At 38.4% G+C, this 130,020-nt stretch overlaps 2 protein-coding genes across 4 annotated transcripts; both read right to left on the bottom strand.

Moving 5' to 3' along the window:
* Positions 1-13,906: 13,906 nt before the first annotated feature.
* On the bottom strand, positions 13,907-60,833 carry GUCY1B1 (guanylate cyclase 1 soluble subunit beta 1). The gene is made up of 14 exons (XM_063336112.1): positions 60,706-60,833; positions 60,306-60,379; positions 42,909-43,009; positions 41,771-41,889; positions 35,190-35,387; positions 26,300-26,530; positions 24,746-24,862; positions 23,771-23,904; positions 22,756-22,953; positions 21,629-21,866; positions 20,707-20,847; positions 19,058-19,212; positions 18,607-18,733; positions 13,907-15,234 (listed from the first exon to the last, which is right to left on the bottom strand). Exons 1-14 carry the CDS (start codon positions 60,706-60,708, stop codon positions 15,211-15,213), a joined length of 1,860 nt encoding a protein of 619 aa, XP_063192182.1. The 5' UTR covers positions 60,709-60,833; the 3' UTR covers positions 13,907-15,210.
* Positions 60,834-66,723: 5,890 nt separating this feature from the next.
* Positions 66,724-105,677, bottom strand: GUCY1A1 (guanylate cyclase 1 soluble subunit alpha 1). Of its 3 annotated transcripts, none has more exons than XM_063336025.1 (9): positions 105,526-105,677; positions 83,411-83,822; positions 80,382-80,443; positions 78,666-78,724; positions 76,889-77,598; positions 74,914-75,399; positions 74,274-74,417; positions 71,977-72,131; positions 66,728-69,878 (listed from the first exon to the last, which is right to left on the bottom strand). In XM_063336025.1, exons 2-9 carry the CDS (start codon positions 83,657-83,659, stop codon positions 69,677-69,679), a joined length of 2,067 nt encoding a protein of 688 aa, XP_063192095.1. In that variant the 5' UTR covers positions 83,660-83,822; positions 105,526-105,677; the 3' UTR covers positions 66,728-69,676. The 3 variants fall into 3 exon arrangements, with proteins under 3 accessions (XP_063192097.1, XP_063192095.1, XP_063192096.1); XM_063336026.1 differs by lacking the exon at positions 105,526-105,677 and adding an exon at positions 93,122-93,237; XM_063336027.1 differs by lacking the exons at positions 83,411-83,822; positions 105,526-105,677 and having other exon boundaries at positions 66,724-69,878; positions 78,666-78,757; positions 80,383-80,436.
* Positions 105,678-130,020: the final 24,343 nt, after the last annotated feature.

The following is a 130,020-nucleotide window of genomic DNA, read 5'->3' as shown; positions in this document are numbered from 1 at the left end:
TGGCTCTTCCCACTATACACACGACTGTTGTCCAAAGGGGGGCTCCCTACCCATCTCCTATCTCAGGACAGAGACGCTCCAGGTGATTTTTTTTGGGTTCCCTTACCTACTTCCACCTATTTCAGACTTGGAAAATAGGCATTCAAGGCAGTATTGATGATTATGTATTTGACCATTGCAGATGTATCCAGCATGTACTTAAACGCCTCATTTTAAACTGCAAATCAACTGAAGATAAGAAATAGGAACAGTTACAAGAAGGAGGACATTTGTACAAGCTGTAAAAAATGTGGGCTTCAGGGCTGCACAAATGCCATAGAACATGCAAAAACTGCTCATTAAAAGTCAGTGTTCTGGTGTTGTTCAACTCAGCCCATATGCCTCCCACAAGAATGACTCAATTCTTAGTGCACTTTCCATAACTGATACTCCCAATAACTTTAGCTAAGAATTTTAATATAACCTCTTCTCCTGGGGTAACCAACAGGTCTTTGCGTGCAGCAGCTGCCAAAGAAAACATATTTAGAAAGCCTGCTATGACTCCTGGCTAATAGGACTAGCCCTGGTGCCCTGGAATATTTTCCTGTTGGTCACCTGGCCCGCTACATTTGCGACCCTGAATGAATCCTTAACGTTTCTAGCCACCGTATGTAGGACTAATATTATTTGTTACAGACTTGATCCAGAGTTCAGTGGAAATTTTCTAACCTAAAAATGCCAAACAATTTCAGATCATGCCCATGTAAACTCACTTACAGATTTTGCATGCGCTAGTCATCTAGCGTTACATCCCATCTTGATCTTTTCCTGCCGTCTGAATAAATGGAATTTTTTTGGCGTTGTTTTAGTTCAAACTTCTGAGCAATGTATGAATGAAAATGGCAAACAATGCCCCACATGAAACAAACCAGATATGAGAAAAAACCAACTATTTAACTGGAGAAACATCACAAAATGTCTGTTTTAAGACTAACTGTAAGAAGCTGTTCACTGTTGAAACATGGAAGTCTAGCAAACAGTAACAAGTAGAAAAAAAATACAAAGGCAAAACTATCACTAAGAGACCTACATAATTCTAAAAAAAAAAAAAAAAAACAAAACAAAAACCAACCTGAGAGAAACAAAGGAATAAAGTCACATCATGCAGTACAGGACCGTATTTTAGAGACTTCATTTTTCCTGAAGAGTAAGTTGCTCTTTATTTTCCAGTATCCCAGTTCAGATGATGATTCCACTATGTGGAGTACTTCACAAAACGCAGACAGGGCTCTAAAGGTCCTTCAGCCTTAGAAAACTGCATAGCATCTGTCTCATCCCTCAATTCAAAGCACCAAAGTGTTTTGGGATACCAATTTCAATGGCCATACAGGAAAGTGGGGTAGGTAGGTAATGGCTATTACCTGTTCCCTCCTTTCTGCTGCTCACAAAAGAAAGCTTAGATGTCTTAACATGAAACAAATGGCCTAAACAAGGAGCACTGCTATAGCTATCGGCATGGCCCTTCTTGAGCCCCCCTTGCAAATGGAGACAAGTTATGCACCTGGAGTGTCAAGAAGGGTTGGGGGGGAGGTTAGCAAAGATTTTGAACTGCCACCTCGTGTTGAACTGCCACCCAGTCATTTTGACAACATCTTTGAGTTGGCTCCAGCAAATATTCACCCAAATATTCACCCCACCCACAAAGTTCCACTGCGGGCGTGCAAATACTGGATCATGAGGTTTGTATCTAAATTCGGAGACAATCTATTAATTCTTTATTGATGACTCATGACTGAATCCTCTCTAGTTGGCATTGCCAGTTTCTGCATATCCCATGAGAAGTTTTCAGTACAATAAGCTGATAAGAAACTTTTGGCAGAAAGTTCTGTCTGTAAATCAAGAATACTATAAGCAAGTTAATAATTGTATTCAATCCCAAAGATGCATCCAATAGGGGAAATAATGTCTTTGGGTATGAGAAAGGGTTAGTTTCCAACAGAAGAACAGACCATTTTTTGTAACACCTCCAGTGAAACGTATGGTTCATATCCCTGAGGAAAATCAGAAGGGCTGAGAATCCAAACAGTTCCTGTGCTAAGGAAAATCCTAGACATTTGCCTTCTTTCTTCACCTCTGTGCCTTTTGTAACACCAAACAGGAAATACACCTTCTAAACACAGAACATGCTACTTAGTTTGCCCTCAGCAACGGCGTTAGGCTCTGTTAATTAACCCTTACAGGAGCTTTCATCACACTCTCACAATTTAAAGTCAACAAATATATTTCAAAATTCAACTGCATAATTCTGACATTGTTCCCTTGATAGAGCAAAGAATATAAACACACCCACAAACCAATCAGTCATTACATGATTTCAAGACCAGCCCTATGGCGTTCCAATTCTCAATATGGGTTTCATTAACGACAAAATCCTACGCACCAATGGTTAAAGCTAGAAACGTTCTGGAGGGTTATATCAAGGATAAAATTTGACTACTTTTTTTTTTTTCTCCAGTCTCACTGTCTGGTTTTAAAAACATTAGGTTACCCAAAGGCTCTCAACCTTCAAATAGTCAACTGAAAAAGGGTTAGTTTTTGAGACTGTTCAGAAATCAGCCATCAGGACAGAACGGCTGTCCTGCTGAGAAAGCTATAAAAGGAATGGATTTATATCATGTATTCTGACTGCATGCATTTGGCTATGTATTACTGACAATAGATTATTGAAATAAAACATATACAGGACTTGTTAATTACAATGAATGCATAGTTCACATACATCAACAGATGATTATCTGCCCTAAGGAGTGTGAAGGACAACAGAACAGACAACAGATGCCAGGCAGTTCTCAAACTCATAAAACAAAACAATTCCTTTGGGTGTACTTACAGAATCAGTTAGTACCCAACTTCTGTCCCTCTTTTCCTTGAAAAAGTCAAAAATCAGCAGGGACCAGAACCTCCAGCACCTTCCATGCCAGTTTCCTTCATCCATGTCCCCTGCACCCATGGAGCCAAACTCCCTCTGTGAGGGAGGCACATGCCACGTGCTGCTGCTCACGCAAGTGCAACAAGGGGAGCTCAAATGAGACCTAATGCTCAGAAACTATCGAGTCTCCTTCATCCCGCAGCCTCCTGATGATCTGTTCCACCTGCCCCTGTAGGGTGCAACCAGGCATCAATAAAATAAGCTACAGCAGTGCTTAAAGCTATTCCCTTATTGAGCTGTGTGCTGGTGGGAGAGGGCTCTTCCTTTCATCACCCAATTTCCTGCTAAGGTCCCTATTCCCTGATTGCTACTAATTTTTTTTTGCACCAAGCCAGGCACTAATAGAATTCACCCACTTGCATATTGGCTGGAAGAAAGCTGCTTTTTGTTTTTCCATGGGCAGGGAGTTTTCCAGCGTATGTTTGTTGTTTACGAGCAGGAGGTGTTCTAACCTGACCCAGCTACTGCAGTCAGTACCGCTAATGACTTGTGGATGTTTTTAAGCATAGTGAGCAGATGAAACAATTCTGATAAATGCCACCCAAAGTCATATCTGCGTTATTGAGATAAGTAGAAGGGAAAGGCAACTGGTACAGAAACAGATGAGGGAAAGAAGCAAAGACTCTTTAACGTCAGCCCATCCAGTTTATCTACATCCTTATAATTAAAGATTGTGCAGTAGGTTGAAGATGGTAGAACAGAACAGAAGCATCAGGCTTAGGGGCTTTTGGCATATTCCAGGTATTAGCAACAGTCTGGAAATAATATGTTATTATATTAATTTTTCTTGTTTTGCAAGTATTTTCAGTCCTGTCTCTGATTCAGAGATGCCTTCAGTAACACTTGTCTTAATAGAACTTTTTCTGTATGTTCACCAGAGAGGTGTGGTCAAAATGAACATAAGGCAAAGAAAGAGATGTGTAAAATGGAATATCCTGCATTGGGAGCGATGCTGTGGGTCAGCAGAAACTGGAAACTGCTTAGCAGAGAAGCGAGCACTCTACAATAGCAGCCATTCCTGAAGTGCTGACGACATCCTTCAAGCAACTAATTCCATTAACACACCAGGTAAAATGCATCATGGCAGCGCAGCATGCCTTAATATAACATTGTCTTGCAGCAATGTCGCAGTTGCTACAAGTCTCCAGGTTCATGGGGGCAATAAAATCAGCCACTATGCAAGCAGGAATGACACAAAAGTTCTTCTGTGAGAAACTATCAATGAAATATGAAATGCAATGTTTAGAAAGATGTGGTAGTATAGTATCTTTGGCTTGTAAATCTTAAATTAATTAAACAAACGTTATCTCTTAAAATAGGATCTGCTTTGTAACAAGTTTTAATTGCTTCTAGGACACTTTTCTTGTAGGAGATTCCTGTAAAGGTAGTTATAGAATTACTGTGTGCTGCTTCAGAAAAGTTCAACTCATTTATCTTGAATTGGGGTTGTTTTGTAGCACTGTTGTTACATAATCCTTACCAAAAGAAGTTACCAAAGATCAATGGCATTTTAACCATTTCTTATGCAGATACTGGAATATTTTATGTTCATTTAAAACGGTATGTCATATCACATCCTTTTACACATGACAGCTGTTACAGTTCAAAGTACTGACACACCCACCAGAGGCAGAACATCTGGTTTGTAAAAGTAAAACGTAATGAACCACATGATGTATGTTTTTTAAACAACATTAATACTGCCAGTATTAGCCAAACCAATCACAAACATTAAACTGATGTCTGAAGTCTAAAGCAGGGTTAGAAGAAGTCAAGAAGGGAAAGGCTTGTGACTTTCTTGGGGGTAGTGGGGGCAGGGGTAAAATACGAATTCAGCACTTAGTAAAAACGAAGCCAATGAACCAAAAGGATGGACAGTGTCCCTCAACACGCATGCAGCGTGGTCTGAGGACCATTCCCCCAGGAAATACGGTTCAAGAGAAAACTGAGGTCAAGACTCTCATAGAGGTAGCGATCTGATTGTTTTGTCCAGATAGCCTTTCTTTTCAACCTTATAAAATGAGCAATGGAAATTAATATATCTAATTCTGTACTTTGACAAATCATTATCTGTTGAAGGAAGCAATTGCTTTCAAAAATAAATATTTTCCTGTATAACAAAGCTGACCTTTCTTTTCTTCCAGTGACCAAAGCAAAGTGGCAGGTATTTCCATGGTCTTCTGTAGGAGGAGAATTGAATACCTCAGGAAAGCAAATTCTTCCAAAAGCTGCTGACTTTAGATTTTGCAGCCTGTATGCCATTCTGGCCACTCTATGCAAGAGTGTACAGCACACAAACGGGCGCACAGTCAAAGGCGCCTGCCTGTTTGGTCAGTGCTTAATTCCTCACCTTTTAAACAGGAGTACTACAGGCACAGTAGAAAGCTAACTGCTGGTAAGTCAGGAGAAAGCCAACAACAACTAGCAAGGTGACCCTGTTCTTCCCTAAAAAATACCTGCAAGATCCTCCAACCAAAAGCAAGCCTCCAGCACCCAGAGTAAGCCCCTTGCCTGCAGGCTGACGGCCAGCTGCTCCTCTGTACCCTTTTGACAGGATGGTGATGGCAGGGGAGGTTGACAAGACCTTGGGGGTGCCCAGTCCTGCAGCCACAGCCAGCTCTTTGCCCCTTCCCTGTCTGGCAGCAGACTCTGCCCCATGTTTGCAGATCAGACTTCTGGGTGCCCCTTCTGGGTGTCTACATAGCACTGTGACAGAAAAACTCACCAGCATCAGGTCAGCTGCTGGGGGCCTTACCACCTGCGCACGAGTCCACACCTCAACATATTGAAGCTGCACACTTGGTAGGGTAGGTACAACCTCCTGCACCTCCTTTCTCCTCTTCCAAGCAAGGGTTTATCAAGGTTAGGCCATTTGGAGAGTGGGGGATGGAGGGGAGCTGAGCATTCGCAGCCAGAGCTACACTCTGTGGAGGTTCTCTTTGATTAATTTTGCCTTTTGTTCCTCTTTGTTCCTGCAAAATATCTGCAGTCTTATGCATTATGTCCAGCCACGATCTATCTGTGGAAGTGAATTATCCCTACCGTTTGTATGTTTGTTTAATCCAGAATTTACTGACAGCCTTCAATGAGAGTTTTTCCTGGGTATTAATTGCAAACTCTTACATCCTGTAACACGGCTCACAGGACTGCGGTCCCCGCTCTCGGTAGAGGCGACAGCCCAAGACAACGGCAATCAGCCAGAAGGACGCAGAAAAACAACCTCCACCCAACAGGAACACTGTACAACGTGTTTGTGTTTGTGTCACGGCCTAGCAAACATAAAACCACTCAGCACCAAACACACAGGCCCAGCCAATTAGCTCCTCTTTTCCAGGGAAAGGTTCATCTTCTAATCCTGTATAAACAGATCATAAACATTAAAACTTCTTAGGGTAAAACTATCCGGTTCACACTACCTTCTTCCACAGACTTCAGTTGAAAAAAAACAAACAAAATTTCTTCCTCAGGCAGCTCCTGTTCCACCTTTGGCTGACCTGCTGGAGACTGTTAATGTCTTTTTTTGCTGGGGTCAGGGCAAGGCAGGGCCCTCCTGTCACTTTCTCCCAATGTTTTATAGCACGTGATACTTTCCCTTTAACCAGCTTTGAGTTGCTGCCCAAGAAAAAAATGACTCTTCCCGGTAAAAATTAACAAATGACAAAAGAGAAGCCCGTCCTAGTTGAGCGAACGCCTTACCAAAGTATTTCTGGCAATGCCGCGGTAGATGGTGTCCGTCCGCTGCCAGGCGGAGCGCGCACCCAGCAGCGCCTGGGCCGGCCTGGCGCAGCCGCAGCTCCTGCCCTTGGGAACAAAAACCTCGTCGTACCTTTTGCAGGACTAACACAAGTTCAGCGACCCGCCTCGTTCCCTCCCTTTAAGTTTCAACTGAGAAAAGGTAGGATTTCCTCTCGTAAAGCATGTTCCTCCATCCTGTTTTGTGACGATTTTACAAAGTGAATTGAAATTGTTTTTCGGGTGGAGAGTGTTTTACCCCGGTGGTATTATGGTGGCGCATGTAGGTACTTCTCTCCTGGTTTTGTTTTTTCCATCTTGTTACTTGTAGAAAAAGTACTCCTATTAGTTATGGAAGGCAGAGAAGTAAGCCTCTTCCCTCACACCGGAGGACACAAACGAGGGGAGCCCAAACTGACGCCAGCACTCGACAGCACCTCTGCCATCATCACTGCCATTACCTCAGTACGGCACTCAAAGTCGGGTCTGAGCCTAAGAGCTATAGGCAGGATCATATGCAAAGCAACCGCTATGGCTTTATCTGTCAGCCTTCCAGAGCTTTCCAAACCTGACGCAACAGTCTAATAAGATATGCTTTTTGTTTTCTTCACAACTATCATAACATTCTATATAGATTGGCTGCTGTTACTGGAGCAACAGGGGGAGAAAATATTAGCACCCTGCAGCATTTAATTAGAAAACATGACTTTATCTGACACAGAACAGGCTCTTCCTTAGTCAAGAAGAAACATAAAAACCGAGGACTGGCAGCTGTGCCAGTGAAGAGCTACCTAGTCTGATTTATTGCTTGGCTTCTGCGTGATCTCCAATACTGCAGAGGCTGTTCATTTTACAGGTTCTTTCTGAACAATATATTGGAGACTTTTTAGCCTGTTGAGGCCAGAAATTAAGAAAGTGTAATGAGAATCAGTGGCTTTTCAAAAAGTGCTGGGTTCAGTTTGGCTCTTTTTGATAGGCTGTGGCACTCAGTCAGGGAGTAATGTTTTCTACTGCTGCAGTGCCACGGTGGCGGGAAAAACATGGTCCAAAGATTAGGAAGTATCATAGTTAAAATGAGACATACCTGGAAATGCAAGAGACAATGGAGATTGTCTCTGTAGTGCTGTATTTTCCAACTGAAAATACAAGTCAACATTTAGGCACAGATACCACAGCGGGAAAAGGAATCCTCCCCAATAATGAGAGCAAGCAAAAAACTGTCCTAGGACAAGTATTAAATAAATAAATAAATAAATGATGACTTTTTCTTGGCATTTCCGTGATAGAACAATTATAGCTTAAAAAAATACTGACATCTCCAGTTTAACAGTGTATGTACACCAAACCTTGAATTTACACAGCCACGGATGAGAAAACAGTTTGTTTGCAATCTGGAACATTTTTTGATCACTCTAGTTGGACCTCAGGTGTTCCTCTCCTGTCCTGTAAAGCTGTAAAGTCCTGTAAAGCTGTACCTTTCCCTGCCAATAATTATGTTCCTAAGATTGCTTATACATTTTACGTTAAACAGAAAAGAAGGACTGCAGGGACAGGGACTAGAGAGTAATTGCCCAGACCCCGCACAGTACCTTCATCAGGACTACTGCAGTATTATTGTACTTGTTTTATAGGCCTTGTATTGTCTTTATCCCTGGACACAGGCCCAAGCAGCATGGAAAGAAGCAAGGTGGCCTACACAGAAGTTAAAGTGTGATATATATAGATATAGAGATAGGTATAGATATATGTGAGGACAGGCTGAGAGAGTTGGGGTTATTCAGCCTGGAGAAGAGAAGGCTCCGGGGAGACCTTACAGTGGCCTTTCAGTACCTAAAGGGGGCCTACAGGAAAGATGGGGAGGGGCTCTTTATTGGGGAGTGGAGCGATAGGATGAGGGGTAATGGTTTTAAACTGAAAGAGAGGAGATTTAGATTAGATATTAGGTAGAAAATCTTTACTGCGAGGGTGATGAGACACTGGTCCAGGTTGCCCAGACAAATTGTGGCTGCACCATCCCTGGAAGTGTTCAAGGCCAGGCTGGATGGGGCTTTGAGCAGCCTGGTCTAGTGGGAGGTGTCCCTGCCCATGGCAGGGGGTTGGAACTAGATGATCTTCAAAGTCACTTCCAACCCAAACCATTCTATGATATGATATTCTATTTATGTATATATTTTATATATATATATATATATATATATATATATGTAAAACCTGAGAGGTAGGATGATCTGGGAGAGTAAGGCTTTGTGAAAAGGCATGTATTCTTACTTTGTGGACAAGTTTCTTACCCTCTAGATCATTACACAATTGCCCACTAACAGCTATAATGTGACAGAAGGCAAGGCTTTGGTTTCTTGTACAGGCTGTTAAACCTCTGAATGTCCACCACTGTGCCCTCTGTGGAAAAAGGATACTTACTCTTCAACCTCCTAATACAGGTTTTTTGAAAATCAGTGTTCCTGAACACTTTGCATACAAAAATTGCCATTTATTATTAAGTAGACTTGCACAAAATACCTGAAAATAACAGGACATAACCCACTTTCTTTTTTTTCCAGGAACTTTACACACAATGTTTAGGACTTGTGAGAAACAGATGTGCATTTCTTCCCACTTAGTAGACTGCATATTTCAGTGAGATTTATGTAGGTGGTTTGATTTTTCACACAGTTCATTACAACACCACTCTCATATTGACATAGGGCCTGAACTCAGCAATACTGAACTCAGAGTTTTATTTCTCATCTGAAAACTATGGCCATGTAGTTTTTGTGGGGGTTTTCTTGTTTGGTTTTTGTTTTTAAACAAAGGCTCAAGGACTATTGACTTAATTGGTCTCCATTTCAGGATTATGATTAACACCAGCCAGGAACTATGAACACTTTGAGTCTTTTGGCTGCACTCCGCTAAGTTCTGTCATTTTAATCACAAGTCAGTTGTTTGAGCACTAGACAGGATACCACACTTATCAAAGGGTAAAATCAATTTTGGAAGGCTAGAATGACCCTGAGAACCTACAACATAAAAAATCACACAGGCCTCATGCCAGAGGTGTCCAGCGTATGAACAGATAAAAACAAATGTGCACTAGCATTGGCGGACTGCTGCGAGTTCATAGACTCTCATCACACAAAATTGCTTCCCTTGAAAGTACAATTGTAGTGTAGCATAACATTTGTACTAGGTGCTTTATATATATTGAAATCCCCATAATCGTCTTTCCAAAAAAACAATAACAAAGGCAACGTCAGTCTGACTGCTGGATATGTGGAATAGTCTGGAACAAAACATTTATAACAGTGAACACACATCTTCATCCCAGAATAATAATCACAAAATTGTTCTTACATTCCCTGGTTGTCGTTATCTCCAAAAGAGTCACATTGGCTGAAAGACCCATCGACCATTATGATGAAAATTAACATTAGCTTTTTCCTGCTAATAACAAACAAAGAGTGAATTGGTGGAGACGGCACGTATTGTTGCAGTTTTTCCACAACTGTCACCCAAAGCCAGCCAAAAGTCTGAAGAACAATAGAGAAAAAAAAATAGTGCCTTGTATGTGCAGCTATAGATTGGGCAATAGAGCCACTTCTTTTTTCTTTACAGTTAGATCAGCACGGCTGTTTACTGGCTTATTACTTGCTCCCTGCTCATTGTCAGGTAAGTCCATGAAATGACAACAGTTTCAGACTCTCCCCCAGGAAAGAAAGAATCTTGTTAACTGAAAAATAATAACACGGACCCTCTGTGTGTCCCTGGCACTCAAATAAAACAGGACTAAAAGTCCAGTAACATCCTTTTTCTTGGAGATGATAAGCCAACACAGTGACTGACAGAATTAATTTACAGTAGCGCATAAGCTCCCATTTGTACTGCTGTGCTGACTGCCTGATGACTGTCCGGAGGACAGGAGTACCGAATTCTCTTTAAGTTCTCATACTGCTAGAACGTGATGATCCAACATGTTGGGTTATTTTCTTTTTTAATATACATTGGCTCTGGAAATGCACTGAATAACCATTTTACAGTTTGTGACAATATATGTACAGTGTTGACCTGTCTACATGGTGAACGAAAGACACATTAGGATACGGATGCCTCAGGCCTTGCTCTGGCTCCATGGAGTGTGTATTGCAGCGCACAGCTTGGCTGCACCACACTCAAATGTTTATTAGCTTTAATTTTTACTAGTGTTTTGTTCAAATAAAAGGTTCTGGGGCCTCAAGCTCCACCCAGCTCTTATTTGTATCAGATGCTAGCATATCTCTTCCTAGTTCCTTCTTGTGCGTATGATTGTCTTCCAAGTGTGGGCTTGTAACTAGTCAGATACATTTTGTACTACCACCTACATTAAACCCTGGAACCAAGTAATGAAAAAAATTCACATAACCTAATTGGTTTCTGCACTTTTGTCTTCATGACTTGTTCCTGGAGGATGTCCTTTATATGTGTGTGTATATATATATATATATATATAAAATAAATATATTTTATATATGTATATAAGAGCTAAATTGACTTTTCTGGGTGCTAATAAACCATTGCTACCAATGATGCCTTTGTGAGGTAAGAATAAAACCATGCAGTTCCTCTAAAAACAAACAAACAAACAAACAAAATATAGCCCAATAGCAGCAACAGTTTTCTCGGCAATGGTTTTTATTACTGTACCCAGGTCTAAAACACATACTGCTGTCTCCTGCTCCTACAAACCTGTAGTGAAGGTGAACAAATCCCCAGATCCTGCAAAATTTTAGTGTGCATTCAGCTGCGCTCAGTGGATAGTCCCAACAGAAATCACAGCAAGGATAAAGGCCCCTTACTTTCATGAGTAATACATCACTCTCTTACACGGTCACGTTTGGGGGGAAGGGAGAGACACTGTACCTCAGATCATTACAGCTAAGCTGGTGCTGGATACAGAAGGGGAAAAAATTGAACTATGAGCTGTGCAATAGCTTGTGGTATCAATCAAAGAGATCAGAGCTGGAGACCTGACATTCAGTCTTCTGCTCTAGCTGCTGACTTGTTCGCACTTTCCAGCTACATCCCAGCTATGACACCTGTAGATGTGTTTGCCAGAACGGCAAAGTTTGCCAGCCCACACTCTCCTAAAAGAAAATGGAGTTCTGCTTGTCTAGCTTGTTCTTGTTTGGTCTGTCCCCATGTGCAACTTTTCAGAAACATATATAGAGTTAAAACCAGCAGTATTCTGCCCATGCCCTTCCCATTTATTGAAGTTTCAAGATAGTTTTCAAGCTATTCTTATTTATAAAGCCCGTCTGGTTCCCTAACCACAGCAGAACATTTTAATTTCTTTTTGTAAGTCAAAAATACAAGAATAACTGCTGTGGTAATACTGTAAGTAGATACCCAAATGAGTGTCTCATTCATTGTTTATCATTCTGTTTTTCCCCCAGAATTATGCAACATGAAACTATGTTCCCAGAGTTTGTTCCCATTGGGGACTGGATTTATATTTTTTACCTCATGGAATACAAACATTAAAAAAAATTGACTGCATAAGGCTCATAACTTGTAACATCTCAACAGAACCTGTAAGAAATATATTGGTGATTAAAAAGTAAATTTAGTAATAATACTTCCCTCTTACAATGCTATATTTGATAGTATTTTTGCTAAAAAGTAAAGACACATATTTGTCTACCCACATAAACTTAAAAAAATAAAGTTTTGACAGAATTCCACATAGGGAAGGTCAATGAAAAGATCATAATCTAAAAATATGGGCCACATTATCAAATCGCCTCATTGGTTGTGGAAGTCTTTATTGACAGTATGTGCTTAATAAGCTTGCTTTAAAATTTACTGAAGCCAGGGAAAGTCCTTCGGCTGTTTCTCAAGCCCTGTATTAGGAAAAAGGGGAGTATATTATCCAAGAAACAGTAGCAACAATCAGACTACTCAACCTTGCATTATGGAAGGTAACCGCAGTGCCAAATTTAAGATAGCAGTAGAGTAGCCGAGTCTTCTCTGCTAAGGCCACAGCCTTAGTTAATACCAGCACAGAAACTCAAATTCTTTTGCATCAATTCAAAGGAAAGCAAATGATTCAGAAGATTACAAACAGCTAAGCATTCCATATTTTGCAATTTCATTGCTGCTTTCCCCTTTCTTCTCCTTGTTTCAAAAAATACTAAAGTAAAACAGATGCAATTGTAAATGCCTTTGAAATAGACATTGGTAATTACTTTGCTTCATGTTTCAGCTAGAGAGCTTCTACTGAAAAAGTAAATTACTACAGTTAAATAAAAGAGGCAGTAGAGCACACATAAAAGAACTAAATACTTGCAGAAGTTTTGGACTGTTATCTGAGAGTAATATTTAACCAAAGTATAATTTTAGTAGCTCAGTGCAGCATTTAAGTGAAGACCAGTTTTAGTAATAAAAGCGGTTAAGTGCCTAAATCATGTTGGTTTCCTTGAGATAAAGAGCAGATATATGAACACAATCTATGAGATATTATTCTAGTGCTTTAAGAAATTGGTTATGTCACAGAGTATCTTAACAGGAGCCTTGATACTTTGAAATGATTAAGAGGGTAAAATATAAACTCAGAGCACTATTCGAGTTTTCTGGCGTGCCATCTTCTATCAACTTGACATGTAATACAGAAACTTCAGTTACTTCACATTCCTGTGCATGAATTCTGTCAATGCACAACCACAGCTGTCACAAATCCCATTTCTTTAAGAGCCACCGTTAAAGTTTTAGTAAGCTTGATCAACTTGAAGTGCAAATTGCTGTTGTCTACCTATTAGAGCGCGGGCAACCTCTCACGGAGTGCTGGGAGGCGTTGCTGTCCGACAGTGAGATGATGAGAAGGAATGAATGTGGCTTCCTCTCTTCATTTCCCATTCCTGAAGCTTTGGTTGGTAATGTACATCCTGCTCAGAGTGGACAAACGTTGTCCAAGTGTTTCAAAGGAATGTATGCATTTTTGTGACCTTGTCTGCTACTTTTGGAGCATTAATCTATGCATTTTTGACACCACTTTAATCTGAGAATGTGATCCATTAGCCTCAACGTGGGAGACTCTTGGACATTTGCAAGCATTGGAATAATAACTCCATAAATTACTTAAACTTGGACTTCAAATTATGGAATGGAGAATATACTTGTTGTGTATCAAATAATGAAACACAGCTTTCACCGAAAAGAAAATCCCCAAATTTCTCAAAGTCAGTGGAAAAAATAATTTATTGCAATTTGTTTTGCACATTAACATGAAACATTTATACATATATATTCTGTGCTGATAAGGTATACTAGATATAGACAATTTTTATACACAAAGTAATTGCACTATCCTATTTTATAATGCAAATACTCAGAAATTATCAGTCAGATAGGAACAGATATTATTCACATAAAAATGCACTGTATGTTGAAGTTATGGAAGGTCTGTGCATCTGAAACCTTGTCCACTTTTACTGACTGTATCTGCTGATAAAAGATGCTATGTCCCTTACAAGCTTTACATCCTTTAATTATGCCATGATGCCTAGAATATTATCAGGTCCTCCCAAGGAATAAAATAAGATCATTTCTGAAAATCAGAGAGACCAAATCAAAAGGCAACCATGACAACCATGTCCTGGCAGCATGCCTTTCAATTCTGGGGGCTCCATCAGAAAAAGAGTCAAAGCACTACAGGTGCTCTAAAATTGTCCATCAGTCTATTATTAACATGACAACTTAATTTAGTTAATATAAATCAATGAGAAATACATCGCAAGTGAACAGCATTTCAGTAGAAGTACATTGGCACATGCTTCAAATAGCAGTATCAGACAAACAACTGCCCCCCTTTAATATAGAAAATGTTTACATAGCGTCTACAAAGGGAAAATGCAGGATGATATCAAAAAAGGAACCTTTTTCTAACCAGGAATTTACAGTGCATCAAGTGTTATTCACAAAATGAACGGGAAGCATGGTAACAGCAGAACTAAATCTGATAAACAACATTTATACGATAATTTTCAGAATGCTGCTCTAGGTATTATTTTTAAAAATAGTTCTTTAGGTTCATTGTTCTGCCCAACAACTGGAATACCTGTCTTTCCGGAAATGTCACTGATTCACATACCCACTATACTTCAGAGATGAAGATGAAGATGTGAAGCATCAGACTGAAGTGGTTAGTTGTGGCGTGCATACTACAAAATTTTAGTCAATATTATCTGGTGGTAGGAAGGGTCACATGACTGACGTGCAAAAATGCATATCAAAAAAAAGGAAAGCTTGAAATACATGCTCATAGCAGAAATAAAACAATACTAAACATTAAGGGGGAAAAAAAAAAGCGAGCCTGGAGAAAAATGGTGAGTATAATTCCAGGAGTAGGGCAAAAGACAATAGTACTGCACATGGAAATGGGAGATATGATGTGAAATAACATCCATAACTCAACCTTACTGCCTGGCACCCTAGTTGGAGACAGTATTGCACCCTATCCAGCGTCCTCTTCCTCTTCCCTCAGCTCAGAAAGCATCTTGCTTTGTTTCCTTGAGTGCATGCAAGTAGAATTTGAGAAGTAAGGGATTTTCCTTGAAGCAACAACATGGTGGGTCAATGCAGTGACAAAATACATTTTACAACTTGCAACTGATATCAGTAAATAATAAAAACAATAAAACACAGCACAGGTAACGCACGTATTACTTTCATATGTAGGAATGTAACAATTCCTACATTCCCTGATGAGCTACCAGCTCTGACTGAGATACTTTAACTTGTTCCCATCAGTAATGTGGGGACAGGGCAGAAGAAAAAGATATTTGAAAGGGGGGAACGATGGAAATTACAATCAGACATCTGATGTTCTCTGCAAGCTTGATTTTTTACAAATCTGTTTCTCAAGAGAGAAGCTGCAGATGAACCTCTGTTAAAATAATAATGCTAGTGATAACTCATCTTGTAACACGCAAACAAGCAGATGCAAAATGAATAATCCATCACAGCTGCTTTTGTTCTGTGTGTATTTCTGATGCAATTCTAATTTTTGCTGTAACGGTAACATGGAAGAGATACCTTAAGTGGAAACAAGTAAAGGAGCAGCACTCCAAGCAAACACTGATTCTTGCAAATCAGGTCCTTCTCAGAAGTGACTACTGCTCATGGTGACTGATATTAGAGATGCCAGTTTAGGAACCAAGTCTGAGGTATGCTGAGCTGCTCCAACCCTATCATTTTCTACAGGCCTAGCAGAGACAGCATATTTAAAGCCTTGGTTTCACATCTCTATGCCAGCTGTAAGTATTTTGTCCTCTTTACTCACCATATATTAATTACTGGGCTTCAGGGTAAAATATTATGCTGACAGATTTGCAAATGCTGAGCTAATCACTCTTTAAGGGATAGAATGAAAAGGAGAATATATCACTAATGTGAATCTATCCTAGATTTAAAGATATTGGAGGTAGAAAACTTCACAGTAAAAGAATAATCAGCAGAAATATCTTCAGGATGATTTAAGAAATAGCTTCACATTTACTTCTATGAGCCACTTCTTGCAATATTCTGGAATGACCTTTCAGGAAATTTACTGTATAGTTTCCAAATATATATTAACATGCCATATTTATTGTTGTGAACAGTCCCCTGAAATTCATGGCACTGTACTTGATAATACATTAGTATGTGTATGTCTTTGAAAGGTCAGAGAGAATAAGAGTCTGAAAAGCAAATCAAGACTACACCCTTGCCTATAACAAAGTGATAACTCCAAGGTAAACAAACATAAAAAGCTGGCTATCTGAGTTCTGCTTTTGGATTACAGCTATTATGTTCAGCCTATAAAGTGCCAGAAATAACATGAAGAGTACCTTCACAAGACAAAAAGAAACTGCAAACAGTTCAGAAAATCTTAAAGGAGTAAAAGTCAGTGCAGCTTTTTGTGGATGGACAGATGAAATTGTGCAGGGAGTGAAAAAGAATTAAAATATTAGAGGATTATATTCTTTCACTTTTCAAAATCACCTCTGACAAAATGATTATCAGTTCCAATCACCACATGAACGTATCTTTCTAGTCTCCTATTATCCCAAACTTACTACAGTTTAGAAGAGACACCTGTGATGGGAGAAGTCCTTCTATCTATAAGAATCACATGTATATCTGAATTTCAGAATTAAGAAAAACTAACAAAAATTAGTGAGACTTTTTGAGTGTGCTTAAACTGTGAGTCTTAAGTGCTCCTGAAAATCAGATTGACAGTATTTTTCTGTCAGGTTTATTCCTGTCCCCATGTCCCCCTCTACAAAGCTCGATTACTAGATAATAGGATCAGCAAGTACCTCTTGGGACTGCTGTGAGGATTAACAAAACCAACTGTTGTACAAGATCGCTAAAAGGAAATTGCAATATTTAAAATTCTAAACTATCTGAACCCTATATTCATATTAAACACGTGTGAAGCTGAAACAAGGAAAATACCCACCTGACTCAGTACCTCTCTGAAATTTTACATTTAAAATTACAATGTGCCCTGCTACAAATGATACGACATAATTTATAATGCAGAAAAAAGTTAAAGGTGTTTAATTAAAATACATTTTAAATACAACTATGGATGGGAAAGAATGGTAGCCATGTGAAATTATATTTAATCTTGATATAGAATAAAAATAGAAAAGTATTATCAAAACTGGCACCCAGAATATTATTGTAAGTAATACACACTAAAATACAGACTTCAGCAGAGCTAAAGTACAGGCTTTCCCCTAAAGTTCGATAGTGGGGGTTAATACTGGGAATCACCATTAAAAAGTCAGTATTCATATAGTTGGGTACCAGTGGTAACAAATCTGGAACAGATCTCCTAAAGAGCCCAAACAGTTTAACAGCCTAAATTTCATGTTCAGAAGCACATGAGTATTCAGACCTGTTATTAATCTCCTGTGACTTACAAAAATTATTTCAGATAAAGTAACTTATGACTTTCATTATTTTAGTCAAGAGTATTTTTAAGATTAAATACATTAGCACAAAACTTTCTTTTTGTATTACTTTGGGATAAAATTCAAGTTACGTAAATTACTTTTACCCTTTTTTCCTCCGTTTGGTAATGGCTGTAATGTATGCACCTGCTCAGCTATGGCAAATCAGCTGGCATACTGTAACCTTATTAAGTGTCTGAGTTTGTAGCACACTTTCGAGTCTAGATCTCATTGGCTTTTAATGAGATTTTGGTTAATACATGCCCAGACTTCTGAAACTGAGGCATATGCTTAAAGACCACTCAGTGCTTGAAGAGCTTTAGCCTACATCATTTTGAGAAGAGGATTTAGGCTCACTTGTCACTTAGAAGAAAAAGTTTTCATCCTGTATATTTCTAAAGCAAGACCTCTATCATGCAACAGTCTCTGAACAAGCAGATCCATCTGGGGTTAAGAGACCACCGTACGCATCAGGTGAGAACCTGCCTGCAAGCAGTCACTGGACTGTTGCCTAAATATTTGAAGGCACATTTATTCACTCACTGTAAGAAAGCAAATGGTGAATTTTGAAGTGCTGATAACTAGACATGTCAGCTAAACAGAAATGGATATTACATTGCAAATTTAGTACAGTGGCGAAATACGAAAGAAGAGGGAGTTATAAATATTTAAACACTTGGCATTCCCTCAAGGACTTTTTAAAAAAACAAAAGTATTCTTTCAGGGACTGCATAAACTGCAAAGACAAATAATCAAGGACTTTAATGTGCTGTCAAGATAGTAAATGCATTAATGAAATAGTGTTGTACGAAACTCTTCTTTTTTTTTCTAGGGAACATTTAGTTTTGCAAATGCAAATGGATCTCAGTGGTTTAGATTAAATTTGTCATGTTTATGCCTTGTTTAAAAAAAATAAAATTACACTCTGGTTAGTCATACCTCTGTCTCTGTACTCTTTCTGGACAAAAACCAAACCTGCATTGGTTCTTTTTTACCCTTCATAGAAACTGGACCCCTGTACTCCAGCTGGAACTGAGGATCTGAATTTTCTGGTGTCATAAGACACCTGAAATTGAAAGAGAAAACATGTAAATATATGTACTGTGCATGCACACCAGGCACTATATAAAATATTAAACATGCTACAGATATGTGAGCAAATTAACAAACGAGACAAATCTATCTCTAGATCATTATTATATTTGCATACCAATAATGGTATATCATGATGCAGTCTGCCACACAGTTTCATGAGAACTCATGTACTCAAATAATGTGTTGCGGGAGTCCTGTCACTTTGAACTCCAAAGACACTTTGATGTTATGCTGACAAAGTTATTTCTTTTACGGTGTCAACGAAAATGTCGACAAAAATACTGCCATCACTCACCTGTAGGTATATTCAGAGACATTGATCTTTCCTTTTTCCCCAGTAGTTTCTGTTCTGCTTGTTAGATTGACAGTATTTCCAAAAAGACAGTAACGTGGCATCCGTTGGCCTATGACACCTGTGACTACCTCACCAGTATGGATTCCTATTGTTATCTTTAGAGAGAAAAAATAAAGTTAGTATATTCAAAATCAACGTAACTAATCTGATGCTTCTGACTAAATATAGGTATCGTGACATTTCTGTCTACTAGAGTTTATTTTTTCTATGTGCCACTCCTGCTTCTTCAAAGCCTTGCATTTTGTGTTTTGTATAACTTTTTTTAATTGTAGGGTCATGGCTCTGCCTCTCACATGAAAGAACAAACTCCATATTTTTCCAGTGTGCACCATGCCATGCTGCTATTAAAGCTCCAGTGAATTCATGCTGAGAGAGTTGGAGTTATTCAGCCTGGAGAAGAGATGGCTCCAGGGAGACCTTATAGCAGCCTTCCAGTACCTAAAGGGTGCCTACAGGAGAGATGGGGAGGGACTTTATCAGGGAGTGTAGAGACAGGATGAGGGGTAATGGTTTTAAACTCAAAGAGGGGAGATTTAGATTAGATTATTTTAGTGTGGGGTGGGGAGACACTGGAACAGGTTGCCCAGAGAAGCTGTGGATGCCCCACCTGGTCTAGTGGGAAGTGTCCCTGCCCATGGCAGCAGGGTTGGAACTAGGTGATCTTCAACATCCCTTGCAATCCTAATCATTCTATGATTCTTTGATTACAGAATACTGTGAAATTTAAAAAAGTGTAAAGAGAGGCATACTGTGCAGGTCTGTGTTTAATGAGTGCTCAGAAGATGCGGAAGTGGATGGTGTAGGTCAAGAAAAAAAGATGTTTCTCAGAGGAAACATCATGATATTTTGCATTTAAAAGCTCAAGACATAGGACAGGGGTTTGGAGAAGCTCACTTTTACAGCGGATTACAGTTATTGTAAAGCCTCGAATCAAACCTTCTCACTTCTTTGCCCAGTGACAAAGTAAAGTACACAGATCTAAGCTAGGTGTTAGGCCATTAATATTCATATAAATAGAAATCTGCATCACATTCATTACTTATTTTGCTCTCACAGCCTTCTGATGAGGACAGGTCAATGCAGCCTCCCCAGTCCTGTATTAATGCCACAACATCTTCATAAAATCCCACAATGAGTGAACTTCCACTAATATACATAGTTGCCAGTAATCATTGCCATAACTGCCTGTGGAACCGTCCTTTTCTTTTTAATAGAATATTTTCTCCTGCTGACATGAGCATCTGAGGCATGATCAAAAATATCAGTGATGGAATATTGTTGTTTTGTTCATTGAGATGAAGAAGAATCAATGAATTGTACTTGATGCAGAATGGGAATTTGTTGATTAGATTGAAATGAGCAGAAAACAAATATAAATGATGGCAGGCCTAATTTAGTCTTTTAAAAGGTTAAGCACAATAATTAGATTTTAAGGTCTGGGAGACTCTTCATATTATTTGTAGATATCAGTCTCAAAATCTAACAAAAACAAGGCCTGCATGGACTGGGATCTGAGCATTATCATATTTCAAAGCATTTTCATCATATCAAAGAATGGGCTTTTCATTCAAGCCCACACATTTACTAACCTGTACAGGCTCACCATCTACTTGAACTTGGCCTGCTATTTCCATCATATCCAATGCCAGGTGGCAGATAGATCGTGCATGATGAATGCAAGGCTCTGGTAGACCACTCACTGTCATATACTTGTCCCCAACTGTTTCCACCTATCAAGACACATATGTCTTAATTATCTCAATTACTTGATTATAATTCAGATCACCCTAATTCCTGTCATTTCTGCTTGTTATTGAAGAGAATTTATTGTATGCTAACAATGTAACAAATTAAAATGACACTGTGATTACGTGAAATGGAGGCTCTCTTTTGGGGTCTTCTGGATTTCTGTAGAAACTGAGCACTATGTTTGTTTTGACTCACAGCCTTGATTCACTTGCAGATAAAAGTTTATATCTAGTAAAAGCTAGGCATGAATCTCGTACATATAAACACACACGCATACACATGTACATGTATACATGGGATATATATATCTACCTATCTACCTGCTACCAGCTGCATCTGCAGCTACACCTCATTCCTAATGAAGACATTGAATTCACATTGAATAACTGAATAATAAGTTTTAATTTACAACCAGGATACTCAGATATATGACTAAAAAACTTAAAGCACAGGGTCAGCAGAACCACAAATTCCTTGTATAAGTGTTCACACCTGCTAAACGTTGAAGTACATTTATGTATCCACCTGCTGGGTGACTGTGCAGAAATCCTGCTGAGAACGAAGCCCTTTATGTTCCTTCACACATTTAGAGATAAACAACATACTCTTCTTCAGCTATGTAATATCAGGTAACACAGTTCAAAGACTGAGAACATAACTATTTTTTAAAAAAAGCCTAAAATCCAAAGGATGGAAAAGAGTGACATGACAGTAAACTATTGAAAAGTCACAAATTAAATACTTCGAAAATCTTCTGCTTACCTTATAAACAAATGGATTCCTCCGTGAATCAGTCAGAATATCAAATCTCGTGTAAAGATCATTTAAAAGATTAACAATCTTCATCGCTCCCTCTCCAGAGGCATGTTTACTACAAAAGGCATTGAATCCAACAATGCCACTGAAAAGAATGGTCACATTGTCATACCGCTTAGCTGGAACAGGACGCTTGTGTCTCAGCTCATTTGCCACTGACGGTGGTAGAACAGAGTACAGTAATCTAAAAGCGTAAGAAAAGAAAGGCACAAGCAAAACAGAAAGAATTTGGAGAAAGGTCTTTACATCAGCGCTCTTCAAATATTAACTTTTTACCTCCCATAGGGTTTATAGCATACTTGCATCATCAAAGACCGATATAAAGACATTTACTAAAGAATATTTTACTTGGGAAACAGGAACTGATCTACATCAGCATACCTGAAGCCATGACATTTCAAACACACGTTAATACTTCTAAATTACTACCAAAATGAGACATATATTATGAATTCTTCTGATATGATCTGTTAATAGTGTCTTGGATCATTTTTGCTTATTGCTTAAGCATTTCTGCCATCTCAATTAAGATAAATTTCTATAGGTAACTATAAAATCAAATTCATAGCATTAGCCTGTTGCAAAACTTCACCTTTACATAGACTATTTTTGAGGCTTATAAGGTATGTTTTTCTGTTCTATTAACACGTGAGCATGGCGGTCCAGAAAGACAAAGTGGTCTACAGCTGGTTTACAGAACTCTGTCAAATAGCAGCATTTGGGCATTCCTTGGGTACAAGGATTGCATGTAAGAGAGTTTGCAAAACTACTGTTTTAGGTCATTCACAAAGCAAAAAGGATTGTCGGTTCACTTCTCATAACTTTCCTTATCAGGGAAGAGCCATCAAAATACCTGTGCATATAACAGCCTAGACTGCAGATGACATTTGACAATCTAAATAAAGAAATACTCTATGAGGCGATAAAGTAAAATGTTCTTTCTTGATTCCAAAATTATCAGCCCTGAATATCTCTCATATTCCTTCCAAGATTCTGTTAATTTTTGAAGAAGGTAGCTATAAATAATATATTGCTGTGACTGTTTCAGCTCAAAATCAGAATTTGGTTCTTACGTGTCTGTCTTTTTCTTTTCATCTTCCAGGGCACGCAGTGTGTGCTGCAGTCTGTCAGTCAGGATCTCAAGCTCTTGAGTCAGTTTATATTCCTCTCTGAACTGCTCTCCCAAGAGAACCAGATCACGGGTAGCATCATGCAATGGAATATCACTCAGATATAAACCTCTTCTGGTTAAATCATCCAAGTTCATCACACTGCAATGTGGAGAAATATATAATAATATGGGTACAATTAAATTTGCCAAAGGAGCATTTAAAACTCAAATGAACAATAAAGGTTGAGGAATAACAGAAGAAAGATTATGCTCCTGAACTTCTGATGAATTGTAGAACATGTCCCTTCTACAAAATACCTTATTTATGTTCATTCATGTTAACACATGGTTCTCGATTTTTGCATCTAAATACAGAATTATCCTTGACGAGTTCCATGAATATATCAAATGCACATTCTTCAGTATAAAAATAAAAACGAGATTACGCTAAAGTAATCTCTTCCCTTGTTCTCTTCATCCACCCTCTCCCTTTTACGCAGGAGATTAATGTATCATAACTGTGTAATCTGATGTGTTAGCTTAACGTGCTCTTAGCTAAAGAAGCCCTCCATTCAATCCCCCATCCCAACCACTTCTTTATAGTTATCACTGCTCCATTATGTTAAAACTACTGCAAAAATATATGTACCGACATAGGAAACCAAATCATTGTGAAATTTCTTAGCATTCTCAGAATAAGAAACAAAAGACAAGACTTGCCAAAAATCATGTAATCATGAGGAATTCTCATTTGTACAAACCGGGCCAGAGCATCCCAATGTTTGTATTGAATTACTTAATAATCAGTCAAGTTCCAATGTTAAAGGCTTCTCTCTCTTTTAGTATAAAGACATCAAAACCAATGAAATCAATACTTGAGCCAATTAATCTCTGCAGTAGTACTCTCATAAGTGTTCTTAAAAATAGTAATTGTAAAATGAAAATCATTATTATAGAACTCTTAAGGTTTAAAGTACCTTGGAGAACAAAGAAAGAGAATGCTGTCTGCTTCAGGCAAGTAGATCATTTGTCCTTTCAGGCGTAAGCAGCTGATTTCTGTGCCAGTCAGTTCATCTTCACACTCCAGCTTTTCCACATCCAAAAGCCCCTCCTGGTGACGAAAAGTCACAATTATATAAGGGCATTGGTACGTGTGTTACGCACTAGGCCGACACGTACATAAGTGCCTTCACTATGAAGGCAGTCAGAATGTTTGGAATAGATTTACAGACTACATTAAAACCCAATTAATTTCTCATTTGAACACCCTATACTACCTTTATTTTAATACTGTGATTAGCTACCTCAAAGATACAAAGCATGGTATCCTTCTTTACTTTCATGTTCATAAGTTCTTGTTTTCTTCTGCGTGATTTCTTAACAAGAGTTTGACAAAAGTATTGCCTACTCTATCAAGTTCTGTTTGTACCTGGCAGCATTCCTAAGAAAACTTGTTGGTTTCTCTCAGATGCAGTTTTCTATAAATGAACAGGCTCCTTGACAGTAGATGCTACTCTACATGCTGCATTCATTCATATCACCTGCCTCCTCTCCTGCCCGCTCTTGAGAAAAGGACACAGAACTGTATATGAACATATGCGCCCATGCAAGAACACATTTCACATTTGTCTCCCATACTGTTATGAAGCAAAAGTGAATGTAATTGCCTTTCTACGTTTACTTTGGTACGATGCCATATAGTGGGTTGGTCCCTTGCAAAGAAAGCATCAGATATAAAATATATGTACTTCACTATTCCTATAAAGCATTCTACTTAACAGCTACACATGAGTTCACACCGGTGACTTTTTCTTGGCTCAAGACTCAAAAGGAACTGAGCTTACTACTGTGCAAAGAAATTTCTCTGAAGACTTCTGAGCTTTCAGCAGTTCTTCTTATCTCTCCACAGCGTACTTACTTAGAAAATAGCCAGGTGAATATTCTCTAGTTACCTTGGTCCGCAGTACAAAAACTGTATTGATATGTGAAAGGATCCCATGGAAACTAATATCAATATGGGGCCGGACCAAGGAGAAAACTGACAACAGACTGCAATTTCCTGGCTGCAGCTAGAATTAAAAAAAAAAAAAGAAAAAAAAGAAAAAGAATTGTTATGCTTTATACTAAAAATATACATGAAGTAATCATAGTCAATTTGCTTAGATGACAATACTGAATGGGAGATAATATATACTTTATGCATTTCTCCATTAAACACAAGGTTTTTAAATTAAGGATTTTACATCAGAAATATACTGACCTCAAAGTGCAATTCTAGGCTGCAAGATGACTTTGTAAAATTGTGTTATACCACATTTGTTATCTGTCAAACTGTTCCCACTCTACAGTAAAAAAAGCTTTCCAGCATTTTCCTCCTAAGTGACCTCCTTCAAACTCCCTTTTCAATAAAACAGGTTCTCTAAAGCATCAACTCTGATAATAAGGATTCTGATAGCCATCCTCAGTAGGCTGAGTAGTTACAGCTGTTCAGTAAATGCCCTTGGGAAAAATCTGGCAGATCTACTTATAAAGCTCTTTCAAATCTTTCTGCAAAATTCAGAGAGAAACTGCCAAAAAAAAATGGGAGGAAAAAGCAAATAACATAAAATTGCATTTTAAAAGTATGTCCACGATTCAGAAAGAACATGGTATGTCCAACATTAGCCTATATAATTGTAAATTAATTTGATGTTTTAATCATCTTACCTTTTGCTTTTCTCATATTACTGCTTTTACCTGTTGCTTATTTTTAGAAACACTCGGCTCTTTCAGGCAAGAACTGAGGTATCTTATTCATATACAGAATATATAATTTTAAACAGACCTCTGAGTACTCTTTTACTGTAAATAACCAGAGGAAATTGCAGCAGTAGCATTAAGTTCAGAACACATACATATATATCAAAAAAATAGTTTGGCTTATCTTAGTTAATACTGACTCTTTTGATGCACAAGCCAAGGAAGTATACTACAACTCCTGTTATTCTGCTCTTTGGTTATTGTGCATCTGACAGCTTAAGTATTTGAAGCCATTACTGCCGAGTTATATATATATATACACACTATGTACCTGCTGGTACACTACACAGTAGTATGGGCAAGATGATTTCCTGAACCCCAGGCCAAGTTGTACCAACTGTCTCACATCCACTTTAAAGAGTTATTTGCCAGTTTAACAGCAAATGTATCTTGGAGCGAGCTACAAAAAAAACCCTGGGTATCAAGCTAACACTTGAACTGTGGCAGTGATCAGGTTTTCCCTGCTCAAGCCTATTCTCTTCCTACACACGGACTTGATCATAAGGAACAGAGCCGTTGTAGAATTAGGGCCATTTTCACAGTCCTTTTTCAAATAAGATGAGCACAATGCAGTAAATATTACACAGTTACACAAGAATAGACAGAGAATCCTAGATCTCTTTTATTCATCTCTAAAATAAACCTGTGAAGTTTTATTCCTAGCATTAGGAATCTGTATGATTATTCATGTATGAGAATCATCTAACCTGTGGAAGAACTCTGTATATAGCATTGCCACACTGCGTGACCACCAGATCTCTGTCAAATATTATGTGGAAAGGAAAGGCCTTGCAGAAAGTATAGGGACTGATGCGAGACTCTTGGGTACCGTTTTCTTCAAATCTGTCAAGGTCTTCATAGTAGTCCTCTTCTTTAGACTCTTTCTCTTCAATTAAAAACTGAATGTGGTCACATTCCTCATTTCTCTGTTGAATAACCTAGAAAAATGAAGGAAAAAATGAAAAACTGAAAACTCTGCCACTTGTTAATAGCTGGAATGCTACTATGAAGACAGGAATACATTTAGAGCAGAAAAATGAATTCAAGAATGATATTTGCATCTTGAAAAATATTATTTCTAATAAGTATTTCTGATTTTAGAGAGAAATCAGAGAGGGGGAAAGTCTTTATAATTCCAGGTGACTAAATATGGCTTTGCTTAGCCACAGTTGCTCTTTGCATGAACAACATATTGAAGATCACTCAAATACAATTTATAAAGCCTGAGTGAAATGCACATCCTGAAATCAGGGGTCAAGGCTCAGGTTATGTTTGCTTTTACTGGTACATGCCAGAAATCAGGACTTTCTCCTAATCTTGAATTAACATATGGCATGTCTTGAATTACACAGAGCACTTGAATCTTTATTTTGATGAAAGCTGTTTGGAAGGTCTATAACACAACAGCAAATAATGCTGACCAGAGGATGGACATGTCACAGTCATCCAGAAGAAAAGTGGATGGAGCAGATGTTTGAATATACAATCCTCGCGCATTCAAGCAGTGATGACTGCAAGATCAGGAACAACAGATAAAACTAAAAGCAATGACAATCTTCTCCAAGCTGCATTCCATATTAAATGAAATCACAGCAAAACCAGAGTCATCTACATCAGCTGAATCCCAAATAAGTGTCTTGAATATAGCGTTTCACACTTTAGTAATTTTACTCAAAGGTAGTAAAAAATATGAAATTAATAGGGATTATTTTGTTTGCAGTGAGAGTCATGTATTGCAGGATAATTAAAGCTAATAACTAATAGAACAACATAATTTACCTTGAGAGGCCAAATTCACCTCTTCTCAAGCCTAATTAGATTTAATAACTGGAACAGAACAATTCTATTTACACAGTATTGTTTAGCAGCAACTTTCTGGAACATGTTGCACCTGATTCTACTTTCATGTAGATTCTGATCCTAAAGCCACTGAAGCAAAAAAAGACTTCTTAAAATCTCTAGTGCATCTTGATTCTGCCCTACACACATAGTCTAACCACAGAGATTAACAGTTACAATATGAAAACAGAATGGATACGCACAAACACTGCACTTGATCACTAAGATGTTTAGTTCATTAAATATTTCTCATCCACAACTGTTAGCCATGCTAGCTGATAGGTTGAGGACTGCTGATTCCTTTATTTGTTCCTTTACAAATGGAGGAGTGTAAAACAACAAAACAATATTTTACTGCTAAATGATGCTTAATGTAAGAAGGTAGTGTTCCTTCATCTCCTATTTGACTATTCATTTAAAAGAAAGAGAGGCTTTTCTGGAGGACAGTTCAGAGCCAAGAGTCTGATTTAGGTGTTCCATACCATGTGCTGTATTAGTCTTCTCATTCTATTGCATACCTAAGCAACTTAGAGAAAGATCTGCCTACTAATTTTACCAGCACATGTAGGTACCTAGAGCTGGGTATATGAACAAATTCAAATGTTAACGATGATAAAACCTGATTTCCTCAAGAAATTGCATTGGTAATCCATATGGCGGCGTGTGGCAAAGAGAAGTGGGAAATTATGAGTTAATAAGAGAAAAACCTTGGAAAGAATATGTGGTGGTCATTTGAGGAAAACGAGTTACATAGGTTTGTCTAGGAAGATGGAACATACTAGATGGAGACCTGGTTTTCCTCTGAATTCAGGGCTTAAAGGTTATGTCCTCCTCTTCTTTTAAATCATTATCCCTGAAATTGTGGCCAGACCGAGGACTGACAGAACTTAGTTTTTACTTTCTATCACTCATACACACTCCCACAGGTTTTATTTTATTATCACTGTGTCCAAAGACAGCTGAGATCATACACAGTAACTTTTTCAAATTGTGTAGAATTATCACTAGAATTGATCTATGCTTCCAGATAATTTCCAGTCTTGGATCTTACTTCAAAGAGTTGCTCTTGCCACAAGTGGAAAAAAAATGCGTGCTTTGGATGAAAAGCTTCTTCATTTGGCAAAGCCGTCCTAAAATTAATTTTTAAAGATCTAATAATTTTTAAGGAAATGTTCATATTAACGGCACATCACCTTCCAGAGATATTAATATTACGACCTAATGACCATCTTAGTCAGTGCATACTAGTATTCTCTTACCAGCCTGCACCTGTACTTGTAGGTTTTTTCCTGGTACCATGCAGCACCTAATGGATTTTTCATAACTCACCATTTTTTTGCATTTATTAAATAAGAATGATGCATCAATTAACAAAACTCAAGTGATCGTTAAAAAAATCAAATCTGTAAAAACAGAACTGCTACATGCTTCGAGACATCTAGCTAAGTTTGAGACACAACCCTCCACAGATTCTACAAGCTTACACAATGATGAAGTCAGTCATCTCACACGATGTGCTATTTTCCTAACCTTTATAGATTAGAACTGTGTCAGTAACAGTGCAAAGCTGCAGATTTCCCAGGCATCTTCAAGTTCATTTGCAAGGCTATTTTTGAGCAGACTCCAGGGCATCTAGCAATGCTTACTGTACTAGTGCATCGCATCAGTGCAGTGAATGAACAACAGGCCAAACACATAGAAATGTATCAGATCTGCAAGACAGCCACAGCGCCAGCTGCATGCTCCTGGTAAACCTGATGTGCTGTGGACGTGGCTGGTTTACTGAATCTGATTCTAGTCATCCATGCACAAACCTTTATTAACAGAAGCTGCAATCATACCTCTCTCCGGGCTAAGAAAGCTACTGATTCATCCTTAAATAACTTCCCATTGGATACTTAATTTCATGATGTCTTTTCTGCTCACATCATTTATGCACGATCTAATCTTCATATCTCATGATTTCATCCACCTTGTCAGCAAGTTTAAAATGAGCACTTCTGGACATTAACATAATATGTTAAATTCTGTCCCTTCACCCTTGCACCTACAGATCCAACCTAATTGGCCAGATACTTACCTGGCATAAAGACCTGCCCTATATACTCCACAGTAAGCTTAACTAGAACAGAATTTATCTATTGTTTCATTCTGCAAGCAAAGTTTGCAAGCCACAGAATTTCAGTATCATTTAAGTATGTTTGAAGAAGCCTCTGTTAAATGTTTGACAAATGAAAGTTCAGTGACAGAAGCAACAAGGCCAGGAATCAAGTCTAATTCGTCCTCCCCCTGCAGTCTTAGCTGGTGAAGTGACATCAGTTCACCATGTCTAAGAGCTCAATCACCATAGTAACTGCAGTTAAAAACTGAAGGGAAAAAAATCACTCTCCTGGTTTCAAAGAGAATATATAACATCTAACTGCTAACCTGCCTGTGCTTTCCAGAAGATGTATCTTCAGAGTCTGTCCTTGCTTAGCCAAGTGAAAAGACACACCAATATTTCAGGGAAGGACAATTCAGAGAACAGTTATTTTAAAATGAATTTGTGGTTTAATATATTTGGTGAGCTTCACATGAGATATTAAATCAAGCAGTATCACTGTGATACAGCACCTATAATGAACACACGCTATCTGTTAAACTTTCACCGATGTATCTGCAAGACAAGACTCAATTCTATAGACATGAGCATGTCCCCAAGATACACTCGTATCTCAGCATGGTGGAGGGATAGAATGTCCTTGGACAGGGATCTTTTTCCGTTAGATTGTCAAGACTAATACAAAGTCAGGTTTCTGCCATTTAAAGGGCAATACAGGTGAAACCCTTGATCTCTTCTGATCAAAACAGACTGTGCAATGCTACTTTACAAATTTCAATGCAGCTGTTACAGGCTGATCCTGAGGCAAAGCAGTTCACTGTGGAAATGGTACCACTCACGGCTTTGCACACCCAAAGTTAAAACTGCGGGGATGTCTCCGCCTGGCAGCTGGTTTCAAGGCAGACTGTCTCACTGCACTGAACCTCCGAGCCTGGAGCTAGTGAAGTTTCCACCTGCTCTTGTGTCAGAATTAGAGGCTGATTATGCTCCACGGTTGACTTATCTTCATACGCAGCTAGCATTTTAATGCGTGGATCAGTACTGCTTGTCCTCCATGACAAGTACCTAAGTAGTTTTTAGGTCAGCTCCCCAGCTGGTCACATTATGGCTTTGTTTTTTATATTGCCATTAGTAATGAGACAGTCTGAAATTACCATCTTGTCAAGGATGTCCTCTGGTCTTTTGTCATTTTATATTGCAAACCATCTTCCCTGTGTAAAAGAAACATTTTGATAGTCTGTTGTCAGATACCAGAACTGCAGAAGTCTCTTTTCCCCACAGATTTTTAGGCTTTGTAGGATTGTACAACATTCTTCATTGACTCATGCCATTTGTAGCCTTGAGGGAGTCCCTCTTCTGACGTCACCTTCACAGGTCACTCTCATTTATACATGAACAACCTCTGACAAGTGAAGCAAGAGAAGGCATAGCCAGAAAGCTGCTAACAGAGATCTCATGCCAAAGCTGGTCACCAGGATCCTGAAGATTTTTAGTTCTTATACTGAGAGTGGCAGAACTTAAATATTCTTAGCGTGTTCTGAAAGTCGATAACAATTCTTGGGACAACACCTGCTGCAAAAATTATATAGTCTTAGCTGTATTTAGCTAAAAATGGATTACCATACTAGGGAAGATAAGGCAAATTGGATTTGAAGTAATTAATCAATTAATGTCAAATTAGGCTTTCCTGAACTATTCAACTGGAATTGTGAATCCAAGTTCAGAACAAATTGCCTTCCTTTCAGTGCTAACAGAGTTTAACAAAGACAAACTGAGACCCTTTTTTTTTTTTTTTTTTCTTTTCTTGCCTTCAGCACACATGTAACCTAGGTGTTAAAAGGCACATTTTCTGCAGGACACCATTCTGAAAAAAGGAAGCTCTACTGTATTTCAGAATAACATGTATGTGTGTGTGTGTATATATATGCGCATATATAAAGTAGTTCTGTGTGAAACTGCACAAAGGTGATAAAATGAAACTTTTTTTTAATTTAGCTATTTCTCCACCCAAACCAAGAACAATATGTTTTTCTCAATGCTTATTTTTCCTCTTGTGATCATGAGATTCTTTAGGTTTGCTCCGCAGGTTGAGGGAGGTGATCCTTCCCCTCTACTCAGCACTGGAGAGGCCACACCTGGAGTGCTGTGCCCAGTGTTGGGCTCCTCAGTACAAGAGAGATATGGAGCTACTGGAGAGATTCCGGTGAAGGGCCACTAAGAGGAATAAGGCGCTGGAGCATCTGTCATAAGAGGAAAGGCTGAGACAGCTGGCACTATTCAGCCTGGAGAAGAGAAGGCTCAGGAGGATCTCATCCATGTGTACAAACACCTGAAGGGAGGGTGCGTAGAGGATGGAGACAGACTCTTTTCAGTGGTGTCCAGTGTCAGGATAAGAGGCAATGGGCACAAACTGAAACACAAAAGGTTCTGTCTGAACATCATCAACGCTTTTCTACTGTGAGGGGGACTGAGTGCTGGCACCCGTTGTCCAAAGAGTTTGCAGAGTCTCCATTCCTAGAGGTAGCTGAAAGGTGTCTGAACATGGAGCAGAGCAACTGGCTCTAGGTGGCCCTGCTTGAGTGGGGGGCATTTGGACAAAATGCCCTCCAGAGGTCCCTTCCTACCTCTGTCATTCTATGACTCTGTGTGACTGATAAAACAACATCTAACCACTTAGAATAACAGTATTATTGTAAATGATTAAGATCTGCTACCACGTTCACAGAAACTAGTAACATGTAAGACAAATTCAAGCAAAATTTGAAAATACAGACTTAGAAGCATGTATTCCCTCAATCAGATTTATGTAAGCATTTCTTCTAAACAGCCAGAGAAGAAAAGTGGATAATAAAGCATTAAACATCAAATTGCAGATATCAACTTTACACTTATATAAAGAAAACTGCAGACATTACTAAACCAGTCCTGTGCTGGGATTGTTATGAAAATGCTTTGGATAAAGAAATTTGGAAGGACAGCTCCATAATCTCAGCTCTGTTCTTTCAAGTCGGAAGTCAACTGCCATAGTAATATCAGAAACTTAGGGTTAAGCACTGAAGCTCTTACCATTTAAAAAAAAAATAATTCTTCCTTAAGCAAAATTCTAACTGAAGTCCAAACCAAAAATTTTGCAGAAGAGGTATTGATTGGTCCACAAAAACTGAGGGGATGAAAAGCAACGCCATTGTTTTTCTGTGCTGTGCTATTTCAAACAATCCATTACTAACAGCCTGAAACACGAAAGCATTAATTTACTAAACTATGAGGCAAGGGATCGAGATGAAAGAAGTTGGTCAATTTTTTCTCCTGTTCTCATTTTTTTGAATAGTGTAAAACTAGCCATGTACCACAATGGCAGACTTTGCTTTAAAACCCTCACTGTACCATTAATGATTAATAGATGACCTGTGGGGTAATGGAGGGAGACTTTCACTGTCTATGTGGATAAGCTGCAAATTTTGGCACTCTCACCTTACAGAAACGAGTAGCTGATTTTTCTCTGCTTATCTACCACTGAAGTTTGTACATCCCTGTGGAGTAAAACACTATATAATGTCACTAAAGGTATCAAAAGCGAGGCATTATTAACCAGCAGAGACAAGAAAAAGTTCAGGGTTGAGCGCACATGACTTTCTAACAGGGTCAAGGGAAAAAACAGGGTAACAGAGAAAATAAAAATACAGATGATATACACTTTCTTCAGTTTAGAGGTTTTGTCTCAGAGTCTGGAAGAATAGTTTGAATTTAAAGTAAACTTTGTGCTCACTTATAATAGGTTTGACTAATACTATTAAATTTCTATTTAATTACAGAATTTTTCAGAAAAGCCTAACGAAGTCAAATGAAAATGACAAGTAAATTTAGAATCAATATTTAAACCTCTTTGGAACATATATTATTTGTGAGAAGTCCTAGGTGGATATCAGTACTGTCCAATACAATCTTCTTAACAAAGTATTGTTCAGACTGAGGACACAGTTTGTCAAAAGTTTGTTCTGGTAGTTGCTTTGCACAACCCAGACTTCTCCTCTGCCCCACTGATCACTTTTGTCTCTGCATGACCCCTCGACTATGCTGGCAGGATTCCCTCTAACAGACAAGAACACCAAACCACATAAAGGAACAGACGTGGGTAAAAATAATCCAGAAAAATAACCCACTATTATTTTGAACCCTGTTCATTTCCTCAGTGAGTTTATTTTATAGCTTGACAACAGCTGGAGAGACACAGCTGAAGAAGCTGTTGTAGGACAGCAGTCTTGAGCAGTAAGAAAAGGGGGACTGCATAAGCTGCCTGTACTACCAAAAGAAATGCTTGTCAAGCAACAGCTTCAGTGCTTTTGCAGCCAACTTTCCAATATGGTCCTTCTTGTCTGTCTCAACAGTTTGAATAAACAGGGACATAAGAGGAGGATTGTTTTGATTCTGTTGCATCCTTCCATACCTGATTACTAACACCTGCTATAAAAGTTTGAACTATGGATTTCTACGAAGCAGAATCTAAACAAGGACAAAAGATATATCACCATCACTATACAGAACTAGCCATTCACTATAAACCTGAGCTAAACTTATAACAATAAATCTAAAAATACTCCAATATAGAAGTACAAATATCTTTGTCATTGGGTTGCTTGTAAATCTCTTATCTGAGCAAGATCGTGTTTTGGTGATACACTCATGAAACTGGAACTCATTTTCTGAGGAAGTATGCAATGAAACTATGCTATAAATGCAATATGACTAGGGAATAGTTAAAAAAAAGAAAAACCTGCTTGCTGTACCTGCTTAGATTCTGTATTTTGTATCAGTTGCAATATTTCTAACAACATAAAGCTCTCATTTGCTTTTTTTCTCCAGATATAGCTGCACCTTGGATCAAGCTCTGATTTTATACCATTCTATATGCAAGGCCTGATCAATTAAATCTTTCTGTTGCTCTGTATGGAACAAAGAAGCAGCCTCTTTCCCATTTCACAAGTGACTTAGCACACGTGACATTATGTAAACTCTCTGACTGAGGGATGTTTTTCCACTTCTGGGGCAGTAGGTGTATATCCAGCCGCACTGTTATGCAAAGATAGTATGAGACCCCAAACGCATCTTGGTTCTGGGAAGGACCTGGCATGCAGGCTGGGAGGAAAACCCTGCTCACCAGCCAGGCCTCATCAATGCACATCAGCCTCACTGTCTGCACATAGATGAAGAATCTAGGACACAGAGACAAAATGTCTGTGCTCTCACAGAACACAGTAGACAGTAAGAAATATATGCCAAATGTAAACTAAAGTGGAAAAAAGCACTCCAAACAACCGAGTACCTAATTTCTGTACATGTCACCTCCTTCCTTGAATAAGGGGATATAGTTCTGAACTGTTCCTGATTGGGGAAATTAGTACTGGCCTTCCCAGCATATGGCTGACCTGTCCTTAAGGCAACACAAATGACGACCTGTCCTTAAGGCAACACAAATGACGACCGACCTGTCCTTAAAGCAACACAAAAGACAGTGGATCTTCCTGAGTCAGTACTGATGCCACTGCTTCACAGAGGACAGCAGCAATGAAAATGATTGTTTGCCATCACTTCACTTTCTATTTTCTTGATTTTGTCATAATGACATAAACATCCAATGTGTACATCCCTTTAGACATTACCTTCATATCTATTTCTGTACCGTGGATCTGTTGAGCTACTGTTTTGATTATTCCAATGACAATATCCTGGAGACCTTCTCTTTCTGAATAATAATGCAGAATGAGTCCCTTCCCCTTCTCCGCATCAGTGCATCTAAAGGAAGGGGCTCGCATACCCGGGTAAATAGTAGCAAGGTGGTCATGCAAAGCATCCAGATTCTGGAAGAAGAAATTAAAAACATGATTATAAGTCATATAATAATATAAAGCATTTAAGTCTAATCTGATCATCCTCTTTCTCCTATTGCTCACACTCCTGGTGCATTTCCCTTATTATTTGTAGAACTGTCATCAAAGCAGGCTTTTCAGGTAGCTTCCATCTACTGTAGGGGATATTGGGACAACGAATGGCATCAAAATTAGCACTATTGAAAATTACTCCAGATAGTAAGAATTCATGCTTGACTATGCTGTACTTTGAAACACTCTGATGATTAAAGACCTTGTGTGTGTGTTTCTCAATCCTGTAACCTCCTCCATTTTCATCCCTTCCAAACTCTAGCCCCTATGATCTCCTCTTCAGATGTGAATTCAGGTGTCAGATACAAATAAGCACGCCTGAATAACCATGAATCTTTTTCCTTATTGTCAGAACAGGCTAGTTCTGACATCGTAACAGTCAACCCAAGTTTACAAGGTATGACAAATCTCAAATTTTAAGGTAAAGATTTAAATTATTAAAAGACCAACCTCAAATACATACTTTCTTTGAGAATAACTAAAAAAAATCCACAGAATATACAGAACATAACACAGCTGCTGTAACAATGTTTCAGCAAAGGTTATTCAAGAAAGAGAAGAGGTCTATTTTTCCAGCTGATGTCCTGGACACCCTATGTATTTAACTTTACATTTTGACTACACAACTTGCTCTCTGGAGAGGAAAGCTAAATGATAAATTGATAAGCATATCTAATAAGTAAATTAAAAAGAACAGTGAGATAAAAATCACACTCCAACTTTGATTATGAAGCGATTATCAACCTCCAGTTTGCTATTTACTATATCTTTAACATAGAAAGAGCAACCTAGAGCAGTCTTGCTGGTTGGTGTTGCAACCCACATAATTATTTACCTATGCTGTAAAATTCACATAACTTCTTTACATCTTAAGTCCAGAAAATGACCACATCTTTTAAGTGTTTTTTTCTCACACCCCCAGGTAACGGCTAGCACCAGGCTTTGCATATTGTTTTCTGCCAGCACAAGGAGAAATGAGGTGAAAATATTTTGAGTGTGCTGTCCAAGCCATTCTCCACTTTTCATGAGCATATGTCTATCATCAAATTTGTGGAAGCATACTGAACTTGATTTCATGTGGGCTGTGGAGTGCTCAAACAGCTGCCTCTTCTCCTGGGAGGCCTCCAGAGGAAATGACTCTTAGAAATGAATTCCGTAGGATGCACTCAGCCTGGAACTTCCTCCTTCATTTTTTCAGTTTGTTTCAAATTCATGTTTTTGTTGCTATATCAACACCTTCAAATTAAAACTTGAAGAAGCAACAATCTGGGAGTCAATTCATTCCAGCTGTTAGCAGGCATTCAATTGCAAAAAACATAATGCCTGAAGGCAAATTCTGTAAGAATTTTGCAGGGTTTGAGACAATGAAATTGGAAGAGCCTGCTTTGAAAAAATCTGAGTAAGAAAAGAGCGAGAGAGCTAACTGACTCTGAGGGAGTGCCCCACAATCTCCTTAACTGAGTGCGGAATTGCTCTTTCAGTAGATATGCCCCAGAACCAGCTGGGATATATTGAAATTTGGGAAGAAAACTCTTAAGGAGATACATGGGAAAAGATGATAATCTTCCAGTTACACAGTCATCAACACCTGAAGAATTTCAAAAAGAGTCGTTATGGGAAATGGCCAATGTCAAGGACAGAATTTTTATAAGATGGTTGTCTGATTATTAACATTTAATTCCGGCATAAGTGTTGCTAACAAATGGCAGTAGCCCCAGTCTACAAGACCACTTTGCCACCCTACTACCCCATTACTGACTTTGTCCAAGCAGTGTCACAGGGAAGCCCATGTGATATGCCCTTCAGTCTTTCTAATCATCCAGACCAGAGGACTTGCCCAGGATGTATTGCAGCTGCTTTCCAGTCCCCGATGTGTCTTTTCTCCCAGCATACAGATTATGCGGTGAGCAAAGAGCTTATTGTATTCAGAACCTTGCCACGACACATAGTCAAGAAGCAGCAAAGATGGGCTTCCAGACCAAGGAGCTGAAATCACTCCCAGATCCTGTCATTTAGACATTGTCACTGTCACTCCCACTCCTGTTTTTTGTTGTGTTTAATACATTCTAAATTGATATGGCAGCTTCTGGATGAACAAATATGTCTTTCTATAGTTTGTTCACCTGCTGTGGGCCAGAGGTTCAGTCAGGTAGAGATAATAATAGGTTAAGCTCTCTCCCTGAATTGTTGGCTCCTAGGCTGCTCAAAGTTATCCCAGAGCTTGTGCTGGGACCAGAAACACTAATTCTAGAGCTTTGGGCAGCCGTCATCAGCTCCATGGTGAAACACAAAAGGATGTCCAAGCAAGAACAAGCAGTGATACTAAATAAGGCAGATCCTGGCCTGTCTAAAAGGTAAAGAGTTGTGGTTGGTACCTGAAATACAAAGATATGCTGTTCAGCTCCGTGAGGTACAGGGCATCTGGAAACTTTTCTAAAAGAGGAACTAGTCCCCTGAAATTTACTGCACTGCAATTATAAACCCATCCCTGGAAGTGTTCAAGATCAGACTGGATAAGGCTTTGAGCAGCCTGGTCTAGTGAGTGGGAGGTGTCCCTGCCCATGGCAGGGGGTTGGAACTAGATGATCTTTAAGGTCACAGAATCACAGAATCACAGAATCTTCAGAGTTGGAAGGGACCTCTAGAGATCATCTAGTCCAACTCCCCTGCTAAAGCAGGATTGCCTGGAGCACATCCCTCAGGGCTGCATCCAGGCGAGTCTTGAAAATCTCCAGAGAAGGGGACTCCACAACCTCCCTGGGCAGCCTGTTCCAGTGCTCTGTCACCCTCACTGTAAAGAAGTTTTTCCGTGTATTTGAACGGAACTTCCTATGTTCCAACTTGTGCCCGTTGCCCCTCGTCCTGTCACTGGGAACCATTGAAAAGAGTCTGGCACCATCCTCCTTCAGCCCACCCTTTAGATACTTGTATGCCATAATAAGGTCTCCCCTCAGCCTTCTCTTCTCCAGGCTAAAGAGTCCCAGCTCTCTCAGCCTTTCCTCATAAGGGAGATGCTCCATTCCCTCAATCATCTTAGTTGCCCTATGCTGGACCCACTCCAGTAGTTCCCTGTCCCTCTTGAACTGGGGAGCCCAAAACTGGATGCAGTATTCCAGCTGTGGCCTCATCAGTGCAGAGTAGAGGGGAAGAATGACCTCCTTCGACCTACTGGCCACACTCTTCCCTATGCAGCCCAGGATGCCATTGGCCTTTTTGGCAACAAGGGCACATTGTTGGCTCATGGATAATTTACTGTCTACCAGGACCCCCAGATCCTTCTCCTCAGAACTACTTCCCAGCAGGTCCACCCCTAACCTATACTGGTGCTTAGCATTCTTCCTCCCCAGGTGCAGGACCTTGCACTTGCTTTTGTTGAACCTCATTAGGTTCTTCTCTGCCCAGCTCCCCAGCCTGTCCAGGTCACGCTGGATGGCAACACAGCCCTCTGGGGTGTCAGCCACCCCTCCCAATTTGGTATCATCAGCGAACTTGCTGAGGATACACTCTGTCCCATCATCCAAGTCATTAATGAATGTACTGAAGAAAATTGGACCGAGTATTGACCCCTGGGGGACACCACTGGTTACAGGCCTCCAACTAGACTCTATGCCGCTGATCACAACCCTCTGAGTTCTGTCGCACAGCCAGGTCTCAATCCACCCCACCGTCGCCTCATCTAGCCCATACTTCCTCAGCTTCCTAATGAGGATGTTATGGGAGACAGTGTCAAAAGCCTTGCTAAAGTCAAGGTAGATGACATCTACGGCTCTCCCCTCATCCAGCCAACCCGTTATAACATCATAGAAAGCTATCAGATTGGTCAAGCATGATTTACCCTTGGTAAATCCATGTTGACCACTTCCAGTGACTTCCTGTTCTTCAACGTGTTTGGAGATGACATCCAGAATGAGTCACTCCATTACCTTCCCAGGGACAGAGGTGAGACTAACCGGTCTGTAGTTCCCTGGCTCCTCCTTCTTGCCTTTTTTAAAGGTCCCTTCCAACACAAACCATTCTATGATTCTATGATTCTATAACTAAATAGCCACGTAAATTATTCCATAAACGAGAGAACTAACTACTACTCCAGTGTTTGATTTTCATCCAGTAGAAAGCTACTGAACATAACATAAAAGGTTTTCTTATGAGTTACCTCTTTTCACGCTGCCTCTCTTTGGCACACTGTCTTTCAATATGATTTGCAATTTTTCCAGGCCTGTGTTTTTCATAGGAAGTATAAATATTAGATTTAGTTGCACTATCTGTTTCCTCTTTCATGAAGCTTGAAGTACCTGTGTTTCATCTATGACTAAACTAAATTTTCTCTGAGATGTCAAGGGAAACAGAAAATAAATATGAGATTTATTTTCATATACTTTAAAAAGCTGCAGCCCTCAATTATTTCGTATATCCTGAACTCAGTACAGATTTCAAGAAGCACCTTTTGGAACTCTAGTATGCATTTTAAGAATTTGACAAAAGTTCAGCACATTAAAACCAATCTGCAACTATTTTTGTAACAGGTATATAAATTAGTTTCCTGACCTAATCTGACTGCTGGACATTGCAAAAATAATAAATCACGCAGAACGCTGATTTTCCATCATAACAAAAACCTAAAAAGTACACTTCTGGCACAGCTACTAATACATTAGTGCTGTTAAAATGTACAGAAGTATATAATAGCCAACGTCATCTGTTAACTTTGAAATTAAACAAAGCAGCTTAAAATACTGCCATTAGAAGAACATAAATGTAAGCTCTTCACACTTTTATAGAGGTTTCCTGTGCAGTACAAATGTGTCCAGTCTTTTCATCATCACATATGGTAAGGAATGGAAAGAGAAGTATACTATATGGAAAGGGGATGAGGAAAAGGAATAGGGAAGGACTGGCCCATCCATGTGTACCCGAAGTGACGGAGCAATGGGCCAGCTACACCTTTTTTTTCCTCCTCTCCTATTCTTGCTCAACCCTAACCACAACTTCAGTACATGAGTCACCTTTAAAAATTACATTTATCTGAAGGCTTGCTTTGCGGGCAGCCTGTGAACGAAGCTATGAAATATAAAGGGTGTCACATCCCATAGTCAGACAATGGTATACAGATCACATGTGGTATGCACATGTTGGAGCATGCACATACCCTGTCTGTCTGCCCAGCAATTACAGTCCGCGGGATTTGTACAAGAAATGTGGGTTGACTACATCCAGGATACTCCAGAATAATCCAGGTTTTGGGGCAGGCAGTGAGGCACAGAAGTAAATATCCTAGAAATCCAGCAAACTCTGCACTCTGCTCCTTTCACTTATTATTGCTGGAGAGATTTTAAGGGAACAGATGACAAGAGTCTGCTAAATTTCCAGTGAAAATCAATAGAGATTTGACACAGCTTTTGGTCAATCTCACATGAAATCTTAATCAGTTCAGCGTTTTTAAACTCATTACAGCACACAGTTCTCTCTCTGATATGTATCACAAATCTTAAATCCAAAGTGTTTTTTTGAAGTGAACAATTTTCAGGTGAAAAAAAGGGAAGCCCATTTTTTCTAGAAATCACACTTTAAGAGAACTCACTAAATTTCTTCCATATTACTGAAAATTTTTTTCATTTTGTTTTGTATCACGCTGTTCTGCAGTTAGGAAAGCACAAAAATTGACCTAAACACTGCTGCTGTATCCAACCCTTAGTTCACGGATGAAGGATAATGTCTTAGAGATAAGCTGTGCATGAGCCCTAGCTCTGTACATAATGTAGAATTAGAAATAACCAGTATCTATAATTAGTCAAAGAAAACTTAGGAGAAGAAATATCATACATATCTGAAAACCACGTTTTCTGTTAGTATAAACAACTTAAGTCTTTTTACTTAGCATACACAGACAATTTGAATTGGGTTTTTTTTTCACGTCTCTTGTAGTCCATACTTGTGTTCCATATCAAAGCTCCTGTTAAAAACTTTTCTTTGCAATTTCAAATGAAATGAGATTTATGAATGCCTTTGCAACACCAGCTTACCTGCCTTCTCCTTTTTTATGAAACTGAACAGTCAAAGATGCTATGGGAAAATCACTTTATCAAATAACTGAATAATATATTAACTAAGAGGGGAAGGGAATGACAATGCCAAAACTGCTGAGCAGTAGAGAGCTCTACAGAATACAAATACTAAGGAAGAAAGTTTTCAGCCACCTCTCCACAAATAACTGGAAGATTATACAGTACAACCTATATCTGTTTGATTATCTGTTGACCATATTTCTGTCTGGTATATGAAAAAATTTGGCACAAAATTCTTACCTGCAAAAACTCTCTGACATTTGAGCCCAAGACACGTAGAATTGTATCATAGCCAGATTCTTGACAAAACACAAAAAACATCTTCCCAAACATTTGAAGAATTTCCCCAGCATTTAGATCTAGTTAAAACAGGAAAATAAGATTAAGTCCAAATGCTGCATTTCACACACTTTGCGTACTACTTTGGTCTCGCATTTGTAAATAAGAAAGACAGTACCTAAACTCTAACCAGATCCACTAGGTCAAGAATATGAGAAAAACAGGATTCAGGATCCACACAGCAAATAATGAGTATTCAATACAGGAATTTCAATACAGTCACAATTACCATTATGACTTTGCTGCATTGTTCATTTCACGCATATATAGCGTTTCAGATTTTGATACAGATAAGAAATCACTACTTAAAAATAAAGGAACTTGGTTGTTAGTAGTGCTCGCCTCAGGGGAGTTAATTCTGGTTTACAATAGCATGAAACCACATCAGCTGCTCCAATTCAACGTAACTACTACAGTCATCATAGTCTTATGGGTTCTTGTCTAATTACTGATTCAGAACAAATTCAGACTGCACTTGGGTCTCCAGATAAAATAAGGCTGATGGACACAATTCTACCTTTTAAATCCTAGACCAGAGCTGCAATGATTGAAACTGAATGTGATACAAATCAATGGCAGATGTGAAATGAGATGTGCCCATGCCACAAAGTTTTCTGTAACTCAGCATGCTTGTTCAGCAGAGACATCAAGGATTCAGCAGGCACGGGCTGCTCTAGCAGCAGTGGTTGAAACCTGGGTGTATTGGCAATGTAGTTACAGTGGTATATTGTTACTTCATGACTTCTTGTAATACAGACCGTGCTCTGTGGATAAGATATATTACTGCAGTTTAAGATGTACCTATAACTTGGAATACTTTGGAAGCAATAAAAATCACTTTAAGGAATAAAAGGAATAAAAATATCTCAGATAAATTAAAAAAAAAATCCTTTCTTCTGACATTTTAAAAAAATTCTTTGACCAATACCTTGTTTTCATTTCCTCTCTACTAAATCCTGTTTCTGTCTGCTACGTGGATTTTTTTGGGGGGTTGTTATCACTTATGTGATGAATGAGCAAAGATATCCATATTACTTACTAAGAACCTTGCTTGCAGCTGCAACCAGATCATAGGTTTTGGAATCATCATAAATTATTCTGACAAGAAACTGTCCTTCTTCATCCAGCTGTGCCTCCTTCCTAAAAAGAAAACAGAACAAAATCTTTTTGGTTGAGGGAGAAGCACCATATCAATAAATAAATTATATATTGTTTGGTATTAGTCTTTTAAATAAAATAAGTTTGTAGGTTCTACTTTTAAGAAGTTACTTAAGATAGAAAATTAGAAATAAATCTGTAGCATATCTCAGAGTCATTAAGGTACAATGCAAATATTTCATACCACATGTGTTCATAGATCATAGAATCATAGAATCGCTGAGGTTGGAAGGGACCTTTAAGATCATCGAGTCCAACCTTTAACCCACCCTGACAAAAACCACTTCTAAACCATGTCCCTAAGTACCACATCTACCTTTTTTTTAAACACCTCCAGGGATGGTGAATCCACCACCTCCCTGGGCAGCCTATTCCAATGTTTAATAACCCTTTCAGTGAAAAAATGTTTCCTAATATCCAATCTAAACCTCCCCTGACATAACTTGAACCCGTTTCCCCTCGTCCTATCACTTGTCACCAGGGAGAAGAGGTCAGCCCCCATCTCTCTACAACCTCCTTTCAGGTAGTTGTAGAGGGTGATAAGGTCTCCCCTCAGCCTCCTCTTCTCCAGGCTAAACAACCCCAGCTCCCTCAGTCGTTCCTCATAAGGTTTGTCCTCCAGACCCCTCACCAGCTTTGTAGCCCTTCTCTGGACATGCTCCAACACCTCAATGTCCTCCTTGTAGTGAGGGGCCCAAAACTGAACGCAGTACTCGAGAAATCACATTTATTTTCTCACAGCTAATTGTTCTGAAAATAACAATTAGCTGTGAGAAAATAAATGTGATTTTTCAGTACAGAGCCTCACAAAGAAGTTGCTGAACTAGTAAAGACAGAATTTGCATTCTAAAACAGGAATATCCAATAATCCAGCCCAAGATGGGCTTTTTAAACACTTTTAACACTTCTTAAGCAAGCATTTTCGTTCCTTCCAATTTTGATTACACTTTACTTACGAAAGGCACGGGATGTTTTTAGCAACCATTTGCACATATCTTCAAAGAGGAATCTAAAATCCAGATATAGGTACCTAATCAAATACCTTTTTTTCAGAATTCTGCACATGCCCAGTAGATAGAAATGCAAAAAAGGATGCTAGGATTTAGTAAGGCCTTGTGCTCGCATTGCAGGTCAGTTCTTCGTGAGTGAAATGTCACCACTTAGCTAAAGCACGATAAAAATATACATTTCTTCACTAAGGAAAACAATTCTTAACCCCAGGTTTGAGACAAGGCTCATGCACATGTCACGTGCACACTTACTACTGCTGCTAAGTAAAAAAATGAAACAAAATGTCCTTTGTTTTTCAGAATAATATATTACTCTCTTCAGCTTGAACACTGAGTCAGCAGCTTGTCCAAAAAGCAGCACAACTCTGTAGGGTACTTTTTTTCCCTGAGAGCAACAAGCTGATATCCCTATTGTGCCTTCCAACCCTTGCATTTGACAAGAGTTACTATGGGAAGCCCACAAGTGTCTTCCTGTTACCCCACGTGCTTAACACAGGAGCCAGGCCACTGGTGCTACAGTGGTGGCTGAGTCCCAGCTCTCTGGAGGAGGACAAGGAGCACTACCACGGTCAGGCAGACCTCAGGGCCCTGATGGGTCAGTTGCCCCACGTAGCTGGTCCTGCTGTGCGCAGAGCATGCCAATGGACGTGGCCACAACTCTGCCCTGTTGCAAGTGCAAGTCATATTCTGTATTTGCTCCTCATTCCCTGGCACATTCTCCTTCAGAAGAGAGATGGGGACATGCAGTGGGCACACTGGTCTCTGATGATGCCATGCTCTGTTTATTGAAGTCTTCATCTGGCAAAGAGGCACAGCCTCCTTTCTCAGTATATTTTTTATAATAGCTGTTCACCACCTTCTGTGATCTCGCCTACAATGGCTGCCTATAGAGACAGTGTGCTTTGCAGAAATAGTGACAAAAGAGGAGACATTTGTAGGTACTCATGCTCCAATTTATGTGCTTAGAATGCGTTTTGGCTCAGCAAAACTGTTATCATCATGACATGGATAGTTATCTTTGCAGGTGGAGGGTCACTGATACACAGAATCACAGAATGGTAGGGGTTGGAAGGGACCTCTGGAGATCATCTAGTCCAACCCCCCTGCCAGAGCAGGGTCACCTGGAGCAGGTTGCACAGGAACGTGTCCAGGCAGGTCTTGAATGTCTCCAGAGACGGAGACTCCACCACCTCTGTGGGCAGCCTGTTCCAGTGCTCTGCCACCCTCAAAGTAAAGAAGTTCCTCCTCATGTTTAGGTGGAACTTCCTATGCTCAAGTTTGTGCCCATTACCTCTTGTCCTGTTGCCGGGCACCATTGAAAAGAGCCTGGCCCCATCCTCCTGACACCCACCCTTTCAGTATTTATAAGCATTGATAAGATCCCCCCTCAGTCGTCTTTTTTCCAGACTAAAAAGACCCAAATCCCTCAGCCTTTCTTCATAAGAGAGATGCTGCAGTCCCCTTTCATCTAAATGCAGATTTATGCTGCAGAACATTCAGAAAGACACAAGAAAGGCAAAGAGGTAGAAAAGCCTAGAAGACAATGACTGAATCACACCTTATGTCACACCAAAATAAAAATTAGTACAGGGTGCTGTTCTTCAGAAAAAGCCTTAGAAATTAGAAAAAATATCAAAAAGGCAGATAATGAGGTAGTTTTTTTATAAAAAACTAAGCATATGTCATGCAAATCAAGACATTCATCAACTTAGGACTGGAATAATTATTTTTCTAATGTACAAATGAAGTAGAACCATGAATAAAAAATTATTTACTAGTACCATGGTAATGAAGAGCTTTTACAAGACTAGGACAGAAATGCTCCTTTAGATAAGGCTGAAATATACAGTTTAAGAACCAATAATTCTAACTGCTCTAAATCGCTAATGGTCATCAGAGGAATTATAAACCTATAAAAAGTAGATTCTAAATCTACTATGTAAAATCATACCTCCTCTTTTACATCAAAATCTTTGTCTCCATCATCATAACATGATCAACCATCAATCAAACCAAAAGTCTTTGACTGAAACTTAGATTCTGATATTCTAGAGCTGGCATAATTTATTTTAAGAATGAAATAATACAAAGTAATAATGCCTGCACAACAATTCAAGCATTTACAGTTGTAGTGGAACTATCCAGCCATATAAACAGAAACATTTTCTCTGTTACTCAAAGGGGAGAGAGGTCTGACAATTAAGTACTCTTGTTCATCTTAAAACTGCTACATGGCACATGGTACTGCTGATAAAACCTGATTCCAGTCTCATATGGTAGTACCCTATTGACCTAAATGAAATTACTTGTCATTTAATCCTCCAATTAGTAATCCTCAGTCTTTGATAAACTATTCACTTATCAATGGAAGTCTGGAATGCATTATTTTCTTCTTCCTCTTCATCTTCCTTTAATCTTGCTAATCACGTTCTTACTGCTGATCTAAAATTATATTACACTGGGTTTATATTTCAAAAATATATCTACTTTTTTTATTAGTTAATGAAGTCTTGTAACTGCTATTTGACATAGACATTTTTATACTCACTCTATGAAAAGGCATAATGAGCTAAAAACAAGCTAAGCAATTTTCCCAAAGAAATACAACAAAGCTACAAGTGAGTCGAGACTAAACATCCTATCTAATTCTACATTAAAAAGAACATAATTCTCTATTCAATGGCATGAAAAACTTTAATAAACTTAATGGTTGGGTTTTTTTCTTAAAGTCTTTGGGAACTTCCCAAAAGGAATGAAAGAATGGACACTAGCAAGCAGAAGAAAACTGCAAGAGTGTTCTCAGAGACACAAAAAGATAAAGTACAGTATTATTTTTTTCAAATAATCAATTATAATAATTTATTCATTATTTGAAGAAACAATGTAAGGAAGCAAGCAGAAATGGTATGTGTACATGCAGTCCCCTAAAACCCTCTTAATTTTCATACTCCAAAATAGTACTTTTGGTCCTCTTCCCCAGCCATTCTCTAAAACTTCAGATGAGCCTGCAGGACATCAAGTCTCACTGATTCCTGAAAACAGCTCCCATGCCACATATTCCTTCTGTTCCTAAGTAGGAGGAGAGCTGGAGTTATTAGTGGGAATGCTGTCTTGAAGCATATTAGGTCAGTCAGGGACAAGAAGGCAGGGTTTATATTTCCTAAGAACTGAACTGAAATCAATATGAGAAAAGAAAACCATCTTGATTCTTTGATTCTCATAACATGATATGTAACTGGAACTCAGCTACAGTTTGGAGGGAAGTTTGCAACGGGTGAACAAACTTTCCCACATCTCTGAAAGACACTGTGATTTCTTTAAGTCTCTCTGATCTCAGCCAAACCACAAAGGATAACACACACATCCGGAAAAGCAATGAACATCCTCAAAAATACTGCATACTTGCACAATCCAGTAGACATAGTTTCTGCGTGTGAGAATTTTCTCTATTAAAAATGTACCCAGTTTGATGATGCTGGTATCTCTTTCAAAACTTCTTACTTTTCTTTCCAGTTACATTGATTGGCACTTTTCCTGTTTCCTATTCTGTGCCAAACCATGCTTCCTTTTTTCTTATATTAATTGTCTTTAATTTACTTTGTCAAAGTTTTTCTTCAATGCCTGCAGTTTCTCTGAGCCACCACTTTTTAAAATCACCACTGGTTATTTCAGTGCCTATTCCATTTAGATTATTTTAGCTATTTTGTTTTTCTCCATTTTTCTCTAGATGCTTTGGATCACAGAGCAGCCACCTTCTCTGTAGCCTTAATGATGTATTTATCATTAAAATAACTTTATTGATAAAGTTAAACAAAAAATAGCTCTATTAGCAATCACATCTGCATTCCTTGGATATAGTTTTCTGGGGTGAAATTCACTGCTCTAAGGCTTCATTCCCCCGCAGTATTAGCAGTCCTGCTGGGCATTCCAGCAGCACAGGAAAAAGACCCAGTGCTTGTACTGCAGGCTAATACTCCAAAACAAACAAAAAGATGTCCTGCCTTTTAGTTATTTTCATTTTTAAAAGACAGAGAAAAATATATTTAAAAAATATGATTCAACAAAAGCCAATCTCATTTAGGATTTTTTTTCTAGAAAATTTGTCAAATTAAATATTTACTCCTGCAAGGGATTAATTCAAAACCATGTGGGCAAAAATCTCTTTGCTTGTCCTACAAACACGGCAAATCCCATAGCAATCTCTGATCTAAACCTGTGTCAAAAGAAAAAATGCCTTTTTTAAAGCCTGTGCTTGAAAATTATTATATTCCAGAACTTTTATTTTCCTTTCCAGCCAATTCCTTCTCCATACCTCTATGCCCTGTTGTGCTAGTACATCCCAATCATTTAGCTAGATGTTGAGCTGAAATACAGTTCGGTTAGATATTTGTTTTTGTGGATTATTGTTATTCACATTCACAGGTGATGGGGAAATGCTGCTGCAAGCTTATCCAATATGGTCAAGGCAATGTGAAAACACTCCTGTTTTTACAGAGGCCCTTGTTCTTTAGCGAGTCTACAAAATTGCAGGTTGTCTAATAAACTTGTATCAGAGAGTGTAGCATCACAGCTATCAGCACCAGAGAGGCTGACCATGATGTGACCACCAGCAGTCGAGGAAACAGGACAAAGTAATTGAAATGTATATTCAGGTGAATGGGGAATCCCTAAATTGTTTCCTCATGGCTGCAATTTTCTTACCTAACTACCTGGCCCCTACCTGGTCTATCAAACCTGCCTGCATTTACACTGTAGAACTGGTTCTACAAGAAGGGTGATATGAAGAAATATATGATAGTGTTGTGAAAACTGTTATAACTAATACTAAAAGTGAAGCTGCTTTGTTAGCTTTGTGGAGTTGCTGTGGTTGGCGGCCCATCAACTGTAATTCCTCCAGTGTGACACAGATATTTTTAAATCCATAATCTTTGAGTACCACATATGAAAACAAACCTGCATGTGTGGAACAACAAACTATGGCTCCAAACATGGGTATGTGAACTTAAAAAGACCAGTAGGCTGCAACTGTTCTCATCTGAACAGCTTCCCTCTCCTGGCCAATGGTTCATGATGCTGGGATTAGAACTGCAATATAACATGCCATCCTTAGATGCAAAGAATTTACATTTGGCTTACCATATTTCATAGAAAACTTCATAATCCATAGCTTTATGAAAAACTGTGGCATTTCCCTTGAAATGTTTTGCTGCAATCTTTATTCTCTGTTTTTGACCAGATAAAATTATGGGAGTAAATTAGCATAGCCCTAACGTTTTCTGCAGACTGTGGTGTTTGATCACAAAAGCTTTAACAGCAATAACATGTTGGTGGCTTTCTTAAGGGCTTGACTGGAAATGAGCCAAAAGCAACAAACTCTGACAAATTCCCAAGCCCTGGTTAATTCTTTGGTGAGGTAGCAGCACTATAGTAGCAAAATTTTAACTTCTCTATGGCCTTTCTTTCAAAATAACTTCTAAGTCAAATAGAACAGAATTTACAGTTAATGTCTCACAATTCTAGAGACAAGAGTGTGCTTTGCTGCCCAGTAAGTTTATGTTCAAAACATTAAAAAAGCTCTTGCCCAAGCTGACTCCTGTTGTCAGCACATGGGATGTGATATGTCATGGTTCAAAATTTACATCCTCTGTTATGCCTGTCCTAACTGCTACAGTCTGGCAGCCCTTTTTATTTACTCTAGACTAATTTTGAATGTAATCACAGAGTTATTCGAATTGTGGGAAACAAAGATTCCAGACCAAACTTTTCTTAAATGCCTTTGTTTCCCTCCAGAATGTTTATGTTACCCAGGTTAATGTGAGGAAGTTTACTTGGGAAAAAAAGAACCTTAACCGTTGCACCATGGAAAATAACACAGCCATATAGAGGCCATTTTTCACGTACAGGTTTGACCTTGAAATCAATGGAAAAATTCCTGTTGAGTAGATCAAAGCAGGATCAAATCTTAAAGCAGCCTTTTCTCCATCAGTCATGCTAACACCCCCCCAAACTGCTGTTGGTCTAGCAGCACAGAATAGCGTTACAGGTGACACTATGTGTGTACAATAGGCCCTTTGAAAATCTTTCCCATTGTGAAACTAGTTCAGTATTTGAAAACACACTATGAATGTTCAAAGGTGATGTTAATAATTCACAGAGATGGATGAAATGTTAAGTGCGGACAAACTTTTTTTGTTTTGCAGTCAGATTGGAGCATTTAAACAGAATTTGAGTAAATCATAATCAAGAAGAAGGTTGCTGCTGTCAGAACGTGGGAAGTAGCACTTGCTATCCTTTCTCTGTGGTCAGTCATAAGCTCAAATTTAAAAAAAAAAAATAGAGAAAAAGAACCCTTCCCGTTAGAGAACTTTGCATGCAGTAAAAACTGAGAAATATTGAGAAAATGTAATGGATACAAACAGGAAAAAAGGATGAAACAAGACTGCAAGGAAGGATTACTTTGTATCCTGATGATACACAGGCTTCTCTGTGATACAGCAACACGATTTTTTAGAAGCTCCTGGTATCCCTTTAACAGACCATCTAGTGTCCCAAAAGCACAACTGGATCTCTTCCTATCAAAACTCCAGTCCTAAGTGCAGGCCCTGGGTGTGTCACCTTGAACACACCACAACAACAGCTAGTTCCAAGACCACCTCTAGGACTTCTTCCATGATAGGTATTGTTTCTGTTGGGACATTTGCCACCATTGTGCTTAACTATTCTTGGTGTACCAAGGATGGAAAAAGTTCTCATTAAATTGAAGAGACCAGTCAAAACAATCTTAATGACAAAATAACACTACTGCACTTAGAAACCCCACGTGGTTCTGATCTCACTGATAGGAGCACGTCAGGTTTAATTCTGTTCCAAGAGTAACACTATTAAACAGAACTACATGTGTCAGAACTAAAGATGGTAGCACTGAAACCAAAATCGTCTTTGCAACTCTTTTACATTGAAATAGCAAACTCACTGCTCATTATATTACTTCACAGATGGTTTGTGTTTTCAAAATGCTTCTCATCTTTTTCTCATGTATTTCACAATGACGTTTTGCTAAAAATTATTAAAAATATTGAACTACTCTTCTCACTCCTCCCAAAAGGAAAAAAAAAGAAAATAGACTTGTACATGTTGTGGATGGTCCAGAGATATTTTAGAACACCCAGCTGGGAAAAACATAAATTACATTAAGTTACAAGATTAAATAAAAATGGGAATCTGTCCAGGAAAATGACGTTCTGGGTAAAGTAAATAGGTGTATTTATAGACTTCAGAGCTCTGAGCTATTTCCCAGTTTTACAGGCTGGATATGAGAGTGTTTAATGTAGGTTTTCAAAACAAGATAATCCTAGAAGATACAGTTAACATACATACAAGTTCTTTGCTACTACTCCAAATACTAAAAATATTATTAAAAATATAACACTAGCATTATTTCACTTCCTTTTACATAAGTGGACTAAAAGGAATGGTATTTACAAAATACTCTTTTAAGCTTTTTAAGAGTGACTGATATGTTTCTAACACCAGGTATCCTGACAGGTCTAAAAGCACTTCCCAGTTCTGGGAAAACTGCGAAGTACCTGAGAGATACTGCAAGAACACTCACACCATGTTTCACAACATGTCATTATTTGCTTTTAGCCAAGTCTTTCCCAGACGAATTAAAGAATTTGGCATCCACACGGTTTAAACTCCTGACCTCCAAGCAGGTCCTTCTGCTGTGAGGAACTGAAGGAGCAGGAAGTGTAGTGTCCTGACCCTATAAATCTTGTGAATATTAACCTCCAGACCCATGAAGAACCATCTCTTCAGCATCAGTTTTAAGAAAACTTAAAAAATACTGCTTAGAACTTCGGAATACTATGAAATAAGGACTTAGAAACATAAACAACAATAAATGTTCCTACTTAACACCACTTTCTGGATAAACACGCATTAATGTTAAGAGGTGTATGGATTAAAAAAGTTATCTATTGCCCTTTCACCACTAATGGCTTTCCAAAGTCTCTTTCTGACATCGATTTATAAGTAATCTGTATTTTTTTCAAAACTGTTATGAGATTGATAGAACAAAACACTCCATCTTCAGCCCTGGGTAAACGCATACGGTGTTAAGGAGGCAGTGAAAAATCAATTTTCATGTTTTTTCACAGACCACTGCAATTAATTACAACTGAGTCCCACATGACTCAAAATAAGTACGGACTTCTAATCTAAAACTCTAGCGAAGAATGTGTATTTTCGTCAGTGTTCACAGTGAGAAGACAATTAAGGTAATTAACACACTATGTCTGCAAAGTTTTTGAGCATGAAAGAATCAGTAACTTTAGGTAAACTGTAAAGAATGCATTTATAATAAATTAGTTGTGGGCTAGGAAAGGGAAATATGAAGCAAGATCACAGCAGTTCAACAAAGCAGGAGGGATGATTCACATAGGACTGATTGCCACCACTGCAATATACAGCTATACGTGCCTAGGTGGTAAAATCCATAACCCACTTGTTAGCTACCTGGACTTTTTCTACAGATCCTGGGAAGAGAAATATATAAGAAAGGATCAGGAAAGGCAGCAATTTGATGGGAGAAACTCCAAAGGCATTAATAGGATCAAAAAGAAATTAAGTCCTAGGCATATCCAAACCTACACTTAGATGTTTAAAAGGAGTTTATCACCAAGGTTCTCTTGCAAATCAGTCCTTGTTGAGACATACCATAAATAACTGGGAGGCCTTTCGCTTGCTTCAACTATACACGATACCTAATTGAAATGCCACACCTCACATTTTGTACAGATCTTTAATTCTTATCTTCTGTTTAGTATGCATTTTTATTGCCCAGGCCACACTGCAGTTAAGTAGACATAATATGTACACACACATATACAGAAATATTTACATGCATATGTAGCTACGCATCCAAATATAGTTTCTCCAAAAATTTTACATTCTAAACTGATGATTATCCATCTTCTCTCAGAAGAAGTGTCACAGAAGTGACACTGTTGACACTGTTAACACTGTAGATTGGTATAGACTATGGTACTGTTTTACATTTTATAGGATTGCCCTATATACAGAAATGAAAACTTAGAAAACAAGACATTTTCCAGCATGATTATGAAGAAATAAAACTACTGTCTCATAAAGAGCCGTAAGCATTTGATGAGGGTTTTTTTGTTATTTTCCGAAAGCAGGAAAGATGGACTCTGATACCTCTTGTAGCAAGATTAGAGAAGCATGCTCCAAGCCACATTTCCCTGCCTGTCCCTGGGCCTGCAGGACACAACCTACCAGTCACACCTATGAGCGCACCGGACCTGTTCCTTTTCCTCCCCGTTACTGGTTCTTTCAGTACTGAGGCCAGATCCTAGCCAGTTAATGCACAACTATTCCCTATTTTATTGTATCCCATTCATCGATATATAACCTCAGGTTTGATTTACACCATAGTTTTCAAATCCAGCTCTGAAGACAAAATTATTCCTTTCTAACAAGCCTTCCTGTGGAACTGATCCCTATACTATTTGCAGGCACAAGCATTAATTAACTCTACAACAAGCTCTTGAAGCCAATTATACCATTTCCATTTTAAATGGACAAGACTACCACAGATCAAAAAAGTTTCATTAATTTTGGGTGCCCAGTTTGAGACAGGTGAAGTTTCTTCAAGGTACTTGGCACTTTTTATGCTCAAAACACAGCTTTCATGGACTTTACACGCCACCAGCATCAGACCTACAACTTATCTGAATTCCAACACCACTTAAGAGCTTATTGTTGCAACTTTTAACAACAGTCTTTCGTTACAGCTTTTGTGCGTATTTTTCTAGGTTTCTGAAAAGGCAAACTATACTGTAGTATGAATTACTATTACACCTAAACATTGTGCTAAGCAACAGTAATAGGCCAAAACTTTGATTTTTACAGGATTTGTCAACAAATGTAAATTGTGTTTTGCCACATTAGTAAGCAGAAAAAAACATCTTTGACAACGTGACATTCTGAACTCAGTATAGGGACACAGTAAGTCAACCTACTGCCTTTATTCTGCAGCTACAAAAGGTTTTATTATTTGCTTTGTTTAAGAAGCATAAAAATGGACAGGTTTTGCTATGTGAGAAATTCACAGGAAACAATGCAAGTTTAAAAAAATATGCAAGTCTGTTCCCTGAAAAAATATTGTAATACATATTCTTAAAGGCAGAGTTGAGTAGATTTTCATTATATTATTTGATTTTGTACTACCTACTATTTTGGAATATAATTGCAAATAAAATTAATCAGGATATCACATCCTGTCAATGAGTTCCTATGTACCTAAATTCTAGTGAAAGTCAGTGGAGGACTTTTTTAAATGCATAAATGAATAAAAGCATCTACCTCTCCTGACTTAACTAGCCAACCTGCAACAACACTAATGTACCTAACTGCCAGGAATGCTTCTGAAAATTTACCAAATAAATATGTATTCTTAAATCACCTACATTTTACTGCAAAAGCCACACTGAGTAATTAAAGTCTGACCTATGTTAACCTTTACCAATCAGATGCAGAATTTTCTGTGCCTGTTTAGTTTTCAAAAGGCAAATGATAGCCCTACAGTTTATTTCACTCCCCCAAACTGTACAGGGTTTTCTACCACTTCAGCTGAACCCAATTTGAAACTGAGGAGAGCAGCTTTACACTTACATTGCACCAGGATAATTTTTCAACCCTCAGTGTTTCACTGTTTTAACTATAACAGGACAGTTACAAAAAACAAATTCTATAGAGTCAACTAGCCTGCAGCCTTGGTAAGTGATCATGTGTGAAGTCTGGGGAACAACAACAAAAAGTTGCTTCCTCACAGGACAGGCAATTGACTTTTGCTCTTCCTTTGTGTGTACCTCCAGACCATTGTAATGTTTGTGCTACCCAGCAGACTCCCTGGACCTGGAGTCTTGGCATTTAAGCGCAAGCGTGGCCAGCACATGCCAGCCTAACCCACAAAAGGAGGACGAAAGGCAGCTGCCTTTTGTAGAATTAAGGATGAAGCATTGAGCACCAGCAAAATAAGACTATTGCTTTCTGCACCCCACACTAAGGTACAGCCAGCAAAGGATACATGGCTCTTGGTGCACCAAATTCCTATCTTGCTACCATGCAAGTTTCAACACAGACATTATTTTCTAGAATCAATTTAAAAGTAGTTTTGATGTTTAGGTTTAGAGTTTTCAACTTTTGTTCTGTTTTTCCACGCTCATCAGGCTACACATGTTTTTGTGGGGACTCCTACCGTAGAAACAGAAGGAAGACAAAGGCTGCAGTTAACCGGTCATGCCATTTCATTTCCCAAAACCAGATCTTTCATGTACCTCTGCGGGAAAAATACTAATTTATTCTATGGTCTTGTGATGAAGCATTTTAATGCATTTCTTAACAAGATATTTGAGTTCTTATTCCTTTTCTTGGCAATATATTTGGAAGCATCACATTTTGAGCATCTAACCTGGCCTAAATTCAGATTTAGGAGCCCGTGGGAAAACCCTGTATTCATTTAATCAAACACAGAGGGATACTGTTAGGAAACACAAGATAAATGACTATGTACATATTCCCTGCTGACAACATTGCTCTAGCTCCCACATATTGTCCTGGAGCTGTTTCAAGAAGACATCCGTGTTAATGCTTGTTACACAATTAAACCTTTAGAGCTGCTAAATGGAGTGCTCAGAATTTCACATATATTGCCTCTTCAGCTCAGCCAGATATAACACCTGTTGCAGAAGAGACCAGATTTTTCATGATAAAAGCCACTTTTAGAACTATGTAACCACAGACCTGTTTAAATATGTCCACCACAAAAACATACCAGAGAAGACAGAACTTCATAAACCTTGGATTTTATTATTTATTTATTTTTAATGTGGGTAATCTCTCTGTTTTGTTTTGGACAGGTACATAAACAGTAAATTCACAAACACTACTTACCATAACATTCACACACTACCATATCGCCCAGCAGCACAAATTTCGCGTTGATCAGACGTGCACGTACAACTGTGTGTATGTGAGAATGGTCAGGCCTGACAATTTTTAGTTTATGTTAGCTAGCGTTTATGTTGGCTGCAGAGGAACTGAAGATATCTAATGCCAAAGGAATCTTGAGAACCATCTTTTCAAGCCACTGCAATTATGGCCACACATCTGAAATACCCCTCTGGATGTAGCAATAACAAAATAAGGGTTTGAGAGGTTTTCTCTTAAGCAGGGAAAGGACAAATCAAAAGTGTCTTCTCAGTAAAAATGTGGTTACCAGCTCTAAGTAACAGTTTATTTACTAATAACTCTTTGCAGAGCTAGTGGAGTGCTGATCAAAGAAGCATGTCTCCATGTACTAAGTCTCCCCTTTCAAGGACTGAAGGAGTGAACTACAATGAGAAGTGTATGTGCAGCTTACAACTGCCAGGAAGCAAAATAAATTATTATGCCGAATGATCTTCACTTTCCACTAAGAAAATTCAGCAACTGCAGAATTCAGCAACTGCAGAAGGACTCTCCTGGTTGGCTCTCACGCCCCCTCTCTCATCCAGCTTCTCTTCTGCTTCTAGGGTTTCATCATGACAAAACTGTCCACAAGCCCAAATTCTCAATTCTGTGAGTGGTAGCCAGAGAAAGACTAAGGAGACAGAAATTTTTGAGACTTTGCAGTTGAGAAGATGAACAAAGGCTCCATAAATCAAGATCACCTTTCATCGTTCATATGCCATATCTTATTTTCAATTAAACCATGTTGATTCAGAAATAGATGGCTTTGAATTGTTTTGGGTTTTAAGAATTTTAATTTTAGTTCTTTAGCAAAACCATTGAGGCAACAAAACTGATATTCAGTAAAATTTCAGAGTATATACTGATATTTTTCCATGAGCTTAGTGCCTCATTGTAAAGGTTGCCTGCCATGCAAAAAAAAGAAGTCTATTGTTTAGTTACGCTCAGTTTTAAAAGTGGAGGAAAAAAACATGGAGTCTAACTTTACCAAGAATTTCACTCTGGGACATTTAAAATCAAAATCAGTATGTATCTTTTTCAGATAGATCATGGTTTCATCAGAATGTTGAAAAATCAATGAAATAGCAGAAACAGAATCTTGAAATCATCATTCTGACTCAATTAACAGTAAATTACAGCAAAGAAAACACCACTCTCAGAAGAGCATCAAATTTGACTATTTGGTCTCCCAAATTCTGTATTTAAGAACTTCCTTCAATGTCACTTTTGACTGAAGAAGCTACAGAAGAGTTTTCATGCTTCAGATGGAGTATACCCTTTCAATTCAGTATTTAACTTTTCTGAATGTACTTTTTTGAAGAATGACCTGTTTTCATTACTTCAGTTTATTTAGTTCTATGTGTTCTTTTCACTTCCATCAATATTAAGTACAAATTCACCCACTGGCATTGAGAATCACTCAGCAATCCCAACCCACCACTCTGCAATGCTGATTCACAGCTTCTGCAGTGACTTCAGGGATAACAAAACAGCAATATGTGATCAACTCAACATTAAAAAAAAAAAAGCTTAGATGCCAAATTTTGTACTGAACTACCCAGAGGTCTTTCTGCTTCACAGAAATGCTTAAGTTGTTGCAAATTCAACCACACCAACAGTGCAAAGTTCCTCTCGTTTTTTTAAACAGCCAAAGACTGTTGATTTCAACAATTACACCTCCAATTCAATCATCAGTGATTCAACTGGTTCAACCCAGAATGCCAAAACACTAGTCTATATCTTCCCATTGTTTCCTAAATGATTAACAGTTCTAACAAAGCCTTTCCAAGAAGTCTGTATTTGCTTACATAAGGTAAAACATCTAACCTCTTCCACAAATCTCTGTAAGTGCACCACAGGAACTTAAAGTACCTAGAATAACAAGCATTTAGTGGCTATCAGTTGACTGTGTACCACACCCTAAACCAGCACTGCTATAATCTGCTCCAGTGAGATATATAAGGCTTTGCTTGCTGGTTTCTAAACTCTAGGATACACTGCTTTTTAAAATAAATCCTGTTGAATAAACAGCCTGTTGTGAACACCTTTTACGTAAGTATCTATGGCAGCTGTTATATAAGGAGCATATGCATTGGCTCCTTCTTGTAGACCATGTTCCAGTCTTCGGTTGGGGTGGTGGTCTGGTACAGTTTCCAGAAAACCATCTTTTCTATGAGTTAATAGCAGAGCCTAGCTGTCGGGCTGCTGCAAGACAGGAATGTTTCTCAGCCGAGAAACAGAAACAGGATGTACCAGCTTCCTGAACTTTCATAGCTGACCTTAGCAAAATATTTCATAACTTTCTATTAAATTTCTCCAAAAACATTAAATGAGTAATACTCCTCATAGGCTCCAGTTACCTTCAGTATTCTATTAGGTGTGTGTAAAACATTAGAGAAAGGATGCATCAGGAACTATGGCTGGGTTCTGACAGTCTGCAGCATGATCTTGTACAAGAAGATGAAACTTTGTATCTTCTCAGATTGATTAATCTTAAAGACAAATTCTGGACAAAAGTGGACCATAATATTTAAAGGCATCTTTGTAAGGGATGGCATGCTAGGAGACAGTGAACATTCTTTATTAGATTTTATACATATTTTATTCTCATTTTAATGGAAAATGATGTGTGTATCAATATTTTTAGTGAAGTCTCTTATCTTGCATGTGTCATACAAAACCAGTAGCAAACCATATGAATTCAAAAGAGATCAGTGTGTTTAGATGAGGTATGTAAGAAAAATAAACTTACATAGCTCATTTAACTTACAGCACAAAACTGGGTGGCATTCACTGAAGACTCATCTATGCAATCCAGAGAACTGCATTTGCAGAAAGTAATTTATAGACTAACTGTCAAGGATCACCGGAACCAGAACTGTGGACTCTCCATCTTTGATGATTTTAAAGACTCAGCAAGACAAAAGTCATACCTGAGCCCTGATTTAGTGCTGGTAACAGTCCTGTCTGGAACAGAGACTGGACTAGATGATGTCCAGAGGTCCCTTCTGACCAACATTTCTATTTTCTCTGATTTCATGGTACTGTGTAAGATTACCACATTCTTAATGAATGGATTAATGAAAAAAAGTGTCACAGTCACAAAAATCTCACAGTCAAGAGCACTCCTTTAACTCCAAAAATTGTATTAGGACAATGGCAAGACAGCTACATTGACATATCAAAATTGGCCCAAAATAAATGGGAGACAGGAGTATAGATGAAGGTGTCCAGTTGAAAGAAGGCCACTTTCTCCAAGTTGGAAAATCTATTTCTCCCTTAAAACACATGCTATCAAGAGATCATATTAAACCCTTTCTTCTAACTACATAGTTACCTGAAGACTTACAAAGCAAGTTTACAACTCCGTAAGCATTTAAATCTTTTTAAAAATATTTCTTGTAGTTTTACCCAAGTATCAACATTACCATATTTATGGTAAATAGAATTTTGTTTGCACTACCCATTTCAAACTTTTTTTTTCAATCCCACAATTCATCACAAGTTTAAAATGAAGACAGTCATCTCCTTGGAAAAATGCTATACTGCCAGACAAGGAAGTGTTGGACATAAGAAATCAGGTTCAAGAGAAGAAAGCCAAAAAGCATTCCTACACATACATTCTTATATGCACATTCTTATACGTATTTCTTTATAGCAGTGACTTATTTAAATTTCAATCATCTCACACTAGCTTCAGATAGAGTTTACTAGCTAAAACCTGTATTTCAGTTCCTTCAGGAACGCAAAGGGATGACGCTGTTGTGTGGTTCATCTGGTGGTCTGACTCAAGGAAGGACTCCTGTGGTTTCTGGGACGTTTTCCCTGCACATCACTTCTGCCATATACTTTGTATAATCGAAGCAAAGGCAGGGACTAATGCCATCGCCGCCGCGGCCCCTGGAGACCAGTAAAGATGGAACAAGGACGGTCTTTGCGGCGTTAAGACAGGCCCCGAGCGGGAAGAAAGGTGGCAAGAACCGCGCTGATCTTGCCAACGGGCCTGAGGGCCACCTCCCGGGGGCCGCTGCCGGACAGCGGGCGCTCACACAGACCTGCCGGTACCGGAGAGCCCGGCGGGGCGGCAAGCCGGACCGCGGCCGCCCTGCCCGCTCCGCCCCGGCCCAGCCCGCCCCCGCGGCGTGGCGGAGGGACACGCACACGCGTGGGGTGACACACACACACACACACAGACACGCGTGGGGTGACACACACACACGCACGCACACACTTACTTGATGTCCTCCCAGACGGCGGGGCCGTAGTTGCGGATGACGAGCAGCTCCAGGGCGTGATTGACGAAGCCGTACTGCGGGGCAGGGCGAGGCGGCGGCGCCGTCAGGCAGCGGGCGGGGGGGGGGGGAGCCCCTTCCACCGCCCCGCAGCATCCCACCCCTCCCACCCCGATGACAGTCACTCCGTCGGGATGTGACCTCTCCGAAACATTCCCCCCATCTCCCCCCATAATCTCCCCCAAAACAAAGGGCTGGGGTCCAGCTCCCCTCACGGTTCCCTCCTCCCAAGAGGATTCAGCCTCTTCCCTCCCACCACGGGCCCGGACCACACCACACCAAGCCAGGCGTCCTCCGCCAACCCCGGTGTCTCAGGCAGGGAAGGTGGCCCGGGGGAGCTCACCATGGTGCCGCCGCCACCCCGCCGCCGCTGCCGCCGCGAAGATCGGTCCCGATCGCCTCACCACCTCCCCCGGCCGCCGCCGCCCCGAGTGGCAACTGCCGACAGCCAATGGCGAGCGCGGCCGCTGCTCTAGCACCCAATGGCGGGCGCGGCCGCCGTGCTCTTCTCCAATCAGAGGCGGGGGCGGGACTGCGGGCGGCTGAGGGGATGCGGCGGCGCGCGGGGGCTGGGCGCGGGGCGGCGGGAGCCGGAGCCGCGGCCCATCGCCGTCGGTGGAAGGGGACGGGGAGCCGCTGCCTTCGCCCGGCGGAACGTGGAGGGCGGCGGGCCGGGCCCGTGCCCTGGCAGCTAGGTGGGTTCGCTGTGCCCACTGCCAGGTCTGCGGCTCGCCCTGCTCCTCCTCAGGTGCTGAGGCGACAGCGGTCGGCGCCCCGGGCCGGCGCGTGTGGGAGAAGGAAGGGGGGACAGACCTAGGCAATGCACGCATCTCTCTCCGGGTTATCTTCCCCGAGGCTGGCCTCAGCGGGGAACCCTTCGAACCTCTGTCTTACGGTTCTTCCCTATGCATCAAAAAGGGTTTTCCAAATCCTTTTCTCCATCGGGGTTTGTTGGGAGTCACCTGACACAGCGTCAGAAGATTAATCCACACGCCTGGCAGGTTCCCGGTGGTTAGGTAGGTAAGTGTAGGGCAGGTAGGGTATGTGTACGTCCTGGTGTCAGTGCTCTGTGCAGTGGTTGCCTTCGCAGGAACAGAAACGCATCCTCAGTTGTTTCATATCCCAAATGCACCCGCTTAGCTTTTAGGAAGATAAATGCCCCCTAAAAAGTGAAGAATCTGAGGGACAAAATGATCACAGACATTTCCGTTTCTGTGCATTAATTTTTCAAAGGCTAGTGAAGTTAAAAGCATAATAATAAGTGTTTTCAGTGATTTTTTTTTTTTTGTTGAGCCCTTGTCAGTAGCTAATGTGGATAAACACTGCAGTGTATCAACAACCTGCTGCACATGGATCCTCAGAGGGTTCCCCACATAAGGTGTGAGCCTTACAATAGGAGTTTTTGAGCAGAGGATTGCTGACAACGTGCCAAGGACAGTTCAGAAATAACATGCTGTCATCATATGTTATCATATATATGGGAAAAAAATCATAGTGCAGCACTTGGAAAACCCATTTAGTTTAAAGCCCTGTGTACCATCTAAAGACCTGGCCTCAGCATACGAGATAAAAATCCAAAGGAGACTATTAAGAAGAATCAAAATACATTCAAGGGATAATGAGAGGAGGATCCCTAGGAGCATTATAGGACAAATACTTGATGAACCACTACTGTAGTAGCTCTTGGGCATAGACCTTGCTACATTAAGTAAGTAAAGCCATAGATGCCAATCAATCCAGATGGATTCTAGATGTAGGTAAAATTGCAAGTTCAGACCTTAGTAAGATAGAGCAAAATAAGATTAAAATTTTAACCGTTCACATACTTTATGAAAAAAAATATAGGAAAAAAAACCCAAAGATGGAGTATGTGTGCTGGAACTTCCATGTAAGTGAGTTAACAAATGAGAACATTTAAAATCTTTTGAAATCTCATCTTTTGAATTTGTGTTAAGATCTGTTAAAATTGCTAATAAGTAAGGAGAAAAATTACAGGTGGATAGCCGTCAGAAATTTGGCAAACCTCATCTCAGTAGGCATTCCAAAAACAGTAGAGGGAAACCCTGCTTTTAGGTCATAAAGGCATAATAATAAATTCTACTTAGTTTAACACATTCCAAGTCTACTGGGAAAACCAATTCTAGATTTTTTTTAAGAATGACCAAGAACAAAAGTTTCAATATAAACAGTTAAAACCATACAAATAATATGCTAATTTTGAAGGAAGGAAAGAAAATTTTTAGAAGAAATAACTAATCTACTGGTTGAAGATAGCTGTGTGGAAGACCAAACAAAAACTGAAAAGATGCAAATCTCTAGGAATCTCCTCAATCTCCAGGAAACTGGCAACAGAGATGATGTAATAAATCATGCTGTTGTAACCAGACAAAAGGCTATGTTTCCCTATAGCTGAGGAAGGGTCAGCTTGTCACCAATTAACTAGGATTTGAGTATATCAGATGACCATCTACTTCTCCTGTTTGGTAGGAAGTAAGTTTGGTAAAATGGGAAAACATATCCTACAATACAAATGTTGTAGCTACATGAGCTTTGTATTCTTTGTGGGCCTACTGGGATAGTCAGTCTACGATACTGGAAGATGTAAGACAACACCTGTGAGTTTTGCCCTCTGATGTTGTGTAGTCTTCCTCTTCACACATGTATAAAATAGTTTTGAGGATACAAAACGTCAAGGAACTCCTGACCGCACATCCCACACAGGGTGTGCTGGCACAAGGACAGGAAATGACAAGAGTGGATTGCAAATCAGTGTTAACAACATCCCCATTCTTCATAAGCTTCAAGGGAAGCCACTTCCTCAGTCTGTATATGGAGTAAACCGCCATGCTCATAAACGTTACTAGAGAGATTATATAAAATTCATTTTGGACATGGTTTTTGGAAAGTAGATAATCCTGGCAATTTTGTGTACCTGAGTGACATTTTTTCAAAAGTGCTGTTATCTGCAAAGGTCAAAATTGCTTTAGATAATTGGGAAAGTTGCCTTTCTTCTTCTGATTTGGTTTGGGCTTGGTAGGTTGCATTTGTACACTGTTCTTGTGATTAAGCCATTGTAATACAAGTGGGAAGTTCTAGCGTTTGAGGTGAGATTTATAAAATGTGAAGTGAAAACAGCACAGGCAGAGTTAAAGCAGACAATGACTGATTTAGTTTTCTATAACAGGGACTGCCTTTCAGAAGTTTGGAAGATGCTGAATCAAAGAATTCAATCAAGTGATTTGCTGAGAGGGATCAGCCTGCATTCCAGATGCCTGCTGAATCAAGACTGTCTGGTAGGTCTTAGGCAAGATTTGGTTTCAGATGAAGGAAGGGATGTAAGTCAACAAGATAAAGTACACGTCAGACTAAGCTGTTAATACTGGTCTGTTTTTTCAAGGCCCAACCAACCCTATCAGTATCAGGACTGTTAGGTCATGTGCATTATGCACATCACACAACTATTCGGACTGTATCTGACGCGCTTCCATGAAGCCTGCAGCTTATTCACTATAGCACGTAATAGCATTCCCATTTGGGGATCCTCTTGCACTAGGTACAGCTAATAACCTGCTGCCCAGCTGCTTGTTGGTATTCAGGAGTGGGAGAGTAGCTGTGTCACTAGCCACAACCAGGACATGCATGGGATGGAATGCTGGTGTGAAAGCCTTCTAGAAAGTGTTTTCTGTAACTGAAATCCCACAAGGCAGCTTCTCCCCTTTGTGTCCCCCTGAGCATTATTTGCAGGAGGAATTTCCTGCATTGGCCATCAGAAAGCCAGTCAGTGATTACAGGGGAAAACAACTGCTGTACTTGTTAAGTGGCGGTATACGTGTTTTTTCCTGTTTTGAGATGCTAATTTCATCTGGAAATTCTTGTTGAGATCCATGAAAGCAAAAAGTAGCATATGACCCTTTTATGCTGTATGAAAGGGCAGCTGCTGAGACAATAACTTTGGGAAAACAACTAGCTGGCCAAGAACGTCTACATTCAGTTCAATATGGTTTGTGTTAATATGCAAGCACTATAAAAGAAAGTATTTTAATAAGTTGCATTTTTTACTTTGGACTTTGCTCTTACCGTTTATATTGTTACTGTAATTCTGAATAAAAATGCTGCCTTATATGGTATTCCTAGATTTCACTTACCGAAGATGCAGTAACTTTACTGACATCAAACTGAATAATGGGTATTTTCTATTTATCTGTTTCAAATCATAATGGTCTGAGACTTGACATTTGGGATTGTCATATTAATACTTCTCAGGTGCAAAATAAGCTCTTTTTTTTAAGATCACGTCAGCAAGATTCATTATTTCTAACATACCACTATACACTATTTCACTATACTTTACATTAATTTTCCAATAATGGTATTGACAAGCTATGATTGAAACAGCCCTCGATATGTCAATGCTGTTTTGTAATGTAACAACTTGTGTAGATTTGAGAAACTCTGTGGGCTCTGTTGCATCCTCCTGTAAGAGGAATGTAATCTTAGCCATGCAGAGCAAACTAATCATATGTCCAAATCTTCCCTAACACCTTCTGCAATCAGTGGAAAGACTCCTGTTGATTCTCAGAGGCTTGTAGTCCAAAGCTCCTGGGAATGTTATTGTTCTTGATATTTCTGTGTCAGGTTTTGTTTGGAAAGTGTACCTGTGAAGTAATCTGCCCCTTTTCACATCCTTGGGATGTTACTGCATGTATTCCTCTAGGTTATTTCCCATTACTTGCTGTGTGTGCAGGATACTCATAAACATGGCATTTGTTGGTGTAGCGGTGCAAGAATTTTTATCTTTGTACTGCTCAGATAATGAGAAACAATTTCAGCACAGATCTTCAAAGGAGGCCTTATAATAGGGCTGCAAAGCAATGTGCTCATTTCCATTTATATTAGGAAACTACTGGCTCAACTTGACATTACTGTCAGCATCAAAAATCTGCCGAAGCAGATGAGACACAACTTTATAAGGTTGTTTACTTTGTTTTAGATTCTTTCACAGTTTATTATTTCCTTGACTGGCTGTCCAGCTTCACATCCCAGCCTAACTGCATATTTAACATTCAGATCCTACTGTTTGTGCTCAGGAGAGTGAATATCTTTAAACTGTTGCATTTGGATGTAGCAGAGGTTCCAGAACCATTGACCATCTTCCATCTTTTTTTTATCTGTGCTTCAGTATAAGAGTAATGCTGAGTAACATAAGACAGTGAGCTTTAACTCTCTCCTTTTGCTCTGCAGAAAAGGACTGCCAGTGAACTCATGCAAATGGCATTGGGAAATAAAAAAAAAAAAAAAAGCTTATATCTGATTATTTCCTTCCTATGCAGTTGTGAGCAGTCATACCATCAGAGATGGTTTTAGAGCTCTCTAAAGATTGTTATGGCAGAATGAAAAGTAGAAAAGAAAGTCCTAGATTTCATTACAAGAACAGCCTCGAAGTTAAATTTGGTTCCTACCAAGCTGACTTCTGATAAACTGGAACAGGGCTTTGAAAGCAGCACAGTCCCTTGTATGCTATATGGCAAATAGCCACAAAAATTATTGCTGTTACAGGAAACAAAACCTCCCCTTCCACTGCTTTTGCAGAACAATGAGCAGGCATAAAGAATGGTAGCAGCTAGAGTGGCCTGCTAGGTTATAGGATGGGTGGGGTTTGAAAGAGAGTCCCCTTGCCAAGATTCAAGAGAAAATCCCTTCAATTCTGATGGCTTTCAGCTGGAAATACTGACTTTGCCTCCTGTACTATCTGTTGCAGCTGTTTCTGCAGAGAATGCAAAAGAAAATGATGGGAGAAATAAGCTGGGTTTGGGGGAATTCTGTTCTTCCTTTATAAGATTTCACAGGAAAAAGTAGATCTGTCCTGGGGCTCGATTACAGGTGTACTTCACTGTTTTGTCAGTTTCTGAGTTCGTTTGCTTTGCTTTTGCACAGTAGTTCAGAGAGAAAGAAAACATCAGCTCTGCAGTAATTGCACTTCCTCCGACACCAGCAATGAGTTGTTTTTTTTTCCAGCATCTCCCTGAAATCTTATCAGGTCTTGCCTGAATGAAATACAATTAGTTAAATTCTTTTGCTATAGCTTTTACTTTAGCTATGTCACTGTTAAGATTCACAGGACCCACTTTTTATTTATTTCAAGGGCCATTTACACCTTTTTGGCAAATAAATTGCAGTTATGTTAAAAATGTATCTTCCGTCACATAGTGTAAATGTGAATAGGAACCAGCCCCATGGAATCTTCATGAACTAATAAAATAAAAATTCAGATAATAACAAAACTGTTTCTGGACTTAATACTAAGACATTTTTATACTTACATAAATAGCATTGTGTAGTCTCTGAAAATTTTCACAATATCATACAACATAATACTATACAACACATCAGCTTAAAAACTGTTTTATTTCCTTGCAAAATCTCCCAGTATTATATCAGTTAAATTGCCTTCCTTTTGTTTATCTCAACAATTTGCTTATTGGCTTTCTGATTCCTTTTTTTCTATTGGCTTTAATTGAAGTGAAAAGATTAGTTAAAAATAATTATCCCTTATTAAATACATATTCATTCAGCAAAAAACTTAAAACAGAGGAACAGCTCCACTGAGACCTAAATTCTTAAGTTATGCTTAAAGCTAAACGTAGACTTGTGGGTTTTTTTGCAGAACAGGTCTGAACACAAGTACATTTTAAAGAACTTTCTTGAATCATTGTCTTAAATACATGCCTAAATCCTATTTACTTCACTGAGATTCAAGCATATTGCTTTATGTGTACACTTAAGTGCTTTATTAGGATTATTCTCTGAACTAAGGCTGAAGTAGACATGGGAACATTTTGAACTTTTCAGAAAAAAAAAATTAGTGAAATAAAAAAGAATTCTAGAGCAATTCTATCCTAGCTGGTAATGTAGCCTAGGGTGTAATAAAAAAAGGGAGTTATAAAAAGTGATGTTGGAAGATGAATTTTATCTGTAATAAGAACTTTGGCCTAGGGCACATTTTATTTTACAGAGATACATTTAGGAAGGTGTCAGGAACTGCCACGATGAACATGCTACTGCATGACAGATTTATATAAAATCTGGCTTTGAGAATAGCCATCATCTAGTCCAGCAATAGTTCTTTCCCAGGACAAAAGGAAATTCACTCCTTAATCCCTCCCATTCAGTAGATATGGAGAAAGAAATGCTTTTTAATTAAAAGCCTATTTGTTTTTTAACATTCAACAGATGACAGGGAAGGATAGATTCCTGCTGACTTCAGTCATTACTGGCTTAATATCACAAGCCTACTGAAGAGTCAGTAGTCAAATATTCCCATATTTCTAAATCCGTAAGCACCCACATGGGACTGCTACTAGCCTCTGCATATTTATGTCAATAGAATAGAATTTTCTGACCAAAATAATATTGCAAAGATCAGTTGCCAAGATTTGCATAGTTCTTGTTTCCTTGAAACACTACTATTAAAAATATTACAAATATGTATGCTTGTACATGTGCATGTATATATATGGCGCATGCAAGAGAGATGTGTATATATATAATATAAAGAGAGACTTTCATGTTCCATTTTTGTGTCACATAATTATTTCTAAGCATCTTGGATGCTTAGATACTTGCATGGATATAGGAGACCTGAAGCAATGGCAGGACTCAATGTTTCAAGTTTGAACAAAATTCAGATAATTCAGATAATTAATAAATCTGAATTATAATATGCTTTTAAAATGTTCTTAGTGGTAGTCCCTTATAAGGATTTTTCTCAAGGCTCTGATGATACATGCTCTGTACGAGTTTCTACTGAAAAATAGTAGCATAAACAGTATATTGAGCTTCAGAATGAATCAGTCAAGTTCAGAAAATTAACAGAATGGCACCTTAGTCTAATGTAATTGCTCCCTGTAAATATTGAAAGAGTAAAATCTGATTCAGTGGCAAGTAGCTTGAAGAGAGACTTCTATGGATTGATATGCCAAACCCCAAGAGTTTAAGAGATAAGAATAATGACTAATATTTGATAATACTAGAAATATTTGCATGTGTGTAAGCAGTGCAGTTCTCCAGCCTAAGGTTGGGATCAAACTGCGGTACAGAGAAATTTCAGTGCAGATGGGTCTGTTAGAGAGGCAGAATCCTAAACTCAGGACTCGTAACTAACTCTATTCTGCCAGTTCTAGAGTCAGACCCTTGAGAGTTCTCCACTAATGTTCCAGCATCCACAATAGAAAAGCTTGTACTGTACTATTATTAATACTCCGTATCTGTGTTCATATGTTTTAAAACATTTCTGTTCATCTGTAGATTCCCCTGGCAACTTTAAGTGAGTATACAATAAGCATTTCAATAATCCATGTCATATCCATATTGCTGTCCTTGAATAAGGATCCTAGCTTTAAACTGCTGTGCTTTTGTTCCATTTTATACAGTCTGACTGGAATTTTCTTTCTAAGCAAACAGTCCAAAGCATGTTTTATTACACTTCTTTTAAAACATTTCAAATTTAAATGACAACAAAAGGAAAACATTTATTGCTCTAATACATAATAGCAAGTGGATATTATTATTTTTTGTAAAGTATTTTAAAACCCCAAGAACTAAAATATTGTTTGATGATTACAGAGACTTTAGTATGTGGTTATACAGTGTTTTAATCAATATTCATTTTATACACAAAATAAAGTTCATGAAACAGTAAGCAGCAAACTCTGCTATGTATATGTGCATTAGCTACAATTAGCAGCCTGATCCAGAAGATGCTGAGCACCCTCAAAACATTGACTCCACTCAAGTGTTAGAAGATGGTCAGCAGCTTCTAGGATGGGACCCGAATGATGCACTGGAAGAAGTATGTGATAGCAATTACAATATTTCAGTGGATATTTTGTTATGGAATCACTAAGAAAATACATTTTAATAGTAATTGATAAGCACCAGCTCACAACACTGCATGTGGCTGCATCACTTACACATTACATTTCCTGACAGATTGCATGTAGAATACATCTAGAATTCTCAGCACAGAGAAAACTGAGAGTTGTTACGTAGCACTTACAAATTACCACACGGAAAATGTAGTTTTTAGTAGCATTTTCAACAGTGAAGTTGCAACATTATTTTAGTGACTATGTTCCTTATGCAAAGGAAAAATAAAAAGTAGTCAGTGACATACTTCCTGAAATTTTAATACTGGCTTTCAGGTGTTAACAATCTAAAGTGCTTTCATGTTTCATACATTTTTAAAAATTTTCAATTTATACAAAAAAAAATCAAAATATTTATAAATTCATTCTATACAGTTGTGAATGTACAATTTAGTCTATTCCTGTTTCCTCACCCAAAAAATTGGCATTGCCATCTCCCAAATCTCTCTTTTGAAACCAAGTCTGTGAGTTTGTTTCTTGAACATAAGAATCCAGAAAATAGCAAATTCCAGGGATATCACTGGGAAAATTTGGTGGAAGCTCTTCTCTTGAGCGAGGTGTGAACACGAAACCTGGATATTCCTTTAACAACCTGGAACAAAAATGAATCATCTGATTAAAAATGAATCAGTCACGAATTGTTACTACAAGTGGAGACATTCAATAATTCTTCATGTACAGCAGGGCAGAATGTAGCACAGCAGAATCTAATTTAATATTTATCTGTTATTTACTGAAAATATAAAAAAATACTGTTTATTTGGTAACCTTAATAACCTATTAACTTGTGCACCAGCGCAAAGAGGAGTATTGCCTCTCTTTTTTTGTCTTGTCAATATTCAGATCCTCTTACCAATTCTAATAATTTTGTTTTTTCACACATGAGTCCACTAAACCCAGTGGTCCTCCATATCTGAAACACAGATTGCTAATCTCTAGGGGTAAATACTGATGACTGGTATCTAAGCTTCCAAACAATTATTGCAATATACAGGAGTTGAGCAAGGTGCCATAATGTTCTCAATATGTTTTTAGAATTGGTGTATGAATCAAAAAGAAAAAATCACTAAACAAAAAGGAGGTTAACACATCATTCACTCAGGGAAAAAAAACATACCACAGCAATAATAATAATTTACCCTTTAACCAAATTGCCTATTTTCTAGGCACTCAAAGAATTAATTCTCTCTTTGTTTCAACAGCCTACTCATTTCAAATATTTTCTTGAGATGAATACACAGTCATGCAGAAACCTACTTATGCCACAAGTTATAGGCGAGTCTTGTGGTGACGAAGTGTCCAATGGTTTTAAGAAAAGACAGTACCATTCAAAATGATTTTCCATATGGACAGCGGAAAAAAATCACTGTTGGCCAGCACTGGTCTTCTGACATACATAAGCGCTGTCGACACTAGTGCTACCTCTATATTGTTAATGATCTAAGAGGTTATTTGCTGTGTGCCCTAAAACCTGTGATACTTTTATTTAAATCACCTTACAAGATAATCTAAAGCTTGGCACGCTGTAAGTCACATAGCACATGCTGCAGGGGATGTCCGGATCCTGTCCCAAATTCTCTCTCTGACATTGGCTACAGAACCTTGCCACAAGGCATTATCGGATACATGGCAGTGGGTACAAGCTGAGTAGGAATAACTGACTGTCCAGGCTACAGTGAGGGTAGCAGAGCTTTCTTGAAAGGAAAAAATAATTTATATCCATATTTCTGGTTATTTTACCCAGCCAGCCATATCACCTTCTACTAGTAGATTCACTCTCTCCAGTTCATTCTTATAAAACTTTTGGCCACTCTGGAAGAAATAATGATCTCCATCAGCTCAGTGGCATAAAATTCAGACCTGAGCCTGGAGTTCAGATGTAGACTGTTGTTACCATCAAATTCAGAACAGTTTCCTATTATTTTGCCTGGCACTATAAGACACTATTACTTGGCCATGAACATATTGTAAGGCGATTTATCAATACAATATAAAAGGTAGTACAAAGAGAGTATTAGGCTGAGAGGACAAAGAAAATATGCTGTATTTCCCACGAAAGAGCCTGCTAGCTGTCTGCATAATCACATAGTACACATTACGAAAAATGTGGATACACTCAGTGTACAGCCTAAGTTCCATACTAAAAGGTTGGGACTGAGCTGGGGCCAAGATCTGTATAAACTAAACACTGGCCTGGTTGATTCATTGCATCCTATTCATTCATCTTCCCTAACCAAAAGAGAATGAAGGTGTGTAGAGTGATGTTTAACAATTCTTCAGTTCGGTTGTTGTTTTCAAGAGCACCTGCAGCCAGTTTGGCATCCAGTTCACGCTGAAAGCCACATAGCTCAAAGAGGAGCTCTCTCTATGTGAGAGAAAAAAAAACAACAACAACAACAACAACAAAACCCCCAAGATGTATACAGCTGTAGGGTAAGAAGCAAAATTGGCCCAGACAGTCCATTCATTTTAAATGTAACATCTGAAAAATCAATATCAGCTATTCTGTTTCACCCTTTTTCTTGCTGCTGCTGGTTGCATTCTGACTAAAAATAACAATGGTGCATTCATGAGCAGTTAAGATAAAAAGAGAAAAAGGAAAAAAACCAGCAGTGCAAACAGAGGGAAAGGAAGATCACTGTTACAATAACTACTTCAGGTGGATATTTTACAGATATGAAGCACTATACCTGTAGGTTGTTGGGCTGACGTTTATTTTTCTAGGTATACTGCATGATTCAAACTTGTTGGCAAGGGTTACATTATTTCCAAAAAGGCAATAACGAGGCATTTTAACCCCAACAACTCCGGCAAAGACAGATCCAGAATGAAGGCCAATACGCATCTTTAAATAAAAGTCAGAAAACAGCATTATTAGGTAAAATGAAATGGTTAACGTCAGTTTTATAAATTCTTTGTCTAGTAAAAAAAAAAAAAAGAAAGAATGAGTAACTAATACGCACTGAGTTAGTACAGTCTCCTTAAAATGTTTGTGTTCTGGTCATCACTGCTCATGGAGAGGAAACTAGCTAAAGTTCACCCTACTTTGCCTTTTTAGTAAGTAATCCTTCATCTGATATGATTGTGATAACGCTGGCCTCTGCAGCAGTAAATTGATTTAGAAACATCACCAGGAGTTACTATGACACTTGGATACTTTCCTGAGAGTAATTACATGACAGAATGTTAGACTGATGACAGTTAATGGCTAGTACTTGCTTTGCTGTTAAGGTCAGAAGACAAGTCTTAGGGAATAGCAAAGACAGTATGTACATGCTCTAGTTCCAACTGAACTCCATTGACAAGATCACACATAGAGTAAATCCCAATCCCAGAGTACAGAATTTTAATAATTAATCAAATTATACAGCAGCTGAAACATTTTGATACCTCTTCTTTGTAACTCATACTCAGATTTTTGAGTTTTGCTTAGCTGGTACTGCTTTCTATGTTCCTTTTTTTTTTTCAGATGTGTTCTTTTTCTTATGTGTGTTATACATATGCAGACATAGCACTCTGACACAATAATGGCATGATGTCAGGAACCTTGCCTATCTTCTATGGGTGCTACTCTTTGCATATCAAGAAAATATCATATCATTGTGAAGTCCCAACTTCTAATTTTGAGTGGAAAAGCAGAAAAGCCTGCAACAAAAGTAAAATCGACCCCTACAGCAGATGGCTGAAATATGTACCTCGATATACAAGTCTGACTTAAAGTAAGCAGTTTGCAGTCATGCCTTTGTCTTTGACAATTCATTTATGACTGTAGACTGTGACCGTTTTGCTGCTTTGCAAAACAGCCAATGCTTTCATGAAGCATTTCATTAAAATAGATGCACGTTTTCATTAAAAATAGAAAGAATTCAGTTTTCTTCTGAAAAGCTTCTAGTAGGTACTTCTACAATACAGTTTTTTCATCCCTATTTTAAAATTACTTTTTAAAATGTAATAGCATTCCCCATCCAAAATTACAGAGGTAGCGTTTGTGTGCAAATGATAAACATGTTATAACATTGTCAAGATGTTTCCAGATTTTTTAAGTGTAATTTAATTTGATATTGTGAAATACAAAAAGAACAACATTTATTTATAATATAATACTGCTGTTCTCTGTGATAACTCTGGAGCATGTAATCTTCTGAATAACCATTTTCTTTGTCTTGGAATACAAATATTCCTTAATCTAAAATCAAAGAAGCCCAAAGTTTTCTAAAGGAACAAATGAACAGATAAATGTTAAAAATGAGCAAATGTAAGACATAATGAATGAGACACCTGTATTAAAAATAATATGTCCCCATTCCAGGCCATTTGAACTTAGTAGAAGGTCCACACCATTTGTCACGCACCCAGGCCTTTCAATTTTTTTCTCAGTGAGAGGCTAACCTACATGAAAAGTTCAGCACATGCATAAGTCCTCATTGAAAGGGAGCCATAAATATAACTACCACTGAATCTAACAGTTGCTTTGACAGCATCTTATGGTAGTGGTTCAGTATCTGGCTGTAAAACAAGAAGAGCAATAGAATCCTTTAAAAGATGGGTGGATTACTGCAATCAGAACATGTCTTTGATGATTCACATTTATACCTGTTGCCTCAAAAGACTTAGATGTTCCCATCGGGTCTAATCTTGAGACAGGATTAGTCTCATTAGAAAACAGTAACAGAATATTCCATGCCACTGACAAATGTATTGGTACTGAGACAAAAAATGCAGCATGTCAGTATGCACCTATTGATTTCACTGCATTTCAGTCATTTGGGCTGATTTTCAGATCTCTGTTTCATCTTTACTTCTCCACAATACTCTCATTCATAGACCTAAAAAAGTCAGTCTCTCCAGCCATACACACTTGTTTCCCGAATTTGTCTGAGTTGATGCAATGATATGAATGAAATTTCCTTGAGACAAAAACCCCAAAAGCAACTAAACAAACAAAAATGCCCACTTTAACCATATAAAATACAATAAAATATATGACCTTGATAGGCTCTCCATGGGGAGACACCACCTCATCTGACAGCTCCATCATCTTCAGGGCCATCAATGCTATTTGAACAGCGTGTGTTTCACTTTCTTTGTGTAAACCTCCAGCGACACAGTATGCATCTCCAATAGTCTCAACCTAAAACAGGCACATTTGTTCCTTAGTGTTATACTGTTTGACGTATAAAAGAATAGCCTGTGGCTTCAGTAAGAATTGTACCTACATATTGACTGAGTCTTATTTGTCCCACTAAATTATTTAACACCTGGGCAAATCCTGCAGTATCATTCAAAAGGGAAATACAACTTGTATTTATTGCTGGGCATGATGCTAAAATATTTCCTTCATCAATATCTACATTAAACACCTATTCACTCCAGATCCACATCATTGTCATTAAAAGTAATTTTAAAAATTAACTCTTAAGTTTTGATGGGTTTCTCTCTTGGCTGCATAAACAGATGATTCTGTTGGGTTTCTTTGTTTGTTTGTTTTGTGATTTATCTTAATATGTATTTCTTATAATGAGGGTTTAGGGCAAAAGAATTTTTGCACTTCTATTGTCTTCTGTCCGATTTAGTCTTCATTTCCTTTACTGCCCCAGAACCCCACAGAAATGCAATAAATTGTGTACCTTGTAGACATCTAGCTCTCCACATTGGTAATCAAAGCGAGTATAAAGCTCATTAAGCATGGTGATAACCTGCATAGGTGAGCACTGGGAACAAATGGCAGTGAATCCAACAATGTCAGAGAAAAGCATTGTGACATTATTAAATTTCTTGGCTTGCACAACTTGTCCCTGCCACAGCTGCTGAGCAACCTCTCCAGGAAAAATTGAAAACAGAAGATCTACAGTCTTCTTCTTTTCTTCTTCGAGTGCTTGATGGGCCTGCTCAAGGGTTGCCTTTAGCTTTCCTAACCTCTTCTTCAATCCATCCTGAGCTCTGGCCTGCTCTCCTATCAGAACAACATCTCTCAATGCATTGTGAATGGGAATATCTGAGAGGTACAATCCACGTCCTGTAAAATCTTCTAGTCTATCCACACAAGGAGATCCCAAGAATAGGATGGCACTGGATTCAAAAATATAGATCATTTGGCCTTTAAGATCCATTACCTGAAACAGTTAAAGAAACAAGAATTCATGCAAAACATGCATGGCAATGGTTTAGAAGCAAGAAGTTCTAGAGGAAATACATTTTGCTGAAATGGAGGAAAAACAGACCAGTCAACAGTCCTCACATTTTAATTTAATTGCTTAAGAGAAAACATGGGGTGCTAAATCATAGAGCCATCAAATAAGTTTATTTTGCTTGAGCCTTCTGGTAAAAAGTTAGACCACAACTTAAGGATAAACACCTAATTATGTTTGAATATCAGTACCAGTTTTGGCTTAGGAAGAAAAAACAAAAGAATAATGTGCATTTTCATGCATTGATAAAATGTTGCTGACTATAGCGGGCTATGAATTTCTGCTAATAAACTAGTGTTTAGTTCATGCACCACTTTCCTTGTAAGATAAAGTTAGAAAATCTGCTTCAGTTTTATCACAGGATGTTCAGTACTCACTGCAATTTAAAATTAAAGGCATGAATGGTAGAAATATCCCATTTTAATCTAAAAAAGTGAAGTGTTTTTATGTCTCTTCTGTATTCAGTTGTGTAATGTCCAAGGTGCTGCAGAGCTCCGCTTAACATTGCTTTGACACATCATTTTTTGAAAACCTGCTACTTACTAATATACACTTGCATGTGTAAGTACATGCAAAAGCAAAGCAGTGTCTACTACCTCTTGTAATCATTAAATTTGCCTAATGCAGAAATGCATCTGAGATGAAGTAGCTAATTAGTGCTACATTTTTTTTCCCACTTCATTAATAACTGGGTGAAACCTTTATTACTGTTCTTCATTTAAGTTCTTGGAGTGTTCAGTCTGAACTGGTAATTCATCCTGGAGTGCCTCAGGTGTATATAAGCTGGAATTCAGCTGGGGCCAGTGATGAATAAAAGCAGTCATTGAATATTCAATGTTTTTTACTGTCACAGGTCATTTGACACAGACCCAGCTTCAGCAAAGCTAGTACATAATCCCGTCAGCTGAAACTAAGTGGGACCTTTGGTAATTTCATCTCATGAAAATATGAGAATATCAAAGATACCAAAATACCAAAGATACCAAAGGCTGAACGAGCACAGGAAATGTCTACGTCTTTCCCCAAATCCTACAGCTGTTGTTTCCAGATGATCGAGGGGCACTTTGATAAATCTGTCTTTGTGTTGGAGATGCCCTTATTGTCAGCAGCATGGCATGTCATTGACTTTATCTCAATTTACTGAGTTTATCTCAGTATTTCAATTTTTTTTTTAATATAAAATCAATTTAACTGTCAGATTTTACTTATGTAAAAGTCCTAAAGCAGAGTTTTGACTGAATATTGGCTTCAGAATCTGAATTATTTTAGAGTGTCCTCAATAAATCATTATTATTCAGTTGTATTAGATTTGAGAGGTAGACAATGCAAAGTGCACCATGTTTTGTGGCTATTTTAATCCTATCTGGAGAAAACAAATTCCTCACAGAAGTAATGGTTATAAAAAGTCTCTTACCATGGATGATTTCATATCAGTATTATCCCATCTTCTGACTCGTACAGTAAACTGCATATTTAGCATTGTCATTATTCCACTAAAAGTGCAGCTTACTTTGGGGGTAAGAATTTCAAAATACTCTTCAAAATTGGGCTTAGCTTGAAATTCTCTCCTCGTCAAAAGTCTTCTTATCCCATTTCCAATTTGAAGAACTGACATATCCTTGTCAAACATAAAATGAAATGGGAAAGTCTTACAGAACACTGAGGCAGGAATCACAAGTGAAGACTGTGGTTTACATGGAGATAAGGAAGGTTTTGCAGTTTTGACTTGTATAGAATACAGCAAATAAGGCTGATTAGCAAACTCAGTGCAGTCATTATGGAAACAAGGAGGCATGAGCATCACTTCCACCTCAGTTTCATACAAAATATGAGCTGCTGCTTTAATAATACCAGACAGAATAAGACTCGTGATTTTTTTAGGAAAGAAATAATACACATTTAAGAAGTCCTGATCTTTCTCCAGGCATAATATGGAGGCATCTTCAAGTCTGTCCTTTTTTCCTGCTTCTTGGCTGTGGCTACTCTGCTTCAGCAGAGTAGTGAAACTGTTCAAAAAGTCCTTAAGAGTTCCTCCAATAACCCCTAATATGTGTTCATCCTCTTCATAGCATATTTTGAATAGCTCTTCACCAAGAGATTCCCGTAGCGATTCCACAGGAACACCTGCAGGGAATCACATTTTAGTCAGAACTGCACTCATCACACTGAATCTCAGGCTACCCTCCACTTTTTTTAATGCTAGACCAAATGAAATTAGCAATATCTTTTCCTAGTCCAGCACTGACACCCGAGGACCCTCTCATTTAGGAGTCCTGCTGTAACCAAGACATACTCTTGGTGCCTGGAAAACAGGGAGACAATAGGTTGTAGTTTGGAAAGATCCAAGACTCAGTGTTCTTTGTAGAGATGTAGACAGAATGAATGCATGTTTTGGCACAGGATTTAACCCAGTTCCCTTAGCTTGATATAAAGAAATAAAATAAGAATTCAAAAACTTTAAATGGCAATAAAAAGTTAGAATAACATAGCATCTGTGTACACATGCAGATATAAGTACTATGCCTGATCCAATAAGTTAAATGATGCTAGGACTATTCCAGGGCACTGATGCCAATTGGCACAGAACAGCTCTTATCTTTGCTAGTAAATTTGTTTTAACAGACTGACTGTTGGGAATGTTCCAGCTCCCCAACTGTTACTGGGAATCATTTGGAAAAGTGTTATCTGTCACAGGCCAACTGTGTGCCAGGACCAGCTTAACAGTTTAAGTGTACAAAAGACCACATTTCAGTTCCTGGAAATATTAATTTACAATTACAGATGTAGCCAGAGAGTTCCCTGTTACAAATTACAGCAGTTCTCTTCTGACAGACTACAGTTCTTCAGAAGATGAAAAGGATCAAAAAGTTTTTCATGAGTATAAAACTGTAATTTATCACTGAATGTATGTTATAATTCCCTCTAGTTGTTGGATCTCAGGAGTGGATGATTCTATGGCAGCTCAGACTTGAGAAACTTGTCTTTTTAGCTCAAATGTTGACACTCTGACCTGTTAGTTGCAGAGATCACAGTTTAGGCTCTGTGTTGTCAGCATCACTGCAGCCCTTACATGGAGGAAATTATTTCTTAGTAACAAGACTAATTTATATATACACATATTATTTTATATAAAAATTATATATAATCTCTATATTTTTATATATATCTGTTACTAAACAAGCTTACGTTACCTGCTGCATTAGCATGATCACTGATTATTTTTTCAAAATCTTCTCTATCCCCAGTTTTTCTGTAAAGATGATAAAAATATAAATAAACCCCCCGAAAAATCAAGATAAACATGGTAAAAATAGTAAGCAACAGAGATTACCTACCCTGTCTTTAATGTGTACAGACTGAGTTTCCCGATCAAATAGGCAGTTTTTCATTAATTCAAAATAGGGTCTTGGTAGGATCTTAGATTATCCTATGCATTTGTGATAAATTGAAAGTTTTAGTGGTCTGAGCTCAGATTATGGATTGAGGCCAAATGTTATAGACTGTCATTGATTAAACTCTTTTAGGTTGCAACAGTCCTGGGTTTTTGTTTGATTCATTTTTTTGCTTGAAGCCATAACTGTATTTCATAGCATATGGTAAAATATAATTTGAATTTAGAATTCCAAGCATTTGGAATTACATTGCATTAAATTCAAAGGAGGTGAGAAAGTATTTCTGTTTTGAGAGGAAATACCAATAAAAACTATTAACTTCAAAATTACTTGTTCATTGGTAGAAATCTAGATCCTGTGACACAAAACTGCATCCCTCTGAGTTCTCTGAGGTCAATAAATGTCTACCTGAATGTCAGACCCAAAATGATAAGAAGGGCATGTAGCTTAGATTAACCTCCATATAAGTATTTGATACATTTTTTCTGAATTTCTTTGCTTGAAATATCTTAGATATATTTATATGCAAAAGCAATACAGACATTTAGATCTGTTTTACATTTGCATTATTACATCATTCAGAATAGCATAATAATTTTTTGTTTCAAACAAATACTCCAGGAAGAAACACATAATTAAAGACAGGGCAAATATTCACATCACTAAGCCAGTCAGCAATTGCAATGTCCATCTGACCAGCTATCTTTGATTCAGTCAATGCATGTAAACTGCTTTAAAAACATGAAGTGTAATTTAAAAGATATATTGTAATTATCTATTCTTGTCAAGGTGAGCAACAGTGTAGTTTCCAACTTCATTATTTTTCTCCACTTTTGAAAGGAGATTTAAACTAAGAAGTGCCTTATTTCTTCAGATGCATTCAATAAATTGAATCCTCAATGTATAATGACACGCTAGGAAATTCTCACTCCCTACAAAGCTCAAACGATTATCGGATATCAAATAATATTGGATTAATACCAAGGAGTGCTGAAAATCAAGCTGAGTTCCTCAGAAAGAGAAAGCAGGAGCTGAGTGAGCCCAGTGAAAATATGTGTGTCAGTATCTGTAGTGTATGATTGTTCACTGTATCAGAGGCCAATATTTTTTGTATTATACTAATTGTTTGCATTTAAAATTCTTTTCCTGGGATCATAGAAACACTGGGCTAGATCCATACACAGCCATGTCTACCTTTCCATCTATTTGAGTAGTCACTGAGTTCCTCTAGAACACTTGCTCATTTTAAACAAAGTCCTCGTCTCTTTCCCTGCACAAATGGCTAAATTTGCCCATTAAATGAAGTTTGTGAGGGATTAAAATATTTCTGAATATTTTAAAATAAACCAAATCATTATCAACTTAAATTACATGAAATGTTACACACCAATTTGACAAGATAATTGAAAACAGATTCCAGAAGTCCTGATTCCCACTCACCACCCCAGTTCTTATGAACTGTTTGCAAAACATTTTTGCTGTGAAGTTAGTGGCAAATCCATTATACATACATACCTGGTTTCTTTTATTCTGTGTTTTGCAAGTGTTCTCTGAAGTGCAAGATTTAGCCTTTCAAACTGGGGAAGAAAAAAAGGTATGTTGATTAAAACATCGTTGCTGAAAATTTAATCATACGAAATATATTTTTATACAGAGAAGAGTTACTTTGCTGTCCTTGGGACTAACATCTTTTTTCAAGATGGTGTAGTGGTCAGAAGCAACATGTCATTTCTGCATTTAGGGTTTAGTTTATGCTGATGTCTTCAGCTCCAATACCACTATAATTAAGCTCCTTAGATGACATGTGCCAGTGGTTGTGCATTTTTAATACACTGATGTGCTTTACCTCCAAGTTGTCAGATAGCACAGATGGCAATAAAGACAGTGCTGCTAACAAGCACGTATAACTAACCCAACTTTCTATTATTACAAAAAAAAAAACAACCCCACCCTACTATGGATGCAAAATGTAGAAAGAAATCTTTCCAGTTTAAAATATATTATCCTAACAGAAAACGCCAGTTACATTCTGCATTATGCCCACAGCAAAACATTAAAAAGGGGCTCTTCTAACTAGTAACTTTTCTTGGAATGTTAAGAGTTAAATATTTTTTCAGGGCAATTTTCAGAAGTTTCAAGATTGAAATTGCACAAGGTAACAGAGTTTCAAATGTAGTTTGATCAAAACATCAAGATAGCATTCTGTGCTTCAGATTACCTTCTTTTCTGTTTTCAAGGCTACAGCATTTCAAACAATGTTAGAATAATTTATTTTATATTTGTAGGAAAAGAAGAATTTGCCTATGTATGCTGCAAACCCAAGTATCCTCCAGATGAAAATCTAGTCACTGTAGATAACCTTTGTAAAAGGATTCCATAATAAAAGAACCTTTAGAATACCATGAAGATTTACCTTAATTTACCTTGATCCCATGGTTCCATATCATTTCTGTAGTTCCTGACTGGACCAAATACAGCACTTTCTAAATATGCATATTTCAAAGTAAAGCTGTCTGATGTGTGTAGTCTCTGATCATTGGAAACCCAAAATTCCCATCAAGACAGTGACACAAAATAGTACTATACTGCCATGATAGAATTTCTCTGTGAGGCTTGCTATGCTCTGGCTTTTCTTTGGTTCTCATTCCCTGAAGAAACTAGTGTTTTCTACTGCATCTTGTAGTTTTTGTATTTTCAAAAGGAAAGTTTACACACACGAGGGAAGTGTCATGTGAAAGAAACACAATATATTCTGGAGACTTTTTCCAAGCAAAAATCTAAATCAAACAATTGTTCTACCATGTATATGAACACAATGTAAATTAAATCTGTGTATAAACTGGTACAGTAAGTGGAATGCCATCCAATTCGTTACTTATCTCCAAGCAATGTTCTCTATATTTCTGTAAACACCCAAAGAAGCAAGTAAAACAATATCACACACACCACATTGTATCTCAAATTTAATCAATACTTATTCTGGATTCACTATGTCCTGTACTTCCATGCATTACTCGTTGTTTTCATGAGGAGTTCATGAATCAGTTGGGGTCGTGATGCAGCCCCCTGTTTTGGAGTTTCCAATTGGAAAGATTATGATGTTAGTCACTGATGGTGAGTGAAGTCAGGCACTACAAAGTAGATAAGCAATGAAAAATATGTTTTTAAACAAGCAAAACCCTTCTATGGAGAACCCGGACTGGGAAGATGCTTAGGTCTTGACCCCAAATCAGCATGAGAACCAACTACTATACTTGGAAAGTTCCAATGAATATGACTTGAATAACTGTAAATAGCTGCCACAATAACCTTGAACTTCAGTAGCTCCTGGTCATAATATCCTTGACTTTACCAAGCTTTTGTCTCAGCTGATGAACTATGATATCGTGACTATATGATGGGCAGCTGCATACATTTTTACCACTCTTTAAAGAAAAAAAACAACCAATTATTTCATTAAAAATACCACCAACAAATATATACTAGAAAAGCAATACAGCAATCATGACACCATAGGAAGGGTGCTTTGCCAGTTCATCTTGGCGTTACAAGTCTTTTCCTTTATATGTTTAAAGATCAATTTAAAGGAATTAATTTCTTCTGTGTAAGTGCAGCAGAGGTAAAAAGGGGTCTATCAAAAATTGATAACGTGAGTTTTAACAAAAGGGTAATAGATGAAAAGTTGCAAACCAGATCTAATAGATTTAACATATTTAACAGATTTAAAATAGATTTAACAAACTCCAGCACATTTAGTAAGGTATGCTGAATGTCAAGTACTAGAATTGTAATCAATTGGGTATACAAAGTTGGCCATTTGTAGTCCCAATATATACCGGTCAGTTCCTTCACACTTTCCACAGAACTGAGGCAAGCCCCAGTGTTCAGTGTTACGGAGCTGCATTTTTCATGTTCTTTGTACAGAGATAAACCGTGGCATTCATCTCCACTCAAGCAAACCACTGTGCATGCACTGTACCTATTTTCAGCTGAGTTGAGCAGAGACATAAAAATACCTTTGTGGTAAACACAGACAGTAATGTTTTCAAAAATAGTATGGCAGGAGATTAGCATCATAACAGGTGAAAACAGCTATTTAATTTTTTTCGTGACAGTGACTAATGTACATAGCAGTATGGATTCAGTTAGGTGAACTGATGAGGTGACCACATAATTTACATAATTAGGTAACAAGGCAGAGTTTCTCTAAATGTATCTCTATGTAGAAGATTGTTACAGAAATACATGGTTTATACAGAACAATTAAAATGATCAGTGGAAGGTTGCAAAAACAAGACAAAAATATATGGAAATACAGTGGAAGGGATGACATGAAATTGTACAGAACTGATTGTGGCAAAATTGTATCCAGAAGGAATGGAAGAGGACGAAATGAGGATTTAAACTATGCAGAACTACATAAGAACACAAACTTTGATGTCAAACTTTCTAAAGGCTTACATCTAAAGGCTTGCATAAAATGATTTTTTAATATTTATAATTTAATGCTATTCAATTACTATTATTATGCAGTATCTATTTACCTCAGGAAAGATTAGTTTGCAGATGCTTTCAGTTAATGTGTGCAGGTAGACTCTACTTCTGCTCGTTTTCCTTTGTGGAAGGTTTCCTTGAGCATCTTTTTCATGGACTTCTTTGCAGATGGGCAAAGCTGCTCCAGAGCTGTTTTCTGTGGAGTCCTTGTCATGGTCCTCAGTAATGTGACTTTGATTCAGTAAGGAGAAAGGACATTCCCCTGTGATCTTCAAGTCTTTCAGTTTTGTACAGAACATACTGTACAAAGTCTCTCTCTTGAGATTAAGAGTACTTGGCTTTGTGTTAAATAGTTTTCTTCTGTTTACTAACAAGAGCAGAAGATGCCAGAATAGTAGATAAGGCAACCACTGTTGAAGATTATTGGTAGCTATAAATCACCACAGGAACAAATGTGTGCCCCTACAAAACAAGAAGAAATTAAAAAAAAAAAAATTAAACCCATTTATTTTCTCCTATAAATTCCTGTGATATGACAGTTTTATCATATGTGCATTAAAATAATGGCTTTTCTAGGACCTTGCTCAGGAAAGCACTTAAGCTCGTGCCATTTTAAGCATGTAATCCCTACTGACTTCAGTGCTTCAGGTAATTAAAGTTACGTGCATGGTTAAGTTCTTGGCTGAATTGGTAATTAAGGCAGAGGAGTTGTTTTATCTGATATATCTTTGGTCACATTGATGGATGAGGTCTCTGAAAGAGCAGAGAGCAGAATTCTAATGAGAAAACCTTTTTAATTCTTCATGAGCAGCTATTAAAAACTGCCTGATATGGCACAATGAAACTGATTTGGTATGGATACTTACATCTCAATTTACTTGATGCCCAAGCTATCCTTTTTGTCATAGAGAAATGTGTGACTAAAGTTGCACTTCTGGAACAGCAAACCATCCAAGACCAGAGGTTAGCTCCTCGTGTAAAAGCGACTGACTGGTGACAACTAACGGCATGGGTATTTGACCACATAACTGATGAAGTTGCTTGGAAACACCAAGGGGTTTTTATGCTTTCGAAGGTGATATCTTTCAATCAACACATTAAAAAGAAAGGCTGAACTTTTCATTTTAATAATTGTTCCCTGTTTGTTACATTTATTTCAGTAAAAATCTGAAAAAGGCTCTTCCCTTAAGTGCTTCATTTTGTATTGACTGAATCAGATCCTCTCTTTCTCATGTAATACTCTAACAAGGTAATCCTTGAGAGCTTTTGGTGACTCTGGAAGTAGCTGACGAATTACATTTGTCTCTCTGGACATAGAGCACAGTAACTATTTCTTTCAGATGCACTATGGCTTTAATCAGCCTGTGCACCACACTGCTTATTTCTGCCCCTGAGACACCCAAAGGGCTTTTAGAGTCACACAGCAACTGTACCAGGGTTAAAAATAACTAATTCCCTGATACAGGTTATCAGCTGCTTCTCTTGAAACAGCTGGAATGAATGGCACAGCAGAGGAGTGCTGCTGACCCAGCACGAGTGGCACAGTTAAGAGGAGAAACAGGCAGAAGCTACTTTGGCTGGACCTGCTGCTGAAAAAACATATTTGGCAGAAAAGGCCCTTTTAAAGTATGCTGTAATTCTGATGGTGTCAGGACAGCTTCTGAGGACCATCTATCAAAAATATTAACGTATTATTTTAAGAATCAATAAACACAATGCTAAGAACAAGAGGCTGAAGAATGTTTACATAACATTCTATATTTCTGATTTCAGTTTTTACATAGAAACTCATTTGTTTCTACTGCATGGATATCAGTAATGCTTTATTTTTTATTCCTGAATAATATTGTGTAGCAAATGAGGCAGTGAAAAATGTCAAGCAAGAACCACACTCTCAATACATAAATACACATAATACTTTTCTGTATAATGCAAACATTGTTATATATATGTAAAAGTATTTTTATTCAGGAGCCATTTTATAACCATATATTATTACTTTACTAAAAAAGAAAAGCAGAAAAGAACCACCTTTTCTTTAGTTAGACTGATCTATGTACTGACATAAACTGGCAGGAAAAATAGTAACATAAATGCATACGTGCACCCATTGTCAAAGGATAAAAAATGTATGGCTTTCATGGATCTTACATGTATACTCATGTGCTTTGCTGAATTTGGGCAAGTTCAAGATAAATCTTGAACTTATAAAATAACACTACTAAAACTTTTTCAACCAAGTATACCAACATTTTGGAAGGAAAAGAATCTGAAATACATTTTCATGGAAAAAATTTATAATAAAACATTTAAAACATCTCCCAGTGAATTTAATACTGCATGGATATGTGCTGCTATTTAAAAAAAAAAAAAAAAAAAAAAAGTTTCTCTCTCTGTGAAGAGTGAAAGACCAAATTAATGGCTACATTAGATACCAACAAATATTTACTGCATTTGCAGTAAACTAAGAACATAGGAAGTGAATGACCTTCAGCAGTTACCAATAGTTCTGACGTTTGTTTTTTTTTTCCTGATGGTGAAACTATTTCTCTGTTTCTAGAAGACAATAACCTGGAATTATCTGGGGGTTCAGCTCCATGCTAACATATTGCATTTAAATTAAATTACATTTGATGAGGTAGGAAAAATATCCAGGTAGGTAGAATCAGCTCTGTGAAGGAAGCGATGCCATTATTTTAGACCTGGAAAACCTGAAGTCCCCAGAAGCTGTCAGGTGGGAAGGAGAGGTCCCAGAAGACAGTCATGGGCCAGGATTTATTCAGGGGCAAAAGGGGACTGATGTGAAGATCCGTGAGTCAACAAAGCTGCTGGGCATGCAGCTACTGTGTCTGCAGCTTCCTTTTGCCATGCAGCCTGCCATCCTTTGTGCTGCAGGACACCCACATTCAGCCTCTTCCTGCCCTGGTAGGGACTGGAATCTGTGCCCCTGCTCTGAACATGACCTTGGGCTCCTGCCAGTAGCTATTTATGACAAAATCATAACTGATTTGCAAAAAAGTGGAGATCCGTGGTGCTTCTAGTAATAATACTGTTGTACAAAACCAGTATCATGAATGTACAGATCTTCAAATTCCAAATAACGATGACACAGTTCCTAAAGAAACCTTCCTGCAGAACTCTTCTCTAAAGTATCCTGAAGCGAAGCTTTCCCAGAAACAAATGGGGTGGTCCTTTGATAAGATATATCCCAGCTCAAAACCAGTATCAACTTAATAGGCACAACAATTTCCAAGCAGTGACCAATTCAAGACTCTTCCTGACCTCTGCAATGACAAGACCCCTAAATCACATCTTTAAAGAAACAAAGTAGAAAACCTAATTCCATGACACTTCAGGGAATTCAAATACTGAAAAAAAACATGCATATACTAGGTCTTCCTTTATTAAAACGTCAAGTTTGCATCTGGTATCCTAAGTGCATTTTGCACTTAATATAACTAAAATACAGTAAAAAAAAAAGCCTATTGTGTTATAGGAAAACCTGTCTCATTCAAACGGTAATTAGTTTTAAAGGTCTGACAGGAGAATGATAATGAATCGACAGTGTAGAGTTTACAAAAGGAATTTCAGCAGCATAATTGACTTTAAAATGTATGAGAAAGATGATGGCACACATCGCAGGTTAGGTCAAACATTTCCAGATGTGTTTCAAGAATGAGGAACACCAGCCCTCCCGTTGTTCACAATGTTTAAAGACATTTTCTAACGAAAACAAAAAAAAATAAGAAACATGAGGAAACGTGGGAAAAGTTTCTGGTTTTAATTCCTCTCTGAACATGCTTTGAGAGAGCTCATCCCAGGGGAGCAACTGCGTTTAATGTGAATGTGAATTCTCCATCTCTGCTATATTAATTGCTGTCATATTTACCTTGGGAAGCAAACTGAAAATTAAAATTAAATAATCTGCTGTGAGATCAAACTACAAGCAACCAATTTATTTAGTGTCTGGCTGAATGCAACATGGCACTGTGCCACTCAGAAAAATGAAGATGACTTTACATAGTATAGTCATAGCAGCAGAATAACAGCGCTCAAAATGCTTTGTGCAAACATTTCATTGTATATTTACATCTACACTTGTCTTACAGCCAAAATGCCTTCCTGCATGCTTATTTGTACTAGTTTCTTCTGAATATTTTCCTCTGCTAAAACATTTCCTTGACAGTGCCACAAAATACAGTGCAATGAATCAATCATACAGTAAAACCCCCTTATATAAGGGGGGTATATAACACAGCCATTTATAAGAACTAAGCCATACCACTTGTTAACAGTAGCTAAAGGTGGTTTGTAATCTTAGCTCATGGACATGGCATAAAAATTAGAAGCAACATTAAATACTTTTTTCTTATTACAAGCAGAGTCCTTTGCTCAGAGTAGGACAGAAAATGGTATTATGCTATAATGTCACTTTTTTGTTTTTAACCATACATACCACTTTGTTAGGTGAACTGCTGCATGCTGAGCAAGAATTAACAATCAGTTTGTTTTGCAGCAGTCACAAGATAGCACTGACTGGATCTAACTTTCTCCAGCACAAGAGTGATTGCAGCACTTGCAGGAGCTCAGCGTGGTTTGGGAGCCATTGCCTCAGCAGAAGTAGCTGTTAACTTCTGTTTCACCTTTATGTAAAACGGAGGCTTGCAATTCCCACTCAGCTCTAATCTCTGTGGGATTCAGAAACCACTGCCTTTTGCCCCTTGCCAGTCAGTATACCTCTGCACAGAGCAAGGCAGGCACTGTTACTTTTACTCGCAGGCAAAACACAAGCAGCTTCTAGAATGACAGGTTAGTACCCATCACCCTATCAGTAGCAGCTCATTGTGGATTCAGCTGTTGTGCCTGTCAGCAGACAAACACAGGGAAAATAACTAAATCCTGTCATTTTGTCTTATTAATCTGAAATGCAATATCCGCACTTTGCTGCTTCTACTTCAAGTGCTATGTGTAGCAACAGAAGCAAAGCCCTGGTGATTTGTCCGTTTCTAAGGATTTTAAGGAGGCTTCTAAAATACTCAGAGAAAACTGCTCAAGTCCACATCAATATATAAGTCAATATTTTAAGAAGTCAAAGTGAGTATTTATTAGTCTTATTATATCTTGTACAAACAGTAAACTTTATTTGGCTGCTTCATTGTTAACTTAAACCCATTCAGAGTGCACAGACCTTCAAAGCATTAATTTGTTTGGGTATTGCTGCTTTGGAGTGCACAAGATGTAAGCAACGGGAGCAGATAGGCAAATCTGTTTAAAAATTTCTAAGTGGCAGTGAGTCATACCTAATAGAAAACTGCCAATTGTTGACTTAGGTAGAGGACATCTTAGAAAAGATGTGTCTGTGTGAAGAGGAGTGAGATGTTTCTAGAGACATTCAAAACCTGCCTGGACGTGTTCCTGTGTAACCTGCTCTAGGTGACCCTGCTGCGGCAGAGGGGTTGGACTAGATGATCTCCAGAGGTCCCTTCCAACCCTACGATTCTGTGATTCTGTTTTCCTGCAACTCCTCAGTCAGAGACTAAGCCATCAACTGAAATTTCAGGATGCCTCATTTACCCCTTGCCAGTAATTTATTCCTGTCGTTAACACAGTAAATACATTTTCTAACCTACCTGGGGGTAACTGTCATTACACAAGAATAATTTAAAAAACATATTGTGTGTAACTTGCATATTAGGTAAAGTGCACAGTAGGGATAGGAATTCTACATCTGCAGCAGCAACACAAATGTACACACCACAAAATTGCATAAAGAATATAACTCTATAAAAAGAAAATTGCAAAGCCAAGGAGTTGAGCTCTAGGAAATCCCAAATACAGGTGATCATTCAATCCTAAATCATTACCACCCTTGAGTAAGATGAGTACTTACATCACAAACTAGTACTATTTTTTTTCCAGCAAGATTCTAGGCTCTTTCACGGCACAGATTTTTGCTACTTGAGCAAAGGCAGTAACTGATTAAAAGGTTGTTGTTCTCTCTGTAGATCAGGATGAGACATGATATTGGACAGTGGATTTCACAATAATTTACTGGTACCCAAGAAATTACTAGATTCATCAATCTCAAAAAGAATATGCTTTGTCAGGCATTAACTTCTCTGCTTGTTCCCCCAAACTTCCACCCGTCTTTCTAACAAGTCATCCCTAGTTCTGATCTGTCTGTACACCAGAGCCCGTTAGAGTAGTCTTACCATTTTTTTCTCCAAAGCACTAATTGCCGTTGCGTCCTGTGCAAGCCGGTTCTAGTGTCCTTACTGACAGACATAACTCTGTTTGGGGCTATTTCTAAGAAAAGTATACTCAAAACCTTTCTGTAAGTCACAGCATACTTTTGAAAGGAAGGAAATAGCACAGCACACCACAGCACTTACTCAACCATCTAGTGGAATTGCAGCGATTACCAAGCTAAGTACAAGGTGGTAAAGCAGCTATGATAAAATAATACAAGTCATAGCAATCAATTATTAACAGTCCAAACATTTTAGTAAATCCACATTCAGTGTTGTAACTCATCCCAGTGACTGTCCTATATGGCTGCTTAGGGCAAGCTAAAAATCTAGACCTTGCTTACAAGAAAGACTTTCTCCCCACATAATGTGCAATTTCATCACCTTTCTACCTTTTTTTCTTTACGAGGTGTTTTAAGAAACAGGGAAACACAATCAAGTGTTTTCTCTGTGCTCCATGTTGAATGCACCTGTGTTGCTAGACAGTTACCAAACCAGGAGATGAAGAAAATAATTACCTTTGTTTTCTGAGAAGAAAATAAGTTATCTCCTTTTCCATCTTGTCTCTATTGTAATCAGCAATAAGGAAGTTTCATGGAATACATAACTAAACTTCAAAACTGCTAATATGTCTCATTTTAAGGTCATCATGAGACAGACACTTTTGCTGCTTTTTTTAAAAATGCTTTTTTATTAGCATTTGTGTAATAACACCAAGCTCTATACCCTGATACAGAAACCAGTGTTCTTGAAGACAGGGAAAACCCCTAGTTTTAAAGAATTTCTGATACTGATTTTGTGACTGACTCATTTCCCTCTAATGGTCTGAAGCAAATCCCTGTATCCAAATATAGCCCTGGGAGAAGCCCAGACTCCAGATGTGAAAGTTATATTGCAGCCACATCTCTGGTTTCAATTAAAGGCAGAGGGGGAACCCTAATCACTGCACCCATGTTTTGGCATGTAGCTAAAGGAAGGGCTGATTCCCAAGTCCTGCTTATAAAATGTATATTTGTCATTTTAAGTATCACATGTACTTTCATAGGGTAAATATTTTTCCTATGCTAGGACCAACTAACAGGGAGGCATGCTGAGAAGATAGCGTGGGAAAAATATTCTCTTCCTGTGAGTCAAAGCCTATCTGTGAAAACACTCCGCAGCAAGCCCAGCAGGCAGCCTCACAGCACCTGATTCCCTGCTTCCCCCCTCACGCGCTCAGGCGGAAACAGCAGCCCTTGGATGTGGCACATCCCCACACCCTCACCCCTGGTCCAAAGCATGGCTTAGACCACCAGCTAAGCAGCTTAAGATGGAGATACTGCCCATTGAAACCCCAGCCTCCTTACACTGTGGAGCTCTTGAGGTTCACTGCTCATGGGCATTTTTTCAGAGTCAGAGCTAAAGATACCTCACAAAGACTAGAAACAACCTGCCGTATGTAACCACAACACATTATTTAATTTTTTCTTTTTTTCGCATGGGGGGAAATCCTGATGTTGAACTGACAGAACTGATGATACCTTAAGTGATCTGGGTACCCAGATGAAGAAGAAATGGAAGTGCAGGAGGGGCTGCAGTGAGGACAAGCAAAAGCAAAACCAATCCAAAGTACCTGGAAAGCATTCTCACACTTTAAAGAAATATATTTTAAATATAGCATTTAATCTGCAATTGCAGTCTGTGAAATTACAATACTTTAATGAAAATCGTAAGAGAAAAGCTAAGAAATCTATTTATGTCTTCAGAACGCCTTCTTTTCAAGAACTGAAATTTGTCCTGAGGACACGTGGTGTTCATGACAGTCAGCAGGAGTTAAATGTAAAGATCAAAGTCTTGCTAGAAGCCAATGGAATATAAATTAGAATCCACAAAAGGAGAAGTGCTGTGGCTCTAGAATATGAAGTAATTCTCAATTGTGGTGTTTACTGATTCTTTCCAAATACCTATTTACAGTTGAATCTCTTAAACTTACCAATGCATATAACTGTACTCATTTAAGTAGGCCTCTAACTTCAAATGTCTGCAAAGTCTGATTTTTATTTAGTTCATAGATCGAAAACATTTTTAGGAGCAAAGAAAGTAAAAAATAATTATAATTATTCTGTAATAAGAGTGAAATCGAGTAACTTTTTATCTCATGGTGTTTTTCACTGAGATCTTTAGCTAGTATTCATGACTTACACAGGATTGCTGTATCTTCTATAATAAATGAAACAATAGACTATTTAAAATTTCCAAATTTCTAACACATGAAGTAACTTCTAATTTGAGAACCACGGTCTGGATTAACTGCGAAGCATCTGCAGAGATGATAAAATAATTCTCCTACTTCTTCAAAGACGCTTATCTTGCTGAGACTTGTACATGTGTGTATTCATCTGATTGAAGCTGAATGTGCGTAACTGTTTATGCAACTGGCACACAGGTTTGCATAAATACCATTATTGTTACTGTTTTCCCAAAGATACTGGAGCATTGTAGAGCAATATAAAACAGTGATTGTAGTGTCTTATGACAGTGCATATGGTTAAATATTCCCTTTGTGTTCACAGCTTAAAATCATAATGAACAGCAAGTTTTATAAATAATGGAGTATTAAAAGTTTCTCTGAACTCTACAGATGTCAAGAACAGTTTGAAAACTAGGTCTGTAGAAAGCAAAGTGTTTCATTAGTAGATTTCAATTGCAGAGTTTTCGGACTGAATATTTGCCAGCTGCCACTTCTGTTCACAATGTCTACAAAGTCATTTTCACATTGAAAATCACTGACAACTACCTTTCATATTTATTCATAGTTAAGCACTCACGCCAAATCCCGTTGAAGTCAATAGCAGGTTTCTGGATATAGCAGGAATAGGATTAAAACTAACAGTTCTGTGACAGAAATACTGATTTGCATGTTTTCTTATTTTGAAGCAAAATACAGCCTTGTTTTTTTCATTTCGGGTTTTTGCAGGTAGGTGTGCAGATCTGTTGGTAAACACAGAACTGAGGTCATTTGAGATTCTGGAAAAGTTAAATACTATGCATGGGAAGCTAATAACAGGAACTTCTAATTAGTGAAAATGGTTTATCCTACAGCAGCAAGGTCATGGCCTTGTAATTTTTCTGATAGGGAAAAGAATATATTGATAGAAGAGGTGTACTCAACAGAATAGATGGCCTAAGAGGTGTTTTCACAGCCATCATGCAGCTACTGATTCTGCTTTAGCTAGGGCCGGTGGCAAAGAAAGCCGCTCTGAAGAAGAGGAGAAATCAGCTACTTTCCCAATTGTTCTCTTCCACGGTATCTGCAAGGCAGGACCAGCAGGCACCTTCCTTTTTGATTAAATGCTTCCAGATGGTTTCTGATACAAAACATGTTTAAAATAAATTAAACTGCTGATTTGGCCATGTGCACTGTAAATTAGTACCTTCATTTTTAATTTCACTGATTGGTCCATTCACAGCCTGTCCCTTTCAAAATCTGCTATTTTAAAAAAGATTTGAGTACACAAAAGCAGTGGATCTTACCTTTGTAAAGCACAGTTCCAAAGGCTATCAGCACATCTTGTGAGACTGAATGCTCTAGGAATACATTACAGTATCAATTTCCCTGTTGAGTGTATCACTTAGTTGCTTTCTAATAGTCTTCTGGAAAATACAGCAGATATGCATTTACAGCAGAAAAAGCTAGGTAAATATGGTAAATATGTGAATTTATATTGTCTTTAAAAACACAGACTTTTTTTTTTTGCTAAAATAATGAAGCAAAGTGAGATGTTTTGTGAAATACTGAACTTGCACATGTGGTATTAAGATAAATTAACGTTGTTAATTAATCACAGTAAATATGCACTTAATGACTAATATTAGCCAGCTATTAGTGTATACCACCTCTGTAACAAAACTAAAAATTAAATAAATCAAGAGGCAGATTTTGGCTTCCTGTAGAATGTTCAATCTGTGATGCTTGTTATTGTCTCCAGTGCAATTGCGGGAGTTATCACAGCTACTGATCTATTAAATCCTTCCGTTCCATTTATTCTACTTTTCTTTTACGCATGTGGAAAAAATCAAATTGCACAGAGTGTTTCTCAGATGATGTTTGCACAGCAAAAGTCAGCACATGCAAATGACAGCAGGAGGGACAAGGCAGCATGCAAAACTAACTCAGAGATAACTGCCACCTTCACCACATATTCTGTGTGTGGAACTTCCCCTTGGCCTTGGTGGCAGTTTGATGCAAAGACTGAGGTGAAAGTGTGGCCCTGCGGAAAAATAAACTGAAAATATTTACGGGTGGTTATTCATCTTTGACACTTCTACTTAAAAAAAGGAATGTGTAGGACAGACTATAGCAGAAATCTAGGTTATTCAGATCTAGAAATGTGAGATCCTTTACAAAGGAATTTCTCAAGTCATTATTAAAAGGTAGTTTTTTATTTTAACAATATTTTCAGTGAAAATCAGAGGATCATTGAGGCATTGATCATGAGGCAAAGGAAAATACCTGACATACACGCTACTCTTCCAAACCTTCGGTAGTGCTACACAGCAGAGAAAAGATTCACCCTTATAGCTAAAAAATATCAAATAGTAAAAGCCTCAGTGATTGCTGGTCTCCCAGTTATAACAGATGCATTTAGAAAGATTTAGCATGTTCCAAACCATGCATTATACCAATTCAAGTGCATTAGCTGTTGAATTGCATCTTCTTGTAGCAATATCAAACTTGAATACTTAATTCTACAAAAATAAAAATAATGCCATCCGGCTTTTTTTAAACTCTAGTGTCTGCTTCTGTTCTGGATATTTTAGTGCCAGAGCACCAGGCACAGACTGGCACAGAAACATACGCTTGGCTTGAAATGTTTGCAAATTCCGTTGAAATTGACTGATTTCTGTGGCAGGCATTTCAGATTAACAGAGATTAAACCGATTAAGAGATTTGGAGGATGGAAATACAAGAAAGGGTTAACAACGAACACAGTGCAGAATCTCTGCTGGGATGTACCAATCACCAGCCTCTAATTTGAGGTATAAATTCAAGGTTTAAGTACGGAGGTAAATTAAATGTAGTTTAACCATAAGGATTCTCCTGCTACTTTTTCCACTTTTGTGAGAAACTTCTGTGGCTTTCTGGGCCAGGCCCTCAGGTCTTTCTCTCATTAGGAAAATGCAGATAATTTTTCCATAAAACAAGGGAGATGATTTCACCAGAGGACTTCTTGGATTTTCCAAAAGACGTAGAATCATATGAAAAGCTCTTACCAAAAAAATATGTTTGTCATCCAAACGAATATGCTTCTGTGATACAGAACCTGAACTTTGTGCATTGTACGAATCACAGGGTAATCTTCCTGGAGTTATTCTAGGTAGACTACCTAGAAATGTCCATGGTTCTTCATCTCACAACCTGTATAATTGCATTGACTGCAACAATGTTAACATCACTGTATTCTTACCAAAGTCTGAAAGATCAAAGCTTTGCTCCATTTCTCAGATAGCATAGTTTTTTCCTCATTTATTGTAGCATTATTTTGCAATATCTGCTCTTCTTTAATATGTGAGAGATAAAAAGGAGAGAAGGGAGATACAGACAGAATAAAGGAGCAAAGAGGGAAAAACAGAAGAAAGTAGAGCAGGAGCCTACAGAAGGACATGAGGATTAAAAAATCCATAAGAAAGAAGGGAAACATGGGCAACAGAATAAAAGAATTTGCAAAGGCACAGGCAGTTCTCTTACTGATATATTGCTTTTTCTCTACTACAAATCCACTGAAGTATGGTCGGTACTTATGCAAATAATTTTTTGCTAATCTGACAATATAGTCTACAGAAAATGTTGAAATGATAATTTCAAGGAGCTTTTCAGCAATATTTTAGATTTTAGGGGAAATTTTTTTGTGGTATTTACAGCTTGTGTTTCAAAAAACTCTGTTGTTCCTACATTACTCTCTGTTGCACAATTAAGGAAGGATATGTCTTTATTGCCCTGATTTGGCTGCCAACATCCAATTTCTAGTTTCAGTGTTTTGCCTCACTAGCGTCTAATGGGAGGCAGGGAGTGACATACCTTGTTTTGCTGCATTGTGTAATGAGGTTACACTGTGTTAATAAAGAAGTAAAAAATTCATAGACTTGGACATTTCATATGCTGTTTTCTAGTGTTTTGTTTTAAATGGCATTGATTAGTAAGTTAAAAGACAGATACACATTGTTACTGATTTAATTAAGATATCATAGTTTTACATTTTATTTTTTAAAGATATTTCACTTCTCTTTTATAATATGCCTATAAGGAACCTCTTTCTTCTCTCCATCAGGCCTTCTGAAATACCAGTTGGGGCTGCACATGCATCTGAGAACCCAGGATGGAAGCACAACTTACCTGGCTTCCTTGAAGGCCCTGACCTGCACTCCAGCGAGCCAGCATGAAACTGCACTAGTGTCAGCAATCACCAGTAACGGCAAGCCAGACCTTCTTCCCACTGTGCCACCACAGAAGGTAAGGAACTGTAAGGGCACTCAGTTCTAAGTTCAAGGTGTGGGAATTTATGCTTCAGCGCTGGGAGTTTTCGGGTTTCAGCCCTCACGCAAAATGAGCACGGAACACAGTTTGAGAGTCTTGCTCTAGAGTCTAGGGCTCCAACTGAGAGCATCAGCTAAAGAGAAGTGGCAGCAGATAGGCATGTGGAAATGACAGCTGACCAATGGACGTTAAGTGCCAGTCATCCTTGAAGGCTGAAATCTGAACCCTGAAGTGTCAGGCAATGACTGTAGAGGATCTCGGCTGCATTGCCTTCACTGAGGTAATGGGGACATCTCAGATTTACTTTGTTGAGAACCAAAAGTAATATGAAATGTAATTGATAAACATCTTTGTCTCAACACTTCAGCTTGTGCAATGACAGACAAACTACCCAGGTACCAAAGCACTCATTTTTAGCATAGGAGCTGTCCCACAGCTAAGGCCCTTCAAGTACTATTTCCAACCAAAATGTGAACAACCGCTCCGTATGTGCTGTTTTCTGAATCTGTAAAATGGCTATTCATCACTGAACACCTGGTTTTGTCATTATATTAAGAAACCATGTTCATTTCAAATGGGGACGGATAACAGGATGTCTCCAACGTGCTATGTTGCATACTAGTACTGTGAATAGTAGCTGCAAGCCAGCACAGAAAACAGTTCAGCTGTTTCAGAGGTGAAAGGGCAGAGACACTGGGCAGTGAACTGTGGGAGAAAACCTAAAAATGAGCAAAAATCAAATTCTGGCCCTAGCAAGTCCAGTTTTGAATGTAATTTAAATATTATCCTGAAAATAACTCCTCCTTTGACTAGAAAGTTAAATTTATTGTTAACTGGGTTCTTGATAAAAGAAATCCCATGGCAAATAACGGGTTCCACCTCTGTGTTTGTGTATATGCACAGAAAGAGGATGCTGCATAGCAAGTTCCCCCTTTTTCTAGAAATGTATGGAATTCCATGATGAAAAGGCTGAGAGACCATGTCTATAGTTGGGGCAGAGGGACAGACTGAGAGGCACAAGTTCCTAGAGGATATAATCAGAGACCCAAGTTTAAGGATAAAGAAAGGTAGTATCTCTTTCATGAAGAATTTTCTGCCAAGATGAAGACAATGTTTTTTTAAGCCTTTGGTATTCTGGAGCATCTGGAAGCACCACGAATCTTGCGGAGTGTGCACTCTCGGCAGGTAGAAAAAAACCAAAAAAACAGGAAGGAAAGAAAGTTTGCTGCACTGTGTATAGTCTTCCTTTACATGGGGTCGGAAACCTTTGACATTTCTGCTTACGGTTTAAGTGATGCTGAAAATTCAAAACATTTGTTTTAAACATTTGTACCTGGCAAGTTCCAACAAGACAAATGCACTAACTTTACAAGTATCCTGTGACAATGGAGAAATGAAGTTCTCACAGTATCACAAGTATCTTTGCAGAATATTCATGTTGTAAACCTTTGCTCTGAGTTTTCAACTCTGTTTACAACAGACATCCAAATCCCACACTGCCCATAATATATTAAACTGACAACAGGACTGCATTCCTAAGTAGTGCAGCTTCTTTGTTGAAAAAGTACCAAACCTAAGTTTAGCATTAAAGATCTGAATACATTTATTAATATTTTACTAAAGATTATGAGTGTTTTCCATGGTTGTAGAGTAACAGCTGGGAAAGAAAACAGTGAGGATATGTTACATAAATACTTGAATAAACATCCTTTTTTTGCATATTTATTCCAGCATTAGATAGATCAGCCATTTACAATACAGTACATTACAGCGACTGAAATAAAATCTAAGTGTATTTTTTTTAAATACATCAACCTCATTAGATGCTTCTCTGCAACTACTACTCTAATTTCAGTTTCTTATCTTATTTTTTCCCTATTCCATTTTATTGCTAAAAAAAATCTGCCCACAACATACGCAGGGATGGATGTTCTTTTTTAGCTTTTGCTACATGTAAGTCATAATCCTGTAGTCCATCGGTACTCCTTGCTCTTCACCATTTCAAAGCCTATTTGAAAAGATACTTCTACCTTTTAATTCCCCTCTGTTTAAACCTATTTTTGCTTAGAACTTAGTATTGCTTAGAACTGCAAATTATTTTCAAAGAGAAACTGGAAGGAAGGTATCATGAAACCAAATTTTATGATTAATATATTATATTAATCAACAGTTTAAAACATTTTTTACTGGTATTTGCTAGTGCCAGTCTCTAATCTTCTAAGAGAATAACGACTCTGTCATGATGCCCACCACTATCATCTCATGTATGGTATAGCTGCACACTTCAAACTTTGACTAAGCTATGACTCTGTTGGTTCTAAAATTTACCGTTGTTACGGTCAATGACTTTTTCCACATATAGTTGACTATCATGCTGCATCTCTCACAGATCCGGAGCATGTGACGTGCAGAGTAAGGGCAGAGCTGATCTAAGTTGATGCTAATGTTCAAATCAGCTTTAGGTTTACGGTGTCATACTACAAATGTAGTCCCTGCTTCATGAGACTATCAAAATGTTCTGCAAGCCACGCCTAACTCGTGACTGGAAGACTGGCCTCCTCTATGCTGTTTCATTACAACCACACAACCAAATGTTTTTGTCTGGGAAGGGAACTATTTCATTACCTTCATGTAAGCCACCATTCAGTCAGTGAGACTGATATTTGGTCAGCATGTGAAGATCCTTATGGAGCTTTTGCCTAAACTCAAATACTGGTATTTAACCTTCTGTCTAGTGAGTTCATCCTTGGGCAGCTTGTTGAGCAGAGAAATTGTGCCAATATTATCATGCATTCTGCTTTTTCTCTATTGATGTTGCTAAGTGTATTATTTGTTTATTTTAACCTCCAAGAAGGGCCAAGTTAAGATCAGGGCCATACACAAATATACAGTAAAAGATGATGTTTGACCTGGAAGGTTTGCCCTCTGATAGCTAAGACAGAAAAATGGGATATGAAAGGAAGCATTACGATGCTTTGTTCAGAAGCGGGGAAATAAGGCATGCCAGAGATCACAAAAGAAATACTGCAGCTGAGCTAAGAAGTGAATCCAGATCTCGTGAACAGTTGCACAAGTTTTTTTGGCCGGGAGTTTAGTACATTGGAGTGATTTACAAAAATCAGGTCAAACCTTACAAAAATTTGCAGCCAGATTTTAAAAATAAATGTGGGATCTAAACACTTGCACATTTCTACAAGTGAAATTCAAATAAATTTTGTGGATAGGATTCAGAAAAGTGTGTAGGTGCTATATATAAAAGCAGAACAAGGAAGGTGTCCTCACCCTATAGTTTCATGCCTAACACACACCAGGTTTAACTTAATTACCTAATTTCTGAAGGCTCTGTAATTGCATATAAGAAAAGCATTTCCTCTTGGCTGGTTTTATTAATGTCATGCAACCTGTTTGGGAACCTGTAACTTTAACTGCATCAACATAAGCATTTAATTAAATCTAAAATTAATTGTAATTATTCCTGTCATGATTTCCTGAAGTTTTTGAGAAAAAAAATAATAAGTTCCACATTGAACAAAAGCCTTGCTAAGTTTCTTAAGCCACAGAACTATCCTTCCCTTCATACTTTTCTTCCCATGTGGAAGTCCTAAAATCCTACTTCTAAACACGCTTTGTGAGTTCTACGGACTAGTGGCTATATTTTCACCAAAATTTGAAGTTTATCAATCCACAAATATTTTTCTCAACATGAGGCAGGGGGTTTTGCACTCTCAGCTTGCCAGTGCAAACAGACAACTATGACGACAATTTCAGCAAAAAGAAAAAAAAAAAGGAAATTTAAAGTTAGATTGATGCATGCTTTCTCCAAAGACATGGAAATTTTGCCATTTTTAGCAGTGCTATTTAAAACAGGAACTGCAATGAGTATTTTAGGCTCCAGGGTGCTTGCAGTCAGGGCTAGGGAGCCACACAGTTATAAATATAAGCAGACACCGCTCCCTATTAACAGCAGCTGGACATAATGTCTTGTGTTTTCAAATCATAGAAATAATTATGAGCAAATGCAAAAATCCCAGTTTTTCCAAGCAACAAATTGGAAATCTTGTTGAGGTGCTCCTCCATTGTAGGCAGCCTTTTACTAATGCTCTTTTGCGTGTGAAGAGTTTCTGTATTTGCCGAGGAGGGAAGTCAGCTTTCCCTGAACAACTTTTGTCGCTCTCCATTTGTATCAAGTGCCAAGTGAAATGCAAGGTCAAAATGAAATTAAACACACATCTACCTTGGTCAGCATTAGAAAGGCAGTCATCATACTCCTGTCTAATATACCACACAGAAACCTCTTTCTGGCATCTCAAAAATAACTGTGCCATTATTCATTAAAAGTGGAGAGTTAAGCAGCAACTACTGTATGTGGCATCACAGAAACCATAATTTTTACCGTACCCTCTGGAATTGATGACATTCTAGACTTACACCAGGAGGATTCCCACAAAACATATTTTCCCCAAAAGAGCGATACATTTTTTTTCTGAATACCCTAGAATGAAGCTGAAGAAGAGATTCACTTCATAAATGTATGTTTCTTTCAATTTTCATTTGTGGAGGAGAAAATAATCAAAGGATTTTAGCACATTGCCTTATAGTAAGACATTTTTACTCACACTGAAACAATCGGATGACTTGCATGGGATATTCCCTGCAACTCTGTCATACAAATATCTGTCTAAGGGCCACATTCCACAACGCTCGATAAAATCTTTGGAACTGGTTCCAGCCTCCTCCATGATGATGCACACACCCAACTTTCTAGATTACAGCCCACACAGTTAAAGCTCTCTTCCTGAGCCACTGCATGGCTGACCTGTTTTTCTATCTATCTGGACTTAGCTGAAACAATCAATGGGCATAGCCATGCGTAAAGTGCAAGGCATCACCAAACAGTCCCAAGAGAGGGTTTCAGACAGCTCTGTGGCCTGTACCCCCATGCTGGGATGCAAGTCTTCAGGCATTTTTCTCCTTGCTCTCAAGCAGTGACAGCATAGCATTCAGTTCACATTCAGGCAGATACATACACACAGGAGGCACAGACAGGGGGTCTCATGAAAGAAGTACCCTCTCAGAAATAATACATAAGCTCACAACTTGGTTATCATCTAGTCTTAGCGTGCTGCCTGTGAGAAATTAGCCTACTGGTGCTGACTTGCATGAGGAGGTGGCTTGTTTGAATACTTCTACTAGCAGGGCACCATTCTCTTGGAACAGCTACTTCTAGTGTGAATATGCAAGAAGAAAATCAATTCACAAGTTGGCTTTAAGTTACACAAAGGAACTAATTTAAAGAGTCAGAACAGTAAAATCAAGAATAATGGCTACCACAATACTGCCGAGTTCAAGAAGCAGGGAGGGTGCCTAAAAGTAGCAGTGAGGGTCTGAACTATGGAAGGAGGCATTTCAATCAAATGAGAACCTTAGTTAAAATACTCTGCAGTTCAATGTGAAAGCAGTAATATTCTTAGCAAGGCATTGATTCAACTTAACAAAACTATCATATAATAGGAAATATGAATGAAAAATAAGTGGAAGTGAATATCACAAAAGACTGTGCTCTGATAGGGTGAGATTCTCCCAAAGCTGAAGGCCTGTGGAAGCCCTAACGCTCAAATTTACTTGGGGTCTGAAGTAACAAACAGGACTTGGTGAGATGTCTCTAGGGCAAAGTAAAATTAATCCCTAGAGAATGTATTTGCTCTGACTTAGGTCATGAAGCAGCAGAACAACTGACAGCAGTGAAATGAGCACTCCTACGAAAAGGGAGTAGATGTCAGCTTGCTCCAGACTCCGCATCTACAAAAATAAATAAGCATCCTGTATGAGCTACAGGTCATAAATGAGGAGCCAAAATGACAAAGCAACACTAGCACTGACCTAAGAGTGGCATCACCTCAGGAGGACAATCAAAAAACTGGAAGAACAGCATGTTACCAAATGAGTAGCAATCAATGCCTGTGTTACAAGTAAAAGGCTTCATTAGAGGTATTAACATGCTCTTTTCAATTGTTTCACAGCAGGTGGATCTAAAAGCAAAAACCTTATAAAAAACCCTGCTGTCTCTAGCAAATTTGCTGCCTTTTTAAAAAAAAATAAAAAATTGTTGTTTATGCCCTAGCTAGAAGCCCTAGCCCATTTATGCACATGCTTAAATCCTATTGGAATTTTAAAATTAAGTAGATACCAATATTCTGTCCTGAATAGCCTTGAACAAAGACTTATGCCCTGAATTAAAAATATTAATATCTGTTCAATGATAAACTTGAATCTCTACTCCTGGTACAGCTATTCATGCAAGACTTGCTGAATATATATCACATATATTAGAGCCACATCTCAAATGCTCAAAACATGCTGAAAAGAATATTCAAAGTAATGTCAAATGTGAGATTTGGCTTACTTTAAATTTCAAGTGCTAAAAATCTTAATTGCAATGCTAAGCATCTAAATAAATGCAGTGAATTTTAATAAACACATAGACAATAAAGATCTTTAAAAAGGAAATAGTACAAACTGTGCAAGGAATTCCAGCAAAGAAACTCCAATGGCAGCTCTCCACGGCTCAATTTTCATTTGCTAATAAAATGTGCAAGCTGAACCGTAGTCATTTCTAAATATCATTACAACAAAATTCTTTCAAACATGTCCTGTAGTTTCCAATAACTATTTTAAAACACTTATTTTTGCCTATACTGAACTTTTCTTAAATAAATAATTTTGTATTAAAAAAAAAGAAAACATGCTGCTCGTCTACAGTGTAGATACAAAATACGGCCAGTACCTTGTAATACATATTTCCTTGTTGCTAATTTAGAATGTTGTGTCTGTTTCCTTAGATTACTGAGGTGCTTGATTTATTTTTTTTTAAGTAAGATATAATTTACAACATCTTTTGGTTTAACAACTCACTTCAGTTAAAAGGAAAATAGCTGTATTTGCTACAAACTGCACCTTGACTTCCTTGGATTGCTTATTTTGAATCTCAGTATTTTTTTAGAATTTCAAACAGATGGCATTTATCTTCATAATGGCTGTGATATTTTACCTTTTATTACATGACATAATCAGGTTTTGACTGCTACTGATGCTTTGAGTATTATAGTTTAGTATAAACTCTTACTTATGTTTTGATTTCACTATGGGATTCATTTTGAAACTGACTTGTAGAATGGTTAAAGACAGATTTTTTAAAGAAAGCATTAATCAGAATAAGACAAATATACAAGACTTTAGTACTTAGTTTTATGGACACAACATTAAGGTCTAACCTTTCCTTCTCATTTTCAATGGTTTATTGAAAACTTAATTGAATAACTTAAGTGAATACTCAGCAAGTGAACCAGTGGGAGAGGGGATGGTGAGCCATTTTATTGATAATGTCAAAAAGGCTAAAAAACCCACTGTAGAACTTTCTCCTTACTTTCTCTCCAATGTTTGCCTCATGATCTTGCACTGTCATGACTCTTAATAGCTGCAAGCTACGTAATTCCACAGAAAAAAAAAACAACCAACCAAGAGCTCTTAAGATGTGAATTCCTTCTTTCTGCTTCCTTACTTTTCCTGCCTGTTTTGGATCAGCATTATTTCAGCAATTGCTTTTCTCTTCTGAGAATGTGGAGCATAAAGTCTTTTATGTCACCATTACAGTATTCCTCACACTTCCTTACAATCATCTAGTTCATTTAAGGTTCTTGCTACTGGCAAAGCAAAGAGAATAGTCATCAGAGCTGCAGAATGTATGGCCATATGTAGCACCCCAGAGCAACACAATCCAAGCAAGAAACTTCTCGACAATAAAGAGAACTTCCCATGCTTGCATTTGTAACATACTTGCACACGTTCTCCGGTTGCTTAAATTGCTTAAATTCTCTGGTTAATTACGTAAAATAGCCTGTCACTGGAATCTCTCTCCAGCATGGGCTGTCACCACCTTTTGTTCCTAACCCTAGAAAAGCAGCGGACCCGTTTATGTGTTTTAAAGTGTATGCTTCCTTGCGCCTACTTTCTGTAGTTTGGAAAGAAATCATCTTGTTCATAGCTACAAGAAAAGGGAGTGGCTCCACTGGGAGTTTTGTCTTAAGGAAAACTATAAGATTAGACCTTTTCCAAGTAAGTAAAACACTTTGTTCTATTCACAGAAAGATAATTAAACTCTTACGGTTGTTATAAAAAATGCTGTTACATTTTTCTGTAACTCTGTACTCTGAGATTTCACAATGGAAAATTTGAGTAAATATAAACTTCTTTTTTTCCTACTACTATTTCTGCTATAAAAAGTCTTACCATTTCTCTTTAGACCAACGCGTATGCAGCACATGTAACCTGTAGTCCAGTGAAAGCGCGTAGCCCAAATACAGCATTACAAACAGTTCATTTCACCGTAATACTCATTTGTAGTAATACTCCATCCTTGCTTAGGACTTTTTTCCCTGTTAATTCATCCTTCAAACCTAGAAAGCCGTCTCACTACATACACAGAATAAGTGACCAGCTCTGGAAATAGAGCCATGTTAGAGGCAGCGTTAGATCAAGCTTGAGAGAGAGTGTAAGACATATAAAAGTACTCCTTCACATCTGAGAGGAAAACTTTTCAAGTGTCTCATGTTTATACATAGAGATGATTTTATAAAGGCCTAGGCTAGTAATGGTCACTGAACTTTAGCCACAGAAACAACTCTGTCCACTCAGAAAAGGAATTACAAGCCTAATGTCTTGAAAAAACAGAATAACGGAGCTAAGAAAATTGACTGAAAAAGTAAACTGCCAATCATAACAAATGCAGCACAGTCTGGGGTTTCATTTATTCTGCCTGGAAAAAAACAGAATCGGAATAACAAATGCAAAAATGAAGTTATTGTTAGAGCACCAAGTATGTGATTAAATATGAGGTTTGCATCTAATTCATGAAGTTCAATGATATGAATTACTCTGAAAACCAGGTAAGAAACCTTACCTAAGCCTAATGCAGTAAAACTAGCCTGAATGCGTTCAATTAGCCTGACGGGCACCATCAGTTAGCAAATTCTTAGAAAGCCTCACAATGCACAAAGGCCGCCCAAGTCCCCTCCTGGCTGAAGACCTCAGCGAGCTCCCAGCTCGCTTCCAGCCCCGAATCCCTACAGATTTCGCTCAAGACCATATTTGGCCCTGGGCACGCTGCAAAGGGGGCTGGGGGTGCCGAGGAGAGGGGGCTTCCCGCCTCCCCCCCCCTCCCTCGCTCCCGGGGCTCAGCCCCGCACCCCACGGCGGGACGAGCGCGCCGTCCCCGTCCCTGCCCGCCGCGCCCCGCCGCCCGCGGCTCGGCCGGGCGCCCCGTCCCAGCGCTGTCCAGGGTCCCCGCCGGGCCGCGCCGCTCCGCGCCCCCGCTCCGCGCTCCCCGCCGCGGGCGCCGCTCACTCACCATGGCGCCGAGGGGGTGGGGGCTGTCCGCGGCCGCGCAAGCCCCGCGGAGGGGCTCTGAGGCAGGGCACCGTTGCCGATCGCCGACGCCGCAAAGGTGTATTTGGGGAGCGGGCGCGGCGCGGCGGCGGGGCCGCCCGGGCGGCGGCGGGCGGGGGGGGGACCGGCGGGAGGGGCCTCCCCGCGGGCCCAATCAGGGCCGGGGCGGGCGGCCCCGGGCCGCGGCGGGGGCGGGGGCGGCGGCCCGGGGGAGGTGCGCTGCCCCCGGCCGCCGCGCGACGTTCCCCCGCCGCCGCCGCCGAGCGCCGGTGGGACGGCGCGCCCGTTGCGCGGCGATCGCTGTCGGTGCGAGGCTTCAGCCGGGGTTCGGAAAGCGGGTGTCCCGCCCTGCTGCCCCACGCTCCCGCGTCGGGCGTGCGGTGCCTCCCCGTCTCCGTGCAGCGCTGCACGAACCGAGATTTCCAGAAATGTCCCTCCACGCAGAGTCGGGAGCTTCTGTTTGCAGCATCCACACGAGTGACGAGTGTCACCAGCCGTGGCAAGGCGTTGTGGTTACAGATGTCTTTTCCACACAAGTGTCCTTCCAAATACTCTTCAGTTTGAAAATTCTGTGCTACCATATTTGTTTTATTTGCACTTTTTCTACCACGGCTTTGATTTTCTTGTTCCTAGTGATATTCTGTGCAATCTATAATATATACTGTATATATATGTATGTATTACTGTACTTATGGAGTGCAACTATTATAAAAAGTGGCTAAGCAATGACAGAAGGAAACAATACCTTTTCAAATAAGCACAGAGAACAAGAATCATTCAAACAGCTTTGGAATATCAGAGAGCCAAGTTAAGTTCAATTTGTAACACAAATTCATAAAACACTTTTTATAGTTGCCCACGTCTGAAATCATACTTTAATTCTTGTATGTCACCATCAAAACAGAACAACAACTCCACAATTTTTAAATCTTCATAAATGCCACAGAATATTCATAGTATTTTCACTGTGAAACCATTGGATGGTTTTTGGAAGCCCAGGTTCAGAAATAGTTATTTTGTTGGAAGTGAACAATTAACAGTAACTGACCTCCCAGTAGGATTTGTTGCCTTATCAAGTCACATGGAAGCAAACAGAAGATTTCACCAAGAAAAATGCTGTTCTAAAGATGAGTTTGGAGGAGCACCATACCTACACGGCAAGAGAAGAAAGACAGGTATCATTTCTTGTAGCTCTCTGTTGTAACTTAACAAGCTAGTGCAAGAGAGAGAGCTGAAACCAACCAAAACAAAAGCAGCACATCTCCAAGTGGTTTTGAACAGACCAGCTTCCCACAAGAGAGCGTATCGAAGCTCAAGGAGTGAATGTTTTGTTGCCACCTTGACTGTCAGAACTCAAAACCAGTTTAATAAATATATCTGCTTCACACCATGCTTCCCTCCCTGCAGTGTTAAAAGAAGAGAAACCTGTCAGCTAAAGAACTGACAAATTCCTTCAACCAAGCCAAAGCCCATTTTTTTGCCATTTCTGAATTTATTGACAAGCAATGTGAAGCTTAATTGAGTGCTAAATAGTCTAGGACATTGTGTACTTCATAAGATTATTGTATTAATAGAGAATGTATTTGCAGCAGTATCTGTTGCCTCCAGAAACAAAAGATTAGTCTCAAGGCAAGGCGCCGTCTTGCTAACGTTTGCCCTCATGTGCAAACTACCCTACCTCTTGCTATTCAGTCTCACTTTTCTTGCCACAGGGAACCAACTTTTTCTGTAAAAAAAAAAAAAAAAGTAGAACCAGCTTCTAAGCAAATGATATAAATGAATTCCATCATCAAGTTTCTGTACCAAAAAGGAGTAAGAGCTTATGTTGCACAGAGAATGCCTATTCCAGGATGCACTGTGCGAATTGAGATAATGATGATCGCTGCAATGTAAACCTGCTGTGCCCAGTGCGACAAATTAATGCTGGGTAAGAAAGCTGAATTTGGACATTTGATGAGTAACTGGATCATCAGCACCCAAAGGTCTCCCAGAGTTCTTGAAAAGCCACTGTTCATCCCTATCACATCAATTGCTATGTGCGTACTAGTAGTGACTTGCAAACTTGCACCAAATAAAAACAAAGAAAATGCTTATGAGTAAGATCTGTGCAGTGAGTATTTAGAAGAAGAAAATAATATTTCAAATTCAATTCACTGAAATTTTAATATGACAGTATTCATTTTATTTTAGCCATTGAAATGTTAGTTCTCTAAAGAAAATTAGATTAGATGAATTGCTTTCATAAGATCTTACAAATACCAAAAAGATAGCATGTTTCCATCAAGAAACCCTTATGTCACACCTAAAAATGGACACATATTCTTCAGTTTCTTCTTTAAATTGAAGGTCTCTTTTTTGACCAATAAAATATAAAGATTATATTATATGTAATTATGCTAAGATGTATGTATAATCAAATATAAGGGCATCATAATTCAGAGCATAATTAGCACTCCTAAACTGCCATTTACTGGCATCTGCTGTATTTAAATCAAGTTCTCAAAATCAGATGCCTTCAAAGAAGCACCTCTCAAATTTATCATCTCCCCCATGGCAACTGAAATTTCTGAAAATACAGAAAGCTGCAGCCCAGAGCTGTGGTGCTGAGCAGCTGATGGCACAGCCTTGATGGTTTCAGGCACCAGCACTGTGGGATTGGAGATGCTGGCAGATCACAGAACTGCAGAAAGACTGAGGTTGGAAGGTACCTCTGGACTTCAGCCCTGCTGCTCAAAGCAGGGTTAACTAAAGCATGTTGTTCAGAGCAGCGTTCAGTCAGGTGTTGAGTATCTCCAAGGATGAGGACTCCACAACCTCTGTAGGCAGTGTGTTGCACTGTTTGACAGTCCTCACAGCAAAAAAAGCCCTTTTTCCTGTGTTTAAATGGAATTTCCTGTGTTTCGGTTTGTTCCTAGAGCCTGCTGTCTTTTCACAGGACACCACTGAAAAGAGTCCAGCTTTCTATTCTTTTCTCTCCCATCAGGTATTTATACATGTGGATAAGATCTCCCCGAGCCTCCTCTTCTCTAGACTGAACAGTCACAGCTGTCTCAACCTCTCCTCATATGTCAGGTGCTGCTGCCCCTTAAACATCTCAGCAGCCCTTTGCTGGACTTGCTGCAGGAAGTCCACGTCTCTCTTGTACTGGGGAGCCCAGACCTTGGCTTAGCACTCCAGATGGGTTTCACCAGTGCCGAGTAGAAGGGAAGCATGACCTCCCTCCACCTGCTGGCTGTGCTCTTCCTAATGCAGGCCATATAATGTTTCTTGCAGCCCAGATTATATTATTTGCATTTATCACTGACAGTAGAAATAGCATTGTTGCAACGGTGCAGTGCTCCACTTCAGTTAGTAGTCCATTTGGCTGTAGTATTATGCTCATTTAGGTTTTCAGCTTTTGAATCCAGTCTTGTCAATCAGAGTCCTCATGGACTCCCTGGCTCAGTTCACCTCTAGTTTGTGTATTATTGAACTCAGGAGTGATGTGGCTATGCTGTGTGTCTTTTTTCAAGGCATGGGCAAACTTCATTCTTGCCTTAACTATAATACTTAGCTTTGTAGCTTTGATTTATTTTTTTTTCCGCCATGTTTCTTGATTGTAATTGTAATTTCTACTCCACTCCATAATGATACCTTTTCAGTATTACCATTCAATGACATTTATTGGAGTCTCGCATGAGGAACACATCAGCTTTTCATTCCAGTGCAGAGGAGGTACACATGACACAGAAAGGTGACAGTCACCTGATCCATGGCACTAATAATCAAATTGGGTTTTACAGAGCAAGAAATGGCAATTATTCCTGAAGGCGGATGAGAATATGAAAACCTAAAAAAAATTGTGTCATACATTGTATCTTTTTAAGAGCCTTGTACAATCAGTCTAAGTGCAAAAGGTATACTGAGTAAATTTAATTTTGCACTGTCTAAAATACATCTGAATTGAGATTAACTGTGGATTTTGGATAGCTCTGCCACCTGGTTAGTATTCTTTTATTGCTTCACTTGTTCTTGCTATAGGGAGTTGAAAAGACTGTGGAAAACGTACTACCATTGATGTGCCTGAAGGTCTCTACTGGACTTCTTATTAAAAATATATCAAATTCAGAGAAGGTTTCAGGGATTTATCCACATCTAGTTCACTTCTTCTCTTTCTGGACAATGTTAAATCATCTCAGTTAGAAATTGCTTATCCGTAAGATTCATAAATACCTTCCTCGGGAAACATGTGTCTTGCTGTTTGGAAATATACTGCATTTCAAATGGCTACCAATATTAAAATGTTTTTCCTTTGCCGTTTTCCACTGAAAGACTCCTTTTAAAATAGTAAATGTCATATTCTTACTGTTACTCAGCTTTGGTCAGTCAGATCTGAGTATCAGGAGTAATGCCTACATTTTCACCAAAGAAAGTTTTGTGCGGAGTTTCAAGTCTGCCTTGCAGAAGGGTATAATTTCAATGAATGAATAAAAGCACAGGTTCCCCATTCTTTCATAGACTTCATACACATGCAAGCAAGCTGTCCTGAACACAAGATTTCTGAAGATCAAAAGGATTTTGGTTGATGTTGCAAGTTTTCTTGGTAAACTGCTGCTTCCTGAAGGGCAGGCTAGATTTACTGCGTGTCTTCTGACATTATGTCTGAATCTTGTATAGAAAGGCAATTCTGTTAAGTCACAGAAAGGACTGTGGAAAAGTTTTGGAAAGTCACAGAAATATGTGCAAATAAGGCCTTCGACACAGTCCCCCACGGCATTCTCCTGGAGAAACTGGAGAATCATGGCATAGACAAGTGTACCCTCCGCTGGATAAAAAACTGTCTGGATGGCCGTGCCCAGCGAGTTGCGATTAATGGAGCAAAATCTGGTTGGCAGCCGGTCATCAGTGGTGTCCCTCAGGGCTCAGTTTTGGGGCCAGTCTTGTTCAATATCTTTATTGATGATCTAGACAAGGGGATTGAATGCACCCTCAGTAAGTTTGCGGATGACACCAAACTAGGTGGGAGTGTTGATCTGCTTGAGGGTCGGAAGGCTTTACAGAGGGATCTAGACAGGTTGGATCAATGGGCCAAGGCCAATGGGATGAGGTTTAATAAGGCCAAGTGCCGGGTTCTGCATTTTGGTCACCACAACCCCGGGCGACGCTACAGGCTTGGGGCTGAGTGGCTGGAAAGCTGCCCGGCAGAAAAGGACCTGGGAGTGTTAGTGGACAGCTGGCTTAACATGAGCCAGCAGTGTGCCCAGGTGGCCAAGAAGGCCAATAGCATCCTGGCTTGTATCAGGAATAGTGTGGCCAGCAGGAGTAGGGAAGTCATCGTGCCTCTGTACTCGGCACTGGTGAGGCCTCACCTCGAGTACTGTGTTCAGTTTTGGGCCCCTCACTACAGGAAAGACATTGAAGTGCTGGAGCGTGTCCAGAGGAGAGCCACCAAGCTGGTGAGGGGTCTGGAGAACAAGTCCTATGAGGAGAGGCTGAGGGAACTGGGCATGTTTAGTTTGGAGAAGAGGAGGCTGAGGGGAGACCTCATTGCCCTCTACAACTACCTGAAAGGAAACCGTAGAGAGGCAGGGGTTGGCCTCTTCTCCCAAGGGAATAACGACAGGACCAGAGGAAACGGTATGAAGCTGCGGCAAGGGAGATTTAGATTAGATATTAGGAAGGATTACTTTACTGAAAGAGTGGTCAGGCACTGGAACAACCTGCCCAGGGAGGTGGTGGATTCACCATCCCTGGAGGTATTTAAGAAACGTGTAGACATGGCTCTTCAGGGCATGCTCTAGTGCCCAAGATTATTGGTTTGTGGTGGGGTGTTGTGTGTGGGGTTGTGGGTGTGGAGTTTAGTTGGTGGGTGCTTTTTTTTGTGTGTGTGTGTTTGGTTTTTTTTTGGTTTTTTTTTTTAATGTGGTTGGACTCGATGATCTCAAAGGTCCCTTCCAACCACTAAGATTCTGTGATATTCCAGTGCTTCTAACAGCAGTAACAGAGAAATAGGATTCTCAACCTTCTTCTTTATTGGAAGTTACGAGTAGCCAGACTTCCTGTGGAAACACCTTCCTGCCAGCTGGATTTGCTTTCTTGCCCAACATTCTTATTTTCAGTTGAAAGATGGGTGTAATGCTTGTTTATACTGATCAAGTATTAATACCTCTTTTTAGACAAGGAAGCAGTAATAGTCGGCAGGGTATAAATTTATTTCATTTCTGAAGTCACATTTAGGAAGCTCTCAACTTTAAATACAAGTTCCATCTTGGGTAATTGCAAACTTTCTGCATCCTCCTGTAATTTAAATTGTTATGGCATCCTTCCTGTCCTGAGCAAGTTGTTATGAAATCTTTGTCATGCGTTCTACTAAACATTGGCTATGCCTATGCTGCGTGATCCGGAATCATTTTTCAGCTCCCTGCTCCAGGTGCGTGCCCCGACACCCTGACTTCGTCTTGGACGAGCTCAGCAAATGCATGCTTTTCCATTATGCCTTGATTTCCATTGAAAGGAAGCCTAGGCAGGCAGGAAAGCAGCTGCAGAATGCTCCCGAAGGGAACCCAGAGCTCAGGGAATTAGGAGTGCAGGGAATAAACACCATAAAGTGCATTTAGGCCGCAATAAGTTTTAGCGTTTTTCACATTTTGTCTTCAGACTAGTGAATTGATTCCTGTAGGTACAGGAATTCAAGTCTAGCAAAAGTTCCGGTATTTCTTGATGTATAAGAAACTCGATATATGAAGATTAGATTATTCATCTGTTCAATGCATTTCTTACAGCTAGGAAAGACATGGCTATGTTAGATAGTGGTGGAAAACTTGTGCTGAGACGAGGCAGCCATTCCTAACTGATTTCCCTGCTAGTGAATAGCCTTTCACTGATACTGTAAGTCAATTATTTTACAGAAAAAATATTTATTTCTAAACTGCTCGGTTTTGAGAAATGTTTGGTTCTTGTGCTGTAGCCCGCTGCTGTAATACCACCCTTTCTCCACAGTCTCTGAATATCAGCTTAATTCAGCTGTTAAAATTATGTGAGAAGAAATAATAGCCTGTGCACAAGTTGGCAATCACATCTGAGGCATTCATTTTATCTGCTGTCTTAGCATTATTGAAAATAAGATCAACTATTATTCTTGTGCATAACAGGAGTTCTCATTCAATATTTCAATCTCTGATGTTCTAAATTAGATAAAGTTGCATAATTACATCATTATAAACATTACTCATTTTCTTTTTGTAAGGAGATTCTGTTTGCGTTGTGTCAAGTACAATGGGTTCCAGTCATTTTTTACATGTTAGGATGCTATGAGAGTACAAATATATGCTAAGATCCAACTTCCTGTTCACATAAACTCTCAGTTTTGCAAACACTGGTTTGTATAGATAAAGGTTTCTCTTTTATTCTAATTACCTGCCAAGGCAAAACTTACTGACCGTACTGCAAACAAAGTATCATTTCTTGTTTTCAGTGTTTTTTCCTGGATCATTTTAGTTTGAAACCTCTTAGCTTGGTTCACATGGAGTTAAAATAAATGGGCTGCTTTTAGCGCAAAGGTATTACCATCGACAGAGTCTAGCTCTCAGCAGTTGTAACTGAATTCTGGAAATTCTGAATAGGGTCATCATGCTGCAAAGGGCTGATTGGAGTTGGCTTTCTAATTCATCAGAAAAAGCCTGCAGACACCCCCTCCTCCCCGCCTCCCCCCTTAAACAGTGTTGTCTAATTTTAGTAAATGCAAATAAGTACTGAGCTACAGTGACCTCAGTTCATCTAGTCAGAGAAATCATGGCTAGGTAATGGAAACCTAGCTCAAAATTCATATGGAGAAAAAAATAATAATTCAGTCTTTTTTCAGGTTATTCTTTTTGAGAAAAATAGAAAAACACCAAAGAAGGAACGTCTTTCTCACAAGACTTCTCATGTGGACTACACACATGCAAGCAGTACTATTTTCTTGCCTGGGAGCACTCAAGCAAATGGGAGCTGCACTCTCAAGGAGTTTCCTTGCCTGTCAGATCTTTCTTTTCCCTTTCACTTCCCTGCTCCCTGCCCCATCCCCCCCTCCATCCACCCATCCCTTTTTTTTTTCTCTTTTACTTCCCAGCAATAGTGCAGGGTACTGTCAGGTAACTTTCCTCTTCTTTCATTGCTTCTTTCGTTACTTCTTCATTTTCATTTTCCTCTTCTGGTAAGGAATAACATGTTTATTGTAGGGAGATAGAAATGGAGTGGCTTACAGAGAACTGATTAAGGATCTGCCTCCTGCTTCTCTCTGTGGCAGCATCGGAGCATTTCCTATGAAATAACACCAGGAAAAAGTTACTCCAATAATCTTTCTGAAGCTCAATGCATTGTCATCTGGGCACTGATGGAGCAAGAACAATCACAAATTAGTTCAAGACTGACTACAGATGAAAGTGTATTATCATCTGAATTTGACACATTAAGCCCATTAAGCTTAATTTTCTACAAAATAAAATGCTGATTTCTCTTCAGTCCCCCCAAATATGTGTCTCTCCCTCGTTCTAAAATGTACTGAAGTCATTTTTAATATGTCCCACATCTCTACCGAAACCTTCTGGTTTATGTTGAACATTTGTCATTTTCCCTTCACCTCACATTTCTATTCATCACAAATAATTAGTTCTTTGCAGTGCACATTGTCCTATAATGAGCCTGACACTCCTTTTATTCTGTAGACCTTGCCACGGAATAAGTCTATGAGTAGGTTCTTTGTATAAAATCAGTACAAAGTAACACTTATGTTCTCAGTTTTGAATAATTAAATATGATAATAAGACAACAAAAGAAGGAAATCTGAAATTGACTTAATATAATGACTACAACCAGAATAAGGAAAAGAGAAAAGAAGCCGAGTTCTGAAAAGCCAGAAGAAGAGCTACCTGGCAAAAGATAAAAGTATAGGTAAGAAGAATAAAAAAATGTGAATAGTAATGAGAGCAGCATCACTTGAGTGATTTTATTGTTTTGCCTCTGAATTTCAAATTCCATAGACATTAGCTGTTCTATGAAAATTTCCACTGCTAAGTTGCACTAAGTGCCACTGCACTTGCTATGAGATAGTCAATAGTAAAAATATGTCCCTGCATCGCCTGGGCTTGTGCTGTCCAAACTGCTGCTCACAAAGGTAACGGGGAGAAATTCAAAAGCGTCAAAAGTGTGTTTTGATATTGTCAGTCTTATAAGAACTAGTTTGATATGAAATAGGTCCTGAAAGTAAGAGCTCTTTGTTAGATGAGTTTTGCACAGATAGATCATGCATCCTTAAAACTGAAGTTAAAAAAATCCTTCATTCAGCAGAGTAAAACGCATTCTTCCTCAAATAGTAAAGATCATACCCACCTGTCATTAGCCTCATCACTTCCCCTAGAACTTATTTAGTATCATTAGGTTTAACATGATTTTCTTGAGGTGTTTTCTTAGCCCTAGCTGAAAAATATTAAGAAAATGAGGTGAAAAGTACATTTTATTATGTTCGTAATATTTTCAAATTATATCCTTTATACTAGCCACCAGGAAAATGCAAAGCACATGCACGCTCCAATGTTCACTTTCCTCCTTCACACCCAGATGCTGCCCCCAGGACCACCCTGTGACATCTTTTGTAATGGAACCACAGTTCCCTCACCTTGAATCTGAATTAAAAAAATCTTCACTTCAAACACTGATTTTCTGACCTCCTGTGAGTTGTTCTGTAAGGTCTTGTTCTGCTTACGGTGGGTTTAGGTGTCTGGGTAGGTAAACAAGGCTGGAAAGTTGGCTGATGTTCCAGCTGGGGAAATGAGCCCGCTGTATAGCTATCGTAGGCAGCATCACCATGGACTAAGTTATTTACAAAGCAACGGATTTTTTAGTTAGCAAGGCACTATATAAATATCATTGTAGCTTAATTGGTATCATCTGTAGGTGGTATGTGAAAGCTTGTCTCTTTATACATGCTTTTCTAACCTCAAAAATGTATTTAGTTATCTTTCCTGATTAGGAAAAACACCAACACATACCACAAAACACACAATCAAAAGTCAAGGCAAAAAAAAAAAAGTGTTGATGAAGTTAAAGACAGTTTTATGATCCTAATCTGTCCTGGTCTCCTTAAGTTTGATTTTTTAGTTGCAAAACTTATTAATAGACCTTTCCAGCACATATCCAAATAAGGAAAAATATTTCAGGACCGGGGAGAAAAGATTCAGAAAGATTGTTTACCTGCCATCCTTTCAAAGAAAAAATCTTAATTTAGTAAACTTTAGAATGAAGAATCACTTTGGAAGTTCTAGAGGTGGTAGTTCATCTATTTGAATAGCTGCAGATAGGAATGGCAACTTGGCCTCGGCAGTGATAGAATTTTTAATTTTTCAGGTTTTAATATGTAATTTAGTTTCAAATGTAATTAAACTGTAAAAGTTTCATTTTATTCAAATCTAAAATTGCAGATGTCTTGAATGACATTTTCCTAAAAAAGAAAATAATTCTGCGCTTTCTAAAAAAGTTATAATTCTGATACAGAGTGGGCTGCTGAAAGCATATGAGAGGATATACAGGCAGGAAGCATACAATAAACTGGATGCTAAACTTTCCAAATGGGAAGCACTGGCTTTACAAATCTACCATTTTTCCCTCCTCCTTATGTAATCTCAGCCACAAGCAAGTAATTCCTTCGTAAGTGTAAATTTTTGTATCACAGAGCAATAGTAATTTAAAAAGCACAAAGCACTGTAACTTCCTGAAAGTCAACATATAGAGTCTAAAGGCTGCTTAAAATATTAACTCAATATTAACCACCCTATTAAAAAATTATAGGAATCAAGGATCAGTGGAAGTGTCAGAACTGCCATGTTGGAATTATTTTTAGAGGTGGTCTATTCTGACTTTGAGCACAAAATTTGCTTGTGTGGCAGAATGGCCACACCTTACCCTCAGATCAGAACTTTGGAGCTGGTGCTGTTGGAAAAGAGATTTTTGTGGTGATGGGATTTGATTGTATACTAAAATAACTAAAAATAAAAATATTCTAGAATAGGTTGAGAATTTTCATCCACTTCTTCCCCCCCCCCAAAATGTTCTATGCTTAGTTTGTACCATTTGCTTGTGTTTTTAAATTCTTTGTAACTACTATGTCAGTTTTCCAAGTTAACATAAGATTGAGCTAGATAACCTTACAAGCCAGACTGCTTGATGACACTTACTTGTGTACAGAAGCAGAGTATCATTTAAATAGCATATTCCCAATCCTTTCCTACTCTCAGGAAAAAGCCTGACAGGATCTGCTCTTCCTGTTCGTATAGTGTACACTTCCAGTAGCCAGTTCATTTTGTTCCTTTACTCACCTGCACAGATAGTCAATCCAGTTTCTGACCTGGTCCGTACTGAATGCATTATTTATAACTGTTTAGAACTGTTCATGAGTTAAAAAAAATATCTGCTTGCTGCTTTTGGGAATGAGCTGAAAAATAGAAAATGTATTGTAATAATTTTTTTTCTTAGTAGCCCCAGTTTTAGAATTGTCAAAACTGAGATGTTATTGCATTTCTTCCTTTCTTTTAATCTTAATATTATCACAGAGCTCACAACAATAAAGAGATCTCAAGATGAGACAATTCATATGCATAAGACATTCTAAGCAGGGGTCAAGTTTCCTCCATCTGTTTTAATTCTATTTCTGTTATATATATATCACCTCAACATATAAACTCCTGCAGTCCCACAGGTGGTTTTGTCATTTGTGATGCAAAACAGTCTCTTTTTAATATCTCTCTAACAGTGCCAGAATAACAGGTGATGGTGTCCTGTTGTAGAAATCCATATGTGGGAAACTTCTGAAATAGATGACTTGACTAGTCTGTGGTGTACAGTTTTGTATCTACCTCTCTGTGAGGGTGTGGGTCTGTAAAGCAACAGCTGAAATAACTACTTCACTTCAGCAGGAATCTCAAAGCATCTAAATGGACTTCCTGCCTTGGGTCCAAGCATGACACTGACTTATTCAGACAGAGAGTAATAGCAGGTGGTATTCACGTATGAGCATATTTGAAATAAAACATTCACAGGTGGGTGAATGTGAGATAAAGGCACAAGAGATGTTTTATGACTGGAAAAAATAATGGAAAAATATATGTAACTAGCTACATTCTAGTTTTAGATCTTAGTGTCTATGGGGAGAAAAAAATCCCACAGCCATGTTCTTAACTATCCTGTGACTTCTGGACTTAATTATTCCATGACTTATGGAAGGAGTGAGCACTTGAGATGTTCCAGTGAAAAACTCAATAACCCCTGGCAATGAACTAAACTGGATGGAACAATGTGTTGTCTTCCAATCAAAGTACAAAAGATCTATTTTTTTTTTAACAGCGTTATTCTGGAAAAGTCTGATTGGACAAAAAATAAGATACCCAGTCTCCTATGTTTCCGCTAAACTGTTAGCTCCCATTTAACTGTCAGTTTTATTATTAATATGCAAGTTATTTTATTACCCCGGACATTTTGTCAACATTAAAAGTGATAGCTCAGTGTAGGATCCCATATTGAGATAAAGACACAGCAGAAGCATACTGAGGGATGCTTGTTCATCACTATGGACTGTCTGTGGCTACAGAGAGTAGGATATGTGTGTTACAGTAGGGTTACTGCCAATAATAGCTTCCAAAGTGATGTACAGAAATGCAGCAAAATACAACAGCGTACTGTGGTTTGTGTTGTACCTTTTGCTGTACCTGTGGAACATCAGGCAGAGAAGGAGGACACTGAGCAACAGGTTTATGTTATGGAATTCCATGCTACTTTCTTGGTTACTTTTGATGATAAATTCAGAAAGAACTAAGTAATGAATTTTAAGGTACAACAACAAAACCACTAAAGTCCTAGTCCAAAGAACACTAATTTTTTTTTCCCGGTCTTCTTTTTCCTAATTATTGTAAAATATCTGGAGGGCTACTGAAGGAGGGGAAGGAAAAAAGGGTAGCTATGCGTTTGAAATATGTTTTTAAATAAGCAACCTATATTATAGGGGGGACTTCACAAACAAATGACAAATGACGAAACAAAGCAGTTCTCAAGATAAGATTGCCATCACTGGCTTTGCAGTTATTGCTACTGCATGTGTCAGAAACTGATATTCAGCATAAATGGTTGGACTCAATGATCCTAAGGGTCTTTTCCAACCCAAATAATTCTATGATTCTTCAATTCTATAAATGCCATATTTGTATTTATGCTGTATTTCTTTGTGTAAAAGAAAATGTACACAAAAATGTACACAAAAAATTGTGTAAATCAGATAGTCTGTTTTGTCTATGCCCTGAATCAAACCCATCAGAAACTTAAAAGGATACTATTTTGTTGTCTTAATATCTTGATAGGATCAAGGTAAGGGCAGAACTTAAACCAGTTGACTAGTCAGTGGAAGAAGGACTAAAATAAATGCAAATAAACCCATCAAAAATATATAATTGAAATATATAAAATGTGACATATATTTATATGTATACTTTCATATTTTATATGTATACTTATAGTATACTTTCAACAGGTTTCCAAGCAGAAGGGACAACATGAAATGTGATTTTCAAGGGGAAATAGCATCTTTTACTGGAATATATCAATTTCTACAGATATCTTGAAAACTACACAAATAGGTATTTCAGGCCAGAAGGCAGATAAGGTCAGCACCCACAAACTTTGCAGGCTTACTCTGTTCACATGCAGCTTCCATGCCTCTTGTCCAAAGACCTCCTCCAAGACCTGAGTCTTAAAGTGATTAATTAGTTTATTAATTCCAGGTTTGGTTCAGTGAATATATTTTCCCATGCTCCATTGGAATAGATTATATATTTTTCCCAGTTAAAAGAAAATAAATCCAGCAGAAAAGTACGTTTAAAAATGTAATTATCCTCTTCTATGGGAAATATATTACTTCGTGCGATAGACAATTTAATATACTAATTGAATTGAAGCATTGATGGGACCTATTTGAAAGCTTATTATGCAATTTCAAAAGGACTCTATTGAAAGAGAGATAAAGGCTTTTAGTCATAAGCAAAAAAAATATTTTTTTCTTTAGTATCTAGGATGGCAGTACTCTTTTGTACCTGTCGTTCACATCTGTGTTTCGTAGAGCATTGCGCAAAATATTCAGCTTAGAGGAACAAAGCAAGCTCTTTTGTGAATATCAACAAAAGACACATTGAGATGAATACTGCCTATACCTGGGAGGAACCCTCTGGAAATTTTTTAAGTGATATCTCTTGAGTGTCAAGCTATTTTATGACTTTTGGCACCAAATGTCTATCCACTGACATTAGAAGGTCTATTCACAAACATGGACTTTAATGTAGTATTTTAAAAGTTTGCCAGTGAAGGAGACTGACACAAGTGTCTTTTGCCTAACAAGACTACTGTAAAGTCCAAATTTTGGCCCTTCATTGAAGCTCCTAGAAAATTAAAAGAGTTGATTGTTATAACCTCTTGTTATATCACTTAGTAGTATTCCATGTATTAATAGAAGGGATTTGGATTTGAAATAATTATGATACTAGCTAAAGAAGAAAAATATTTTAAATAACGTGTTAAATTTTCTTACGTTACTTGTATCGCCTTCTGGTTTTCAAATGAAAAGTGAGATTTAGATGTAACCTTTGACTCCAGAATTGTAAACTAAAAGAAAAACAATCAAATAACAAAACACTGTGAAGGTTTAACAATAATGTTGTTTAGAGGGCCTGTGCCTGCTATTCTCTGAAATTTAAGAAACTTTGTGTGTCTTACGTATAAAAGAATACTAGGTTTTATGGAAATTACTGATTACCTAATGTGTGAATCATGACTTATATTTCTGTAAGTTAGAGAAATTTTTGACCTGTAGAATCTTTACTATCAATGGTATAGCAGAAAAAAATACAATCTAATGTAGGAGCTTTGGTTCAATTTAAAAGGACACAGATTTACTAGAAGTAGAAGAAGTAGAAATTAAACAGAACTGACAGAAAATGGGAAATGTGAAAGGGAGGGAGGAGAAGACATAATTCTGAATATTTTTAGTTCTGCTCTTTGATCTCTCTATTGACTCTGTAAAATATCATCAGCAAAAAAATCGTGTAAAAAATTTCATGGAAAGAAGAAATCAAATATAGGTTAAATGCAGATACAACCTGTAGAGGGGATTTATCGTATTTTTTTCTTCCTGGTGTAGTTAAACACATGGATAGACATCTTTTGAAATGGATTTGAAAAATGGCTGCTTAATACAGTTTTATGGCCACTGAACTTCTTGTTCATTAGAAAAGCTCCATCTGTAACCTCCTGAGGGAATAATAGCACATGGGCAAGCCACTTTTTAAACATGATTAGGGAAATACACTCAATAGTGTCATAAAAGTTTAGGAAATGCAGTTGTGTATCTGGGGCAAATCTTATCTTTTTACAATGCAGCAGATTGGTTTAATTGCCTGACTGTGACTACCTCATTCCTGGCTGGTCACTTCCCCTCCTGCTCTCCCTTGCCTTGGACGTCTCAAGGCTACTGCCTGCCATGGGAAAAGTCACCAGATGTACTTCTTTATTGGCCTTTCATATGGACGAGTTGTTTAAACCAGACCTTGCTTGATAAATTGCATGTGCTACTCTGCCAACCTACATCTGTACAGACATCTTTCTTTTCACATGTAGCTGCTTCAGGTTTTTGTGACAACAGCAGCAGTTGTTTCTGTAGCAGACCAGCTTTAGGAAAGCATTCTGTGTATTTACAGACGCCACTAAAAAAGTGGAGTAGGCAATATCATTAAGTTGGCTGAATTTCTGCAAACCACCAGCAAGCACTCTGTGAAGCCCCAGTGGTTCTAAGGCTATAGTTTGTGAAATTCTGGTCTGTGAAAAATCTTGTGGTCTGCCTACATGGGGCTTAGGGGGCAGTTTTGGCAGTATTTGTTTGCATTCAGTGGGAAGTCTACCTTTGGTCTGGAAAAAGGTATTCCTTAATGTGATGATCAGAGGAATCTTTGCTGAAGATTTTGCAAAAAGTAAACTGTAAGTGTGGGAGACATTGACAGGTCCTGCCAAGTAATTTCTTGCTATGATCACTTCATTGTTTTATTTGGGTGAAAGATTATTGCTCTTCTCCATTGTTTCCTTTAAAGAACTAGGATACAACATGACAGTGCTATATTGCTACTGCACTACCATACAGCATACTGTATCTCAGGTTTGAAGTGAAAAAATTATTTCCATATGATTTCTGTGTTCCAAAAGGTGATTCACCGTGTCCTGATCTCATATGCATAGACTTGGAGCAATGTTTACATTTCTTTTATGGATGAGCATGAATATGCACATTGTAATGTTTATAATGAATGAGCTTTTTTTTCTATGTAAGGGAATATTTCACAGGATTGAACGTAGCTTGCTTTATACAAGGGCTTGAAAGGCACTGACTAAAGCTATTTAACTTTCCTGTCCCTGGATGATGTCAGAACAATTAATTTATTTGTTATCTCAAAGGAGATATTTTTACTTCTGCAGTCCTTAATGTAGATAAACCCTTATCATATGAAGTGGTAATTACTTAAACCATATTTGAAGTACTTATCCTCATATTTCTTAGTATTGTGTTAAATGGATTGTAGACACGAAGTGCTTTGATGTTCCCAATGTGAAGTGTAGGTGTGGATATTTACAGCTATGTCACAGACTGAGTCATGTCACAACTAAATGCTAACCTTGGCTGTGCAGTCTTAGGTCATGGAAGACTATAAAGCTCCAGTTCAGAAATGTTCGCCTGCTTTCCCACCACTTACTTTTCTTAACAGGGAGGATGTCTGAGCACTGTTCACCAGTCAGCATATACTGTATTGCCGTAACTATCTCATAAGACCACATCTGTAGTTACCGCATCATACTCTGAGAGCCAGATACTCTTAAGAAAGATAGACATTTAGTTTGTCTTGTGATATACTGCTTTGGTCTGGATTAAACATTTTTCCAATGTTTTTCTCATGGATTTTTGTTAAGAAAAAGACACAAGACAACAAAAGCAGTTGTTCCATTTCTGTAGTTTCAGGTCTTATGAACTTTGCATCCATTTTTCTGGCCTCAACTCAGGTAATTACATTTCACACTTAAAGTGACAAAGGCTGTTTGACACCATTCATTTGTGTTGTCTTCTCTCAGGCAGCTGTTCTGGCCATTGCAGGCACATGAAATTTCTGGTAGATAAAAAGGGCTACTGCTTATGGGCTAGTTCCACACTCACCCGCCATTATCATTAGAGTCAAAAGAGACTGGCCTAAGAAACTGAGTACAAAAATCTCTTCACAGTACTGAAAGGTTAGGTTCAAGGCCAGTCATGACATATGCAGAGAAGGCAAAGATGTAAGGCAACACGAAAATTTAATATCTGCTCTCACTATTTTATTTCTACTGAATGCCATTCTTCATTGACTTCATTATTGCTACTCCTAGGGTAGATGGATGGTAAACATGAAAGATTCATTCACTATTTTTCTGTTTTAGAAATTTTAACTACTGAAATGAGAAGCACAGACTGTCAGAGACTCATGATCTGCGTGCCTGCTCTTGTAGACAAGAGTAACTTGCAATGCCCTAGTCGGCCCGTGGCCAGATCTGCAGGGGTGAGCCTCATAGGCTGTCTGCTTTCTCCTGAAAGGGCAGGAACGCCTCAGGAGTTGCAGTTTGGGAACCTCTATACCTCATTATAGTGTACCCTAAATAGTGAGCAATCAACCAAAGCCAGTATTGGATTTCTGCATATTTCTGTTGCTGGCAGGAATTAAAGTTGTAAGACACAACAAGACTGCAGTTGTTGGGATTTTTTCTGTGTCTGTGAGCATAAACACCCAGTTATGATCACCACAGCTCTTTTATTAGATGTTTTGCTTAAAAAGACTGTTTCTTAAACAAAAGCTTTCCTTTCTCTCCCTTTGCTCCTTGAAGAATTCCTTTAACAATTCAAATTTTCAATTTGGTTTCTAATTTCACTTTAGCAGAGCACTGTTTTCACAGTTGTTAAGGCAATTCTAATAAAAAATCTTGACTGTGTGCTAACAGAGAAAGTAACTGTCAGTCTTACGAAGCAAGCCTTAGCACACTGTCTTTCCTTCTAAGACCCAACAAATGGGACACTAATTGCACAGCAAACCCTTGGCAATTATCTTTTAGGCAGTACATATGTGTTTAGTCAATAGCTCTTTTTAGCTTTGTGCCTTAATTGTTGTTTTAAAATAAAAGGCCTGAAAATGCTAGAGAAATGAGTTTTGCTATAAAGCAAAAATGAAAATTAATAATTTTATCTATTTGATATGTTCCCTTTGTGCAAACTTGTGCAAACAATTAAATTTGTGCAATCAAAACATCATTATATCCGTTTTCCCTTTAATGATTTATTGTTACATTAATTAATCTGCATTTTGATGATTGTAGGAATGTTGATGAGTATAGAACATTGGCATATAATTCCCATAGATCTCATTAGGAGTTGAAGGCAGGATTTCTGAGATTTACCTTTCCTCTTTCTGCTAGTCTTTATCTGTTCTTCCCTATCTCAGTGCTGGAACTCATAAAATCCCCATTTCTTGTTGTTCCAACACCAAACACGACCTGACGTTGAAAGAGTAACCCCATCATGTTGCCTGATGCAGAGCTTCAGGAGACATCTTTGTAACAATGTGATCAAGGCTATACACCTCTTCAACAAAAGAAGGGCACTTCTGTCAGGCATTCATAACTTACAGAAACCAAATTATTTCCATTGTAGCTAAAATACATAGTGCATATATTCTTGCCCAGCAGCAAGTTAGATTCTTTTCAATTTTAGGATAAAATTGTGTATAGAAAACCTATGGGGAAATACAGTCTTTATACCATCTCTGTAAATCCAAGATGTGGTATTATGCATATTTTCTGAAGCCACAAGACTTCATGAAGAATGCCCAAGCTGCTAGCACTTTCCTCCTATGAGAGGCCAACTTCAGAGTCAGAACCATGACAATGGAACAGTTTCACCATGAGGACAATCAGCCAGATTGTCCAGGGAGGTTGTGTAGTGTCTACCCATATTTTAGATGCAGGCACAGGGGCTCAGACAAATGAAAAAAGATGCTTTTCCAACCCCTGTCTTTATATGGCCACACCAGGCCAGGTATAACTTTTTCCCTCACAAAAAGCTTCATCTTCTGTGTTTTGGTTTTCAAGATGCCTTTAGATCTTCCATGTATACATCTTCCCATATAAACAAGGACGAAGTAATTATATCAAGGCTTGAACTAAACAAAAAAAATTGTAAAAAAGGCACAGATGTACAGATGTAGAAAACTGCATCCTGTGATGCAGCTGCTGGAGAAAAACCCTCAGGATCTAATGCCAAACTTATCGACCTGTTTTGTAAAAGGAAGGGACATCCTGCCAGCACTAGGTGCTAATATAACTCCATTGGCGTGAATGACTGTTGGCCCCACTGGATAACACTTTGAGATTGCTGGTTTCAGTTCTGCACAAAGTTGCAGTCAGCCGGAGCTTATTCACTTGCCATATTTGAATAGGTTCAAGGTTGCAACCCTGGCCTTGCTCACGTTAGTGGACCAGGATCAAACCACTGCATACCAGCTAGACTTAGACAACACAGATAAAAGATGGAGGAAAAGGAAACAGGAAACTCAAGAAGTCGAGGTAACTTTAGATATTGGGGATTCAGGAATATTCATTTCACCTTTATTTGATGGCTTAGTCAAATCTGATCAGTTTAATGATTATTTAGCGTAATTGCTCCAATTTTAATGAGGTGATTTGGCATTTGTACGGGTACCACCAAGATCTATCAATTCTAATTGCCCTTGCATAGTGGGCCTGATATAAACTGTTCCCAGCTTCAAATCAGACTTGGCAGCTGCAACACACACACCAGATTTCTATCCCTTCTAGGGGGCAAGGGGAGCTATGAAATCCTGATCGCTGCTCTGAGCGCCAAGTCCTGCCAACAGGGCAAGCCAAAGGCTTGCTTCAGACAAAATCTTGTCAGCTAGCTGTCTTTGCATAGCTTATCTTCAGATATTGTCCTAGCTAAAATAAGTAACAATAAGTTACATAAGCTTCCACTTAAACTGTGAAACCTGAAGATAAAGGATATGATCATCAGTTTTGAAGATCCCTGTCTAGAAGGTGACAAATTCCCCTTGTTTCCAAAACAGGTTTTTAAGGCTGACCAAATATGTCAGATGAACCCAATGTACAGTAAACAGAAAGAGATTGTCAGTCTGAACTGTTGGGTCCTAAGAACTATGCTGGCTTGACAGGCTTTGTTACCCTCTGCTTCCTTATTACCCTTGTGCTTCTCTCCCTTTCCCCAGTAGAGGAAATAAATTAGGGGAAGGAATAAATATTTTTGGTGAGAACAAAATGTAAAATGAGACAAGAGCATCACATAAAAGTTCGCAAGACTAAGTTGCTACCAGTGTTACATTCTCATCCCTTTTTTAGCACTGGAAAGTATTAGCTAGAAAATGTTTATAAAAGATACCTCAATTATTTCTAAGGAAACAGGAAAAGGACAAAAGATATGAAATACTGTATTAGTGTCTGTGTCTGTTATGCATTCTGTACAGCTTCAAAAAGTTTAAGTTAAAAATGGAGGCTTATATTTCCTTCCCTTGGAACAATGGAAACATCTTTTGCCATTTCAGTAAACCTGGATGAGATAAAAGCAGAAAATGAAGAAAAAAATTCCACTTCCTTGAGTATTCTGGTCCATTTGGGGAGTCTAGTTTTTATTATGTGAGAGAGAAAAATTATATATTCATTACATAATAGAAATATTTTCATTCACACTGTTTCTTTTTTTTTCTTTTCTATGAATAACATGCACGTTGCAAGGCAAAATAGAGTAAAAAGCAATAGTTTAGATTTCCTTATACGCTCCAGTGATATACTGAAATAAACCTGACAGTTTATTATTCTTACATCCTCCTCAAACAAATCTGTATTAATTCTCTGTTTAAAATAGAACACATCGTGTGTCCTCATAATGGGCCATATCCTGCTATCAATATTTTAACAGATTCCCCATGGACTGTAATATGGAGTCTGCTAAAAAATTGATGGCACCATTATGTTCAACTGCAAGTATATTTATAATTAACTTATTTTTCTTTGTATTCATTCAAATATCTGTTCATGAGAAACAAAAGTGCCCCGGTTAAACTAATTAATTGTGAACACATTGTGTTTTGTTTATTTTGGTAATGTTTGCTTCAGTCTGAAAACCTGTCAAGAATGTTCCTGCTTTCCTGCTATGGATTTACACACAAAAGTTCAGCAGTTTAGTACAGATTTAGAAGACATTGCAAGAGCCATTTGCCATAATTATACGAAGCAATTGTTGTAACAAAGTATAATATAAGTAGAGCCGTGTTGAATAAAACTACAGAACAGAGAGGAAGGAAGGCTAGAAATTGCAGAACAGTAAAGGTATGATAAAAACTGAAATAATTCTCCATACCATTTAAAGCACACGGATTTATTGTGAAATATATATTGAGAAATTTATTTAATGGGGAAGACCTTCCAGTGTAAGAGGAGGATTAGGGTAAAATTCTGGGTTGTACTACATTGGAATAAGCCTTTTAGCTACTGTTTTCCTTTACTGACCACCTCAAATTCTTATTTCTGATTATTTCCTACCACTGACAGACAGAATTAATGTATTACTAGCTGGATTTGAGCCTGCTCTTTTTTTTCCCTCTTTTGTTCTGTTTCTTTTCGTAGCTTTTTGAGTTTTTCTTTTCTTTCTTCTCTTTGGTGCTGTGCAGTTCCTTTTGCCATGTTTGCGCACTTCAAAATCTTTTAATGTAGTAATTTTCAGAAACCATCTGGAAGATAAGGTGTGACTGGGTTACTGTCAATGCATAAGATGATCAAAAACTTTGTGAATACAATATTTGTGGTTTGGTTTGGTTTGGGTTTTTTGTGTTTGTTTTTTTTTTTTTATGATATCTGCTAAATATAATTGAGGCTTCTAGCCTTTCACACATACAAATACATATGTAAGTCTGTTCCCAAATGTAATATTTTGGGGTTTTTTTAAAGCGTTCAGAAACAGTGTATCATTATAGTAAGTTTATAAAACTATATATAGGCTTATATATATTTTTTTTTTAAAGCACCTAATTTTGAATGGCTAGATTATTATGTTTCTCTCAGAAAGGTTTTTTTTCAGCCCATAATAGAAAGCAGGATAAGCCAACTCAGCAAAACTGAATAACAGAAAGAACATGTTGCTTCATCTTTCTGCAGTCATTTAGAAAATATGGGAAGCATTGGGGTAGGCTCTCTGAAATGCTGACTGCCTCTCACACAAACATTAGAGAGACTGAGGCGTTCTGAGTATCTTGATTTTAAACAGAAAATTTCTTCTTTCTGGCAAAGTTTCTGACAGGAATTGAAAACAGCAGTTTACGAGTGACAATGTAATAGAATGGAAAACAGCTCCATCATAGCTTCCTCTCTTCATCATATTAAAGCTGGTCTTTTGTACCCCTTCTTGGATGCAGCAGGAGGACACATATAGTATTCCTTTTTATGCTGCAGTGCACTCGAATCATTATTCAGTAAATATCACTGGAAGGATCTGTTGCAACGACAACATATAGTTTCAATGTTGATCACCCATAGCATGACTCAGTTGATGTACATAGATCCATTTGGCAAGTGGTTTGCAGAGGCACTTACTCCCAAAATCAGACCTTACCTTTGTATGGCAACTTATTAATTTATGACAGAATAGGAGCTAAGCAGTAAATCAAAATAAGCATGCAAGTCTAGGAATCATTTCCCTCGCTTTGTACAGTGCTACAGGATCAATATAGTCAAAGTCAGTTGCTTCATGAATTCTTTGGTCTTGCAAACCAGAGAAGACACCCAGGAGTTTAAACAGTTTTCTTGTTTATTTATAGATGTAAATTTATAAATGCGTGTATACGTGTTACTCATCTAATCCATTTATTCCAGGTTATAAATGAAGTCTGTTTCATCAAATTAAAGAATCCAATATCCCATAGTAGAGGAAAGCTCCTTCTCTTTACAACTGCACAAACAAGGCGTCAGTTGCTCAAAATGGGCAGAATGAAGAAAGGATAATCCTCTGTTCCACACCCTGGTGCATGAGAAGTGCTGCTGCAGTGTGGGTGGTGTACTCTTGCCGTGTATTTTTGGGCCATCAGTATGAGACATGTCTCAGAAAGCTACAAAAATATTTGCAGCAGGGTCTTTTTCTGGAGTCTTTATCTTTACATTGCTCTTTCAGTCTGCTAGTTGGTGTAAACCTGCAATATGCGAAAATATCTTGAAAAATCTAAAAAAACCCTATATACAAAACTAAATTTGTACAACATAGTGCAAGTGGACATGCCCAGTCTGGTTTGCTTATAGTTTCTTTCAGCAGATCTGCTTAAAAGTGCTGTATGCTAATAAGTCTTACTGTTAAGAGACAGGGCGGTAAGAATCAGAATATGCAGGAATTTTTATGATTATCAGAGGCTTGAACTTTTTTAAAGTAAAACTTTTTTAAAAGGCTGCCCTTTTTTACCTACAACTTAAAGATGATCCTACTTTGTGTTTATGCTGCAATATAATATTAGGTAAATAAATCAAAAAGCTTAATTACAATTTTCAAGGCAGAGGCACCAGTGTCTGTTACTGTTGAGATGCAGATTTTGTACATGTGCAAATTTTGCACTAAAATGTAATACGGATGGAGGATGATCTTTAATAATATTTAGGAACATAATACATTTCACATAAGCTATTACGTTTCCTAACTTTAATAAAGGCACTAAGTTTCTGTAATAAAGCTGATCCTACTAGCTACATGATGATAAGCCTTACTTCAGCATCATGTAAATGAACTGTAATTATAGTTAAAGCTAAATTCCAAACACCTACTGTAGATGATTACAATACAAAATCAATAAATAAGCATGGCTTCAAAGGAATAAAGTTAAACCTGTATCACCTACCAAACCCCTATGAATACTCCAAAAAAGCTGTGGGAAAAGGATTATAAAACGATTTAGTGAGATATGTTGTGAGACAGACAATATAATATTACTTTTGTACTACATGGTGGAGCACAGAAGCTTTAAAGCTCATAACTGACAGTTCAGCCAGAATTGCCCTTGGCTGGAGAAAAGCCAAGGGAACAGGTTCTGCATCTTACTTGGTCCTCTATCCCAAACAATTATAGGTAGCCATATCCTACACTCTTCGGATATCATCATGTAGAGGGCATGAAGAGGTAGAAGAGGGCACAAATAAAGCATCCAAGTTTCAGGTATCTACAGCTTCACCTGTGGTAGAGGTTCTGAGATAGATTGATTTTTGTCAGTTTGAAAAAAAATTACATGCTCCAGATATGGGTAAAGTAGAAAAAATTCAAATAACCAGTCTTGTACTGACT

Source organism: Chroicocephalus ridibundus, chromosome 5 (genome assembly GCF_963924245.1).
Source record: "Chroicocephalus ridibundus chromosome 5, bChrRid1.1, whole genome shotgun sequence".
Taxonomy (NCBI): domain Eukaryota; kingdom Metazoa; phylum Chordata; class Aves; order Charadriiformes; family Laridae; genus Chroicocephalus; species Chroicocephalus ridibundus.
Note: the sequence above shows the minus strand (reverse complement) of the source record. Positions and strands in the feature narration are given on the sequence as shown.

Bases quoted from the DNA above. Each gene is read 5' to 3' on its own strand.
- GUCY1A1 (XM_063336025.1), bottom strand. From the start codon at position 83,659: ATGTTCTGTACAAAACTGAAAGACTTGAAGATCACAGGGGAATGTCCT. The intron at 77,599-78,665 runs GTAACGTAAGCT...GATTCCCTGCAG, and splicing joins TGATCATGCTAATGCAGCAG to GTGTTCCTGTGGAATCGCTA. The intron at 75,400-76,888 runs GTAAGAGACTTT...TAACTGTTTCAG, and splicing joins CTGATATGAAATCATCCATG to GTAATGGATCTTAAAGGCCA.
- GUCY1B1 (XM_063336112.1), bottom strand. The intron at 22,954-23,770 runs GTACTTTAAACC...TCCACATTGCAG, and splicing joins CTCTTTCTTTGTTCTCCAAG to TGTGATGAACTTGGATGATT. The intron at 15,235-18,606 runs GTATGACTAACC...CATGCACTCAAG, and splicing joins GAAAGAGTACAGAGACAGAG to GAAACAAAGCAAGATGCTTT.